Source organism: Staurois parvus, unplaced genomic scaffold (assembly GCF_062004578.1).
Source record: "Staurois parvus isolate SC_StPar_1 unplaced genomic scaffold, SC_StPar_1.0 ptg000207l, whole genome shotgun sequence".
Lineage (NCBI taxonomy): Eukaryota > Metazoa > Chordata > Amphibia > Anura > Ranidae > Staurois > Staurois parvus.
This window is the reverse complement of record NW_028318003.1, coordinates 3707610-3851788: the sequence shown is the minus strand read 5'-3', so window position 1 is coordinate 3851788 and position 144179 is coordinate 3707610. Positions and strand designations below refer to the sequence as shown.

Sequence of the window (144179 nt, the reverse complement as noted above, 5' to 3'; positions counted from 1 at the left end):
TGGTACATAATAGGAATAGTACCAAATTACAATTTTGGGCTTTAGAGAAACATAAAAGTCATTGGAGAGGTGACAATTTAGTTAGGGAGCACAGCAAGCAGGAACAATGGTGGATCCATGAGCTTAAATGCTTAGCACCTAGAGATTTGAACAAAGAATTTGATCTTACATGCTTCCTCAGTGAATATTAATTAGAAGGGTATCTGTATTGATGGAGGCCCGTTAGGATTTTAGCTGATTTTCATAGATATACATTTACCATCAAACCCTGTGTGTGACATATGCAGATGGATTCACTTAGTGTCCATTGAGTGTTGCATTACTCACATGTGTTAAAATGAGTATACATACTGTATGTGATAATATGTGGTTTTCACTCATGTGGATATCTTTTTACTTAAAATTTGCTCATCTAAATATGAAGGTAGTTACGTGATGATATATCCATATCATCATGTGGGGAATTGTCATTTATCCCGATAAATATCAGTAAAAAAAAGAGTGTTCATATTACTTCATTTTATTGAGGTGTAACAGCAGTATCTCTATCCAGTGATTAGATTATATATCAATGTTGAAACAGTATTGTACACATTGTTTTTATTTTAAAAACTTCAGGCACAAAGAAGAACTAAAGTGGACGTTTTTGATTATTATGCACACCATTCTTTGTGTTTTTGAGAATTGTATTTGTTAATTGTATATTCTTAGGTAATAGTGAGCATGGCAGTGTATGAAATAATTGCTGTAATGGACTCTTGCCTCTAAAGGACTATGAACTTGCTGCTACTCAGGTATGATTACCCAATGGGCACTTAGAGAACCTCTGTACAGGGATGTATGTGAAGCTGTTACAAGTAGAACTGTTCCTGTATGTATTGCACTACTTCAGTAAAGACTGTTTGTTGTCCCTTTAAATGCCTAGTCTGAAGTGTATCAAAGGGGTGCAATGCATGGCATATCTAAAGAACAGGGCTTATATTGGGGAACTGTAAATTAGAGTTAATATAGTACATTTTAGTCAACCATGTAGTTTGCTGTCTAGTGTAGGATATGTGGCCATTCTTAGTGACAACCTTGTACTGTATGCATCATTGCTAAAGGCAGCCAACCAACCAGAGAATGGGTGACTGTCAAATGGTGATGGTTACTCTGGTAGTGAAGGGGTGTAATGCTTGGCCCCTTTTACTAGATACCAGTTCCCCACATATTGGGACCGGATCTGTGGCACAGCATATCTAGGGACCCAGCCTGGAAGTCACACAAGAGAGAGATGAAGAGGGGCCCCTTGGGAGAGAACTAGCACCTAGTTGTGAATGAAGTGTGTTCCCTGTATCCAGTAGCAACAGTTTGACATGTACCTATTTTTTTGTTGTCACTAGGCTTCTTTTTGCATTCTGCCAGGCAGCATTTGTGGCACCAAGCATTTTTATGGTTCTGCTTACCATCAGTAAAAGAATCGTGCTTCAGTAAGTTATAGATGAGCAGCAGGTTATCCTTCAACAAGCTTGATAATCTTTAGTTTTGTTGAAAAAAAAATAACCCCACTAGGCCAAATTTATACAGTTCAAGGACTTTAGCAAACTTTTACAGATTTTTGCTAGCTTTTCCTCTTCAGTAACTGATGTACACTTTTTTCATGCATTTCTGAAACTAAATGCTAAAGGGTTTGCCTTGACTATACTCCACTGATCAATGTTGTAATAACAAGAGTTGAAAAGATATCAAACACACAAGAAGCTCTCTGGCATAGTGTAGTATTCCAAGTTATTTTTCAATAAGCATTAAAAATATATATTGCAAATAAGTTAAAGTAAAAGTTAGGAGTCCGTGTGGGAAGTGTGCCAGTGACTGCTCTTGTATATGAGAATAAATGTTCACAATGTTGATACACCCATGTGTTTGATTTGTGTTTTTTTTTTTTCTAGAAAATCATAGCTGCCTATAGATTGATTCATGTAATAGCAATTTGCAAAGCAAAACTTCACCCCTGCCTATCCCTTACTCCCAACCCATCGTCAAAATGACAGCGTGTGCGCAGATTCACTGCAGGTCTCTGACAGGTATTTGGGACCTGGCAGAGACCTGGGGTGCATCTGTGACTGTGCAGGAGGTTTTCTGAGCATGTGGACAAATTACACTAGTTTCTGGTATATGGACATTATAGTGACTTGTGGCATCTGTGCACACAGAAATCCCTTGCACGTTCGCCGACATACCAAGACTAGTAACGTGTCTGTGCATACAGTGAATATTGCAGCATGCATGCACCCTCAACATCACATTACCGCCTTAGATAGGTGTGATGTGGCATTCCAGGAGGCAGCAGGGAGGGGCTTAGGCCCAGAAAATAGAAATTGCTGCCTTGCAGCACAAATAGGTATTGTGCTATGCAGATACTTATTTACAGTTTCTGTGAATAGTTCACAGAATACGAAGCATTCTGTGAATGGGCAGGGGGAGTGGAGGGGTGGCCAGTGCAGCTTCTGTGTATGAGATCCACAGCCCTCACAGTTGCAGCACAGAAAGAATGGAAGGAGTTGTACTGTCCACTTCAATGAAAGTGTAAATATAACAGAAAGTACAAAGATACTTACATTAAGCTACTCCTATTGAGACGTAACTTATATTTGCCGACCTCCTCCACTCTTCCTACCACTCCATCCCCCACAGCTATCTCCTCCTGTGCCACCACCCCCTCCCTCCTAGATTGTAAGCTCGAAAGAGCAGGGCCCTCGATCCCCTCATGTTTTGCATTGTATTGGTATTGTTCTGTCACATGTTCTGTCCCCCTTTGTAATGTACAGCGCTGAGCGAACTATTGGCGCTTTATAAATACTGTATAATAATAATAATAATATTTACATTGCAGATAAATAAAAAAGTTTTGCCTTTAATCCTGCTTTAATTTTTCTCTCCCCCCATAGTAACATGCCTAAAGTATATAAATGTAGCGCTCACCCCCGAAGGAGTTACTGTTTTCTGGGGTCCCTTGTTCCTGGTGCCCACAACTCTGAAAGAAACAACACACTCCTTGACACACCTATGGCTTTAAGTAAGCTCTAATGAACAAACAAAATCCCTGCAGAGAAAAAACGAGCGGAGCAACCATTAATGATAATGCAACCTAATATAACATCTAAAACAGCACACAATTTTAACTAGAGAGACAATATACAAATCAGTTATAACAGAACAGCAAACTATCTATTTGACCTGACTGAGGGTTAAATAAACCCTAAACCACTGGCTAGTGGGTCTACGTACAGTTAGCCAGCACTAGGGCCCTAGTTGTCCTGTTGGAGTGCTCACTCTCTGACATGACAGTATTTATAATGTGATGGGAAAAAGGTAAAGAGTGCAAGGCCAACTCTCTACAGGCATCAAATTTAAACAGCAATAAAAGCATCAGGGTTAGGATTAAACAAGTGTTAAACAAGTGACTAAAGGGCCCATCGCCACTCTCAATGATCCCAATGCATCTTCTTGAGACCCAGCACGGGGTCACACTGCATGTACAGGACTTCTCCTTTAAGTCGGCATTGGATGAAACCGTGGTCTTCTCCCTCCCTGGAGTACTTAGCAGCAACACCCACAGTACCTTTAGTGGCATAGTCTGTGGCTGGCACAATGCAGTGGCACAGCTTCCGTTGACCAGGGCACTAAAGATTTACTCAAAGCTCTCAGCAGTCTTCCTGCATAATGGTCCTGGCAGCCAGTACTCCCAGTCAAGAATGGCAACTCATCAATCCTCACACCAAACAGAATACAGCAGAATGGGGCAACACAAATTTCATTACTTACTGTTTCCTCTCCCTGGGTCTTGGAGCAGCACAACAGCAGACAGGTCAGGTCTCCCTGCAGCAGCTCAGTTCACACAGGCAGGTGTGTAGCCTTAGTGTCAATTTCTCCAGCAGAAGCCAAGCAGAGATTCTCTTCTGTTTCTGTCCGCAGTCTACAGCACACTCCACAGCCTGTGCCTGCATGTGCTATCCACTCGGCTCCCAGTTCTTTTTTTTTTTCTCCTCCTTGCTCTGCCCTCTCTCCTTAGGCCTCTGAGTATTGTAGTTCACCTTTTCCTGCTGCCCCTTTCCACAGGTCTGTGTTACAGTGTGGAGACTAGATACCCCATCAGCCTCAGTGCCTCCAAACAGTTTTTTTTGTCATTCTCAGGAGTCACAGAATTCCATATCTTCTTTCTCTGTGTTCCCTGGATGGTGGGCAGGATATAACAGTCCTGTAGTAAGTGTCCATGTCCTCCACAGTTACTCCTGTCTCTGTCATCTGTATCAAAGGGGTAAAGAACAATAGTGACAGTGTAAGTTGACAGCCCGGTCCCTGCAGCCGCTTTTCTGCTGCCAGCATTGGGGACTGGGCTACATACATACAGTATAGCCATAGCAGCCCTCACACCTGCTATAGGGCCTGAGGGTGGGAAGGGGCCCCATTAAGGAGGTTTTCCAAGTTCTCCATTCCAGAGGAGACGATATCAAATGCACAAGAACATGCTTTGAATCATGCTGCTGCTAGTCAGACTTCCTTTGAGTGTCAGGCTTCTTTGTTTATATCATGATGTACATTCCATTTCTCCACCACTTGCTTTCGTGAGCCATGCTGTACGTTCCCTCTTCTACACCGTCTTATTCTGTAAGCCGTGCTGTATGTTCCCTATTCCACACTGCCTCTTTAAATATGTCAAATTGCACATTTCTTAGTCTGCATCACCTCGTTCTTTAGCCTTTTTGTACATTTTATATTCCACATTACATCATTCTGTAAACTGTGCCGTAAATCTCCACTGCCGCCTGTTCCACTCTGTGAGACTTGCTATACATTCCATATTCTACTTTGCCGTATTCTCTACACTGTGCTTTTTCTGTTAGTGGGCCCAGAAGAATTTTGCTATGAGGTCCTGTGATTAGGGCTGGTGCCTCCACTAGGCAAACTAGATGGCCGCATAGGGTGCACTGCCACCTAGGGGCACCTGGGCACAGTACAGGCCAGCACTCTCTCTGGGTGGGACACCGCCACGTCATGAATGATTCTTCAGCTGAGAGGAAGGGTGGCAGAGGGGAAGGAGAAAGGACAAAGGAAGATGCCTGGTGTCTAGGGCCAGTGTAGCAGTTGAGCTGCCACTTCTTCCAGTGTTCCTCTCAGACTCAGTTCCTTACTTCAAGTCTGATGGCAGCTGCTGATCACTGTGAAGTTCCAGCCCTTCCCATTCATCAGCTGAGGCGGAGCTGCACCTGTGGAGGAAGGTAATGTTTGACTCTTATGTCTCCTGTGTGAGTGTGACCTGTCCGGCCAGCCATCCATCACATGTGCAATGTCAGTGCGTGACAACATCATCACAATTCTACAGCCTGCTCTTCTAGTGCCTGCTGGGCCTTCTGATCTGTGTCAGTGTTGGTGGTAGTGAGTTGTGTTGGATCTGTCACCATGTGGGATCACTCAGTTCAGCTGCCTGCTGTCACAGGATTTTATCTGCCCTCATTGCCTGGGGAATTTCAGCCTGGGATCTGTCAGAGTATGGATCCATTGGTGCTGGCATCTTATGGCACTTATTTTTGAAAATTAAAAGAAATTTACCAGTTTCATGTTTTGGTAACTTAATATTTGCTACGGTTGTTAACAATTTTTTTTTTGTTGGGAGGGGGGGGGTGCAAGTAGCTGGTCTTGCCTGGGGCGCAAAATAGTCTAGCAACGGCCCTGCCTATGATTTCTACTTATGCCCCTGCCCTGTGAAAAAGATCCGTTGATGCTGAAAAATTGCTGGAAAGATACTGAAAGAATTAGCGTGAGAATTAGGGTTAAAAGTGAATGGACTACTCTTCTCTTGCAACTTCTATTGACATCACTTGTCTCTAGCCATGTACTGACTATGTTAACAGCTCTGCTGCTGTTGCTGCCTTTGTTTGTTAGCAGGCTGTTTATACAGACATAGGTGCAATAGCCAATCTCATGTATTATACTGTGATTTATAGTTCTGCCCCTAGACCGTAGTATTATGTTTAATGCATTGTTCTTTCTAGCAGAACTACATGGTTATGATGTTGTTCTGTCTCACTTATACATATTTTTTCTGTGTTGTATTGAACTGTATCAGGTTATTATTGTTCTGTAGTATGCCAGCAAGTAATAACAGTTTTAAGCCACTACAACTTGTTTTCTTATTTGATCTTGCATTTTCCTCTGTCCTTTAATCCTGTTTAACATTAGTTAGTTCTGTCCTAGCTAGACCCTCTCTGTTTCTTCCATTTTTCCACAGTATTTTTGCAGACACAGGGCTTAGGAAAGTCATTGTCATGTGACACTTCAGAAGACTGGAAAAACACCCTCTGTACTGCAATTACCTAAATTTAAATTGTGATGGATCCAACTTCTATGTCTTACTGAAGAGTTAAGCTGACCGTGGATGGTGCAGATGACCATACTGTCTGGACAGACTGGGGTGAAGGAGGTATGTCATTTGATAAAGTGCCATTTAAAACAGGACCAATGTAATTGCCTGTGTCTGCCTTCCTGTTATTTTCTATTGAAAAATAAAGGATTGGTTATGTGACTAGCACCATCTTGACTGGTAAAATCATACCTGCAGCAGGTTTCCAGTAGTAATCATTTACAGTACTGTCCCAATTGACATTGCCAGGTGTCACAGAGAGGAGTCACCAGGGAGACCAAACAAAAGTTTGCTATGGTGCTGTGAATTGTAGTTTCACCCCTGCTTACATACAGACATAAGAGTTATATATCTACTATCATAGGATCACTCGATAGTTACCTTTTACTTAAAAATATTCCTTATTATTTTATATGGCCTTAGCAGTCTTAGGCGTTAACATAAGTTGCCACCAAAATATGTACACAACAAAAGGAAAATTTCAGTAAGATATTATTTTGTTTTCTGTTTAATTGGTGCCCTAATGCATAACTCCCCACTTTTGCTTATTTAGAAGGACCAAATCCCTCTGCTCCTATTTCCTTCTCAGTTGTTTCTGTTCTTGATTTATTGCATTGACCTTTAAAAAAAATAATGTAGTATTTAATGTCCAAATGTGTTTTACTACACTAAACTTTCATTCAATGCTATTTGCTTTTGTTATTTTGAAAACCCAGTTTAAATGAAATGAAGGGTGAAAAAAGCAATTGTGGACTTAACCAACCATTTTCTGCACATTAATTCTTTGTGGTCTTTGTAACTGGGGCTATGGCAAGAGGTATGTCTATTGGTTACATGCTTTGTGCTAAATGTCTCCCCCTTTTTCATTTCAGAGTTGGGAGGTATACTAACTAAATCATACATGTGGGAATTTGCCAGTTTTGTCAAAGGAGTTGAGTGGAAAATTGTAGTTAATGGGTGCATCCAATCAGATTCAATCACTGTTTGGTATTCTGATGGCCTGTAGTTTTGGCTGTCAGCATACAATAGATGGCAGGGGAGATTTCGTCAACCACACTGTTTATTGTAGATGGAGGAATCTATTAGACTCTCACATTCAGCCTGCAAGCTATACTACATGCATGGCTGCCTTAAGATGGCTATACATGGATCAAAATTCAGAAGGTTCCACAGGAAATGGCCAAATTTTGATCCATGTATTGCCATTCCTGTTTGAGAGGAGTTGATCTAATGGTTTACTCCTCTCAAACCATAGTGTTGCTGAGTTTTTACTTGATTTCTGTATTCTGACAGCTGAGGGATCCCACTGTCAAAATACAAGAGCACAGCAGGGAGGCTTCAATCATCCACCTAGATTGTGTGGATAGGGGAAACTGCTCAATAATTTTATATCAGCCCGCTAGCAGATAAACAAAACAGCCTAAAGCCAGCCATAGATGCGAAAGAAGAAAATTGATTGATTACCCATCAACATAGTCAGTGTTGTTGAAGGGGGAATCCCTCCTGCAGTGCTATTGTGTTCTGCTAGCAGGGAGCCTTCCCTCCTGGCAGAATACAAGAATTATAGCTGGTGGCTATAGCTACTGGCAATTGTCGCATGCAAAATTCAATTGATCAGCTTTAGTACAACCAGCCTGCCAATAGATGGATCAAATCTCGTCCGGTCCCTGCTAAAGCAGTGGAGATTCAGTTCATCTATGTCCGGCTCAAAGATGAAATTCACACTCTTAAGCAACATTGTCTATTGTTAATCCTTGTGCTGCTAGCATTGGTAAATAGATAGAAAAGTATATAATATGTACTTGTTTTAAACCTTCTTTCTACATTTCTTAAGTCACTTCCTTATTTCCAGGCATTGATAAATGACATCATACATCCCAGGTGCTAAATTAATCATCTGTCCTTACTCAAGATGGCCACGGCCAAAAATGCTAGGGGTGTTTTTAAAAGTGATTTTTCAGCAAAATTAAGCATGGAGACACGAATGGATGGAATTTCATTGAATATTAAAAATTAATTAAATAGTGTTTTTGATTTGTGTTGCTCAGATGCAGTGCAGTTCCACTTTAGGTCTTGTGGGTTTATGGCATTATCTTAACTATTCATGAGGAAGTAGCTTTTCTTCTATTGTAGCCTAAAATCAGCACAGAAACCAATCAGAAGATCTATATTTACTAGCATCTTGTAAAGCCTCATTCACATGATGAGAATATCAAACGAAAAAAACACATTTGGAGTGATTTTTTTTTTTTTTTTTAAGTCCGCAAACGTGCAACTATAACGAAAAAACCCGTAAGTGTTCACAAAAAAAGTGCAAGTGCAAAACACCACACGAAAAAGTGCACTTAGGGGTGTGCTGTGTCCTACCCCTAAAGGGGCTTGGACCGCTTACCCTGATCCCCCGGGGCACGAAGCTCCTGACGGGGACAAGGTTCCCAATTGGTCCTCCTGGCCAAAAGGCCTGGTGGACCACCGTTCCCTATGCCCAGCCGAAGCCGGACATCCAGTACTAGGCAAGGGGATCTCCCGAAGAAGAGTCCCCTAGGGATCAGAGGAGGAAGGAACCGTATAGCCACACATCCCCCCCCTAGACTTCAGGGTAGGCCCGAGGACCCACACCCTCCATCCGTGAAAAACACACACATAAGAGCAAAAAAGTGACAAACGTGGGAGTGCATAATAAATAAAGATAAAGAAAAAATAAAAAAGTGGTTCCGTGCCGAATTGTGCACAGACCAGGCCCTGAGGCCTGTAGCAAAAATTGCCCTGGTCCTAGCCAAAAGGCCTGGTCCTTAGGGCGCTGTGCACATTTGGAGTGATAGTCTATTAAACTGATCATTAGAGTGGGGGGGTGTCCCTCCTACCCTGACAAACACACTGCACACACAGAGCCAGTCCCCCACACCCTCCTCACAGGGAGCCCACTCTCCACCTGAACCGGCATCACAGTGCCCACTCAGCCTCAGTGACCTGCACAACATCGCTGCTGATATAAAGGAAACTCTCTCAGCTGCTATCACAGATCTGCATTATGATATAAAGGCAATAGCAGACAAAGTACAAGAGATGGAACAGATCACAAGTCACCAGGAAACTCGCATACAAAAGCTGTTGCAGACTGCGGATGCCCATACATTCCAGATGCAAGAACAACACAGACATCTGGTGGACCTAGACAACTGCGGACGCAGACATAATGTCCGGGTACATGGTCTCCCTGAATCTATTGAGCAAGACCAGCTGCTAATCGCCACTACTCATATTTGCAATGGGCTCCTAGACAGACTGCCAGACACCGCGATATAGATGAAGCGCATCCACCGCGCTTTGAGACCGAAAAGTAGAGATGCAGATCCACCACAAGATGTTATTTGCTACTTAAACAGCTTTCGTTTGAAAGAGGATGTTTTGCAAAAAGCTCGCAATAGGATACAGATTACTCATGAAGGGGCTGAAATTAAGATATATAAAGATTTGTCCAAAATAACCCTGCAACACTGTAGAGAACTCTGCCCTTGCTGGAAGTCCTAAGAACACGTGGTACACATTACAGATGGAAGTTTCCATTCGGCCTTTTGGCTAGTACGCTACGTGTTCCAAAAGATCTCCCACATTTCTGTGAAATCCTGGACATTACATTAATCCATGTGGTGGAAATGTACAGTGAATTCTGCCCCACCTCTGCTCAGCAACCACCACCCCACGAAGATAGGATGGACTTCCACAGACAGTGGCATCAGCTATCATCCCGAACCGATTCATCATCCCCAAATGACAGCAGAGGACATTCTATCCAGAGTCCTTCCAAATCTCCAGCTCACCGCAGACCCCAACAAGAGACCTGAGGCTCCGCAACAGGCAGCATTTCATGATTCAGCTAAGTTGTATGGACAACTTCCTCTGATACCTTCAATTTCCCCACTGCTTGACTTCATTTCTCTTGCTTTTTTGCTTTTTGTCTTCTCAAGCTGCTAACTTATACCTGCGCACCTACCTCCATCTCATCCTTATCTCTTATTTTTTTCCCTGATTGGCCTGCTTCCAATCCTGAATAGTCCCTTTACGATATAAATTCTGGACTTTATCCAGATTCCGACTAAGACTGTTTACATGATTTACTTTATGAAGGCCCTCGATTATCCTTACTAACATCATTCTTGATCATTCAAGGTTGGAACCTCCCTAACTTCTTAGATGGTATTTCACTGTATTACTATATACTAGCTATATCATTATGCCTAATTGGTCTATATATGTGCTACATATATGATATGACTTTAACTCATCTACTGGGATTGACCTCCCTACTATGCTCATTTCCAACTTCCTTCATTCACCATAGGTATTCCAAATACACTTATGGTACTAAATCTTGTCTGGATCTCTCTTACAACATACAGTATATCCCCGTCTAAATGGCTTGCACCTTTCCCATTTGCATTTACTTTTTTTCCCCTTTGTTTGAAACCTATCACAAGTGACACCCCCACACACAGCAGTGCTCTCTAACATAAGCTTTTTGACCCTGAACCTCCTCCGCTGACCCTATCCGGAAATTTCTGGCAGGTTAGCAGGTACTTCCCTGCCTCTGGATTCATACCTGCTCCCCTCCACCCAACACCTCTAAATCTTGTCGCTCTAGACCCTCCTCCACCCCCCCCCCGGGGATTGTTTTTTCTCCTCCCTTGTTTTTCCTCCTCCCCCTCCTCCGTTACCCGTGCCGTCTTTTATTGCCTTAAATTGCCCACTGTTAGAACGCTTATATCTACTATACCCATGGCTACACAGCAACAAAATGGTCTCTCTCCTGCATTGAAACTTGTCTCTCTAAATGTTAGAGGCCTTAACATTCCAGAAAAAAGATCACAGTTCTTATTGATGAGGAAACAAAAAGCAGACGTAATCTTTCTCCAGGAAACACACTTCCGTACTAACAATATACCAAAAGTGACAAACCCATACTACACTACCGACATAAAATGTAAAAGATGTAGTGAGCGCTTCTTGTATAACGGTAAAATAAGCAGCTAATAGCACTAAAAGGAGATCACAACAGCCTCAAGTAAAAGTAGATAAAAATAGTGCAGCGCTAAGAATAACAAGCAGAAAATTCGATCTAGAAAATTCTGATCTAGAAAGTTCGATCTAAAAAGTTTGTTCTGAAACTGGTTATCAAAAGTTCATTTAATCAACGATATAATAAATTGGACACAGCTTATGAGGAATCCGGAACAAATGGCAGAAATGCGCACTCACCGACCGCGCATAGGAAATGCGCATGTGTATATTAAATTCAACAGAATATCGATCTCCCTCAGGAAGGGGTGTTACCAAGCGATGGTCAGCTGGGCTCACAGAACCTCCTAAGGATCGGGATGGATCGGCCGGATAAAGACTCCAGGTGAAGGCTTCCCTCCTCTGGATGAAGTTGGAAGCTGTGTCTGCTTCCCTGTTGGATAATTTAGAGCACTGGATGTCTGTATTAGTGTCTCTGTATCTTTCAGGCCAGACTTCTAGTCTCTGCCCCCTATAAGCATCTCAGCAATATCATGGCGGGTAGCTGGCTTGTTTGCTCACTCATTTTCATGAGAACAGGGGGCAGAATTTTTATCTGGCCGATCCATCCCGATCCTTAGGAGGTTCTGGGAGCCCAGCTGACCATCGCTTGGTAACACCCCTTCCTGAGGGAGATCCATATTCTGTGGAATTTAATATACACATGCGCATTTCCTATGCGCGGTCGGTGAGTGCGCATTTCTGCCATTTGTTCCGGATTCCTCATAAGCTGTGTCCAATTTATTATATCGTTGATTAAATGAACTTTTGATAACCAATTTCAGAACGAACTTTTTAGATCGAACTTTCTAGATCAGAATTTTCTAGATCAAATTTTCTGCTTGTTATTCTTAGCGCTGCACTATTTTTATCTACATACTACACTACCACACATCATGCTACTAATATACAGTCCAAAACCAAAGGCATATCCATAATCATTTCGAAACATGTTCCCATACACATTACAGACTCAATGGTGGATAAAGATGGTATATACTTATTCCTGAAGGGCACAATCTACAATAGACCTATTACTTTAGCAAACATCTATTGCCCGAATGCAAAGCAAGTTGCTTTTATTAAATCAGTAGTGAATCAATTGATTCCCATCCAGGCTAACATCCTTATTCTCCATCCCTTGCTTAACACGTCTACTTGTACCTCTACTCTTCCTTATAAGGCTCTTTGGTGTCTTAAACTTCAACTACAAAAGCTCTTAGTACATGGCACACAAGTGTACCTGGCACACTCTTGACCCTAATGTAAAAGACTATACTTATTGTTCGCTCTCACACAGCCGACACTCTAGGCTAGATTGTCTCTTTATATCACAATCAGATCTTTCTTTACTCATGAAAGCTTCCATTGAACCCATCATGGTCATTTCCGACTACAGTCCGATTACCATTGCGCTCACCTTTCCGGTAAACAAACCTCACCCTACTTCTTGACGCATGGATACATCATTACTCACAGACAAGATACACACTTCTCATATCCTTTCATGTCTTCACTCATACTTTCTAGAAAATTCTGGCCTGGAGTCTTCTCCAGTCACCATTTTGGAGGCACATAAATGAGTTATAAGGGGGAGCTCATTGCCTTGATGGCCCACAGAGACAGACAGGTACACCTTGACAACCTTATCAAACGTATTCAAGAACTAAATTCAGCTTTAAAGCAAACAAAATCAGTGGAAAGCCCAGGTCCAGATGGTCTACCCACAATGTATTATAAGACCTTTATCGACATACTCTCAAACCCTTTTCTCATGGCATTTAACGCCTTGGGCTCTCATCCGCAAAGCCTACAAAATTCATTAGAAACTCATGTCTCCGTAATCCCTAAAGATGGTAAAGATCCCGCGCTAGTCCCTAATTACAGACCTATCTAAATGTAGACCTCAAGCTCTATGCAAAAATACTGGCAAATCGCTTGCTTCCATTCCTGCCCTCTTTTATATCTACAGATCAAGTTGGCTTCATACCTGGGATGGAGACCAGGGATAATACTCTGAAAACCCTAAACATACATCATTGGCTAACCTCTTATACAAAACAAGGTTTTTTTTCTGTCCCTTGATGCGTAGAAGGCATTCGACAGAGTGCCTTGGGACTACATGCAAGCAACTTTGGAAGCAATCAGCATAAACAACACCATGCTAAACTATATCCTAGCTCTATATTCTAAGCCGACAGCACGTGTTCAAATTAATGGTCACTTGCAGGATGCCTTCTCCTTATCAAACGGTACCAGACAAGGATGCCCTCCACCCCCCCTTCTTTTTGTTTGCAGCCCTTTCCCTCCTCTGTTACCCGTGAGTTTAATTCCCCTGGACCTCTCATCCCACTTCAACACAACCCTGATTTCCCACCTGGCCTTTCCCCCAATTTTCTGGCCGATAGCTGGCCATATAAACGCATCACTGTGAAACACTTCTTCCACAAAGGCACCTTGTTGCCATAGGTATGTCTAAAGCTCAAAATGCTCAACCAATCAGTTTTGGACGTATGTCCAATTGAGACATTTCTTTCATTACCCCAACACCCTTGGTGATTTGTCCAGACCTCACACGCCATTTGAAGACATCTGCTTCAGATCAACACTTCAAAGACACATGATCTCCACAATCTATTCCCTACATTTCCCCAAAAATGCACCGAAGACCAGTAAACACGTCAACAATGGGAACAGCAACTGTCTCTCGATCTTTCTGAGGATGACTGGGAACGCATTTTGTTCCATCTACACAAAGGATCTGTAAATGTGAACACACAAGAAATGGGATACAAATTATTTTCTACCTGGTACAAAACCCCTGAACTCCTTCACAAAATCTCCCACTCTCCCCCCTCTGTTGGAGATGCGGTTCCGCATTAGTCTCCCTGTTACACATTTGGTTGGTGTGTCCCAAACTACAATCATTCTGGAAAAGGGTACATGACCTTATTGCTAAAATTACTACATATACCCTGGATTATACGCCTGCACAATACCTCCTACATGCTTTGTCTCTAGCTTGTTCCGTTTACCATAGGTCACTGGCTATGCACTTAGTTAATGCAGCCAGATGCTGCATCCCACTAAAGTGGAATTCTGAGCATCTCCTGACCATTGCGGAATGGTTCCTCCATTTCGGCAAACAGCCAAAATGGAAGAGCTTATCAACATAACATGACACACCAACTAGTACTTGGGCCTGCTGGTTACATTACCTAGATTCAGCTGATTACATGCAAGACCAGTCCACACATACCTAGGCAAAACAGCTAATGAACACTCAATGTTCTGTCCTACCTATACTCACAGGGGACAGCAGGTACACCCCTTTACCCTACTTACATCCACTTTTCCATCTCCTCTCCCACACCCTCACAACCCCCGCTCCTTGATAATAACACAAAATTATGTTTACGCTGTACCCTAACAAAGTTGGCTCATGTTCTCAATTTACTGTTCCCTCATTAGGGGGTTTACATCATTGTTGTAGTTTGTTTGTTTTTATTATGTTCCACCTTTCTAAATGGCCTCCTTTAGTCACCTGAATAGAGCAGAATAAGATACTCACTGACTGAATGCTCAAATGGCTATTTGTATTATGTTATTTTTCTCTTTATCCCACTGTTACTTTAGGGAAGCATGTTGCCTCCTTCCTTAATGCTACTGTATGTTTGTAATATTATATCTCTGTACATTTATGAACCATTGTTCATTTAAAATGAATAAAATCCTTGAAGAAGAAACTAATCGTTAGTACACAGCTTTCAAGAGCCGATCATGACAGTTCATGAGAAAATATCCAATGGGACAAGTGTGAAAATGTTTCTCGTAAGGTAACAGAACAAACAATTTTCATGTAATTAGTGTAGTATTTGTACAAATACAGTGACCAAGACCACGCATGCACAGAAACAAAGAATACATTACAATACATTATATCACTTATGAAGTTGCATTTTGTCTTACAAGAATTTTCATAACTTTAGTAATCTTTGGTTTTCGATATGAAACTAGCATGCAAAAAAAACAGACGATCATTCATCCGATATTCTCATTGTGTGTATGACCCTTAAAGCGTAAACTCTATAGACAGAAAAAAAAAAGTTTTCCACTGCAAGGCAAAGGCATAATGTGCTAGAATGCATCACATACTAGCACATTATGAAGGACTTACCTTTAAATGAAGCCCTCCAACAGCCCACTGTCACCGCTGCAGAAGCTTTCATCTGCACCCAGTCTTCCTTCCAGGTTCCTGGGATGCGGCCGCTTGATTGATGACACACGACTCTGAAGGAATGACACAGGTATGCCGTACCTTCGGGGCACATGCGCTGGTGATGTCACCAGCTGCTGCTCGCTAGAATAGCTCCTAAATAGTGCATGTTTAGAAGATATTCATTCTATCTACAGGTAAGCCTTATTATAAACTTACCTGTAGGTAAAAATAAATATGAGAATTTACTACCACTGTAAGAAGGACTTCTGATCAAGTCCGTATTGTAATGTACTTACCTTAGGATTAGCAACACTCTTTGAGATGAAAAAGTGATCAAAGTCTCCTGGCAGCCATGGGTTTCGATTCCAGACACCCTGGACACCAATGAAAAAGACACCACAAACTATTTTCTGTGTAATATTTAAAAATTAGGGATGCACTGAAATTTCGGCAGCTGAAACATTTTGCCAATAGGAAAAAGTGAGCCATTACAGGTGCCCATACAGTAATTGAAACCCAAGAGGTGGACTGACTATTTGGCTGAGGGGGTTGTCTACTGCAGATGGGGGAGGGGGAGCAGTGGAGAAAGGCAAGAGAGGAGGTAAGCAGTGTATACAGTAAGTAAGCAGTGTATACAGAGAGACTCCCTCAATTGCCACCGCTAAATATCATTGCCAGTTTTTAAATACAATTGCCGTTTTTTTTTTTCACTTTATAGATCAGAGAAGGAGCTGTCATTTTCCCTGCTGCTAAAGTAAACAAAGGGGTGGATTTGCTAGTGACATTACTCAATGACCCCTGTGCTGCCACGCAGCTTTACTGTTTAGCAGTTGTTATTTACATGTTATATTATAATGTTATTTGGTATCATCCACACACCCCTGCTGTTTCTGACTAGTTGGTTGCTTCCACTCTCCATTTCCTGTTGTAACTTCATTTTGTTTAGTGGTTATCAAGATGCTGTAGAGTGAGGAGGCTATGTGACATCACTGGAAATTTACCTATGAAAACACCTTTATGTTCATACCTTTGTTACCTTGAAGCATAAAGAAGCATTGGAAAATACCTCTGAAGTTGTTATTCATTGAGTAAACTATCTGTTAAGGCGATCATTCAACTTGCTGCACACATTCTTACAGACTGGGTCTAAACGAATCTCGCCACAAGTACAACCGATGCCAAGACAGAACAGTAAATTTCCAGTAAATCTCAATGAGAATCCATCACACAGCCATCTCTGCAGCTTCAGAACTGTGAGTAACCATTCTCCTGTATGAAGAACAGTAATCTTGTCTGTGCACTGAGTGGAGCATCCAGTGTGAGCCAGGCTGCTGTTCTAGCTGCCTCATTGATACAAATGTTCAGCTCCCCAGCTCAGCCTGCTTGCAAATAATAGTAACTACCTACAGAGCTGAGCTTCTGCAGATTTCAAACAAGACATTAAAACTACAGCACTTGTCATTATGTCTGTCAGAGATCCCACTGATGAGTCACCTGCATGTAATCAAGATAAAACAGACACCATGCTGCATTCTGTTCGTCCTGTTAGAGCCCCTCATCCATCTTTGAAGGCAAGGGAGGCTTATGATGCAAGTAAGGAAGAGACATACAGTAACCTGACTGCATTATGGGAGAAAACTTTAAGTTGTATAACAGCCAGTAATGAAACTAGCAACAATTCTGAGCAATTGAACACTGCCCTCTCAAGAGTTAAGAAGGCATTTGAGAATTATAAAAGACTTTCTGAAAAGTACTCTTCCCTTTTGTCACATTCCAATGTAGAGGAAGCTTCAATAGAATTAAAGAACTTTATTGCTACTGACAAGCAGAGACATATCACTTATATTGAAGCAAAGACACAGATAGAGGGTAGATTAGCACAACTACATGAAACTACATCCTGTATATCTGCTTCTTCCAGACACTCAGGAAAATCAAATAGATCTGCCCGCTCATATCATAAATCATCTTCTAAGTCATTGCGGTCCTGCTCTGTAAGGTCAACATTGAGCGACCAAATACTCAAAGCTCGCCAAAAGGTTGCAGTAGCCCAGGTTCAAGTCACCTTTTCTGAAAGAGAAGCAGCCTTCAAGGCAGAAGCTAAACGAATACAAGCAGAATCAGAGGCCCAGCTAGAAATCCTTCAGAAGAATAGAGAAAAGGAAGTAGCCTTAGCAGAATTATCCGTCTTGGAACAAGCCCTTTTAGAAGAAGAAGGAGCATATTGTCCCAGCTTGGCTGCTTGTCAAGACCCTGTTGAAAGGACCCTACAGTTTGTCTTAACCCAGAACCACGACGATACAGTTCCACCTACAGTTGGAGATTCTTCCCATAATCATCCAGCAAGTCAATCAGAAGGCAACATGTCGTCAAAGCAAGCTGATCAACCAGACGCACCTTCCAACAGAGACACTCCACAACTACCGCGTGCCACAAAATTAAGTGTACCAACTTATCCAGCTCATGTGCCACCACAACCATATGTGAACAGAGATTACAAGGGAACAACAGAAGACTACAGAGTGAACTCTATACCTCCTGTAATACAGTTAACTTCAACTTCAAATGCACAGAGATCTTCAGACGCTAGACCCTTACCTGGATTGAACCCATCTGCAATACCTTTCTCTCCACCTATCAGCCAGCATCAGATACCAACCATGATTCAAGATGGTGCACCATCAGTATCACCTGTGGATGTAAAAACTGAAAGGGTTGATATTGCAGAGTTCAGCAAGTACATGATTCGGCGAGAGTTAATTACTACTGGACTGTCTAGATTCGACGACCACCCAGAGAACTATAGGAGTTGGAGATCTACATTTAAGGCGGTAACCAAGAACTTGGACACTGAACCTCAAGCAGAACTTGACTTACTAATAAGGTGGTTGGGGCGTCAATCTTCAGAACAAGTAAAGAGACTTAAATCCGTCTACATTTACAACTTTGAAGCAGGCCTCAATGCTGCCTGGGAACGCCTGGAACAAGACTATGGGAGCCCCGAAGTCATTGAATCTGCCTTATTCCAGAGACTAAAAGACTTTCCTAAGATTTCTGTTAAGGACAATCATAGGCTTAGAGAGTTAGGTGACCTCCTTCATGAACTTGAAATTGCTAAGTCAGATCCTAGTTTGCCAGGTCTTAGCTATTTAGACACTGCTCAGGGCGTAAATCCTATTGTAGCAAAGTTGCCTAGTTATCTCCAGGGAGAGTGGACTAGCGTAGGATCGAAGTATAAATATGAACACCATGTTTCCTTTCCCCCCTTTTCCTATTTTGCAGAGTTCGTCAGGAGGATCGCAAGAACCAAGAATGACCCAAGCTTCCTATATCCAGATACAACCACCTTTCCTTCAACTACTTCTAAGGGTATTGCCACCAACAGTAAATTCAGGGACTTAAGGCATCCTATTGCCGTGAGGAAGACCGCTATCACGTCCAACGTCTTGGCTACAGACAATAAATTACAAGATACCAAGGCAAGTAATCTTGATCAACAGTGTCCCATTCATAATGCACCACATTCTCTCTCCAAATGTCGTGCATTTAAGGACAAGCCTATTGAAGAACGCAAGACATTTCTCAAAGAACATAAGATCTGTTTCAAGTGTTGTGCATCCTCCGATCATTTCGCTAGAGACTGTAAGATCGCCATCAGATGTTCCCTGTGCAACAGTGTCAAGCATGTGGACGCTCTTCATTCAGACCTGTTCAAAAGGAAACCTTCACCCGGCAGCAACCCCAAGACCACCTCAGATGATGGCGGGGAGAGAACTGAGCAACATGCCAACCCCGTAACCACAAGATGTACAAAGGTGTGTGGAGAAGGGCTTCATAGCAAGTCTTGCAGCAAGATATGTCTTGTAAGGGTTTTTCCTGAAGGATGTCCACAAAATGCTATAAAAATGTATGCCATACTCGACGATCAGAGCAAACGCTCGTTGGCAAGTACAGAATTCTTTGACTTATTCAACATTCGTGGAGAGGCCTGGTCCTATACCTTGCAGACATGCGCAGGAAGGGTCAATACTTCTGGAAGAAGAGCCCATGGCTTTATAGTGGCATCAGAATATGAGAACATAGAGTTTCCTCTTCCTACTCTAATCGAATGTGATCAATTACCGAACAACAGAGAAGAGATCCCCACACCTGAGGTTGTACATCATCACCCTCATTTGAGCCACATTGCTAAATGCATTCCTACACTTAACAAGGATGCGAAGATCTTGATTCTTCTAGGGAGAGACATTCCTAGAGTTCATAAAATAGGAGAGTTATGTAACGGTCCGGATGATGCTCCTTATGCCCAGAAACTTGATCTTGGATGGGTGATAATAGGAGAAGTTTGTTTAGATCAATCTCACAAGCTCTTGGATGTAGCTTCCTACAAAACTAATGTGGAGGGATCATACACCTATTAATCGATGAAATGTCCATTGCACTATTATGTGAAGGAAAGACTTGATTTCAATCCTGAAGTTCCATATCAAGTACTCCAAGGCATTACCTGCAAGCTCACTTCTTACAAGGATCTTGGTGATGCAGTGTACCAGACTACTTGTGATGACAACAAGATTGCTCCTTCAGTCGAAGACAAGGAGTTCATCAAGATTATGAATGAAGAGTTCTTCAAGGACAACTCCAACAGTTGGGTAGCTCCATTACCCTTTCGTGTACCAAGGCTTACTCTCCCTAACAATCGAGAACAAGCTTTAGCCAGATTTGCTGCACTTAAGAGAACTCTACGCAACAAACCTGAGATGCAAGATCACTTTCTAGCATTCATGCAGAAGATTCTAGATAACCATCATGCCGAGCCAGCACCAGACCTTGTAGAAGGCGAAGAATGCTGGTACCTTCCATCCTTTGGAGTCTACCATCCTCGTAAACCGGAGCAAATCAGAATCGTCTTCGACTCAAGCGCTCAGTTCAAGAGAACTTCTTTAAACAACGTTCTTCTAACAGGTCCAAATCTAACGAACAACCTTGTAGGAGTGTTGATACGGTTCAGGAAGGAACCCATTGCTGTGACAGCTGACATCCAACAGATTTTCCACAAGTCCAACCAGACATCATCTTGTCATGGATGGCACACTTGCAAGGAGTCACCCAATGCATTAGAGTATGAGAAGGCAGAGTTAGTCATCATACGTCGTGTGCAAGAAGAAGTCTTTGCAGAAGAGATTAAGTGTTTGAGAGGCAATAGACCAGTCTCAAAGGGTAGCCCACTATTCAAACTGAACCCAATAATCGACAATGAAGGCATGCTTAGAGTTGGGGGACGACTGAATAAGTCAAGCCTGCTAAGAAGGGAACAGAACCCTTTGATAGTACTAAGAAACCACCATTTGGCAACCTTGATTATCCGGCATTACCATGAGAGAGTCAGACATCAAGGAAGACACTATACCGAAGGTGCCATCAGAGTTGCAGGGTTCTGGATAATTGGAGTGAAAAGACAAATAGCCACGATTATTCATAACTGTGTCAAATGTCAGAAGTTAAGAGGTAGACAGCAGTATCAACAGATGGCTGACCTACCTACAGACAGACTGAGTGAAGATGCACGCTTTACATATGTTGGAATCGATGTGTTTGGACCATGGATAGTAACGGCTAGAAGAACTCGTGGTGGTGAAGTCAACAGCAAAAGATGGGCTGTAATGTTCACTTGCTTAAGTGTAAGAGCTGTACATATCGAAGTGATTGAGTCAATGGACACTTCAAGTTTTATCAACGCTCTAAGGAGATTTCTTGCTCTAAGAGGTCCTGTGAAGTTGTTGAGATCAGATTGTGGAACTAATTTCATTGGTGCTTGCAGAGAGTTACAGATAGACCAACAACAAGTTGTAAATTATTTGAGTGATCAAGGCTGCGTATGGAAATTCAACCCACCACACTCTTCGCACATGGGCGGAGCATGGGAACGCATGATTGGGATGGCAAGGCGCATACTGGACTCAATGTTGCTTGACGTGAGTTCTTCACGCCTTACACATGAGGTGCTCACCACATTCCTTGCTGAGGTCGCAGCAATAATCAACTCAAGACCATTGACTGCCGTATCTACAGACCCAGAATTTCTGACTATCTTAACTCCAGCTACATTATTGAGCCGGAAGATTGGACAGATTCCAGCGCCAAAAGGTATTTTCAATGAAAAGGACATATATAAACGTCAGTGGAGATACGCTCAATACCTTGCAGATCGTTTCTGGGACAGATGGAGGAAGGAATACCTCACTCTTCTCCAAGGACGTAAAAAGTGGCAAACCCAGAAGCCCAACTTAAAGGAAGGGGACCTAGTCCTGCTAAAAGACCAGCAATCTCACCGGATCCAGTGGCCAGTTGGACTTATTACAAAAGCCATTGCCAGTGATGATGGAAGAGTCCGAAGTGTGGAAGTCAGGATCGTTAAGGACGGAGACTCAAAAACCTTCCTCAGACCAGTCACTGAGATTGTCCTAATTATGCCTGCTTCTAGTAATTCTGATTCAGTGTTATGTGAGGTAGTCACTTATGACCTCTAATATAGCTAACTTGCAGAATTGAGAAGGTTAGATAGTATTTTACTGTATGCAATGTTAATAGTATTTTTAAAAGGAAGAAAATAATTGTGTAGTGGTATCTCTCGATACCAGACGGGGAGTGTGCTGCCACGCAGCTTTACTGTTTAGCAGTTGTTATTTACATGTTATATTATAATGTTATTTGGTATCATCCACACACCCCTGCTGTTTCTGACTAGTTGGTTGCTTCCACTCTCCATTTCCTGTTGTAACTTCATTTTGTTTAGTGGTTATCAAGATGCTGTAGAGTGAGGAGGCTATGTGACATCACTGGAAATTTACCTATGAAAACACCTTTATGTTCATACCTTTGTTACCTTGAAGCATAAAGAAGCATTGGAAAATACCTCTGAAGTTGTTATTCATTGAGTAAACTATCTGTTAAGGCGATCATTCAACTTGCCGCACACATTCTGACAGACTGGGTCTAAACGAATCTCGCCACAAGTACAACCGATGCCAAGACAGAACAACCCCGCCCCTTTGTTTACTTTAGTGTTGGGGAAAATGACAGCTCCTTCTCAGAACTATAAAATGAAGAAAAAAAACCTGTCATTTGCAATTAAAAACCAGCAATGACATTTAGCGGCGGCAAGTGAGGGAGCCTTTCTATATACACTGCTCTGTCACTGTATACACTGCTCCTCTCCTGCCCCCTCCTTGCACCCACTGCCCCTCCCCCCTACAAAGAGTACCTGTCATTTATGTGCTATCACATTGGGGACTATTGGTCCCCTATGTGATAGCAAAAAAATCATAAGTTAAAAAAAAAATAAAACACACATTAAAAGTAAAAATAAAATGCAAAAAAAAAATTGGAGCTTTCCCACCCTCACATACGCAGACATTTCGGTTTCAACTTTCAGCCAAGTGCATCCTGAAGTTTCGGTTTCGGAACCAGATAATTCATTTTGGTGCACCGCTGTTAAAAATAATCAGATTTTTCACAATATACAAAGGCACTGCACATCCACTGCTGATAGATCATAAACTTAATTGGAGATCATGATATGTCATCAAAGTCAGAAGCCCTTGCCATGTTTTGCACATGGTTGCTTAGTCATAGAGTGCTTAAACATGAATATACTGTAGGTGGATAATTAAAGACAACAAAGCAATCAGAACAAAGTAAGGTACATGAATGTTAATAGGGCAGTTTGCTTTAAGTGCAATCCCCTCATACTATCAGGTAAAACCTCTCACAAAGCACACGTTATATTATCAGTGACAACAGCAACTACAAGCATGCAGTTGTAACATTATAAACTTAATAGCTACAATAAAGATTGCTATACTTTTTATATAACAACAGCAATTTAAACTACCACAATTCCATAAAAATAACATGAGGATAACATTTCTTTTTCAGCTGCAATGTAGAAGGGAGTTTATTCATAAAATGGAGATACATTCCATCCAAAATGTAAGCAATGAAGTTATTCCATATAAATATCCAATAAACCTCCCTTCTACTCGGTAGCAGAAAAACATTTCCACCACATGCACCACAACATCTGACCTTTTCAACACCCTGAATAGAAAGATCACAATGATATGAGTAATGACATTCAATAAAATCTTTACCCTTACAAATATCATATACTGTATGTGAATTCCTAATTTATCTTTTAGATGCCTTATAGCTTTTCCAAGGCACTGAACCACTGTTACATTTTGATTTGTACAACACCAGATAATATAGTGAACAATATAGTGTTACAAAGAACAGAAATAATACAATTTGTTTGACATCTGCATAATGTGAAAAATAAAAAAAAATATCTTTAAAAAAGTTCTAACTATACAAATATGAAATTCCAGTAAGATTTATTTATATTGAAGTATATATAAGGCTCTATAAATCCCCTCTCGCATCAATAATTGGAAAGGATTGTGAAAGCTGACCTTTTAATGAAGGTCAGATGCGTTTACAAAATATGTATACTTAGTTTATTGCTTCCGTAGGGAATCTATTGCTGTATAGAATAGCCCACAAGTCTATCCTCAAATGCTCCCACAGTCGAAAATGGAAATCAAGCAGTGACCAAAAAAAACTCTAATGTTGTAAATATTGTTTTTAAGCATAGATAAAAAGAGTTGACTCACATTTTGTAAGTGCAATGAGCGCTTTGTCTATCAGTATTCATAACTAGACATGTGCCTGCCAGAAAATGTTGTTTCATTTCATTTTTGGATTAATTCGTTAAGTGAAGAATTTGTTTTCGGATGCATTCATTAATGGCCAATGACCAATTTATTTTCGGAATTTGTTTTGTTTCATTTGGATTAGCACTGGTTGTTAAGGAGCGGCCAGCAACCACGATTCCTCTGCTATCAGCAGAATGCAAACAAAACAAATGCTGGTATAAAAAAAACCAGCATAGGGGTCCCCCCAATCCTTAGCAGGCCCTTTGGGTCTGCAATCGATTTCAAGGGGAACCCCATGCCAAACGTAAAGAAATAAATGGTGTGGGATACTCCCAAAATGCATACCAGACCTTTCGCTCTGGTAAGAATTTTAAGAAGAACCCCATACCAAAATTTTACAAAAATGGCGTGGGGTCCCCCCAAAATCCTTACCCGAGCAAACAGCCTTGCAGGCAAGGAAAAGGGGGGGATGAGCGAGGATCCCCCCCTCCTGAACCATGCTAGGCCACATGCCCTCAATACGGGGGGTACTCACCGGATGACCCTCCCCCATGTTTACTTGTCAATCGAGGAGTGTCCCGTCACATGCCAAATGACAAGTAAACATGGGGACAGAGTCATCCAGTGTCAGCTCCAGAGGACCCGCCCCCATCTTAACTGTCATTTGGCATGTGATAGGACACAGGAGCATATGTATATTTGCGAGTGTTGGAGTTCATTGTGATTGACATTGGATCTTCTTCAGGGTAAATTTGTTTATTTTTTTTTAAATAAAGGACTTGTCAAAATATTTGTGTGGGGTTTTTTTTACTTTTGACACTTTCTTGGTGAATGAGTAGGAGTAATATGTATCCCATATTCATTCACTTGGGGGGCTTGTTAAAGGGGGCTTCCATATTCTTATAAGCTCCCCTCCCACAGACCTCCACAACCACTGCCTAGGGTTGTGGAGAAGAGACCCTCATCAAGATGGCGACAAGGTGGTTTGGTGAGAGTACCCCTCCCCCAAATCTCCCCTTGTTGTTGAAGGCATTTGGCCTGGTAAGCTTTAGGAGGAGGGCCACTTGCTTGCCCCCCTTTTCTGGCCTGCCAGGCTGCATGCTTGGACAAGGCAATCTCTGAAAATGGAATTTTGGCCGAAAAATGAATTTGAATGAACCAAATCACACATGTATACTTGTAACAAACTTCATATATATACTGCTCCATACCATAGCTATATGTACCTTTCACATTTATTAAAATACCCGTTTTATATTTATTATTAAACAAATTTGGTGAAAGAAGAGCTCCAAGAGTTTATGATATTCAAGCAACTACATCTATATTTTCTTTAATATGTTCTGATAAAAAGAATCATTAACACCTTCACACCTTCAGATGATTCCACTCTTTCCTCCCCTTCCCCCTCAAACATTAGATCACTCCCTCTTTCCTTTTTAACCTCTTTAGACCTCAGATCAGGACCCCATTCCTTCTTAACTTATTCAGGCCTCAGATCTGCCCCCCTTACTTCCTCCACAACTTCTTCATATTTCAGTCCAAAACACACTGAAGAAGTCGATCATATTCTTCCCTTGCAAATCTATCGTGTGACACTTTATCACAAAAGCAGAAACAAGAAGTGGGGATAGATTTCCCCACACTCCTGTGCTGTGGTGAAACTGGTCTGAGTTATGTTTTTAGCATCTCGAAGGGTGAAAGGAAACAGCATGGTGGGTGGCAGCAGCTGGTTGGAAAGGCAGACCCAACAAATCATAGGGGCTCTGGCAGTTCCTGTCTGCCCTTGATCTCTGGGGCCCCAACCAGGCTCACTTTCTGCCCAGGCCCTTTCTTGCTCTAGTGATAGTTCCACTATTGTCAAGGATAGCTTTGTGAGAAAAAGTGGATCTGAAGGACAAACAAATCCAAGTTTGGCTTGGTTATTTTTGGTGCTATCAGTTCCATCTGAAATAGGCTCAGTGTATTTTCACAGCTGTTAAACTGACCCAATAGAGCATAAAATGTATATTCTTTTACTTGCTGTAGCTGCTAATCAACCTCTTAATAATGGTATGTGCATGATTATTACACAGCAAAAAGTCCAAGGTGATCTGTAATTGACTGTATAGCACAAGGATTTTGTTGGTGTACAAGCAATGACAGCTTGCCCCTTTTTTAAGGCACAGCATTCCATGATTTGATTGCAGGAGCTAGATTCTGGCAGCAGTATGGCAGCAATTGAAACAGAAACAACTTGCACAAGTGAGCATTCATTTGGCAGAAAAGTTTGTGTCAAGGTGAATACATTTTCTTCTTTCTCCAGCAACCCTATAAATGGTGAATAAAGTATAAGGAGAAAAAGCAGGACAACAAAGAGTACAGATTTTCAGCCATTCAACACAAAAGATATGGCCTTGCCTTATTAAATCATTAGTTTTGCAGACTCTGTTCTTCCTTTATTATCATGGAAGGACACGCAACGTACAATAGAGTTGCTAGCAACAGCTTTAGCAACAGAAGACTATGGAAATGATATTGGTTGTACATGAAATGAGAAGAGAAAACAGGGCAGAGGACAAAACAATGCCAATGCTCATCCTCAGTGTTATAGCTGAAATCCTCAAATGTGTGCTAAAGAGCCACAGCTTAGCATTTTTCTGGATGCATTGCTTACAGCAATTTAGATGTCATTCTGCACTACAAAAGAAATGCCATGACTAGAGATACCATACAAATATTGCAGTACTCTTTAAAACCCCTTATCAGAAAAGCAGAGAGCAGAGCTCTGCCTCCTGATAGCTTAATCTTTTTTGAATATGTAATCACAGTTCATCCTTCTCTATTGCCTCCTCCTCCTCCTCAACCTGAGATATCCACATTTTGTCTACCAACTCATTTTTATTATGATAAATAAATTACAGTGCTAAATAGATATTTAAACACCCTCCCCTGTGAACAAAATAAATATGAAAAACTCAAAAATAAATGATCTATATAAGGGTATGAAATTAAAATTCACAGGTCCGGTCAGTAACATTTTTATTCATATTGTGCCAGATTTTTCATATCACAGCCCCTCCCCATCCTTACATTGCATTTACGTTTCCACTTTACATTAGTGCCCCACTTTATATCATAGCACACCCACTTTACAATATAGCCCCCTTTTACATTACCCCCTTCTTCACATCATAGCACCACTTTGCATTACAGTGCCCTTTACAACACAGCGTGCTCTTTACATCACAGCACTCTCCTTTACAATATAGCCCCCCTTTACATTACAGCACCCCTTTATAATACATCCCCTTCTTTAAAATATAGCCCCCTTTACATCACAGCCCATACATGACAGTGCCCCCGTTACAACACAGGCTTCCTTTGCACCACAGTGTCTCCTTTCCTTCAGTGTCCCCAGTCCCCCTTCACATCACAGCCTCCCTCCTTACATCACAGACCTTCCCCTTTACATCAGTCCCCTTCACAGCCCCTCCCCTTTATTTGCATCCAAGTCCCTTTCATGCCCCCCTTTCTTGTATACAAGTCCTCTGCACAGCTCCCCCTTCTTATATCCCAGTCCCCTTCACAGCCCCACCCCACTTTCCATGCATCTCAGTCCCCTTCACAGCCCCACCCCACTTTCCATGCATCCCAGTCCCCTTCACAGCTCCTCCTTTGTCGTATCCCAGTGCCCTTTACAGCTCTCCCTTTCTCATATCCTAGTCCTCTTCACAGCCCAACCCCACTTTCTATGCATCCCAGTCCCCTTCACAGTCACCCCCTCTTTCCTTGCATCTAAATCCCTTTCACAGCCCCCCTTTCTTATATCCCAGTCCCCCTCACAGCCCCCCTTTCTTGTATCCAAGTCCCCTTTACAGCCACCCCCCATCCCTGTACCCCAGTCCCCCTCACAGCCCCCCTTTCTTGTATACAAGTCCATTTTACAGCCACCCCCATCCCTGAACCCCAGTCCCCCTCACAGTCCCTCTTTCTTGTATACAAGTCCCCTTTACAGCCACTCTCATACCTGCACCCCAGTCCCCCACAGAGCCCTCCCCCCTTTCCATGTATACCAGTGCCCTTCACAGCCACCCCCCCTTTTTTTGTATACCAGTCCCTACACAAACTCCCTTTCTTTTTCCTTTCAAAGTCTCCCCTTCTTTACATTTCCCAGTACACTTTACATGAAAGGGACAGTGTAAAAATAATTAAATAAATAAATAAAGCACCTTCGCCCCCTGCATGTGAGCTCAACAGCATACACAAGTGTCGGCCCCGTGTCAGTATGTAAACAGCGGTTGTACATACATGTGAGGTAATATCAGATTGAGGGCAGTAATTCTAGCACTAGACCTCCCGTGTAAATCTAAAATGGTGGCCTGTAAAGGCTTTTAAAGCTTCACCTATGGATATTAAAAATGTATGCAGTTTGTCGCCAATGCACAGGCCATGTGCAGTTTTAAAGCATGTCATGTATGGTATCTGTTTACTCGACCTACCATCATCTTTCATATTTTGACAAACAATTGGCCAATATATTGTGTTTTTGTGCATTAAAATGAAAAAAGTGCATTTTTTAAAAACAAATTGCATTTGAAAAATTGCCGTGCAAGTACTATGTGACATAAAAAATAGCAACTACCCCCACTTTATTCTCTAGGGCATCTGCTTTAAAAAAATATGTGATGTTTGGGGGTTCGAAGTAATTTTCAAGCAGAAAATACTGATTTGTTTCATGTGAACAAAAAGTGTCATAAAAGGCTTGGTCTTCAAGTGGTTAGAAGAGTGCGTGATGTGTGGCATAAGCTTGTAATGCTGGGTAAAATGCCAAAATAACAACCCATCCCCCAAATGACCCCTTTTTTGGACAGTAGACACCCCAAACTCTTTGCTGGAAGGTATGTTGGGTCAATTGAAAAATTTATTTTTTACCACAATGTTTTTCAATTTTTCTTTATTTTTTTTTCTACACAAAGTTGTCACTTAAATGATATATTGCTCACACATGCCATGTGTATATGTGGAATTACACCCCAAAACACATTCTGATACTTAAACTGAGTATGGGGATACCACATGTGTGAGACTTTTTGGCAGTCTAGCAGCACACAGGGCCTCAAAATCCAATAAGTACGTTATAAGCAGGCTTTTAAAGGTGTTTATTTCCTCATTACAGTTGCTTCTGAGGATGCCCAGTGGGAGGGGCGAAACATGTTAGGTAAGGACCATGGTGACAACCTACAGGTGTTCGAAGAGCACAAGGGGCTGCTTTGCCTTCTTATCAGCATTCATGCTTGTTTTATTCTGGAGACATGTGAGTGTATTACCAGTGTATGTCAATTTTACTTAATAAATGGAATCACACTATTTAAATGCCTTTTCCAATCCTGGCATGCATATATCCCACTTCAGGATGGAATGATTGAGCACCGTAAACTTCATTTAATCAGGAGGACTACAAGACCCAGCAGAAACTCCACATGCCCCACCAAAGTGTGCATGACTCTTATTTCATCATAAGAGTCCAATATATCTGGTGAGTCGGTGGGCACACAAGAGGGGAGCACAGAGCACGAATCACATATTGTTTTTGAAACAGAAGCACCTGCACTGATTACTGGCACTAAGGATATTATTTTTCACTTGGAAGTTCTATTCCTAATTTTTTTGCTGAGTTGCATATATGTATATGTATCATATTTAGGCAGCGCTCTTATTAAGTGTTCTTGCATGGCAAGACCACTTACTGTTATCTCACATATATATTCTTATTATTATAGCCAATTTACCACCCTAACTCCTCCCACAGTTTTTACACTACATAGACAGTAATATACCGAAACGTGCGGATTGTTCCAGATTGGTGTGCTATTACTTTGTGGAACATTTCGCCGAATGGTTTACGAAATATCGGCGTTTTTGTGGTGAAATTGGTCCCATAGGAATGAATGGCGGAATGTTCAAAACTAGAGTGGGAGCTGACAAAAGCTAGAGTGTGAGCTTAAAAATCAGGACATGATTTCTAAACTTCCATCACTCCCTCATTTTCAAGCCCACCTACACAAATCTTATATCAAAACATTCAGCTATCCCTGCTGCCACTAAAAATGTCCACGGCTAAGCCATAGTCCTGATAATTTTCACAATATGACCATTTGTTTGCAACTCATGCCGCCCATTCACATTCATTGAAACTGCACTCTAGCCACCTCAGATTTGAAGGGCAATTTCTAAACTACGACTGTGCCTTCATTTTTAATATTTCAGAGACATACTATGCATCAAAATGTAGGTCTGGGTCTTCAAATTCTCACAATATAAAGCTCTTCGGTGTAGGATTTAAAATTTTTAAACTACAACCGTTTGATGTGCTATATAAATAATTAAAAGTTGAAATGCATTTCTCACTCTATCAAGCTTGCCATGTGCACTTTTTAAATTTGATCAATCGATTGGTTAGTGTAATGTTTACTATCTTTACTCACTGCAAACACTCCACACAGTTACTCTGCCCACTCCATAAAGTTACTCTGCCCAGTCCAACCTTTTCACAGTTACTCAAGCCACTCCACCCAGTTACTCCGCCCACTCGAGTTGTAGACTACTGGTGGAGGCAAGAACACTTCACACAATTTCCCCAGAAATTGTAGCTTTTCTAGTTGTATTTGGTTTCTTTTTCCCTCATTACACTTCCTGACTACCTACCACAGTTTCGGAGGCCCTAAAATGCCAGAATAGTACAAAATGACCCCTTTTTGGAAAGTAGACACCCCAAGGAATATGATAAGAGGCATGGTAAGTATTTTGCAGGTCTCATTTGTCATTTTTGGAAAATGAAGAAAGAAAACTAAAATATATTTTTTCTTTACTTTTTTTTTCAAAACCTTGTGAGAAAAAATGAGATGATAAATGAGAAAGGGGTTATTTGGGGGTGGGAGGTTGTGTTATCCTGGCATTTCAGGGCCTTTGAAACGGTGATAAGTAGTGAAGAAGTGAAATGAGGAAGTTATGCACCAGGCTTTCAACGTGGTCATTAGATTTCAGGCTTCTGTATGTGTGTAGGCTACCAAAAAGTCTCACACATGTGCTATCCCCATACTCGGTAGAAGTAGCAGAACATATTTTGGGGTGTAATTCCAAATATACCCATGGCTTGTGTGAGCAATATACCATTTAAATGACAAATGACTTTGTGTTAAAAAAATTGTCATTTTCCAAAAACTTGTGGAAAAAAAAAATCTTCCATGGACTCAATATGGCTCTCAGAAGATAGCTTATGGTGTCTACTTTCTGAAAAGAGGTCATTTGGGGGTGTTTGTACTGCCCTGGCTTTTTAGCACTTCAAGCAATGTGATAGGCAGTCAGAAAGTATAAGCTGTGTAAATTCCATTATCTATACCATTGTTTGTAGACTATAATACTTTCACACAAATCAATTAATATACACTTATTAGGATTTTTTACCAAAGACATGCAGCAAAATACATTTTGGCCTAAATGTATGACGACATTTTAGTTTATTGGATATTTTTTATAACAGAAATGAGAAAATATAGGGTTTTTTTTTCATAATGTTTGGGTTTTTTTGTTATAACGCAAAAAATAAAAAATCTAGAGGTGATCAAATACCACCAAAAGAAAGCTCTATTTGTGCAAGAAGAAATGACATAAATTTATGTACAGCACTGCATGACCACGCAATTGTAAGTTAAACTAGCACAGCGGCATATAGCAAAAAATGGCGTAATCTCCAATATCTATACCATAGTTTGTAGACGCTATAACGTTCACATAAACCAATTAACATACACTTACCAAAGACATGTTGCAGAATACATTGTGGGCTAAATGTATGACTAACATTGACTTTACTGTATATTTTTTATAACAGAAAGTAAAAAATATTGTTTTTTTTAATTATGGGTTTTTTTGTTTATAGCGCAAAAAATAAATACCCCAATGGTGATAAAATACCACCAAAAGTAAACTCCATTTGTGTGAAAAAATTATATAAATATTGTTTGGGTACAGCATTGCATGACCGCGCAATTATTGGTTGAAATAGCGGAGCGCCAAATAGCAAAAAATGGCCTGGTCAGGGGGGGTAAATCTTCCGGAGGGCATTTGGTTAAAGTGATCATAAACCCTTTCAGTGACTAGCCTCAGTTGATACACAAGTGAAACAAATGCTTCTACATATACTGTACTGTTTATCTGCAGTCCTGCGTGTCCATTCACACACAGAGCCGTGGCTCAGCCTTGCCCTTGCATCCTCTCTCTCCTCATTGGCTCACTGGCTGTGATTGAAAGCAACAGGAGCCAATGTCTCTGCCAATGAGGAGGAAGAGTACCCGGAGAGCCGAGGAGAGCTGTATCACGATAGGGCTTAGGTAAGTATTGGGGGGGCTGGGGGCACTGCTGCACACAGAAGGTTTTTACATTCATGCATAGAATGCATAAAGGTAAAAAAAAACTTAAGCCTTTACAACCGCTTTATTCTGAGACCTGATTGGAGGGAATGGAAACCCTCCCCCCTACACAGTCTAATAAGGAAGCATCCAAAGCTGATGATGTCAATCACCTGCTGTGTGCTGGAGTTGGGGCAGGGCTGTCTCCAAGCATTGCCTTGTGTTGGGAAAACTGTCATAAGTAATGGAAAGAACAGACAGGAATCACACTATAAGTGCTATTGACTGGGTCAAGTACACACCATAGAATGATATGCATTGTTCATTTTTAATTTCGGAGACAACCACTTTAAATAAAAGGGAAACCATCATCATGCAAAACAAATTTAATGAAAATATTAAAATCCTTTTCTACTGATTATCAAACTATGACGGCAGCCTCCATTTGGACATTAGAACTCATGGTAAGTGCCTTTGGTATATGCCAGGTCTAAGAGCCAGTGCTCTCCATGCCACTTCTACCAACCTATGCCTCCTAGTGCTATCATTTCCCCCTAACCCCCTTTTTTCCCTCTCTCCCCTTCTACCTCCCATCTTTTATAGCTAATTCTCTATTGTCCTGTTTTCATCTCTTGACTTTCTTAACTCCAATACGTAGCCATGATAACAATAGATGTACAGTGGATATAAAATGTCTACACATCCCTGTTAAAATGTCAGGTTTGATGTGAAAAAATGAGACAAAGATAAATATTTTCCTAACTTTTTCCACCTGTCACAGCATGAGGAAAGTACTGCCGATAACCGGCAATTGTCAGAGAACAGATGTGCACTAATCATCAGGGCACTGATGTTCAGTGCCCTGATGATCAGTGCCCAGTAGTGCTGCCCAGCAGTGGCACCCACCAGTGCCCAGCAGTGCCACCCACCTGTGCCCAGCAGTGCCTAGCAGTGCCACTCACCTGTGCCCAGCAGTGCCTAGCAGTGCCACTCACCTGTGCCCAGCAGTGAAAACCCATCAGTGCTGCCCAGCAGTGCCGCCCAGCACTTTTTTTTTCAAAATGTTTTGCTCTTCTTTTGTTTATAGCACAAAAAAAACATCCAGAATCAATTAAATACCACCAAAAGAAAGTTCTATTTGTGTGAAAAAAACAAGTAAAATTTTATATGGGTACAAGGTTGCATGACCACGCAATTGTCATTCAAAATGCAACAGCGCTAAAAGCTGGAAACTGGCCTGGGCAGGAAGGGGGAATAAGTGCCCAATAGGCAAGTGGTTAATGTAGCCTATAAACTGTACAACTCAGTTGAACAACAAACTGAAATCTTTTAGGTGGAGGGAAGTAAAAATAAAAAACTAAAATAATATGATTGCATAAGTGTGCACACCCTTAAACTAATACTTCTTGACTTGGCAATATTTGCCCACTCTTCCTTGCAAAAACACTCCAAATCTGTCTGATTGTGAGGGCATCTCCTGTGCACAGCCCTCTTGAGATCACCCCACAGATTTTCGATCGGATTCAGGCCTGGGCATTCCAAAACTTTAAATTTCTTCTGGTGAAGCCATTCCTTTGTTGATTTGGATGTATGCTTTGGGTGGTTGTCATGCTGAAAGATGAAGTTCTTCTTCATGTTCAGCTTTCTAGCAGAAGCCTGAAGGTTTTGTATCAATATTGACTGGTATGTGGAACTGTTCATAATTCCCTCTACCTTGACTAAGGCTCCAGTTCCAGTTGAAGAAAAACAGCCCCAAAGCATGATAATGGTGCCACCACCATGCTTCACTGTGGGTACGGTGTTCTTTTGGTGATGTCCAGTGTTGTCTTTGCACCAAACATATCTTTTGGAATTTTGGCCAAAAAGTTCAACCTTGATTTCATCAGACCAGAACACATTTTCCCACATGCTTTTGGGAGACTTCAGATGTGTGGGGTTAATCAGAGGTACTTTAAATGGTGGCAGGTGTGTACTGACTCCTATTTAACATGATTTTGAATGTGTTTGCTTAATTCTGAACACAGCTACATCCCCAGTTATAAGAGGGTGTTCACACTTATGAAACCACATTATTTAAATATTTTTATGTTTATTTCCCCCCCTAAAAGATTTCAGTTTGTTTTTCAATTACGTTGTACAGTTTATAGGTCACATTAAAGGCGGAAAAAGTTCTGAAATGATTTATGTAACATACTAGGAGCGCAGAGAGCACACAGAGACAGATTGCATGAAACCTGACAGGCGGGCATTTATTGGGGAGTTTTTCGGGGTACAGAAAATAGTCCACAGATCAACGCCAGACACAGCGACATGGTAAAGTTCTCTGCAAGGCAATATGGGACAACAGGGGGCTGATAGTCCACAGGGTTCAACAGGACAGAGTGACGGGGGGACCGTGGGAATTGGAGATCATGGGGAGAATTGGGCTAAGTCTTTCGGGCAGCATGGGGTTAGTCCACTTACTGGATGCGGGGAGCAGGACACAAAGGGTTCATCCACACAGGCAGCTCAGGGTCAATCCACACAGGCAGAGCAGGTTAAGTCCACACCAACGGCTCACAGGCAGCAAAGGGTTAATACGCACAGAGAAGCTCATGAGCAGCAAAGGGTTAATCCGCACAGAGAAGGTCCAGGCAGCAATGGGTTAATCCACACAGAGAAGCTTCAGGCAGCAAAGGGTTAATCCGCACAGAGAAGCTCATGGGCAGCAAAGGGTTAATCCGCACAGAGAAGCTCCAGGCAGTGGAGAGTTAACCTCACACAGGGAAGGGATCCAGCAGCAGAGTGGCAGGCAGTGGAGATCAGTGAGAGGAGGTGGGGTTGGATCAGTGAGGAGGCTGGCCTGGAGCTCAGACCTTGCTCACACAGCAGAGACAGCAACTATGACATCCAATCTGGGACTGGGGCCCCGCTCTGCATTAAACACAGAGCCGGGCGGGTTCCCATTGCCGTGACAACCCGAGGCTTAGCGTTGGGTTACCATGGCAATGGGCTCCGCCCTCGCGTCTCTGGCCCCGCACAGGGAACGTGGTTTTTGTCCCTGTCGGGCACAGAGCGTGGGAGGATTGGATCGCGCCGTGCATGTGGGGACAGTGAGGGGGGTGACAGGGGGGAGCCTGCATGTGGATTCCGACAGCAGGGGGGCCAACTTTCTGGCACTCAACAAGGGGAGCAGGATGCTCCCTCGGCAGGGGGCCAGATTGCTGGCAACAGAAGAGGGGCTGCTGGGGGGTGGGGGTGGCAGGCAGCATACCGGGGGATGGGGGGAGACCAGCTTTTTGACAATTTATCTATTTTTTTTTTACGTCAAAGAAACCTGACGTTTTAGCAGGGGTGTGGAGACTTTTTATATCCACTGTAGATATTATGATCAGAGCAGGGGCGGACTGACAAATCATGGGGCCCCCAGGCAATAGGGGATCATGGGGCCCCTGTGTCCTTGCCCAAACTCAAAAAAGCCTATGAAAAAGGTACCAGGGGCATCTCATGGGGCTCCCTACTGAACCCGGGCCCTCGGGCAGTGCCCGAGTTTCCAAATGGTCAGTCCGCCCCGAGTTTCCAAATGGTCAGTCCACCCCTGGATCGGAGTACTTCAAATTTGTGAAGAGACAATCCAGACTTAGATTTATTCACGGTGTTTAATGTAATGATCTAAACTGATAAATCCTATTCCACAGCATCTCATTCACTCATGTTATGGGTGTAAAACCGATAACTGTACTGTCTGTACTATGGTTATGTATCAGTCTATGAAACGTTGTATGACTGAAAAGTGATAAATAGCATAGAAAGAATTTTTTTTGAAAAATTGAAATACACTAGTGCTTTCTAGCACTAATTATGGAAGCTTTATCTAATGATGGAAGAGACATACCAAAGTCTCAGCTCTATATGTGCACTTGCATCCCATTACATTAGAGCTATGAGGTTAAGGAGCTTGTTTTAATCATACCACTTCAACCCTGCCAAGATTGTTACATCTATTCCACCCCTACCAAAACTCAATGAACCCCTGATGCCCTGGGTAACAAAACTGATAAAAAGACCATCATTAAGCCTTCTTTTATACCCACCATGTTATAAAAGAAAAATCCCCTTTAGATAAGAAACATATATGTATTTTATCATGGTAATTAGAAATGAGCGAATTATTCAAAAATTCGATTCGGCTGATTCGCCGAATTTGCGGGAGAAATTCGATTCGATGCGAATTTATTCGCCGTGAATTTAACTTATTTAAAGGGTTTCTAGGCTTCAGAGAGCCTTTATATTAGTGCAGAACACTGTACCTTTAATTTAAATGCCCTTGGAGTCTGCTGGGGAAGAGAAATAATACTGTCAGTCAGTATGACATGCAGATGAGTGCCGTCGATCTTAGAATCACCGCACACTTCACTCATTTGGGCAGTCACGGGGCACGACGAAGAAGAAGAAGAAGAAGAAGAATGAAAAGAAGAATGAAAAGAAGAATGAAAAGAAGAAGAATAAGAATGAAAAGAAGAAGAATAAGAATGAAAAGAAGAAGAAGAAGAATGAAAAGAAGAATGAGAAGAAGAATGAAAAGAAGAATTAAAAGAAGAATGAAAAGAAGAATGAGAAGAATGAAAAGAAGAATGAAAAGAAGAAGAAGAAGAATGAAAAGAAGAAGAAGAAGAATGAAAAGAAGAAGAAGAATGAAAAGAAGAAGAAGAAGAATGAAAAGAAGAAGAAGAAGAATGAAAAAAATAATGAAAAGAAGAAGAAGAAGAATGAAAAGAAGAATGAAAAGAAGAATGAAAAGAAGAAGAAGAAGAATGAAAAGAAGAAGAAGAAGAATGAAAAGAAGAATGAAAAGAATAAGAAGAAGAATGAAAAGAAGAAGAAGAAGAATGAAAAGAAGAATGAAAAGAAGAAGAAGAATGAAAAGAAGAAGAAGAAGAATGAAAAGAAGAATGACAAGAAGAAGAATGACAAGAAGAAGAATGAAAAGAAGAAGAAGAAGAATGAAAAGAAGAATGAAAAAAAGAAGAAGAATGAAAAGAAGAAGAAGAATGAAAAGAAGAATGAAAAGAAGAAGAAGAAGAATGAAAAGAAGAAGAAGAATGAAAAGAAGAAAAAAGAAGAATGAAAAGAAGAAGAAGAAGAATGAAAAGAAGAAGAATGAAAAGAAGAATGAAAAGAAGAAGAAGAAGAATGAAAAGAAGAAGAAGAATGAAAAGAAGAAGAAGAAGAATGAAAAGAAGAAGAAGAGGAATGAAAAGAAGAAGAAGAGGAATGAAAAGAAGAATGAAAAGAAGAAGAAGAATGAAAAGAAGAAGAAGAAGAATGAAAATAAGAATGAAAAGAAGAAGAAGAAGAATGAAAAGAAGAAGAAGAAGAATGAAAAGAAGAATGAAAAGAAGAAGAAGAAGCATGAAAAGAAGAAGAAGAAGAATGAAAAGAAGAAGAAGAAGAATGAAAAGAAGAATGAAAAGAAGAAGAAGAAGAATGAAAAGAAGAAGAAGAATGAAAAGAAGACGAAGAAGAATGAAAAGAAGAATGAAAAGAAGAAGAAGAAGAATGAAAAGAAGAAGAAGAAGAATGACAAGAAGAATGAAAAGAAGAGAAGAAGAATGAAAAGAAGAAGAAGAAGAATGAAAAGAAGAATGAGAAGAAGAATGAAAAGAAGAATGAAAAAAAGAGTGAGAAGAATGAAAAGAAGAATGAAAAGAAGAAGAAGAAGAATGAAAAGAAGAAGAAGAAGAAGAATGAAAAGAAGTAGAAGAAGAATGAAAAGAAGAATGAAAAGAAGAAGAATGAAAAGAAGAAGAAGAATGAAAAGAAGAATGAAAAGAAGAAGAAGAAGAATGAAAAGAAGAAGAAGAAGAATGAAAAGAAGAATGAAAAGAAGAAGAAGAATGAAAAGAAGAATGAAATGAAGAAGAAGAAGAATGAAAAGAAGAAGAAGAAGAAGAAGAAGAATGAAAAGAAGAAGAAGAAGAATGAAAAGAAGAAGAAGAATGAAAAGAAGAAGAAGAAGAATGAAAAGAAGAATGAAAAGAAGAAGAAGAAGAATGAAAAGAAGAAGAATGAAAAGAAGAATGAAAAGAAGAAGAAGAAGAATGAAAAGAAGAAGAAGAAGAATGAAAAGATGAATGAAAAGAAGAAGAAGAAGAAGAAGAATGAAAAGAAGAAGAAGAATGAAAAGAAGAAGTATTCCAGTATAGCAAAAAGTGTATCTGCAGAGAGCTCCGCTATTTCTGACAGTTCTCTGACAGTTCCTTCACATTTACAGCGGTTGAAACATTGTATCTATTTATTTCCGAATAAAAACATCTGTTTCCTAAATGGAAACAAATAGATACAATGTTTCAACCGCTGTAAATGAACTGTCAGAACTGTCAGAAATAGCGGAGCTCTCTGCAGTGACACTTTTGCCGGCTGATCGGGAAAAATTCGATTCGTGCACCCGAAGTTTGCTAAAATTCGGATTCGATGCGAATCGAATTTTTCCTGAAATTCGAAACGAATTCCACTTCGCCGAGTTCGATTCGTTCATCTCTAATGGTAATAGCTGTGGTAGTGGCATTATCGTCCATGGTAAATGTGAAGATTGAAAAATATTTATCCCATATTTTAAGGGAAAAGACTGGGAAAGGGTCAAAGATGGTAAGGAATGTTTCCAAGAAGGAGACAAAATAGATTTATGTGTTAGGCATATGGTCAATAAAGGGGAAATATGACTAAAAAAATAATTCCCTATCTAATACACATTACCTCTAGAAATAATAAACAATGTGGGCTGTACATGGAATATAAGGTCTAAATAAATAAGTAGACATTAAATGAGGACTCCAACAATAAATTATTTATTAATGTAATACAACATTTATACTTACAAAAAATACCAAAAAGTGCCCTAACCACTTCCAGACCATAGAACATCCATGGATGCCCTTAGGTTGAAGTCATTATATCGAGATGATGCCTGCAGCTACAGGCATCGTCCCAACATCACAATTTGCAGCTGGTGATTCCCTGTAAAGCAAAAGTGATTCTAGTGGCTGAACAGTCACTTAATTACTTCTGTGGAAGGTGAAAGGGGCCTCCCCCCCTTCCCCTGCAGCTGCCTTTCCCAGGCTCTAAAACTTGGCAAAGCTTCCGGCAATACAACCAGCAGTGATGGCTGCACTACACAGAGAGAGAGGAACTGACATTGTTCATCCCTCTCTGTACCCCAGAAACTGGAAGCAACAAGGATTTTGTAACTTTCAGTATTGGCTGTTTGTTTATCTGCCTTTTAGTGGCCAGGAAAACAGCTAATCAGACCAATCTGTGTGTGATCGGCTGCATTGAATGCAAGAGGAGAGATTTGAGGTGAATTGACCCCAGATCTTTCAATAAAGAGAACCAGTCACAGCTAATGCTCTCACAAGGGATGTTGTTCATCCCTTGTGAAAGCAATAAAGTGAATACAAAAAAATAAGAGACAGGGTAGAAAAAAGTTTTAGTTAAAATAAGTGATAAAAAAGAAAATTTAAAGTTCCCTCCCATCCCCCTTGCTTACATGCAAATGCAAACTCAAACATAAGTCCTGCACTTATATGTAAATGGAGATTGCACCACACATGTGAGGTATTGTCACAAACATCAGGGCAAGAGCAAAAATTCTAGTGCCAGACCACCTGTGCAACTGTAAACTGGAACCTGTAAAGACGTTTGACGTGTTCGGTATCTATTTACTTAGTGTAACATTTTTCAAGAAATAAGGTATCATATTGTGTTTGAGTGCAATAAAATTAATTCAGTGTATTTTAAAAAACAACATTGAGCTTGGAAAAAAAATTTGCAACACCCATCATTTTATTCTATATGGCCTCTTCAAAAAAATAAATAAATATATATATATATATATATATATACATACAGCAGGTAAAATAAGTATAACTTATTGTTTTCTTTGAAACAATTGTACCTGCTAATTCCAGGTTCCTGCTAATTGTGAAGCTCTCCACAATTGGTCCTTGACTCTTGGACAACTTTTCTGACAATTATTATTATTATTATTATACAGTATTTATATAGCGCTAAAAGGTTTGCTCAGCGCTGTACATTATAGTGGGGGACAGTACATGAGACAATACAGTAACAATACAATACACGAGGGGTTCGAGGGCCCTGCTCCTTGGAGCTTACAATCTAGGAGGGAGGGGATAGTGGTACATGAGGAAATGGCTGTGGGGGATGGAGTGGTAGGAGGAGTGGAGGAGATCGGCTGTTAGGTGAGGGCGGGGTAGGTTTCCCTGAAGAGATGGGTTTTCAGGGTGAGCTTAAAGGTGAGGAGGGTAGGTGACAGTCTGATGGATTGGGGTAGTGAGTTCCAGAGGATGGGGGAAGACCTGGAGAAGTCCTGGAGTCGGGCATGGGAGGAGGAGACCAGGGAGCTGGAGAGTAGGAGGTCTTATGAGGAGTGAAGAGTACGTGTTGCGTGGTATTTGGATATCAGGTCGGTGAGATAGTTTGGGGCAGTATTATGAATGGCTTTGTATGTCTGTGTTAGTAGTTTAAATTTAATGCGTTGGGCAATCGGGAGCCAGTGGAGGGAATGACAGAGGGGGGTGGCAGAAGCGGAGCTGTTTGTAAGGTGGATGAGTCTGACCGCTGAGTTCAGGATAGCCTGAAGCGGGGATAGTCTGCGATGAGGTAGGCCAGTGAGAAGGGAGTTGCAGTAGTCCAGACGTGAGATAATAAGGGAGTGAACAAGTAGTTTAGTAGTGTCTGGGGTTAGGAATGAACGTATTTTGGAGATGTTGCAAAGGTGGAGCCAGCATGAGTTTGCCAACGATTGGACATGGGGTTGGAAGGACAGGATTGAGTCTAGAGTGACACCTAGGACTTTGGCTTGTGGGGTGGGTTCAATTTGAGGAAATGGAGCGACATCCAGTCTGATATGGCGTTCAGTAGGTGGGTGATACGGGCGGAGACTGTAGGGGTGAGTTGTGGGGTTGAGAGGTAAATTTGCATGTCATCGGCATAGAGGTGATAGTTGAAGCCGTTTGAGTGTATCAGTTTGCCGAAGGAGGAGGTGTAGATGGAAAAGAGAAGAGGCCCGAAGACAGATCCTTGGGGGACCCCAACAGAGAGGGGGAGAGAGGGGGAGGTGGTAGCATTATAGGAGCATTGGGATAGATAAGAGGAGAGCCAGGAGAGAGCGGAGTCTCTGATGCCAAGGGAGTGTAGTTTATTAAGGAGGAGGGGGTGGTCAACTGTGTCGAAGGCCGCAGAGAGGTCGAGGAGTAGGAGGACTGAGTAGTGGCCATTAGCTTTGGCGGTTAGCAGGTCATTAGTGATTTTGAGTAGGGCGGTTTCGGTGGAGTTTAGGGGATGGAAGCCAGACTGTAGTGGATCGAGGAGGTTGTTGTCAGTGAGGTGGGCGCTTAGGCGATTGTAGACTAAGCGATCAAGGAGCTTGGAAGTGAATGGCAGCAGAGATATGGGTCTAAGGTTGTTCAGGTCGGTGGGGTACAGGGAAAGTTTTTTGAGTATGGGGGTGATGTGCGCGTGCTTTAGGGGGGAGGTCAATGCGCCAGTAGAGAGGGAGAGATTGAAGATGTGGGTGATGGAGCGTAGGATGGAGGAGGAGGGTGACCGGAGGAGTTGTGTGGGGACAGAGTCAAGGGGGCAAGTGGTGAGGTGGACTTCTGAGAAGACCTTAGTAACCTCCTCAGTGGTAGCAAGGCTGAAGGAGCGGGGTGTTGGGGAGGTTATAGTATGCGGGAAGTTAGGTGTGGTGGTGGGTAGGGCAGTTGAGAGGTCATAGGAGGGGAGAGTTAATGGTGTTATAGTGGGAGGGAGGCTAGGTGGGGAGGTAGGTTGAGCATTGGCGATGTCCTTACGGATTGTGTCGATCTTATTTTGGAAGTGATTGGCAATCTCATAAGGTACTTGGTGGGGGTGTGGGGGGGGGGAGTAGGGATCTGAAAGTGGAGAAGAGCCGGCGAGGACAGGTGGGGAGGGTGTTGATGAGGGTTACGAAGTAGGCTTGTTTGGCGGCGTGGAGGGAGGAGGAGTAGGTGAGGAAGGCGGATTTGTAGAGGGAGAACGCTCGAGGGGATCTGGTTTCTTTTCTGGATTCTTTTCACTCTGTCAGAAATCTTGCAAGGAGCACCTGGTCATGGCTGATTTACGGTGAAATGATGTTCTTTCCACTTCTGGATTATGGCCCCAACAGTGCTCACTGGAACATTTAGAAATTTAAAAATCCTTCTGTACCCAATGCCATTAGTATGTTTTGCAACGATAAGGTTGCAAAAGTTTTGAGAGAGCTCTTTGCTTTTACCTATCATGAGATGGCAATGACACACTTTTTTATAGGCCATCAGTTAAGACTGAACCAGTTGATATTAATTTGCACTGACAAGGGGCAGGATTGCTTTCTAATTACTGATAGATTTCAGTGGTGTCTTGGCTTTCCATGCTTTTTTGCACTTTCCTTTCTTCGTGTGTTCAATACTTTTTCCCTGTGTCATTCCATTTTATTACACATAACCTTTATTACATATAATTTTACGATAGATAGATAGATAGAAACATTTGTGAAAGAATGGGTTGCTCTCAGGAGCTCAGTGAATTTAAGTGTAGTATGTGATATTAAAAATTCCAACAATTGTCTCCTTTTAGTAATCAATTCCAATAGATCCATTTCTTTCTGATTGAAGAATTTATACTATTCCTCCATCAACATTTGCTCCATTAGACCATCATTAGGGTAGACTTCCCACCTTAATCTTCTAGGGGTAATTCTTTCTTTTATATACATTTCCAAAGTGACTATGTCCCACCAGACTTTTAATTGCTTTTCCATAGCATATTTTAGATGTTTAAAGCAATACTCCATATCATTCTTTTGGCCAGTTCTGTAACTATCAAACACCACCAGTATATTTCTGTTTTACATATATGAAAAAATATCCATAGCCACAGGATGCCTGTAGCCTCAATAGGACTAAGTGAAGGGTTAAGAATTTTAAGGGGAGGGAGTAATGATTAGAAGTTAGTATATATAGCGAATAGTGGAGCAAGATGGCACCATTCCTGATGACGTCACATCGATGAAACTAGTTGGGTGGAGCCTTTTACGCCACTTCCGGTTGCCTACTTCCAGTCCATGGAACACAGGCGTGTCCCAGAACCACGATAAAAGCATTCTTTGTACATCTTTTATGTCAGTGCAATTTGTATATATGTGAAGTTTTTAATAAACAGTATTACACTATTACTATAATCGTGATGTAGCGCTGTATTAACTTTAAAGAGCCTTATGCTAGGTAAAACATTGCTTCTCAAATATGAAAAAAGTGGAAGCAATTGGGAACAACAGAAACTCAGCCACGAAGGGGTAGGCCATGTAAAATAACAGAGTGTTGTCAGTACACGCTGAAGCGCAAAGTGCATAGAAGTCGCCAAATGTCTGAAGAGTCTATAGCTAAAGACCACCAAACTTTGTGTGGCCTCCAGATTAGCACAACAACAGTGCACAGAGAGCTTCATGGAATGGGTTTCCATGGCCGCGCAGCTGCATCCAAGCTTTACCTCACCAAGTGCAATGCAAAGCTTCGGATGCAGTGGTATAAAGCACACCGCCACTGGACTCTAGAGCAGTGGAGACATGTTCTCTAGAGTGAGGAATCATGCTTCTCCATCTGCCAATCCGATGAACGTGTCTGGGTTTGGGGGTTGCCAGGAGAATGGTACTTGCCTAACTGCATTGTGCCACGTTTGATGGAGGGGGGATTATGGTGTGGAGTTGTTTTTCAGGGGTTGGGCTTGGCCCCTTAGTTTCAGTGAAAGGAACTCTTAAGGCGTCAGCATACCAAGACATTTTGGACAATTTCATGCTCCCAACTTTGTGGGAACAGTTTGAGGATGGCCCCTTCCTGTCCCAACATGACTGTGCACCAGTGAAAAAAGCAAAGTCCATAAAGACATGGATGAGCGAGTTTGGGATGGAGGAAATTGACTTGCCTGGACAGAGTCTTAACCTCAACCCGATAGAACACCTTTGGAATGAATTAGAGCAGAGACTGTGAGCCAGGCCTTTTTGTCCAACATCAATGCTTGACCTCACAAATGTGCTTCTGGAAGAATGGTCAAACCTTCCCATAGACACACTCCTAAACCTTGTGGACAGCCTTCCCAGAAGAGTTGAAGCTGTTATAGCTGCAAAGGGTGGGCCAACTCAATATTGAACCCTACAGGCTAAGATTGGGATGCCACTAAAGTTCATGTGCGTGTAAAGGCAGGCGTCCCAATACTTTTGGCAATATAGTGTATATAATGATTGGAAATTCTAAGTAATTTTCTAGCAAAAAAATTTAGATTTTTACATGTATGTGAGAAGTGTTAGAATTGGCCTGGTAGGTAAGTGGTTAAGGGGAACAAAGAGTCCTTAAAAGGGAGCCCAGAATAAAAAATAAAAAATTTTGATCCAAATACAGTAAACCATTAAATGAATGTGTCATAATAAAAATAATGATACTTTCATTATATGATAAGAATAGAAACTCAACATTATACCCATATAGACCATGAAAATAAAATTAATCATTCATTAGCAATAAAACAGTTAAGATCCAGGTCCATATTTAGACCTTTTGGGTACAGTATGTTCAACACATCCATTTTGTCTCCTTCTTTGAAACATCCCTTGTCATATTTGACCCTCTCACAGTCTATTTCATAAAACCTGGGATAGATATTTTCCATGAATGATAATGCCACTACCACAATTACCATTTCCTGCACCCACTCAGTAAACTGCAACAATTCCACTCTCCATGCTCTGCTTTCTCTCAGAAGTGTATCAATTCTAAAACTTCTATTTCAGTTTGCTGCCTAATGGTAGAGAAAGAAGGTAAACAGTAGGTCACCACATGTATTAACCTCTTCCCGTCTGGCCTATTGTACAATGATGGCTGAGCAGGAACCCTATTATCCTGGGATGACGTCATATGACATCCCCCCATCAATGGGCCGTGCTCCGACGGGGACACAGCCAATGACAGATCACTACACCGGCCCACTGTCAGTGTCACATGAGCACTGTGACCAATCACAGCAGATCACAAGCAGTTGTAAACAATGAATGGCTTCCTTTCATGCCATTCACTTCTTCCAAATGTGCTGTGATCTATGATTGGTCACAATGATCTCGTGTACAGACTGGGCCGATCACGGCCCATCTGTAGTATGTGATCAGCAATGGCCAATCACAGCTGAACACAACAAAAACTACTGAATGAATCAATTTCATTCAGTAAAATGCTTGCTTATACCGGGTGTCGGCAACCCGCGGCTCCAGAGCCGCATGCGGCTCTTCTTCACCTTGGCTGCGGCTCCGGAGCACACTGCCCACCAGGTGACAGGCAATAGGACAGCAATGGGCAAACTACGGCCCGGCGGACCTTTTAATCCGGCCCGCGGAGCTAGGCTCCCGCTGGGCTCCTCTCACAGTCCGCCCTGAAGACCGGTGTAGCATGAAAATCTGTCTCCTATGAGGATCTGTCCCCCTCGACGTATCTGCGCATGTGCCGGAGATCGGCTGCTAATGCCTGAAACTGGCACATGCGCAGATACGTCGAGGGGGGACAGATCCTCATAGGAGACAGATTTTCATGCTACACCGGAACGGCGCAGGAACACGGCGAGAGGATCGCGCGGAGCAAAGGTAAGTGAATTGACACAGGGGGGACTTGGGAACTTAATATGGGGGATGAATTAATATGGGGGATGAATTACTATATGGGGGATGAGTTATTATGGGGGATGAATTACTATATGGGGGATGAATTACTATGGGGGATTAATTACTATTTGGGGGATTAATTACTATATGGGGGATGAATTACTATGGGGGATGAATTACTATGGGGGATGAATTACTATATGGGGGATGAATTACTATGGGGGATGAATTACTATATGGGGGATGAATTACTATATGGGGGATGAATTACTATGGGGGATGAATTACTATATGGGGGATGAATTACTATGGGGGATGAATTACTATGGGGGATGAATTACTATATGGGGGATGAATTACTATAGGGGGGATGAATTACTATAGGGGGGATGAATTACTATGGGGGGTGAATTACTATAGGGGGGATGAATTACTATGGGGGATGTATTACTATATGGGGGATGAATTACTATATGGGGGATGAATTACTATGGGGGAGGAATTACTATATGGGGGATGTATTTTCAGTTTTAAAAATCTGGCTCTCAAAATAAATTTCAATCGTGGTTTTGGCGAGATTTGGCTCAGTTGAAAAAAAAGGTTGCCCACCACTGACCTAAGGCTATGATTGTGATTATGACGATACACTGTGGCCCTGATTAACCCTTTGCTTACTGGGCCCTTAAACCCCCTTCATGACCAGAGCACTTTTTGCAATATATGCAGTGTCGGATTTGTTTTAAATGTTGCAATGGTTTTGCGGTTCCCAGTCTTTTTTTCCCTCTCAGAAACGGGTCCAAGTGGCTCTTTATGTCTTAAAGGTTGCAGACCCCTGGCTTATACCAATGTAATTTGTTGATAAAATATAGTGCTATTGATCTTAGGTCCTAATTTTTGAACCAATAACACAAAAACAAACAAAATACCATGTGAACCGTGCATAAATTAAGTGTATTAAATTTGACAATATATGAGTAATATTGCTTCACATATATAATTGAATGATTAATTGAACGATAAGTGAATAATTGTAACATTCAGCCCCATTTTTGAAAAATAAAGTGCTCAGGTGTTGAATACTAACTGGTGAACTTCGCAAAAATGACAGGTGCTCCTCTGTGCTCAATCGATGCCCCACATGGATGTGCACTCACCGTTAGCCGTGGACCACCTATCTCTAGGTTGGTCTTAAGCACCTGGTTTGGGACTAGCCCAATGCGTGATGGCAAGAATGGCACCAATATTAATTTCTGGCTGATAGAAACCAATAGGATGATGACCAGCGTGGATATAAATTACAGTGTAGTTTCAAAAGAGCCTTTTTAAACTTTCTCCTCTCCTCCCAGGCAGTAAACCAAGTTTCAGCATGTGAACAGAAACAAAAGCAAGCGTCCCATAGTGTAAAACCATAAAAAACTTTAATGATGGGGGGAAATTATAATAATAAAACTCACAAGCAAAGTGCCCATAACCTGGCACTCAGTGTATTCAGCCTTGCTGCCTGTGAATAGGAACCAAGATGGCTGCAGCGTTCCAGCGTGCGTTCCAAAGGGCGGAAATTATGTCAGCAGAAGTTGCGTCATCAAACCTCAACCGATTTTGATCAATGGATCGTCATCAGAAAGTGTCTCTCCTTGCCCCATATAAGGCTCCCTCCCTGTCTGTGTCTTCCCTATGCTTGACAAAGGAGTGCGCCGGTCCTCCAATACTGCGCATGCTCAGAAACGCATCGCATGCTTATGAAGTCATACGCCACTGCTCCAGAGTGCAGAGAAAATTGCCAGGCTTTCTCTTCCAGGCTTCATCTCGCAGTGCTTGAGTGCTCCCTGCTGTTCAGATGAAGTCCTAACAGACTTTTCAGGCTCACACCATAGGCTCACCTGACATCTATCCAGCGCTCCCTGCTCTCCAGCCGGCACTCTTGTTCCCTGGTCCAGATCATCACGTGGCATTGTGCATTGTTAAGCCATTATGAGCCTTATCTTTACCATCTACATGTGAGTGGATTTAATCATGTTCACCATTAAATACTTTTAACAGTCTATACTCAGAGTCTCTGTTTTTCTCTTTTGACCACATATCGAGGCTCACATAGCATAAAGCCTTATTAAAAAAATCAATGTAAAAAGAACTCATGTTTCCATGTGCTATACAGCACTATTAAACCAACACCATACTGGATTCCTGTGTCACGAGTGGAGTTATCGCCATTATTCGGTTAGATGTGAAGGCATCACAGACTGATCCCATTAAACATACTTCATCAAAAATTACTTCCTGTGACTTAATTACTCCAAAATAAATGTATTTTCATCAAATCTGTGTACATGATGTACCTAATTATTCCAGGGTATGATCGTGGTAAGAAGGAATCTTGAGTGTTGACCATTGGATAACCCATTTTACGCAACTATACATTTTAAACCACAAATGTTTTCATTACCATTTTTTATAATCTACAGATAGTACAGTATATTCCAAGAAAATATATTTTACTGTTGGTTAAATCAAAGATAGACAAGGATCTGGGTTTCTTTGTAGATCAAAACTTATTACCAGAATGCTGTGCCAGTCTTAAGCTTTTAAAGTTGGCAATATAGTCTCCTGCATTAAAAATGGCATCAGCTCAGAAGAAAGAGAGAAAGATAGAGACATAATTTGTCCCAATACAAAGCATTAGTACAGCCCTTTCTTCTTGAATATGCTTTTCAAATTTGGACACAGTTCACAGGGATGTCTTGGTACTGGAAACAACGCACAGAAAGTCTGATAAATGAATAGAAGACATGAAGAAAAGTTATGAGAAAAATCTAACTTAACTGAATTTATTCACCCTTCAGAATAAGTGAAATATATAGAAAATGTGGTGATAAGCTGTTCATTAGAACATCACCATTAGAGATGAGCGAAGAAATGAAAAATTCGATTCGACTGATTCGGCGAATTCGTGGACAATATTCGATTCGAGTCGAATAAATTCGCTGTGAATTTAACTTAAAAAAGGGTGTTTCTAGGCTTCAGAGAGACTTAATATTAGTGCAGAACACTGTACCTTTAATTTAAATGCCCTTGGAGTCTGCTGGGGAAGAGAAATAATACTGTCTGTCAGTATGACATGCAGATGAGTGCCGTCGATCTTAGAATCACTGCACACTTCACTCCTTTGGCCAGTCACGGGGCCAAAACCAGTGTTTGGAGCCACAGTGTGGCGGTGGAGGCAGCAGCAATGGGAGGCCATACAGCAACCTATGACAAAATGGAAACCAGCAGGAGCGTGAGGAGACCTGAAAGTGGCACATGGCAGAGTGGGAGCAATGGGAGGCGGTACAGGGACCCAGGTCACACTGTGGGCCCAGCAGCAGCGTGACCAGGCGGTACGGGGGCCCATGGCCGATATGGGGCTTGGTGGCACCTATGGAAGGCCTGTAATCTGCCAGCAACCTATGACAAAATGGACAACCGCAGGAGTGTGAGGAGATTTCAAAGTGGCACATGGCAGAGTGGAAGCAATGGGAGGCCGTACAGGGACCCAGGTCACACTGTGGGACCAGCATCAGCGTGAACAGGCGGTACGGGGGCCCATGGCCGATTTGACCTCATTCATCCCATAGTCCTGCCGACTCACGAATAGCGTGGCCTCCTCAAAGGGCCTGAGCAAGCGCAGGTGTCACACATGAGCTGACAATGGCTGACATCTAAGTTACACAGGGAGTACCTTTATCCGCTTTTAACATCAGGAAATCTGTGATGGCCTTTAGCTGTTCGTAAAGGCGGTCTAACATATGTAGGGTTGAATTACACCTTGTTGCAACGTCACAGCATGAGGAGTCGGTACGGGGGCCCATGGCAGATTACATGTCTGGCAGCAGCAATGGGAGGCCCGTAATCTGCCAGCACCCTATGTCAAAAAATTTAACACACCAGCAGTGTGAAGAGACCTGAAAGTGGCACATGGCAGCAGAGTGTGGCGATGGAGACAGCAGCAATGGGAGGCCGTACAGGGACCCATGACAGACTCTAGACTTGGCAGCAGCATGAGGAGGCGGTATATAGGGGCCCATGGCAGATTAGGGGCCTGGCAGCAGCTATGTGAGGCCCGTAATCTGCCTGCACCCTATGTCAAAAAATTTAACACACCAGCAGTGTGAAGAGACCTGAAAGTGGCACATGGCAGCAGAGTGTGGCGATGGAGACAGCAGCAATGGGAGGCCGTACAGGGACCCATGAGAGACTCTGGACTTGGCAGCAGCATGAGGAGGCGGTATATAGGGGCCCATGGCAGATTAGGGGCCTGGCAGCAGCTATGTGAGGCCCGTAATCTGCCTGCACCCTATGTCAAAAAATTAAACACACCAGCAGTGTGAAGAGACCTGAAAGTGGCACATGGCAGAGTGTGGCGATGGAGACAGCAGCAATGGGAGGCCGTACAGGGACCCATGACAGACTCTAGACTTGGCAGCAGCATGAGGAGGCGGTATATAGGGGCCCATGGCAGATTAGGGGCCTGGCAGCAGCTATGTGAGGCCCGTAATCTGCCTGCACCCTATGTCAAAAAATTTAACACACCAGCAGTGTGAAGAGACCTGAAAGTGGCACATGGCAGCAGAGTGTGGCGATGGAGACAGCAGCAATGGGAGGCCGTACAGGGACCCATGAGAGACTCTGGACTTGGCAGCAGCATGAGGAGGCGGTATATAGGGGCCCATGGCAGATTAGGGGCCTGGCAGCAGCTATGTGAGGCCCGTAATCTGCCTGCACCCTATGTCAAAAAATTTAACACACCAGCAGTGTGAAGAGACCTGAAAGTGGCACATGGCAGCAGAGTGTGGCGATGGAGACAGCAGCAATGGGAGGCCGTACAGGGACCCATGACAGACTCTAGACTTGGCAGCAGCATGAGGAGGCGGTATATAGGGGCCCATGGCAGATTAGGGGCCTGGCAGCAGCTATGTGAGGCCCGTAATCTGCCTGCACCCTATGTCAAAAAATTTAACACACCAGCAGTGTGAAGAGACCTGAAAGTGGCACATGGCAGCAGAGTGTGGCGATGGAGACAGCAGCAATGGGAGGCCGTACAGGGACCCATGAGAGACTCTGGACTTGGCAGCAGCATGAGGAGGCGGTATATAGGGGCCCATGGCAGATTAGGGGCCTGGCAGCAGCTATGTGAGGCCCGTAATCTGCCTGCACCCTATGTCAAAAAATTTAACACACCAGCAGTGTGAAGAGACCTGAAAGTGGCACATGGCAGCAGAGTGTGGCGATGGAGACAGCAGCAATGGGAGGCCGTACAGGGACCCATGACAGACTCTAGACTTGGCAGCAGCATGAGGAGGCGGTATATAGGGGCCCATGGCAGATTAGGGGCCTGGCAGCAGCTATGTGAGGCCCGTAATCTGCCTGCACCCTATGTCAAAAAATTAAACACACCAGCAGTGTGAAGAGACCTGAAAGTGGCACATGGCAGCAGAGTGTGGCGATGGAGACAGCAGCAATGGGAGGCCGTACAGGGACCCATGAGAGACTCTGGACCTAGCAGCAGCATGAGGAGGCGGTATATAGGGGCCTATGGCAGATTAGGGGCCTGGCAGCAGCTATAGGAGGCCCGTAATCTGCCAGCACCCTATGTCAAAAAATTAAACACACCAGCAGTGTGAGGAGACCTGAAAGTGGCACATGTTTGAGGCATGATTCATGGCGGATTTAGTCAGTTGTGTCAGGAACTGGTGGTTTGAAATCCAGACTAATCCACGCCTGATTCATTTTCACAAACGTGAGTCTCTCCACACTTTGGGTGGACAGTCGTGTCCTCCGCGGAGTTACAATACCTCCTGCCGCACTAAACACGCGCTCCGATGCCACGCTACTGGCCGGGCATGACAGCCTTTCAAGGGCAAATTCAGCTAGTTGGGGCCAAAGGTCAAGTTTCGTTGCCCAGTAGTCAAGGGGATTGTCTACCTCGGTTGGCAGGGTGCTGTCCAAGTAGGCCCAAGCCTGTTGTTTGAGCTCCTGCTCCAGGTCCACCTGATGCTGCTGCTGCTGCTGCGGCTGGTTAGTAGTTTCCTCACTGCGCTGGTGAAGAAAGCTACTCATCATCGACTGCAGACTGAGGCAGCCACTGCTGGTGGAGCTGCCACTGCTCCTACCACCCCACCCCTCCCCTGCTGCCATGCCAGCGGAACGCGAGCGCACAGGGCCCACAGTGTCTGAGGATGGACGTTGGCGCACAAAGGCAGAGACCAACTGACTACATAGGTGGTTTTTATAGTACGTAATTTTGGCCTCCCTCTCAGCAGGTGTGAAAAAGGCCACCATTTTGGACCGGTAGCGAGGGTCCAACAAGGTGGACAGCCAAAAGTCATCCCTCTGTCTGATGGTTATTATTCGGCTGTCGCTACGCAAGCAACCGAGCATGCTATGGGCCATTTGTGCCAAGGAATGCGAGGGACTCCCTGCCTCCATCTCCACAGCATACTGCCACGGTGCGTCTGGGTCCTCTGTCTCCTCCTCCTCCTCCTCTACCAGATGCTCCTGCTCCTCCACTCCTGTCCGCTGAGTGGAAAAACCACCCATTTCACTCAATAATTCCTGAGCACAAATGTCCTCCTCTACCTCCTCCTCTTCTTCCTGTCCTGCCCCCACAGGGGTCATGTGGCGTTGAGATCTGTGCGCCACGTCTACCGCACCCTGACCAGCCATTGTTAACAGCATTTGTTCCAGGACGTGCAACAGAGGAATGACGTCGTTCATCCCATAGTCCTGCCGACTCACGAATAGCGTGGCCTCCTCAAAGGGCCTGAGCAAGCGGCAGGTGTCACGCATGAGCTGCCAATGGCTGACATCTAAGTTACACAGGGGAGTACCTTTATCCGCTTGTAACATCAGGAAATCGGTGATGGCCTTTCGCTGCTCGTAAAGGCGGTCTAACATGTGTAGGGTTGAATTCCACCTTGTTGCAACGTCGCAGATCAGGCGATGCTGTGGAATTCCGTTCTGCCGCTGCAGCTCAATGAGGGTGTTCTTTGCGGTGTAGGAATGGCTGAAATGCATGCACAGTTTACGTGACATTTTAAGGATGTCTTGCAGTGGGATGGTGGATTTTAGGAACCGCTTGACAACCAGATTGAACACGTGAGCCATGCATGGCGCATGGCACAACCTTCCTTGACGCAGAGCAGACACCATGTTCTTTCCGTTGTCAGTCAACATGGTTCCGATTTTTAGTTTGCGCGGAGACAGCCATCTGTCAATTTCTCTGTTCATTACACTCAGCAGTTCCTCCCCTGTGTGACTACGTTCGCCAAGGCATACCAGGTGCAGCACAGCGTGACACCGTTGCGCCCTGCACATGTGATATGCCGGTCGGGTAATGGGACTTGGCACGGGGGTGGCGGCTGAGGACACGGCGGAAAAAGAGGTGGTAGAGGCGGACATGCTTGCTGGACCAAGGACGTGCAAACGTGGAGGCAAAAGCGTCGTGACCTGTCCAAGTTGCTGGTGCGGCTGTGCCGGCACCACGTTCACCCAGTGGGCCGTAAATGACATGTACTGTCCCTGACCGTAGTTACAGCTCCACACGTCGGCGCTGCCGTGCACTTTGGCAGAGACCGACATGCTCAAAGACTGGCCCACCATCTCTTCTACATGTGAATGCAGGGCTGGCACTGCCTTTTGGGCAAAGAAATGACGGCTTGGCACTCTCCACCGCGGCGCGGCACAAGCCATCATTTCTCGGAAAGGTGCTGAGTCCACCAGTTGGAAAGGGAGGGACTGCAGCACCAGCAACTTGGACAGGAGGACGTTCAGCTTTTGCACCGTCGGGTGCGTGCTCGCAAACTGTTGTCTCTTGGATACGGATTCCAAGAAAGACTGTTGACGGAATCCGAGAAGAGGAGTAGCAGGAGAAGGAGCATCTGAACGAGCGGAAGATGCCAATGAGCGACAACTCCCCTCAGCAGAGGTGTTGGAGCCTTGACTGGCTGATAGAGGGCGATTGACGACGTCGGGTGACGGAGCAAGTAACGGAGCGGGTGATGGAGCGGGGGCTGGGGCAGGCAGAACCGCCGTATGTTTATCACGGTTTTCCCAGGCCACCGAATGGTGACGCTGCATATGCTGACGCAACGCTGTAGTCCCAACATGGGCCCCCTGGCCACGCTTGCATTTCTGGCCACATAGTCGACATACGGCTACGTTTACTTCCTCGGGCGGCTTGAGGAAAAATTGCCACACCACCGAGTAGGAAACTTTGCCCCCGCTACTCTTCACTGGCTGACTGCTACTTCCTCCGTGCGCACCGGCACCACTACTGGCCGTGGTGGTAGGCTGCAGTGGAGCTGGTGCTCTACTCCGTGGACGTTTGGCTCCACTGACACTGATGCGACCCTGCTGCTGTCTCCTGGGCAACCCACCGACTGTTTTGCTCGCTGCCAAGCTGCCACCCTCTTCTCCTGATGATGCGGAAGAAATTGCCTGATGACGACGAGGCTGCCAAGTGCGATCAACCTCCTCATCATCAAGTAGGGTCTCCGCCTCACTACTAGCCCCCTCGGCTGCGTCTGGGTCAGGAGACAGACCTGTCTCTAGACCGGCTACCGAGCCACTCTCCTCGCCAGTACTTGTTCGCTTGGCTGCTGAAAAGGCCGATGTCTCCCCCCGTTCCTGACCGCCCTCTGTTAGCTCTTCCTCACTGTACAGTGGGGCTGAGCCCACAGCATGCGATACTTCGCTTGGTGAGGGAACAGCAAAGGACAGGGGCAGGTAGAGGACACGTGATTTCAGTGGGCTTGGTCCCGGGCCATGCCAACTAACGGTTGTGTCTGACGTACCCACCGACCGTTGGCTGTAGGTGTCAGAGGTGACCTGGGAAGAGGAAGACGACCGAGCCAACCAATCAATGACGGCAGGGTTGTCGGTGGAGACACGACCGCTGGATGACACCGGGAGCACTGGCCTGTGGCTGCGAATACTGCTGCCTCGACCCCTTCCTCTGCTGCCACGTCTGCTCGCTCCTAAAACATTGCCTCCTCTGCCACTCCTCTGCATGTTGTCTGACATACTATTTAATTCAACGATTAGGTGTCCCTGAGTAACAATTCTCTGGCACTCAGTAACAATTCTGTCTGTCCCTGAGTATGAATTCTGTGGCCCTGAGTAACAATTCTGTGTCTGTGCGAGTAACAATTCTGTGTCTGTGCGAGTAACAATTCTGTGTCTGTGCAAGTAACAATTTTGTGTCTGTGCGAGTAACAATTCTCTGGCACTCAGTAACAATTCTGTCTGTCCCTGAGTAACAATTCTCTGGCACTCAGTAACAATTCTGTCTGTCCCTGAGTAACAATTCTCTGGCACTCAGTAACAATTCTGTCTGTCCCTGAGTATGAATTCTGTGGCCCTGAGTAACAATTCTGTGTCTGTGCGAGTAACAATTCTGTGTCTGTGCAAGTAACAATTTTGTGTCTGTGCGAGTAACAATTCTCTGGCACTCAGTAACAATTCTGTCTGTCCCTGAGTAACAATTCTCTGGCACTCAGTAACAATTCTGTCTGTCCCTGAGTAACAATTCTCTGGCACTCAGTAACAATTCTGTCTGTCCCTGAGTATGAATTCTGTGGCCCTGAGTAACAATTCTGTGTCTGTGCGAGTAACAATTCTGTGTCTGTGCAAGTAACAATTTTGTGTCTGTGCGAGTAACAATTCTCTGGCACTCAGTAACAATTCTGTCTGTCCCTGAGTAACAATTCTCTGGCACTCAGTAACAATTCTGTCTGTCCCTAAGTAACAATTCTCTGGCACTCAGTAACAATTCTGTCTGTCCCTGAGTATGAATTCTGTGGCCCTGAGTAACAATTCTGTGTCTGTGCGAGTAACAATTCTGTGTCTGTGCAAGTAACAATTTTGTGTCTGTGCGAGTAACAATTCTCTGGCACTCAGTAACAATTCTGTCTGTCCCTGAGTAACAATTCTCTGGCACTCAGTAACAATTCTGTCTGTCCCTGAGTAACAATTCTCTGGCACTCAGTAACAATTCTGTCTGTCCCTGAGTATGAATTCTGTGGCCCTGAGTAACAATTCTGTGTCTGTGCGAGTAACAATTCTGTGTCTGTGCAAGTAACAATTTTGTGTCTGTGCGAGTAACAATTCTCTGGCACTCAGTAACAATTCTGTCTGTCCCTGAGTAACAATTCTCTGGCACTCAGTAACAATTCTGTCTGTCCCTGAGTAACAATTCTCTGGCACTCAGTAACAATTCTGTCTGTCCCTGAGTATGAATTCTGTGGCCCTGAGTAACAATTCTGTGTCTGTGCGAGTAACAATTCTGTGTCTGTGCAAGTAACAATTTTGTGTCTGTGCGAGTAACAATTCTCTGGCACTCAGTAACAATTCTGTCTGTCCCTGAGTAACAATTCTCTGGCACTCAGTAACAATTCTGTCTGTCCCTGAGTAACAATTCTCTGGCACTCAGTAACAATTCTGTCTGTCCCTGAGTATGAATTCTGTGGCCCTGAGTAACAATTCTGTGTCTGTGCGAGTAACAATTCTGTGTCTGTGCAAGTAACAATTTTGTGTCTGTGCGAGTAACAATTCTCTGGCACTCAGTAACAATTCTGTCTGTCCCTGAGTAACAATTCTCTGGCACTCAGTAACAATTCTGTCTGTCCCTAAGTAACAATTCTCTGGCACTCAGTAACAATTCTGTCTGTCCCTGAGTATGAATTCTGTGGCCCTGAGTAACAATTCTGTGTCTGTGCGAGTAACAATTCTGTGTCTGTGCAAGTAACAATTTTGTGTCTGTGCGAGTAACAATTCTCTGGCACTCAGTAACAATTCTGTCTGTCCCTGAGTAACAATTCTCTGGCACTCAGTAACAATTCTGTCTGTCCCTGAGTAACAATTCTCTGGCACTCAGTAACAATTCTGTCTGTCCCTGAGTATGAATTCTGTGGCCCTGAGTAACAATTCTGTGTCTGTGCGAGTAACAATTCTGTGTCTGTGCAAGTAACAATTTTGTGTCTGTGCGAGTAACAATTCTCTGGCACTCAGTAACAATTCTGTCTGTCCCTGAGTAACAATTCTCTGGCACTCAGTAACAATTCTGTCTGTCCCTAAGTAACAATTCTCTGGCACTTAGTAACAATTCTGTCTGTCCCTGAGTATGAATTCTGTGGCCCTGAGTAACAATTCTGTGTCTGTGCGAGTAACAATTCTGTGTCTGTGCAAGTAACAATTTTGTGTCTGTGCGAGTAACAATTCTCTGGCACTCAGTAACAATTCTGTCTGTCCCTGAGTAACAATTCTCTGGCACTCAGTAACAATTCTGTCTGTCCCTGAGTAACAATTCTCTGGCACTCAGTAACAATTCTGTCTGTCCCTGAGTATGAATTCTGTGGCCCTGAGTAACAATTCTGTGTCTGTGCGAGTAACAATTCTGTGTCTGTGCAAGTAACAATTTTGTGTCTGTGCGAGTAACAATTCTCTGGCACTCAGTAACAATTCTGTCTGTCCCTGAGTAACAATTCTCTGGCACTCAGTAACAATTCTGTCTGTCCCTGAGTAACAATTCTCTGGCACTCAGTAACAATTCTGTCTGTCCCTGAGTATGAATTCTGTGGCCCTGAGTAACAATTCTGTGTCTGTGCGAGTAACAATTCTGTGTCTGTGCAAGTAACAATTTTGTGTCTGTGCGAGTAACAATTCTCTGGCACTCAGTAACAATTCTGTCTGTCCCTGAGTAACAATTCTCTGGCACTCAGTAACAATTCTGTCTGTCCCTGAGTATGAATTCTGTGGCCCTGAGTAACAATTCTGTGTCTGTGCGAGTAACAATTCTGTGTCTGTGCAAGTAACAATTTTGTGTCTGTGCGAGTAACAATTCTCTGGCACTCAGTAACAATTCTGTCTGTCCCTGAGTAACAATTCTCTGGCACTCAGTAACAATTCTGTCTGTCCCTGAGTAACAATTCTCTGGCACTCAGTAACAATTCTGTCTGTCCCTGAGTAACAATTCTCTGGCACTCAGTAACAATTCTGTCTGTCCCTGAGTAACAATTCTCTGGCACTCAGTAACAATTCTGTCTGTCCCTGAGTAACAATTCTCTGGCACTCAGTAACAATTCTGTCTGTCCCTGAGTATGAATTCTGTGGCCCTGAGTAACAATTCTGTGTCTGTGCGAGTAACAATTCTGTGTCTGTGCAAGTAACAATTTTGTGTCTGTGCGAGTAACAATTCTCTGGCACTCAGTAACAATTCTGTCTGTCCCTGAGTAACAATTCTCTGGCACTCAGTAACAATTCTGTCTGTCCCTGAGTAACAATTCTCTGGCACTCAGTAACAATTCTGTCTGTCCCTGAGTATGAATTCTGTGGCCCTGAGTAACAATTCTGTGTCTGTGCGAGTAACAATTCTGTGTCTGTGCAAGTAACAATTTTGTGTCTGTGCGAGTAACAATTCTCTGGCACTCAGTAACAATTCTGTCTGTCCCTGAGTAACAATTCTCTGGCACTCAGTAACAATTCTGTCTGTCCCTAAGTAACAATTCTCTGGCACTCAGTAACAATTCTGTCTGTCCCTGAGTATGAATTCTGTGGCCCTGAGTAACAATTCTGTGTCTGTGCGAGTAACAATTCTGTGTCTGTGCAAGTAACAATTTTGTGTCTGTGCGAGTAACAATTCTCTGGCACTCAGTAACAATTCTGTCTGTCCCTGAGTAACAATTCTCTGGCACTCAGTAACAATTCTGTCTGTCCCTGAGTAACAATTCTCTGGCACTCAGTAACAATTCTGTCTGTCCCTGAGTATGAATTCTGTGGCCCTGAGTAACAATTCTGTGTCTGTGCGAGTAACAATTCTGTGTCTGTGCAAGTAACAATTTTGTGTCTGTGCGAGTAACAATTCTCTGGCACTCAGTAACAATTCTGTCTGTCCCTGAGTAACAATTCTCTGGCACTCAGTAACAATTCTGTCTGTCCCTGAGTAACAATTCTCTGGCACTCAGTAACAATTCTGTCTGTCCCTGAGTAACAATTCTCTGGCACTCAGTAACAATTCTGTCTGTCCCTGAGTAACAATTCTCTGGCACTCAGTAACAATTCTGTCTGTCCCTGAGTAACAATTCTCTGGCACTCAGTAACAATTCTGTCTGTCCCTGAGTAACAATTCTGTCTGTCCCTGAGTATGAATTCTGTGGCCCTGAGTAAGAATTCTCTGGCACTCAGTAACAATTCTGTCTGTCCCTGAGTAACAATTCTCTGGCACTCAGTAACAATTCTGTCTGTCCCTGAGTAAAAATTCTGTGGCCCTAATAACGTTTCTGTGGCCCTAAGTAACAATTCTCTGGCACTGAGTGAAAATTCTGTCTGTCCCTGAGTATGAATTCTGTGGCCCTAACTAGCGTTTCTTTGTCCCTAAATAACGATTCTGTGGCCCTCATTAACAAGTCTGTGTCCCTGAGTAATGGTTCTCTGTCCCTAAGTAACTTCTCTCTGTCCCCAATTCTCGTTTCTGTGGCCCTAACTCTGTCCCTGTCCCTAGTACAGAGCGGTCTGCCTCTGTTCAATGACTGCAGGCAAATGAAGATTTCCAAAATGGCCGCTATATATACCTCGACCATTACACAGTGCTGGCTGGCTGGCTGCTGATTGGCTGATGCGATCACATGTCGTTGAGGAATGCATTATGGGGCAGCGCGCCTTGTCTGCGCGCCTTCCCCGACATCCCCGCTCCGTCGCCGCACATGTCAGCCGCCATTTTCGGAAAAATTTCGATTCGCGCGTCCGAATTAGGCTGTTTTTCGGATTCGGCACGAATCGAAATTTTTCCGATATTCGACTCGAATTCCACTTCGGATACTTCGATTCGCTCATCTCTAATCACCATAAAAGCTATAAGAACACCCATTGTGGAAAAAAAGGGTTTAAGCACTAGCTGAGCAAATGTATTTTTCTATAAAAAAGTATGAAAAAGTGTAATAGTTTTCCAGAGGAGCTAGTTTCAGCAATTACAGCTTTAAAGGGGATTTATTTCCTAAATGAACACAATTTAAAGGGTTAACAACAACCTTTCTATAAAATACAAAATAGGATGTTTATCCAGAATCATATTTATGTGCCATTAGGAAAAGAGGATGTTTTTGTCCCTGTTAAATCTTTTGCACTTTATATACAGTTTTTAAGGGTATTTTTTTAATAATTCCACATAAAACACTGCAATAAATGCCAAAGAAAGTTGTCCAAGGTTTAGTAAACATTGCACAACACTTACAGAAAGAGCAACTTCAAATGGCATAAAAAAACCTAGGCTTGGAAGAATGCATATAGTATAAAAGGGTGAAATGACATAGTTTATAATACTCCTTGTGTTTGGGAGTTGGATCTGTAAATTCCTCTCTTATTTGTGTTCTGAAGGGGAGGGGGCGGAGAATGGAGGGAGATAAGTGGGAGGAAGGGACAGTTAACCTGGCCATACACAGATCAAATTTTGCCTGGTTCCTGATGAACCATTCGAAATTTACTCCATGAGTGGCACTCGCCTGCCCAGCATTTTATGCCACAGGGTCCAGCTGATACACCTGCACGGGCACTATTTGTTTATTTTTCTTGCTCACGTTTTGTCACTTAGCACTTTTATCTGTGTTTCTCTTTTTCACTAGGATAGAGGGTGTGGGTCCTTGGACCTACCTGGAAGTTTAGGCGGAGGACGTGTGGCCTTTAGATTCCTTCCTCCCCTGAACCAGAGGAGGAGGAGGGGTACCTGTTCGTCAGCTTCAGCTGGCTATGAGGCGAGGGGTCCACCAGGCCTTTTGTCTAGGTGGACCATGTTCGAGCTTTGCTCATGTCAGAAGGCTTGCATCCTGGCATGGTCTGGGTAAGGTCCTACTCCTTTGGGGGTGGACAAGTGACACATCCTTAAGTTCACTTAAGTTTTTTATTTGTGTTTGCGCATGCACATTTTTTAAACACTTTGATGTTTTTGTATTTGCACACCACTGTGGATTAAAAAAATGTGGTTTACATTTCTTTGCTGTATAGATTGCATTGAGTGGACAGACCCCATTAAGACCTTGCACCAGTGGCCCAGTGGTGTAGCCATATTTCTTCCCAGCTAGTGCATATTCAAAGCACTACTTTACACATATTACCATAAAAGAAACCAAAAATTTTTTAATTGAACCCACTTGTTGGAATCCAGTTATTAAGCACATTTATTTAAAGCTGTGTGATATTATAAACCTGGAGTGTTTACTGGGACAAATCAGACAGCCTTGATTGGGTGCCGGAAATATAGGGACAATTTTCAAATCTATCAGTGTTTGAATGACAGTGTGTGTGCTAAGTGTAGGTTGATGGCAAATTAATCTTCACCAGACCCTTATCCTAGATGAGGATCCCATATAAATATTTATGGGGGCCCCTCATGCAAAAAATAAACAAACACCATGGGGCTACCCCATAATTTATACCAAGACCTCAAGATGAAGAGGGTGCCTTTCTTTGGGGAACTCCTTGACATTCTACCTTTTTCTCATTTTGATAAGGACAAAGGCCTTTTCCCCATGACCCTTAACAATAAGGGTGCACACAGTTACAGCCCATTCCCTTGTGTGCATACAGTTCCTCTACTAATTCACAAAAAAAAATGTAAAGAGAAAATAAACACAAACACACATGCACTGTTTTTGACAATTTAAAAACCTTTTTGACCAAACAATTTCCCTGTGGTTCTTGCACCCACAAATGTACTGTGTGCTGTAATGCTTGGGGATGCCACCCAGAATGAATGGCATCCCCATGCATCTCGTAAGAGCAGTGCAATTTGGCTGCGGGTGGTTGCAGGTGTGGGAACACATGCAATGCCCACACCCACAACCAACCTGCATACACAAAGACAAATGGAGATGGATAACCGCACACCAGATGCCATATAAAATCCCAGATTTTTTATTCTGACTTTTAAAACCATCATCATCAGACAGAGGACATCACAGATCATCATGGAAGCCTGTAACATGTTTCAAACCATAAGGCACTTATTCATTATGAGTAGGCGCTTAATGGCTTGAAATGCGTTAAAAGGCTTCCATAATGATCTGTGATGTTGTCTGTCTGATAATGATTGTTTTAAAGGTCTGTGTAAAAAAGTTGTAATTTTATATGGTAATTGGCATTCATTTATCTGTGTCCATTTGTCTTCAGGATTGACTAAGTTGTATTATTCATGCAATTTTGGGATGACTTCACTGCTGCATGTAGAAAAAGTTAGAATGTAAAAAAAAATGTAATCTTTTTGAAGTAACTGACTGGAGACACTGCACCACAATCCCCGGTGAAAAGGAAAACAACAAACTAAATAAATAAATAGATAACTTTGAGCTCTTGGATCTATACAATTCATTGGAAACCGTTGGTGCATGTGATTATCTAGATGAGGGTTTTTTCTGAAGGTGACATTCAGCATTAAAATTCCCAAACTAATTAAGAGTATTCCTTTAGCCTCCACACAGTCATCATCAAGCTCTTTCTCACCTATAGTCTGAAACATTTTAATGAGATTTTTTGGTAGCACTGGACACTACTTAATTAGTGTTTTTCTCTTACAATCACTGCTAACAGTAATTTAAAAAGACAAATACGTCTGTACAGGCTGACATTTGCCCTAATACAGAATAATGTGACCCTGTGGAGATTCACACATCCATGATAATGCATGAAATATATTTATTCAAGGTCTTGTTCTAGCTCTTTGTAAAACAAATACATCCTTGATTTTTTTTACAGCAGAGACACACATAATAAGGGTTTCATGCACTCACTGACACATAAAATTTATTTTGGCTCTTAGATAATTCCACAATTATCTATAGCAGGTTAGAAACAGGGGTTACAGGAATCATAAAAATATAAGGCAGTACATCTATTCCAAGAAGCTATATGCACATTTTAGCTTTCTGCATTTAAAGTATTGTTGGCCCTGTGCCAACAGGCGTTGGTCTTGTGTTGGTGGCATCAGTTTGACATCAGCTTTTTTGCTGAATTTAGAATTCATGACAGGTGTATTTGACCTACAGTTGACTTCCTTCTGACCTACATTTTACCTTCTTCAAGCAGATTTTACATTTTCATAAGCCTGTATTTGTATTGCAAAATTAGTCGAACATGAATAAAAGCCCCTTGACTTAGGGCTGAATTTCCATCACTGGTTCTTGTAGGTACACAACCATTAGTACCCATCCACCCAACACCCCTATACCAGGATCACCCTTTTAACACACAACATTTTCTTGTTTAAAGGGTCACAATCTCGCTAAAAATAATAGGACACTGTATATGTCAGTTTTATTAGATGATTATTTTTCAATTGATAAGGAAAAATAAAATTGTGGCCAATAAATATTCAAAGAAATGCCACCAATGTTCTAAGCAATTTCAAATATTAATGATAGTTGCATGTTCTTCCAGTAAATTCTGAAAGATATATTGTAAATATAAACCAGAAGTCCATGTGTGACCTTCTGTGTGTCTTATGGAAATAATAATTTTGGGCAAGGTTGCCTTTTAAAAACACATTTGCATTTAAACTGTGCTTTGCGTGAGGACATTGAGCAGTAGAGATACATGAATTAATTCACTCTGAGGTAGGAAATTAGGGTAGCTAGATAAACCTTCCCAGACATAGAACAAACATTTATACTATGCGGAGACAGTTTCTTTGTAGGGAGTCAGTCTCATGACCCATAGCTTCACAGCAATAAATTGCATCATTCTGGAATATTATGTATGCCAGAAAAGTAATATGTGGATCTCATCCACTTTTCTTTGTACAAATGTTTGACAGTTTGAACAGTTCTTAATCTGTGTGACTGTGGATGGCTAGGACAGGAAGCTGTATGCCAAAAAATATAAGCTTTAAAAATCTATTATTTTGACTCAAACAGAGCTTTTGTCTAAAACTAACTCTTTGGGAAATCCATGCTTAAAATACATCTTTTCCATCAATTATCCTGTATGTCAAGCTGGTTTTGAATAATAAGTTTAAAAGTTAAGTTTTCATAGTCCACAAGTAGAATATACTTACACTGTAAGATGTGATACTGACTTTTGCCAATGTTATAAGGGAATCATAGGTTCCCTTGGGTTCAAAGATTCATTCCACAAGCATAACTTTGTTTTTACATTTCTCAAGCCCTATGTATCTCTAGTTTATTTGTTTCGTTAAGCCAACCCTCATGGACTTGGGAACAATCAACTTTTCACCTTTAGGCCCCTTTCACACAGACATTCTTTCTTTCCATTTTTTATCCATCCTTTGAAAGATGAAAAACAGATAGCACTTCATTTCTATGGACACCCACATATGTATAGTTCCATTTTTTTTATTTCTCAAAGGATTTATTGAGTTTTTCCAACAAAGTACAACAAACTTGCACATGTGTGGTGAAATACAGAGAGTGTGGTGGCAATATAACAAACATAAAGTACTGTTCTCACTAGTCTTGTTTTAAGAGAATATCAATGCAAAAAAAATTATTGCAGTAAAGATAACACATGAAAGGCATGAGTGTTGGATATCCAGTCTTGGGTTTTCCTCAGCAGCAATTCAGTGAATGTCACCATGTACAGTATGTGGTCAAAGGGAGTGTAGTTAGTCTGTTCATTGAGGTGATGGCAACACAGTGATACAGGAGGAGGTAAAGAAAAGGGCATAGAGAGGGAAAAAGAAGTAGGTGTGGGTAACGGAGGGGGGCTAAGGGAAGAAGGTAAAGGTCTAGGAAGAAGGAAAAGGTGTAGAAAATCCCATGAGGCCCAACATTAGCAACGTCTATGTAGCTCCTATTTGGCAATTATACCAAGAGGAGTGAGCTTTCGCCATGCAAATGCCCATTGCAGTTGAGCCATGAGCCCCAAATCTTTCGATATTTTGCATAGGTGTCAGTAAGTATAGAAGTTGACTTTTCATGTATCATGTTCTTCATACATCTTTGGCTAACTTCGACAAAGTTTAACGACAGGCATATCCGAGCTCTGGCTAGACTTTGCCTGGCTGCTAGGAACACAAACTCTGCCAGCTTTCTTTGATGCTTGTACAGGTGTGGAATTGGTCTGTGTGGAATTGGTCATGGGTTGCAAGCAAGGTTAACTTGCAAGACTGACTGGAGCATATTGTAAACCCGCACCCAAAAACAGACTGTCTTGGGGCAAGTCCACCAAATGTAGAAAAAGGTTCCCCAAATAGCACAACCTTTGAAGCAATGTAGGGAGACCGCAGGAACAAATTTAGATATATAGTCGTGTAACATATATCATCGGTAGACTACCTTATAAGCATTTTCTTGGATGATAATACTAAGGGCATATTTACAGGTTGCCAACCAGATATTATCCTAGTCGGCTTGATCAAGAGTGGTGCAGTTCCTTTTTGTTATTTTTAAATGGAACAGGCGATATCCAGATCTGTTGAAACAGATTGGAATAGGTATAAGTGGATGTTCTGTTAGACCTTATGCACATGAGATGTTTTAAAAATGCTCATCCTCTTGGCAGCAGCGAAAACACTTGACACCCCTAAAAGTGGCTGCAAAATGCCCTGTGCGCATGACACCTTAATATCCTATTTTTAGTAAAAAAAATTTTATATACTTTAATCCAGCTTGAAAAACTAACAAAAAACTGTTGTAAATGGATGTGAAAATTGATATAAACAGACAAAAATGGATGTAAATGGAATGGAACTAAAAGGAACTGAAATGCAAACAGATGTAGACTGACGTAAACTAAACTGAACTGAAGACAGATTTAAAGAGGAGTTGCAGCTGAAAAAAAAAACAAAACAAAAGTCAGCAGCTACAAAAACTGTAGCTGCTGACTTTTAAAATACAGACACTTACCTGTCCCTCAGTCCAGCGGTGTCCTCACCATGGCTGGTTTCAGCGGCTGTCTTCTCTCCCAGCACAGGCATCTTCAGTGTGGGTGCCTGACTTTGACAGCTTGCGGCAGCACAGCCGTGTGCCCACTGCGCATGCGCTAGAAGCGCTGCACTTTGTGAATGGCCCCGTAGTCCTCTGGGACCTGTCACATGTCCCAGAAGACTACTGGGAGAGAGGAGGGGGTGACAACTTTCGCTTTCAATCACCTAGGAGATCACAGCGGAAGTGGGAGTGGGTACCTGTCAAATTCGGGTACCCACTCCCCAAAGGTGCCCATCCTTAATGGGAAGCGGGGGTTAAAGGCCTAAAGCAGAAATTCCCCTTTTGGGTGGAGCTCCACTTTAAGCCTCATACACACTGTTGCTCCTAAATGTGAGTTTAGGAGCTTTTGATGTTTTTATGCCAAAGCTCCTGAACACAACTCAATAAAATCCTATTTGTCCATGCAGTTAAACGTCCCTCTCTTGAACGCCAAAGAATTGTGTTCAACCAAACGTTGCAAATACCCATGTAAATGCTCCCAAACATTTGCCATGTTTAGCACTTGGGTGTTTATTCACTTCAATGGCAAGTACTCTGGCCAATGAAATGAATAAATGTCCAAGCGCTAAATATGGGTAAACATTAGAGATGAGCGAATCGAAGTAGGCGAAGTGGAATTCGAGTCGAATATTGGAAAATTTTCGATTCGCGCCGAATCCGAAAAATAGCCTACTTCGGACGCGCGAATCGAAATTTTTCCTAAAATGGCGGCGGACATGTGCGGCGACGGAGCGGGGACGTCTGGGAAGGCGCGCAGACAAGGCGCGCTGACCCATAATGCATTCCTTAATGACATGTGATCGCATTAGCCAATCAGCAGCCAGCCAGCCAGCACTGTGTAATGGTCGAGCTATAAATAGCGGCCATTTTAGAATTCTTCATTTGCCTCCAGTCATTCAAGAGAGGCAGACCGCTCTGTATTAGGGACAGAGTTAGGGCCACAGAAACGTTACTTGGGGACAGAGAAACGTTACTTAGGGACAGAGAAGCATTACTCAGGGACACAGAATTGTTAATGAGGGCCACAGAATCGTTACTTAGGGCCAAAGAAACGCTAGTTAGGGCCACAGAATTGTTACTCAGGGACAGACAGAATTGTTACTGAGTGCCAGAGAATTGTTACTTAGGGCCACAGAAACGTTAGTTAGGGCCACAGAATTGTTACTCAGGGACAGACACAGAATTGTTACTGAGGGCCACAGAACTGTTACTTAGGGCCACAGAAACGTTATTAGGGCCACAGAATTGTTACTCAGGGACAGACAGAATTGTTACTGAGTGCCAGAGAATTGTTACTTAGGGCCACAGAAAAGTTAGTTAGGGCCACAGAATTGTTACTCAGGGACAGACACAGAATTGTTACTGAGGGCCACAGAACTGTTACTTAGGGCCACAGAAACGTTAGTTAGGGCCACAGAATTGTTACTCAGGGACAGACAGAATTGTTACTGAGTGCCAGAGAATTGTTACTTAGGGCCACAGAAACGTTAGTTAGGGCCACAGAATTGTTACTCAGGGACAGACAGAATTGTTACTGAGGGCCACAGAACTGTTACTTAGGGCCACAGAAACGTTAGTTAGGGCCACAGAATTGTTACTCAGGGACAGACACAGAATTCTTACTGAGGGCCACAGAACTGTTACTTAGGGCCACAGAAACGTTAGTTAGGGCCACAGAATTGTTACTCAGGGACAGACACAGAATTGTTACTGAGGGCCACAGAATTGTTACTTAGGGCCACAAAATTGTTACTCAGGGACAGACAGAATTGTTACTGAGTGCCAGAGAATTGTTACTTAGGGCCACAGAAACGTTAGTTAGGGCCACAGAATTGTTACTCAGGGACAGACAGAATTGTTACTGAGTGCCAGAGAATTGTTACTTAGGGCCACAGAAACGTTAGTTAGGACCACAGAATTGTTACTCAGGGACAGACACAGAATTGTTACTGAGGGCCACAGAATTGTTACTTAGGGCCACAGAAACGTTACTCAGGGACACAGAATTGTTACTGAGGGCCACAGAACTGTTACTTAGGGCCACAGAAACGTTATTAGGGCCACAGAATTGTTACTCAGGGACAGACAGAAGTGTTACTGAGTGCCAGAGAATTGTTACTTAGGGCAACAGAAACGTTAGTTAGGGCCACAGAATTGTTACTCAGGGACAGACACAGAATTGTTACTGAGGGCCACAGAACTGTTACTTAGGGCCACAGAAACGTTAGTTAGGGCCACAGAATTGTTACTCAGGGACAGACACAGAATTGTTACTGAGGGCCACAGAACTGTTACTTAGGGCCACAGAAACGTTAGTTAGGGCCACAGAATTGTTACTCAGGGACAGACACAGAATTGTTACTGAGGGCCACAGAATTGTTACTTAGGGCCACAGAATTGTTACTCAGGGACAGACAGAATTGTTACTGAGTGCCAGAGAATTGTTACTTAGGGCCACAGAAAAGTTAGTTAGGGCCACAGAATTGTTACTCAGGGACAGACACAGAATTGTTACTGAGGGCCACAGAACTGTTACTTAGGGCCACAGAAACGTTAGTTAGGGCCACAGAATTGTTACTCAGGGACAGACAGAATTGTTACTGAGTGCCAGAGAATTGTTACTTAGGGCCACAGAAACGTTAGTTAGGGCCACAGAATTGTTACTCAGGGACAGACAGAATTGTTACTGAGGGCCACAGAACTGTTACTTAGGGCCACAGAAACGTTAGTTAGGGCCACAGAATTGTTACTCAGGGACAGACACAGAATTCTTACTGAGGGCCACAGAACTGTTACTTAGGGCCACAGAAACGTTAGTTAGGGCCACAGAATTGTTACTCAGGGACAGACACAGAATTGTTACTGAGGGCCACAGAATTGTTACTTAGGGCCACAAAATTGTTACTCAGGGACAGACAGAATTGTTACTGAGTGCCAGAGAATTGTTACTTAGGGCCACAGAAACGTTAGTTAGGGCCACAGAATTGTTACTCAGGGACAGACAGAATTGTTACTGAGTGCCAGAGAATTGTTACTTAGGGCCACAGAAACGTTAGTTAGGGCCACAGAATTGTTACTCAGGGACAGACACAGAATTGTTACTGAGGGCCACAGAATTGTTACTTAGGGCCACAGAAACGTTACTCAGGGACACAGAATTGTTACTGAGGGCCACAGAACTGTTACTTAGGGCCACAGAAACGTTATTAGGGCCACAGAATTGTTACTCAGGGACAGACAGAAGTGTTACTGAGTGCCAGAGAATTGTTACTTAGGGCAACAGAAACGTTAGTTAGGGCCACAGAATTGTTACTCAGGGACAGACACAGAATTGTTACTGAGGGCCACAGAACTGTTACTTAGGGCCACAGAAACGTTAGTTAGGGCCACAGAATTGTTACTCAGGGACAGACACAGAATTGTTACTGAGGGCCACAGAATTGTTACTTAGGGCCACAGAATTGTTACTCAGGGACAGACAGAATTGTTACTGAGTGCCAGAGAATTGTTACTTAGGGCCACAGAAACGTTAGTTAGGGCCACAGAATTGTTACTCAGGGACAGACAGAATTGTTACTGAGTGCCAGAGAATTGTTACTTAGGGCCACAGAAACGTTAGTTAGGGCCACAGAATTGTTACTCAGGGACAGACACAGAATTGTTACTGAGGGCAACAGAATTGTTACTTAGGGCCACAGAAACGTTACTCAGGGACACAGAATTGTTACTGAGGGCCACAGAACTGTTACTTAGGGCCACAGAAATGTTAGTTAGGGCCACAGAATTGTTACTCAGGGACAGACACAGAATTGTTACTGAGGGCCACAGAATTGTTACTTAGGGCCACAGAAACGTTACTCAGGGACACAGAATTGTTACTGAGGGCCACAGAACCGTTACTTAGGGCCACAGAATTGTTACTCAGGGACAGACACAGAATTGTTACTCAGGGACACAGAATTGTTACTGAGGGCCACAGAACCGTTACTTAGGGCCACAGAAACGTTACTCAGGGACACAGAATTGTTACTGAGGGCCACATAACCGTTACTTAGGGCCACATAATTGTTACTCAGGGACAGACACAGAATTGTTACTGAGGGACACAGAATTGTTACTGAGGGCCACAACCGTTACTTAGGGCCACAGAATTGTTACTCAGGGACACAGAATTTTTACTGAGGGCCACAGAACCGATACTTAGGGCCACAGAATTGTTACTCAGGGACACAGAATTGTTACTGAGGGCCACAGAACCGTTACTTAGGGCCACAGAATTGTTACTCAGGGACAGACACAAAATTGTAACTGAGGGACACAGAATTGTTACTGAGGGCCACAGAAACGTTAATCAGGGACACAGAATTGTTACTGAGGGCCACAGAACCGTTACTTAGGGCCACATAAAAGTTAATCAGGGACACAGAATTGTTACTGAGGGCCACAGAACCATTACTTAGGGCCACAGAATTGTTACTCAGGGACAGACACAGAATTGTTACTGAGGGACACAGAATTGTTACTGAGGGCCACAGAACCGTTACTTAGGGCCACAGAAACGTTAATCAGGGACACAGAATTGTTACTGAGGGCCACAGAACCGTTACTTAGGGCCACATAAACGTTAATCAGGGACACAGAATTGTTACTGAGGGCCACAGAACCGTTACTTAGGGCCACAGAATTGTTACTCACGGACAGACACAGAATTGTTTCTTGAGGGACACAGAATTGTTACTGAGGGCCACAGAACCGTTACTTAGGGCCACAGAAACGTTAATCAGGGACACAGAATTGTTACTGAGGGCCACAGAACCGTTACTTAGGGCCACGTAAACGTTAATCAGGGACAGACACAGAATTGTTACTGAGGGACACAGAATTGTAACTGAGGGACACAGAATTGTTACTGAGTGCCACAGAACCGTTACTTACGGCCACAGAATTGTTACTTAGGGACACAGAATTGTTACTGAGGGCCACAGAACCGTTACTTAGGGCCACAGAATTGTTACTTAGGGACACAGAATTGTTACTGAGGGCCACAGAACCGTTACTTAGGGCCACAGAATTGTTACTTAGGGACACAGAATTGTTGCTGAGGGCCACAGAACTGTTACTTAGGGCCACAGAATTGTTACTCAGGGACAGACACAGAATTGTTACTCAGGGACACAGAATTGTTACTGAGGGCCACAGAACCGTTACTTAGGGCCACAGAATTGTTACTCAGGGACACAGAATTGTTACTGAGGGCCACAGAACTGTTACTTAGGGCCACAGAATTGTTACTTAGGGCCACAGAAACGTTAGTTAGGGCCACAGAATTGTTACTCAGGGACAGACACAGAATTGTTACTGAGGGCCACAGAATTGTTACTTAGGGCCACAGAATTGTTACTCAGGGACACAGAATTGTTACTGAGGGCCACAGAACTGTTACTTAGGGCCACAGAAACGTTATTAGGGCCACAGAATTGTTACTCAGGGACAGACAGAATTGTTACTGAGTGCCAGAGAATTGTTACTTAGGGCAACAGAAACGTTAGTTAGGGCCACAGAATTGTTACTCAGGGACAGACACAGAATTGTTACTGAGGGCCACAGAACTGTTACTTAGGGCCACAGAAACGTTAGTTAGGGCCACAGAATTGTTACTCAGGGACAGACACAGAATTGTTACTGAGGGCCACAGAATTATTACTTAGGGCCACAGAATTGTTACTCAGGGACAGACAGAATTGTTACTGAGTGCCAGAGAATTGTTACTTAGGGCCACAGAAACGTTAGTTAGGGCCACAGAATTGTTACTCAGGGACAGACAGAATTGTTACTGAGTGCCAGAGAATTGTTACTTAGGGCCACAGAAACGTTAGTTAGGGCCACAGAATTGTTACTCAGGGACAGACACAGAATTGTTACTGAGGGCAACAGAATTGTTACTTAGGGCCACAGAAACGTTACTCAGGGACACAGAATTGTTACTGAGGGCCACAGAACTGTTACTTAGGGCCACAGAAATGTTAGTTAGGGCCACAGAATTGTTACTCAGGGACAGACACAGAATTGTTACTGAGGGCCACAGAATTGTTACTTAGGGCCACAGAAACGTTACTGAGGGCCACAGAATTGTTACTTAGGGCCACAGAAACGTTACTCAGGGACACAGAATTGTTACTGAGGGCCACAGAACTGTTACTTAGGGCCACAGAAACATTATTAGGGCCACAGAATTGTTACTCAGGGACAGACAGAATTGTTACTGAGTGCCAGAGTATTGTTACTTAGGGCAACAGAAACGTTAGTTAGGGCCACAGAATTGTTACTCAGGGACAGACACAGAATTGTTACTGAGGGCCACAGAACTGTTACTTAGGGCCACAGAAACGTTAGTTAGGGCCACAGAATTGTTACTCAGGGACAGACACAGAATTGTTACTGAGGGCCACAGAATTGTTACTTAGGGCCACAGAATTGTTACTCAGGGACAGACAGAATTGTTACTGAGTGCCAGAGAATTGTTACTTAGGGCCACAGAAACGTTAGTTAGGGCCACAGAATTGTTACTCAGGGACAGACAGAATTGTTACTGAGTGCCAGAGAATTGTTACTTAGGGCCACAGAAACGTTAGTTAGGGCCACAGAATTGTTACTCAGGGACAGACACAGAATTGTTACTGAGGGCAACAGAATTGTTACTTAGGGCGACAGAAACGTTACTCAGGGACACAGAATTGTTACTGAGGGCCACAGAACTGTTACTTAGGGCCACAGAAATGTTAGTTAGGGCCACAGAATTGTTACTCAGGGACAGACACAGAATTGTTACTGAGGGCCACAGAATTGTTACTTAGGGCCACAGAAACGTTACTCAGGGACACAGAATTGTTACTGAGGGCCACAGAACCGTTACTTAGAGCCACAGAGTTGTTACTCAGGGACAGACACAGAATTGTTACTCAGGGACAAAGAATTGTTACTGAGGGCCACAGAACCGTTACTTAGGGCCACAGAAACGTTACTCGGGGACACAGAATTGTTACTGAGGGCCACATAACCGTTACTTAGGGCCACATAATTGTTACTCAGGGACAGACACAGAATTGTTACTGAGGGACACAGAATTGTTACTGAGGGCCACAACCGTTACTTAGGGCCACAGAATTGTTACTCAGGGACACAGAATTTTTACTGAGGGCCACAGAACCGATACTTAGGGCCACAGAATTGTTACTCAGGGACACAGAATTGTTACTGAGGGCCACAGAACCGTTACTTAGGGCCACAGAATTGTTACTCAGGGACAGACACAAAATTGTAACTGAGGGACACAGAATTGTTACTGAGGGCCACAGAAACGTTAATCAGGGACACAGAATTGTTACTGAGGGCCACAGAACCGTTACTTAGGGCCACATAAATGTTAATCAGGGACACAGAATTGTTACTGAGGGCCACAGAACCGTTACTTAGGGCCACAGAATTGTTACTCAGGGACAGACACAGAATTGTTACTGAGGGACTCAGAATTGTTACTGAGGGCCACAGAACCGTTACTTAGGGCCACAGAAACGTTAATCAGGGACACAGAATTGTTACTGAGGGCCACAGAACCGTTACTTAGGGCCACAGAAACGTTAATCAGGGACACAGAATTGTTACTGAGGGCCACAGAACCGTTACTTAGGGCCACGTAAACGTTAATCAGGGACAGACACAGAATTGTTACTGAGGGACACAGAATTGTTACTGAGGGACACAGAATTGTTACTGAGGGCCACAGAACCGTTACTTACGGCCACAGAATTGTTACTTAGGGACACAGAATTGTTACTGAGGGCCACAGAACCGTTACTTAGGGCCACAGAATTGTTACTTAGGGACACAGAATTGTTACTGAGGGCCACAGAACCGTTACTTAGGGCCACGTAAACGTTAATCAGGGACAGACACAGAATTGTTACTGAGGGACACAGAATTGTTACTGAGGGACACAGAATTGTTACTGAGGGCCACAGAACCGTTACTTACGGCCACAGAATTGTTACTTAGGGACACAGAATTGTTACTGAGGGCCACAGAACCGTTACTTAGGGCCACAGAATTGTTACTTAGGGACACAGAATTGTTACTGAGGGCCACAGAACCGTTACTTAGGGCCACAGAATTGTTACTTAGGGACACAGAACTGTTACTGAGGGCCACAGAACTGTTACTTAGGGCCACAGAATTGTTACTCAGGGACAGACACAGAATTGTTACTCAGGGACACAGAATTGTTACTGAGGGCCACAGAACCGTCACTTAGGGCCACAGAATTGTTACTCAGGGACACAGAATTGTTACTGAGGGCCACAGAACTGTTACTTAGGGCCACAGAATTGTTACTCAGGGACACAGAATTGTTACTGAGGGCCACAGAACTGTTACTTAGGGCCACAGAATTGTTACTCGGACAGACACAGAATTGTTACTCAGGGACACAGAATTGTTACTGAGGGCCACAGAACCGTTACTTAGGGCCACATAAACGTTAATCAGGGACACAGAATTGTTACTGAGGGCCACAGAACCGTTACTTAGGGCCACATAATTGTTACTCAGGGACAGACACAGAATTGTTACTGAGGGACACAGAATTGTTACTGAGGGCCACAGAACCGTTACTTAGGGCCACAGAATTGTTACTCAGGGACAGACACAGAATTGTTACTCAGGGACACAGAATTGTTACTCAGGGACACAGAATCGTTGAATTAAAGAGTATGTCAGACAACATGCAGAGGAGTGGCAGAGGAGGCAATGTTTTAGGAGCGAGCAGACGTGGCAGCAGAGGAAGGGGTCGAGGCAGCACTATTCGCAGCCAGAGGCCAGTGCTCCCGGTGTCATCCGGCGGTCGTGTCTCCACCGACAACCCTGCCGTCATCGATTGGTTGGCTCGGTCGTCTTCCTCTTCCCAGGTCACCTCTGACACCTACAGCCAACGGTCGGTGGGTACGTCAGACACAACCGTTAGTTGGCATGGCCCGGGACCAAGCCCACTGAAATCACGTGTCCTCTACCTGCCCCTGTCCTTTGGTGTTCCCTCACCAAGCGAAGTATCGCATGCTGTGGGCTCAGCCCCACTGTACAGTGAGGAAGAGCTAACAGAGGGCGGTCAGGAACGGGGGTAGACATCCGCCTTTTCAGCAGCCAGGCGAAGAAGTAGTGGTGAGGAGAGTGGCCCGGTAGCCGGTCTAGAGACAGGTCTGTCTCCTGACCCAGACGCAGCCGAGGGGGCTAGTAGTGAGGCGGAGACCCTACTTGATGATGAGGAGGTTGATCGCACTTGGCAGCCTCGTTGTCATCAGGCAATTTCTTCCGCATCATCAGGAGAAGAGGGTGGCAGCTTGGCAGCGAGCGAAACAGTCGGTGGGTTGCCCAGGAGACAGCAGCAGGGTCGCAGCAGTGTCAGTGGAGCCAAACGGCCACGGAGTAGAGCACCAGCTCCACTGCAGCCTACCACCACGGCCAGTAGTGGTGCCGGTGTGCACGGAGGAAGCAGCAGTCAGCCAGTGAGGAGTATCGGGGGCAAAGTTTCCTACTCGGCGGTGTGGCAATTTTTTGTCAAGCCGCCCGAGGAAGTAAACGTAGCCGTATGTCGACTATGTGGCCAGAAAGTCAAGCGTGGCCAGGGGGCCCATGTTGGGACTACAGCGTTGCGGCAGCATATGCAGCGTCGCCATTTGGTGGCCTGGGAAAACCGTGGTAAAGATACGGCGGTTCTGCCCGCCCCAGCCCCCGCTCCATCACCCGCTCCGTTACTTGCTCCGTCACCCGACGTCAATCGCCCTCCATCAGCCAGTCAAGGCTCCAACACCTCTGCTGAGGGGAGTTGTCGCTCGTTGGCATCTTCCGCTCGTTCAGATGCTCCTTCTCCTGCTACTCCTCTTCACGGATTCCGTCAGCAGTCTTTCTTGGAATCCGTTTCCAAGAGACAACAGTTTGCGAGCACGCACCCGACGGTGCAAAAGCTGAACGTCCTCCTGTCCAAGTTGCTGGTGCTGCAGTCCCTCCCTTTCCAAGTGGTGGACTCAGCACCTTTCCGAGAAATGATGGCTTGTGCCGCGCCGCGGTGGAGAGTGCCAAGCCGTCATTTCTTCGCCAAAAAGGCAGTGCCAGCCCTGCATTCACATGTAGAAGAGATGGTGGGCCAGTCTTTGAGCATGTCGGTCTCTGCCAAAGTGCCGACGTGTGGAGCTGTAACTACGGTCAGGGACAGTACATGTCATTTATGGCCCACTGGGTGAACGTGGTGCCGTCACAGCCGCAGCAGCAACTTGGACAGGTCACGCCGCTTTTGCCTCCACGTTTGCACGTCCTTGGTCCACAAAAGATGTCCGCCTCTACCACCTCTTCTTCCGCCGTGTCCTCAGCCGCCACCCCCGTGCCAAGTCCCATTACCCGACCGGCATATCACATGTGCAGGGCGCAACGGTGTCACGCTGTGCTGCACCTGGTATGCCTTGGCGAACGTAGTCACACAGGGGAGGAACTTCTCAGTGTAATGAACAGAGAAATCGACAGATGGCTGTCTCTGCGCAAACTCAAAATCGGAACCATGTTGACCGACAACGGAAAGAACATGGTGTCTGCTCTGCGTCAAGGAAGGTTGTGCCATGCGCCATGCATGGCTCACGTGTTCAATCTGGTTGTCAAGCGGTTCCTAAAATCCACCATCCCACTGCAAGACATCCTTAAAATGTCACGTAAACTTTGCATGCATTTCAGCCATTCCTACACCGCAAAGCACACCCTCCTTGAGCTGCAGCGGCAGAACGGAATTGCACAGCATCGCCTGATCTGCGACGTTGCAACAAGGTGGAATTCAACCCTACACATGTTAGACCGCCTTTACGAACAGCGAAAGGCCATCACCGATTTCCTGATGTTACAAGCGGATAAAGGTACTCCCCTGTGTAACTTTGATGTCAGCCATTGGCAGCTCATGCGTGACACCTGCCGCTTGCTCAGGCCCTTTGAGGAGGCCACGCTATTCGTGAGTCGGCAGGACTATGGGATGAACGACGTCATTCCTCTGTTGCACGTCCTGGAACAAATGCTGTTAACAATGGCTGGTCAGGGTGCGGTAGACGTGGCGCACAGATCTCAACGCCACATGACCCCTGTGGGGGCAGGACAGGAAGAAGAGGAGGAGGTAGAGGAGGACATTTGTGCTCAGGAATTATTGAGTGAAATGGGTGGTTTTTCCACTCAGCGGACAGGAGTGGAGGAGCAGGAGCATCTGGTAGAGGAGGAGGAGGAGGAGACAGAGGACCCAGACACACCGTGGCAGTATGCTGTGGAGATGGTGTGAGGGACCGCCGAGCGGCACCACTAGCACTCCACCGGTCAGGCGTGCCCAGAGCGCGGAATCTAAGCCCCAGGGTACTTGTTCACCAGGGCCCCTGATGGTGGGGATGGACTTGTAGTACCCTGAGACCAGGTCGCCTCTACTGAGCACACCTGTCAGTGGTAGGGGTGTCCGCCAGGGGTTCCAACCAGGGAGAGCCAAATGTGAGGAGGTCGGGTGACCCTGATGGGATGGATGGATGGATGGCTGAGCAAGTGCGTAGTCAGACAGGCCGAGTCGGTAATGTAGAGGACGGTAAGGTACAAGGGAGCAGGCAGAGAATCGTCGGGTCACACGCCAGGTCAGCAACAGGAGGTCAGATCTACAGAGGGGCATCCAGGGAGAGAGGTCAGGCAAGCAAGGGTCTGGGCAGGAGAAATCAGCAAGGTCAAGAGCAATCCGGGTCAATAACTTACAGTATACAGGTTCACAGGATCAGGAATGCAGGTAAGACCAGAAGGCAACGAAATGACAGCTCAGGGACCTTTAAATATCCCGCCCTGCGCTGCCATTGGTGCCCAGCGGGCGGCCGCGGCTTCTACTGCGCATGCGCAAACTCGAACGCCGCGGCCGGCCCGGACCTAGTGCCCGTGTACTGGGAGGAGCAGTGCGCCTGCGCCGGGACCATCGAGGGATGGATCGCGGGGATCCCTGACATTGCCCCCCCCCTACGGGCAACCTCCGGATGCCCACCCGATCTCTCCACCACGGGTGATCACAAAGAAACCTCCGGACAAGCCTAGGTGCATGGACATTATGGGCTGGTTCCCACGAATTGTCCTCAGGGCCGTAGCCCTTCCACTTGATGAGAAATTGGGTCTGGCCCCCCCTTCGACGGCACTTCAAGATTGCCTCCACCTCAAATTCCTCTTCCTCTTCAACCGTTACGGCCTCCGGGGGCCTGGATTCCCGTTCCGGGAAGGCATCAGGGACTACCGGTTTCAACAGGGACACGTGGAAGACAGGGTGGATCTTGAGTGTGTCAGGGAGAACAAGTTCATAGGCCACCTCATTGACCATCCGTTTGATGCAAAAAGGGCCTATGAATTTAGGTCCCAACTTCTTCGACGGGCAAAGCATCCTCAAGTTTGACGTAGCCAGCCAAACCTTCTCTCCGGGCTGCAACACCAGGTTCCCTCTTCGCTTCCTATTGAAAGCCTTCTTATAGTCTTCTTGGGCTTGACGGATGGCTTCCTGTAATTTCTTATTGTTGGAGGTGAAGAAGGTCAGTGCATCCTGCGTCGCTAGAATCGGGCATTCCGGGACCAAGTCCGGGAGGAAGACCGGATGAAACCCATAGTTGGCGAAGAACGGGGACTGCCCAGTTGCTGAATGGCAAGCGTTGTTGTACGCGAATTCTGCCAAAGGGAGGAGTGGCGCCCAGTCGTCCTGAGAGAATGATGTGTAGCATCGCAGGTATTGCTCCAGGGTCTGATTGGTCCTCTCGGTCTGGCCATTGGTCTGAGGGTGAAATGCCGAGGAAAGAGACAGCTTGATATCCAGGGCTTTGCACAGCGCCCTCCAAAACCGCGAGGTAAACTGCACCCCTCGGTCCGAGACGATGTCTTCGGGAACCCCATGCAGTCTAACGATCTCTCGAATAAAGACTTGTGCCGTCTCGGCTGCAGATGGAGTCTTCCGTAAAGGGATGAAATGGGCCATCTTGGATAAGCGGTCCACAACCACGAGGATTGCTGTGTGATCCAGCGAAGGAGGGAGCTCGACTATGAAGTCCATGGAGATTCTCTGCCAGGGCCGTTCAGGGATGGGCAATGGACGTAGCAGGCCCCATGCCTTGTTCCTTGAAGGCTTGTTCCACTGGCAGATGGCACAGGAGCCCACGTAGATCTTACAATCCTTGGCCATGTCCGGCCACCAGAAGGAACGCCGGAGAAGTTCCAGGGTCTTGACCGGTCCAAAATGTCCTGCCAGTGGGTGGTCATGGCAATGTCCCAAGACTAAGGTTCGGGCATCCTCTGGCACCACAATCCGGTCCTCCCTCCATAGGAGTCCCTCCTTGTTCTGGAGGGGGGCCCCATCGGAGGTAGACATTGCTGTGGACGCCCTCATGATCTCGGAGCGAAGGTTTGTCTGAAGGGCCAAGAAATTCCCTGCCGGAAGAATAGTGTCGGGCACTGGGATCTCCTTGGTGTCCTCATACATGCGCGATAATGCGTCAGGCTTCGTGTTTTTCGAGCCGGGCCTGTATGTGATGTGGAACTGGAACCTCGAGAAAAACAATGCCCATCTTGCTTGTCGTGGGCGTAGACGTTTGGCCGTCCTCAGATATTCCAGGTTCTTGTGGTCCGTGAATATCAGGATGGGATGGGAGGCACCTTCCAGCAGGTACCTCCATTCCTCTAAAGCGGTTTTGATAGCCAGTAGCTCGCGATCCCCAATGTCGTAGTTCCTCTCCGCCGGGGTAAGTTTCCGTGAAAAGAATGCTACTGGGTGAAGTAATTCCTTGGCGCCCTTCCGCTGGGAAAGGATGGAGCCAACCGCGTTTTCAGATGCATCTACTTCTAAGATGTAGGGCAGGGAGGCGTCGGGATGACCCAGAATGGGTGCCGAGGTAAATAACCTTTTTAGTGCCTCAAAGGCTTCCTGTGCCTCGGGCGTCCATCTGAATCGCGTCCCAAGCTTAGTTAGTTGAGTGATAGGGGAGACCAGACCCGAGAAGTTCTTGATGAACTTCCGGTAGAAATTTGCGAACCCAATAAAACGTTGGACACTTTTCCTGTCCGTGGGTTCAGGCCAATCTAGGATCGCTGAGACCTTCTGAGGGTCCATTGCGACCCCCGTGGTGGAGATAATCAGACCCAGGAATGTAACGCTAGCCTGTTCAAAGCAGCATTTCTCTGCTTTAGCGTACAACCCGTGCTGCCGCAACCGCCCCAACACCTTTGTTACATGTACCCTGTGCTCCCCCAGGGAGGATGAGAAAATCAAAATGTCGTCTAAGTAGACGATGACAAAGATGTCCAGGAAGTCCCTAAAGATATCGTTTACAAAGTGCTGGAAGGTGGCTGGCGCATTGCATAACCCGAAAGGCATGACCAGGTATTCAAAATGGCCGAATCGGGTGCGGAAGGCCGTCTTCCACTCATCCCCCTCCCTTATGCGAACCAAATTGTAGGCTCCCCTTAAGTCCAACTTGGTAAATACTACCGCAGCCTTTAAGCTCTGGAACAATTCAGGTACCAGAGGTAATGGGTAACGATTTTTAATGGTGACCCTATTCAGCTCCCGATAGTCAATGCATGGCCTCAAAGTCTTGTCCTTCTTTTCTACAAAGAAGATCCCAGCACCTGCTGGGGAAGTGGAGGGACGGATGAATCCCTTACGGAGGCTATCCTCAATATAGTCCTTCAGGGCCCCTAATTCCAGCTCAGAAAGGGGAAAAATTCGTCCGAACGGGATTTCAGAACCGGGCAACAGATCAATTGGACAGTCATATGGGCGGTGGGGGGGTAGAGCATCTGCTCCCCGTTCACTGAACACGTCAAGGAACTTGTGATAGGCTGCAGGAACCACTTGTTTCAGGCTGTCATCCCCCTCAGAGCACAAAAGAACCTGGGGGACCCCCGGGCCCGAAGTTCGACACAGTTCCCGACAATATGGGGAAGGGAACGAGACAACCCCAGTTTCCCAGTCAATTTGGGGGTTATGGGCCCGCAACCAAGGGAGCCCCAGAATGACTGGGAAAAGGGGTGATGCAATAGCATCCAGGCGGAGGAGTTCCCGGTGCTGACCGGAAATGGAAGTCATAATGGAAGGGGTCTCCTGGTTGACTACTCCTGACTTTATCCGGGAACCATCAGCTAAAAAGATATGAAACCCCTTCTCCTTTGGGCGGAGGGGAATACCCTGCTGGTGAGCAAAATTGATATCCACAAAACAGCTGCATGCCCCCGAATCAACTATGGCCGACACCTCCACGGTCCTTTCGGAAAGCTGAAAGGAGAGGGGAACAACTAAGTACTGGGACGGGGTCATATCGCCAACAGATAAAGAAGATGAAGTGAATTTACTCAGTTTCTGCGGGCAGGAACGCACCATGTGACCAGCTTCGCCGCAGTACAGGCACAGATTCTGGGAGCGTCTGCGCTGGCGTTCCTCAGGCGATAGTTTAGGCCGAGCCAGGCCTAGCTGCATGGGTTCGGGGGCATCTTCAGCCGGCAGGTTCTGGATGCTTGGCCTAGTATGTTGACCGGATCCCTGAAATGACCCCCAGGGATTTCCGCGACCCTGACCAGACCTCTCCAATCTGCGCTCCCGTAGCCTACGGTCAATTTTAATAGTGAGTGCAATCAAGTCCTCTACTATCTCGGGCACCTCTACCCGGGCGAGCTCGTCTTTCAGAGCCTCAGATAGGCCCATACGAAACTGGTGTAAAAGGGCGAACTCGTTCCAACGAGTGTCACCCATCCAGCGCCTAAAGTCAGAGGCGTATTCCTCAGCCGTCCGCCGACCTTGTCGGAGTGTGTATAACGTGGCCTCGGCCGAGGCCGCCCGTTGTGGGTCATCATATAAGATGGCCATAGCGTTAAAGAAGCTGTCGACCGAAATCAGGTGAGGGTCATTGTTTCCCCTTAGTCGGTGGGCCCAGTCTTGGGGTTCACCCTGCAGCAGGGAGACAACAAACCCCACTTTCACTGACTCTGTCAAAAAGGTCCGTGGCTGTAGTTCAAAAAAGAGAAGACAAGAGTCACGAAATGACCGAAAACGTGTGCGATCCCCATGGAAGCGCTCGGGTAAGGGTACTCGGGGTTCCGCCATAGGGAGTGATGTGGGAGGCCCAGGAGCCGGCTCGTGGGCTGCTGCGACTGGAGGTGCAGGAGCCGGGGCCTGTGAAACAGGAACAGATATGGTGCAGGCCTGAAACCGATTCTCGATCTGCAGACATCTGTCCTGTAATGTGTTTACAGCTTGCGTCAGGGTAGACAGGTGCCTGCACACCTCGTCCAACGGGGTGAGTCCTCCTCGAGGCTCAGTCATGGCCTTCTGGTACTGTGAGGGACCGCCGAGCGGCACCACTAGCACTCCACCGGTCAGGCGTGCCCAGAGCGCGGAATCTAAGCCCCAGGGTACTTGTTCACCAGGGCCCCTGATGGTGGGGATGGACTTGTAGTACCCTGAGACCAGGTCGCCTCTACTGAGCACACCTGTCAGTGGTAGGGGTGTCCGCCAGGGGTTCCAACCAGGGAGAGCCAAATGTGAGGAGGTCGGGTGACCCTGATGGGATGGATGGATGGATGGCTGAGCAAGTGCGTAGTCAGACAGGCCGAGTCGGTAATGTAGAGGACGGTAAGGTACAAGGGAGCAGGCAGAGAATCGTCGGGTCACACGCCAGGTCAGCAACAGGAGGTCAGATCTACAGAGGGGCATCCAGGGAGAGAGGTCAGGCAAGCAAGGGTCTGGGCAGGAGAAATCAGCAAGGTCAAGAGCAATCCGGGTCAATAACTTACAGTATACAGGTTCACAGGATCAGGAATGCAGGTAAGACCAGAAGGCAACGAAATGACAGCTCAGGGACCTTTAAATATCCCGCCCTGCGCTGCCATTGGTGCCCAGCGGGCGGCCGCGGCTTCTACTGCGCATGCGCGAACTCGAACGCCGCGGCCGGCCCGGACCTAGTGCCCGTGCACTGGGAGGAGCAGTGCGCCTGCGCCGGGACCATCGAGGGACGGATCGCGGGGATCCCTGACAGATGGAGGCAGGGAGTCCCTCGCATTCCTTGGCACAAATGGCCCATAGCATGCTCGGTTGCTTGCGTAGCGACAGCCGAATAATAACCATAAGACAGAGGGATGACTTTTGGCTGTCCACCTTGTTGGACCCTCGCTACCGTTCAAAAATGGTGGCCTTTTTCACACCTGCTGAGAGGGAGGCCAAAATAACGTACTATAAAAACCACCTATGTAGTCAGCTGGTCTCTGCCTGTCTGCGCCAACGTCCATCCTCAGACACTGTGGGCCCTGTGCGCTCGCGTTCCGCTGCCATGGCAGCAGGAGAGGGGTGGGGTGGTAGGAGCAGTGGCAGCTCCACCAGCAGCGGCTGCCTCAGTCTGCAGTCGATGATGAGTAGCTTTCTTCACCAGCGCAGTAAGGAAACTACTAACCAGCCGCAGCAGCAGCAGCAGCAGCAGCAGCAGCAGCATCAGGTGGACCTGGAGCAGGACCTCAAACAACAGGCTTAGGCCTACTTGGACAGCACCCTGCCAACCGAGGTAGACAATCCCCTTGACTACTGGGCAACGAAACTTGACCTTTGGCCCCAACTAGCTGAATTTGCCCTTGAAAGGCTGTCATGCCCGGCCAGTAGCGTGGCATCGGAGCGCGTGTTTAGTGCGGCAGGAGGTATTGTAACTCTGCGGAGGACACGACTGTCCACCCAAAGTGTGGAGAGACTCACGTTTGTGAAAATGAATCAGGCGTGGATTAGTCTGGATTTCAAACCACCAGTTCCTGACACAACTGACTAAATCCGCCATGAATCATGCCCCAAACATGTGCCACTTTCAGGTCTCCTCACACTGCTGGTGTGTTCCATTTTTTGTCATAGGGTGCTGGCAGATTACGGGCCTCCCATAGCTGCTGCCAGGCCCCTAATCTGCCATGGGCCCCTATACCGCCTCCTCATGCTGCTGCCAAGTCCAGAGTCTCTCATGGGTCCCTGTACGGCCTCCCATTGCTGCTGTCTCCATCGCCACACTCTGCCATGTGCCACTTTCAGGTCTCCTCACACTGCTGGTGTGTTCCATTTTTTGTCATAGGGTGCTGGCAGATTACGGGCCTCCCATAGCTGCTGCCAGGCCCCTAATCTGCCATGGGCCCCTATACCCCCTCCTCATGCTGCTGCCAGGTCCAGAGTCTCTCATGGGTCCCTGTACGGCCTCCCATTGCTGCTGTCTCCATCGCCACACTCTGCCATGTGCCACTTTCAGGTCTCCTCACACTGCTGGTGGGTTCCATTTTTTGTCATAGGGTGCTGGCAGATTACGGGCCTCCCATAGCTGCTGCCAGGCCCCTAATCTGCCATGGGCCCCCGTACCGACTCCTCATGCTGCTGCCAGGCCCGTAATCTGTCATGGGCCCCTGTTGTCGCTTGTTGGCATATTCCGCTCGTTCAGATGCTCCTTCTCCTGCTACTCCTCTTCACAGATTCCGTCAGCAGTCTTTCTTGGAATCCGTTTCCAAGAGACAACAGTTTGCGAGCACGCACCCGACGGTGCAGAAGCTGAACGTCCTCCTGTCCAAGTTGCTGCTGCCAGGCTCGTAATCTGTCATGCGCCCCTGTACCGCCTCCTCATGCTGCTGCCAGGTCCAGAGTGTGTCATGGGCCCCCGTACCAACTCCTCATGCTGCTGCCAGGCCCGTAATCTGTCATGGGCCCCTGTACCGCCTCCCCATGCTGCTGCCAGGTCCAGAGTGTGTCATGGGTCCCTGTACGGCCTCCCATTGCTGCTACCAGGCCCGTAATCTGCCATGGGCCCCCGTACCGACTCCTCATGCTGCTGCCAGGCCCGTAATCTGTCATGGGCCCCTGTACCGCCTCCTCATGCTGCTGCCAGGTCCAGAGTGTGTCATGGGTCCCTGTACGGCCTCCCATTGCTGATGTCTCTATCGCCACACTCTGCCATGTGCCACTTTCAGGTCTCCTCACACTGCTGGTGGTTTCCATTTTTGTCATAGGGTGCTGTATGGCCTCCCATTGCTGCTGCCTCCACCGCCACACTGTGGCTCCACACTCTGGTTTTGGCCCCGTGACTGCCCAAATGAGTGAAGTGTGCGGTGATTCTAAGATCGACGGCACTCATCTGCATGTCATACTGACTGACAGTATTATTTCTCTTCCCCAGCAGACTCCAAGGGCATTTAAATTAAAGGTACAGTGTTCTGCACTAATATTAAGTCTCTCTGAAGCCTAGAAACACCCTTTTTTAAGTTAAATTCACAGCGAATATATTCGACTCGAATCAAAATTTTTCCACGAATTCGCCGAATCAGTCGAATCGAATTTTTGAATACTTCGCTCATCTCTAGTAAACATGTCTAAATGCAATACCGCATTTACACGTTTTTTGCCACATTTAGCATTTTTCTGCTGCCAGTAGAGTTAATGTATACGGCACTTCCAGTGTACATGTAGCCTAAATAATAAATTTAACCTATGTAAACGGATGTAAACTGAATCCATTTTTTCTTTGAACAAACATGACTGAAGGGATGATGCCCCTGTGAAAGGGGAATAAGGAATTTATAGTACATCAATTTACATCAGTTTGCACATCCATCTTCAGTTCAGTTGAGTTCAGTTTACATCAGTTTGCACTTCAGTTCAGTTCAGTTTACAACAGTTTACATTAGTTTACATCCATTTTTTTCATCTGGTTTCTTTTAGGTGTTGCAGAAACCAATCAGAGGTGATATAAACATAATTGAAATACACTGTTCAAAAAAGGAACATTTTTGTAATCAGAGTATAGCATCAAGTCCTGGGATATTGATCTGGTCAGTTAAGTAGCAGAGAGGGTTGTTAATCTGTTTCAGCTACTTTGGTATCAATGAAATTAACAATAGGTGCACTAGATGGGCAACAATGAGATGACCCCCAAAACAGGAATGGTTTTACAGGTGGAGGCCATTGACATTTTTTTTCCTACTCATCTTTTCTGACTGTTTTTCACTAGTTTTAAATTTGGCTAGGGCCAGTGTCACTACTGGTAGCATGAGGAGATACCTGGACCCTATAGAGGTTGCACAGGCAGTCCAACTCCTCCAGGATGGCACATCAATATGTGCCATTGCCAGAAGGTTTGCTGTACAGGACTGTAGAAGGTCCTTCACTATCAGCAGGACCGGTATCTTTGTGGAAGGAGGAACAGGATGAGCACTGCCAGAGCCATACAAAATGATCTCCAGTAGGTCACTGGTGTGAATGTCTCTGACCAAACAATCAGAAACAGACTTCATGAGGGTGGCCTGAGGGCTAACCACTCTCTAGTGGACCCTTTGCTCCCTGCCCGGCACCATAGAGCTCGATTGTCATTTGCTATTGAACACTAGAATTGGCAAGTCTGCCACTAGTGACCTGTGCTTTTCGCAGATGAAAGCAGGTTCACCCTGAGCACATGTGACAGATGTAAAAGGGTCTAGAGAAGCTGTGGAGAATATTACGCTGTCTGTAACATCGTTCAGCATGACCGTTCTGGTGGTGGGTCAGTGATGGTCTGGAGAGGCATATCCATTGAGGGATGCACAGATAGTCTAGAAAATGGCACCCTGACTGACATTAGGTATCGAGATGAAATCCTCAGACCCATTGTCAGACCCTACAATGGTGCAGTGGGTCCTGGGTTCCTCCTGGTGCACGACAATGCCCAACCTCATGTGGCGAGAGTATGCAAGCAGTTCCTGGAGGATGAAGGAATTGATACCGTTGAATGGCCCCCACGCTCTCCTAACCAAAATCCAATAGAACACCTCTGGGATATCATGTTTCAGTCCATCTGATGACGCCAGGTTGCACCTCAGACTGTCCAGGAACTCAGTGATGCTCTGGTCAAGATCTGTGAGGAAATACCCCAGGACAACATCTGCCGTCTCATTAGGAGCATGCCCCGACATTGTCAGGCATGCATGCAAGCACGTGGGCGCCATACAAACTTTTGAGTTGCTGCAATGAAATTTCAGCAAAATGGACGAGCCTGCTGCATCATTTTTTCACTTTGATTTTCGGGGTGTCTTTGAATTCCATCCTCTGTAGGTTGATCATTTCCATTTCCATCAAACGATGGGGCATCCATATGTTCCTAACACATTACCTGAGATCTGATGTGTTTTCAAAGTGTTCCTTTAATTTGTTTGAGCAGTGTATGTTTCTTGACAAAACACGGACATAAACAGAACGGATGTAAATGGACAGCATCTATTTACATCCTTTCAGATCCATCTTAAATAGAAGAAGATGCAGTCTTGTTCCTTTAAAAAAAAAAAAAGTACCTGAAGGGGCACGGATGCAGGCAAATGTAAATGGGCAATGATCCATTTGCATCTGTCCACACCGATATACAGTTGCAAGAAAAAGTATGTGAACCCCCTGGGATTACGTGGAGTTTTGCATGAATTGGGCATAAAATGTGCTCTGAATGTCATCTAAGTCACAACAATAGAAGAACACAGTCTGCTGAACATAATACTACACAAACATTAGATGTTGCCATGGTTTAATTGCACATAACATGTAAACATTCACAGTGCAGGGAGGAAAAAGTATGTGAACCTTTGGACTTAATAACTGGTTGACCCTCCTTTGGCAGCAATAACCTGAACCAGACATTTCCTGTAGTTGCAGATCAGACCTGCACAACGATCTGGAGTCATTTTGGACCACTCCTCTTCACAAAACTGTTTCAGTGTAGCAATATTCTTGGGATGTCTGGTGTGAATCGCTCTCTTAAGGTCATGCCACAGCATTTCAATCAGGTTGAGGTCAGGACTCTGACTGGGCCACTCCAGAAGGCGTATTCTGTGCTGTTGCAGCCATTGTTTTGTTGAATTACTTGTATGCTTTGGGTCATTGTCCTGTTGCATCACCCATCCTCTGCGGAGCTTCAGTTGGCGGACAGATGGTCGTACGTTTTCCTGCAAAATGTCTTGATAAACTCTGGAATTCATTTTCCCATCAATGACAACAATCCATCCAGGCCCTGAGGCAGCAAAGCAGCCCCAAACCATGATGCTCCCTCCGCCATGTTTTACAGTGGGGATGAGGTTTTGATGTTGGTGTGCTGTGCCTTTTTTTCTCCACACATAGTGTTGTGTGTTCTTCCCAAACAACTCAATCTTGGTTTCATCTGTCCACAGTATATTTTGCCAGTAGTGCTGTGGAACATCCAGGTGCTCTTTTGCAAACTTCAAACCTGCTGCAATATTCTTTTTGGACAGCAATGGCTTCCTCTGTGGTGTCCTCCCATGTACTCCATTCTTGTTTAATGTTTTCCTTATTGTAGATGTGTCAACAAAAATGTTAGCATGTGCCAGAGATTTCTGTAGGTCTTTAGCTGACACTCTGGGATTCTTCTTTACCTCATGCAGCATTCTGCGCTGTGCTCTTGCAGTCATTTTTACAGGACGACCACGCCTAGGGAGAGTAGCAACAGTGCTAAACTTTCTCCATTTGTAGACAGTCTGTCTTACCGTGGACACATGAACATCAAGGCTTTTGGAGATACTTTTGTAACCCTTTCCAGCTTCATGCAAGTCAACAATTCTTGATCGTAGGTCTTCTGAGAGCTCTTTTCTGCGAGGCATGGTTCACATCAGACAGTGCTTCTTGAAACCAGTAAACCCAAAACAGGTGTGGGTTTTTTAAGGGCAGGACAGCTGTCAGCAACACATCCAATGTCATCACACTGATTGGAATCAAGGTTGGCTCACTCCTGGCTCCAATTAGCTCTGGGAGAAGTAATTAAGCTAGGGCTTCACATACTTTTTCCTCCCTGCACTGTGAATGTTTACATGTTATGTGCAATTAAACCATGGCAACATCTAATGTTTGTGTAGTATTATGTTCAGCAGACTGTGTTCTTCTATTGTTGTGACTTAGATGACGTTCAGAGCACATTTTATGCCCAATTCATGCAAAACTCCACGTAATCCCAAGGGGTTCACATACTTTTTCTTGCAACTGTACATTAATGTTCAGTCTAGATCCATCTAAAAAAAACTGACGGGTGGATCTAGACTGAACATCCGTATGAAATGGGCCTTTCAGACCACAGATAAGTGTCACATTGTACAAACTTCCAAAACTCTGCCACTGTTATAATTGTTTCATATACCCTTTTTATTTTCAAGAAAGTTGAGAAAAATGTCCCAGTCCATGAATTCCTGGATGTGTGGCCTGGGACTGAAAAGAAAATTATCTGTACAGAACATGCCTTTGTAGGTAAAAGTAGAAGTGCATATGTCTTTTACAGCATATCCACCTCATTTTTAAAACTTTAGTTGAAACAACTGTCTCTGAGATAATTTTCTGTTACATTACAGTGAAAGCTAATTTGTGCACTTGCTTTCATTTTAAACACAGGGTTCCTTTGCTTTTTCTCACTACTGCAATTTTCACTTAGACTTGTTATGTAATTGTTTTTCTGATATAAACAAGCAAAGCTTGTTTTTAAAATAGAACTGTAGGCAAAACTTTATTTTCATTTTGGATAGAGTAATGGAGGGTTATAACCCGTCAGATTTTATTCACCATCTGTGTCCTATTGGGGAAATTTCCTTTCACTTTCTGTCACATAGCCAAATAGGAAGTGAGAGGAAATCCCTGAAAATAAAAGGAATTCCTTGGGGACCCCCAGGTCACCAGAACTAGTGTTCCCATTGGAAGATTTCTCATCTCTTACTTTTCTGGGGACAACCCAAAATGTGGGATTTTCTTTTACTTTCACTTTCAATGATAATGATAAACAGGACAAATAGAGAGGGTGAATCTCATTAACAAGGACACAGACAGCAATAAAAACTGATAGGTGTTCTAATCCCTCTCTACTCTATCCAAAACTAAAAAAAAAAAGTTTTGCCTTAATTATACTTCAAAACCCATGGTAACTATTTCCATTCATAGGTCCCTTTTGTCATTAAGATGATTTGTTAATGTCCAGAGATATATCTTGGAAGGGGGATTGCTCTTTTTGCATTTATGATACAAAAGGCCTATTGGACAGTAGTACAGAAGTAGGACAGTGTGTTTTCCCACATCTAATACATGTTTTTGAGCACTTTTTGTTTTGTGTGAATTTAGTTGTGCCCACTCTGGATTTAAAGTGATTCTGTTCCTAAAACTAAAAGCAAAACTAAGGTGCTCCCTGAAAAGAGCAAGTTAGATACTCACCTCTCCTGCTGCTACTGCTGCTGATAGCCGCATCAGTAAGAATTAATCACCCTCAGAATCTGACACTTCCGGGAGTGTCAATTTCCTAGTTACCCTGTTTGTATGCAGAAAGCTGGCACTGGCTATCCCCATCTGAAAGCAGTGCGTCCCCACCTATTTTATTCACTTGAGTTTTAATTGCGCTTGATCAGCCGTGAGGTTTCCTGTAATATCAATGACTTTAAAGCGGACCTTCAGCCTCCCGTGGCACTCTCCTCCTCTTTTTTTTGTTTACTTACTTGTTTGGTTTTTTACTTCAAAGGCTCGGCTCGGCCCGCCCTCTGACTTCCAGAATTGGACTAGGTGAAACATCCCCCCGGAGCCTCGTGGGATGCATGATGTGCTTTCCCATTCAGTATGGGGGCGGGACAAGCAGAGCCTACACCCAGAAGAGCCGGTAGCTGTCACAGGGAACATGGCAGCACTGGACCCATAAAGGAGCTGCAGAGAGGAGGATCCTAGCAGCTCTACGCTGGATCCAGTGGATTGGTGAGTATGTTTTCTGGGCTGAAGACAATAAAAGGTAAGCAGGGAAGGGGGGAAATGAGGGGGAGGGGAAAGGCTAAAGTTTCTCTTTAAGTATAATCATCACCTTGTCCCATTAATTGTTTTGTAAATTTAGGCTGTTAGTTAGCAAATATAGATGTAAATCCAATCACTACAATCATGCATATGTTTTACCATAGTAATGCGATTCCAAAAGTCATTTTCAATATTTTAAAATCTGCAGCTTTAACTCCTTAGTTACTGAGGGTAAAACAAATGTCAATGGCTGAACTTTGCAACTTTGACATGTGATAGTAAAACTGTAGATATCATCATAACTACTTTGTGCATCCAGGTTGATTATACCTTGTTTTTTTCAGTACAAAATTGACTTTCTTTTGGTGGTAAATGGTAATGTATATCTCCTGAAATTGTGTTTTTTTTATTATCAAAAGAAAACTGGCCCAAAATAGTTTTCAAAAATAATTTTTTAAACTTAGCTGTATGTATCTTGCTACTACCACAATATACCACCAAAGAACATCCCAAAATAAATTCTTCTACTCCTAATGATCACAGTGATATTACATAGGTGTATGTTAGTTGCTGTTTATATGTAGTACAGCCCATAAACAATAGTGTATATTTTGTTTGTCGGGCAGAGCCTCCCTTCATTGCGTAAGGATCGCCATTTTACAGCTTGTGATGCTTTTTAATCTACTATGCCTATAAGTGCATTTTAATTTATCTAATAAATTAGCCTTTAACCACTTGCCTTCCTGAAGATGTACCCCCCTTCCTGACCAGGCCTCTTTTTGCTACTCGGCGCTGCACTAATTCAACTGATAATTGCGCGGTCATGCAATGCTGCATCCAAACAAAATTTCCGTCCTTTTTTTCACACAAATAGAGCTTTCTTTCAGTGGTATTTGATCACCTGTGCACTTTTTATTTTTCCCCCTATAAACAACAAAAGACCAAAAATGTTGAAGAAAAACGATATTTTTTACATTCAGCTATAAAAAATATATAGTAAACTCAAAGTTAGTTATAAATTTAGGCCAAAATGTATTCTGCTACATGTTTTTGGTAAACAAAATCCCAATAAGTGTATATTGATTGCTTTGTGTGAAAGTTATAGCATCTACAAACTATGGAATAGATACTGCAATTTACACCATTTTTTTGCTATACAGCGCTGCGCTAGTTTAATGGACAATTGCGCTGTCATGCAATATGATACATAAATGAAATTTACATCCTTTTTTTACCACAAATTGAGCTTTCTTTTGATGGTATTTGATCGCCTGTGTGTTTTTTATTTTTTGCGCTATAAAAAAAAAAGGCTGACAAAAAAACAATATTTTGGACTTTTTGCTATAAAACATGTCCAGTAAAAAAAAAAGTAAAAATCAAATTTAGTCATAAATTTCTGCCAAAATGTATTCTCCGACATGTCTTTGCTTAAAAAAAATCCCAATATGTGTAAATTAATTGGTTTACGTGAAAGTTATAGCATCTACAAATGGCGGGAAAGATACCAGGATTTTTTTTTTCTATTATACTAATAATGGCGGCAATCAGCGACTTATGGCGGTGATCAGCGATTTATGACAGTGATCATTATGGCGGGACTGCGGTGGACATTTTGACACTGGGGGGAACTGACTTGGGGTCACTCACATCTCCAGTGACACCAATACAGTGATCAGTGCATAAAAAAACACTGACACTGTACTAATGGCACTGGGGAGGAAGGGGTTAACTTTTGTTAGGTAAAGAAAGGGTTAACTGTGAGAGGGGAGTGTTTTACTAGGGGGCGGGGGTGTGTACTTCACAGGAACATGCTGATCCTGAGAGATAAAGTCTTCTCTCAGGTTCAGCTTGCTCTGAACTGACAGATAGCACGGCTACATTGTTTACATTGCAGCTCTGCTATCTGTCAGTGATTACTTGTAATTGCTGGCACCCGGCAGGAAATGACCCGCCGGGAGCCGGTGACGGACACCCGCTGCCACGATTGGCGGGATGGGTAGGGTGGGCACGCTCCTCGCGCGCGTCCCCTACCTGTTTTGCGCAGCAACGGTAAAAGATGGCGCTGTGCGCACAGGTGCCGCCCTGCCGCAGTAAAAACACTGCGGCGGGTCGGCAAGCGGTTAACTTACTCCACTATGAGAGGCACCTCTTTATATTCCTATGAGTACATGTCTGCACCATAACACCGGGACGGCTTGAAGAGCCTTGGGTGGCACACGTGATCTGATCTGAGACACATGAGCCTGGAAGGAATTATATATATTGGGCGTGTATTGACCCCCTATAATTATGGGGTCAAAGATCTGGTAAGCCTCCAATTTGATATCACGGTGGTGCAAATTCACGTTGGCGGTTATATTGGAATGAAGATTTTCCATTATTCATCACAGAACAAGGGGACTGTTATATACACTTTATAAGGACTTTTTATGTTTATTTAAATTATTTTGTGGCAATGGTTCACTTAGCGCAACACAAGCTTTTTATTTGATTTGTGATTTAGAGGGGATATCCTCTTGGTGTGTTTGCTGCTTTGTACATGATTAGGGTGGGGTATTTGCACAGTTTAATTATTTAATAACATTTTGTTTGTTGTTTTTAATTCTGCCTAAAACATACTGACACTGATACTATATTTAAAAATTGCAATAAAAAAAAAATCCTGCCCAAAATATACTGACCATGACCTTTGACTCTGATGTTGATCTTTCCTTGACCCAAACACTAACACTGGCACTGACCTAGAGTTTATTTAATTTTATTTTTACCCACTTTTGTTTATTTACAGCTTTTTCCCTGCAAGGAGAAAAAGATACAATGTATCCCTCCCTCCATTCAGAGATTATCACAATGATCAGGTGACCTGGAACATAGGACATGTTTACACAGGGACACATATATGGGATGGCTCGGCACTGACATCACTTACGGTTCTGCACCTGATGACTATCCCAGAAGTTGGTGCCCCTGTAAAGCGCGGAAGTCCGACATACTCCCGGATTGGCCCTGGCCCCATCCACCACTGCTGGTACAAAAATAAAATAAATAACTTGTGAGCTACTATGATGACAGAGATTTTTCCAATTATATTACTATATGTGATGATATATAGAGTTATATTATACCTGTGGTTCGCTGGCCCTCTCACCTACTCATTAAATGGTGTTAAGTGACTGACAATTAATTATTACTAATAGTGCCTCGCTCCTTAGTACATTTTTGTGATAAATATTATTATGATTGGTAAACCTATTTTTTATATATATAGTGTACAGTTCCAAAAAAAATTTAATAAATGAATCAAATTAATAAAATATATGATGCTGAATTGGATCATCAATTAATTGTGACATCTTATATAATTAATAGACCATGATGGTGCTCATACACATAAGTGACATCTAATGGTGAAAAAAATCAATAAATCTTATAAAATTAATAAACTATAATGGTGCTCATGATCATGAGTGACATCTATTAGTGAACAAACAATAAATCTGTGCACATAATAATGAGTCCTCTTCCAATGTGAATAATAAGTGAACTTCTTATTCCCACAATCCGGGTATGGTGTGGTCTTAATATGCACTCACCTTAATTTTTGCCTAATATGATAGGCAAAAATAGCTTTTTGTCCTATTAGGACTGATGAGATATTCCTCCTGTATGCTGTTTACCAAAGGCAAATGGATGATGTAATTGGATCTATAATCCACCTGGGATCTCCACAATGATCGTGACTGATACTGGCCAGGAATGGCTGGGTGGATGAATGGTTTCTCTTTCTTTTATGTGACCAATCCGTGATATACTGGAGAGAGATCGATACAGGAGGAAGGTGACCCAAGGAGGAAAAACAGGGGATATATTTTATTAATTTGATTCATTTATTTAATTTTTTTTGGAACTGTACACTATATATATATAAAAAATAGGTCCACCACTGCTGGTACATCCCAATGCCACATTCACATTCACGTCCACACCGCTGCTGATGTGACAACATAGGAGAGATCCCTCATGCTGGAGTTATCTACAATACCTGTTTTCATTATTGAAGTGTATGCAAAGGCATACTTTTTTTGGTTTTTTTTTTTATGCAGAGTGAGTAAGGGTGAGACCCTCTAACAAGTTTCTTGTCTATGTCCCCATTTGGGAAATCTGTAAAGATAACTCTGTACTGGTAACTGTTGTCACTGAAATGGAAACAAAGATGACATTCTAAATCTTAGTGTCACCAAAAAAAAGAAAAAGGTGAAGGCAATGTTTTTAAAAGGGGCACTTTTTCTGGTGATAGTTGTCTTAGATAGGAGTTCCACTCACTTAGGGAGATTTCCTCTAACTTCCTATTGCGTCTCCCACACATGAAGTAAAGGGAAATCTTTCCAATGCTACACAGTCAGCAAAATGTAATCTGACAAGAGGTTTTTAACATTTTCCCTCTACCAACACACAAAAAAAGTTTGGACTATACAGTCCATATACACTTAAACCAATGCTCCATAAAGACTCATCCTGTGTGTGGAAAAGGTTCATGCATTTACTCTACTTTTGCCAACCTTTGCTAAAGGAATATAACATATAGGTTAAATAATATGTCCATTGCAAACATAGATGTTAGTGATTGCTGCACAGTATACAGTTTGCTGCAGCAGAACCTAATTGAATATTTTCTTGTAGACAGATATGGTAGGTGAAATATTGTGCTGCTCAGGGATTTATTATAATGCCTCAACAACAAAGGACACAGTGGACGTGACACAAAAAAACAGCAGAATGAATTGAAACTGCCCATTAATATCACCATGAAAAATTAGAAAGTCTTAAATTGTATGGCCTGTGAAACAACAACATTAAAATCCATGTATTACCAGTATATTTTCCAACTTGAAGTTATTATCACTGTGTTCCTACTGCAGATAAATTGGAATGAGTTTTCTTATCAATACAATCACAATTCATTGTGGATACTGAGATTTATGGTGCACTCAGAAACCTTTTCTTTGCTTCTGGTTTTACTTGAAATGTTAAATTGCGTTTTTTTTTCCTCCATTCAGTTTGCAAAATGATAAGAACACTGCAGGAGTTTGGAAAAAAATAAGAACAAGGGAATTTGTCTTTCTAATCTAGCTGTAAACTAAAATTTTAGTTGTTTTGCTGTCTTGCACTCATGCTTATAAATATAAATGCCATGTAATACGAATAATATACAAAATAAATAAAAATCTATATATTAATACTCAAAATCCTCGTATTGAAATTAAATGCATCAACTTTATCAAACACAAATAGCATACAATTTATTTAGCTTCCCTATTAACAAATAATTAAAAAAAAAACCTTACATAGTGGTATAACACAAGTCTAGATAGGAACAATCAGTAAACGATAAAAAAAGGGAGAAGGAAATATGGGGCATAACAGACTATCTGTAGGATTGCAGCATACCATACAGTGTGTTACAGGTAAAGAAAAAGTCCAACTCAAATCAACGTAGATTAAAAACCCTAACTGAATAGCATATAGTTTGCTAGAGCACTGTGTAATAAAATCAATTGTGATTTTAATAAAATAAGATACTTAAAATATGTGTTTGAGGCTTTTTCATCCTTTGCTACATCTTATTGCTGCTGCTTTCCTCCAGATTCTTTGCAGTGACCATGCATTCCAGGGATACCTGCAAGGCATTTCTCTGGGCAGGCTTCCAGATGGTGACAACAGTGAACCATGGCTGCAAAATGTATGTTGAAATTAACTCTTGCATCCCACAATGGAAGACCTTGTGAGAGGGTGGCAACCCCAGGGCACCTACAACAGTAAGTGCCTTAAAATGCAGCTCCAGTAGTATTTGTAAAAATTAATAGTCAGCAGTTACAAAAACTTTAGCTGCTGACTTTTAGTAAACAGACCCTTACCTGTCCGCAGATCCAGAGGTGCTCACTCAAGGGAGCGCCGGGTACTGTCTTTGATCCCCAATGCTGGCATCTTAGCTGTGGACACCCGGCTGTGACAGCTTGCAGCTTCACAGCTAGGTGCCCATTGCACATGCGTAAGCCGCACTGCACACTGTGATTGGTCTTGCACTCTTCTGGGACCTGTGCTGTTTCCCAGAAGACTGTGGGGAGGAAGGGGAGAAGGAACACTTCCGCTCAGATCACCTAGCGATCATAGCAAAAGTCGGAGTCAAAATCAGGTACCCACACCCCTCCCAAAACGATTGCTAAATGTGAAAGAGGAGGAGGGGGGAGGCATTAAAGTGGAACGTTCCCGTTCTGCTTTAACAAGGACCTTCATTAAGAAACAGCTTTTAAATTTAGCCTTAGGCTTAGCTTAGCTCCAAATGACTATCTGGCAACAGAAGGATGCTAATTCCTGAAGCTGTCCACACTTTATAGTTTTGATTTTACAACTTCTGTGCCATCTTTAGATTTATGTAATATATTGGAACTGGTAACAAAGCACTTCACCAATTCCCACGCAACTTACCCCACTAGGCAATACATCAGCTTTTTCTTTTCATGAAATTTTTATTTTTAGAATTCTGATTATCTTTTAGCTATTCATTCATCCCCAATAGTCCCTGAAACACTGGGCAATTTCTTACTCCATCAAAAGAGATATCTTCTGTCCACACCACCAGCATTCCCTGTCACTAAGCAAAAGATACATTCTTTCTCCCTTTAATTTTCAAATCCTCTCGTAGCTTACCTAAAATAATATAAACCACTTTTTGTTACCATTAGCCAAAAATGCCCAAACAAAAAGTGTACAAACACAGTACAACAGCCCTACATGCTTCATCATTATGAACTTGGTCTCATCAGGAAAACAAATGTAAAAGTTGCCAACCCATGTCAATGTAGTGTAGGTGCAGGTAGACCTCACACTTAAAAACTGCAGGTAGAAACCTAGAAGGTTGTAGAATCAATTTCAAATGTGTAAAATCAGCATTGATTGGGAACCTAGAGGTGGAAAATTAAATACATTTTTACAATCATATGCTAGTGTGTATGGCAAGAATTAGGTAGGAATGCTTGAGGTGGGGGAAGGTCTTTCAATGCACCACAGTCAACTGAAGCTTTAAGACCACAAATTCATAACTGACTAGCTCTTCACTTCTTTTCTTCTCAAAATGGTTACTATAGCTTGTAAAAAAAGGTTTTTAAGGTAATAGTATAAGTAAAGCATACAAATTAGCCATAAGAATATTATTAAATAATTGCTCCCTTTAACCATACAAGGCAAAACAACAGGTTCATTATAATATTTCTTCCCAAGCTACACATACTAACTTTTCTTCATTTCCCCTGCCATTACATTCAGATGCCAGGAAATGAAAGGTACCTCAGGGTATGGAGGAGCATGTGACTGAACTGATGCATGGAGTTTTGGCCCAGCATTGTCGATTGGGGGAAGGGAGGCAAGTACTCAGCCTTGAGTTAACACTCCGACTAGCATGACTAGTGTGAAGTTATTCATGATGCAAATTTATTTTGTGGTGACTAAAATTATGTTTGATAGTTTTACTTTTCCTGTCACCTTCTTCCTTGATGTTACAGTCATGACAAAAAATCTTAGCACCTCTGTATTTCTGTAAGATAATGCACCACTTCACCCCAAATATTGTTGCAATTACAAATGTTTAAGCGTTCCCATGTTTATTTCTTTTGTTTGTATTGGTATGACACAAAAAAGTGGAGAAACAAAAAGCCAAATCTGACACATTCCACGCAAAACCCCAAAAATGGAATGGTCAAAATTATTGGCACCCTCAATATAATATTTGGAAGCACACCCCTTGGAAAAAATAACTGAAATCAATGTAACTCTCAGTGAGTTTCTTACACCTCTCTAATGGAATTTTGGACTACTTTTCTTTTGCCAACTACTCCAGGTCTCTCAGATTGGAAGGGTTTCTGTTCCCAACTGCTGTGTTGAGATCTCTCCACATGTGCTCTATGGGACTGCAATCTGGACTCATTGCTGGCCAGTTCAATACTGTCCAGGGCTTTGTCTGAAACCATTTCTGGGTGTTTTTTGATGTGTGCTTTGGGTCATTGTCCTGCTGTAAGGCCATGACCCTTGACGGTGAGCCAACTTTCTGACACTGGGCCCTACATTGCACCCCAGAGTTCTTTGGTAGTCTTTAGATGTCATGCCATGCACACGGTCAAGACATTCAGTGCCTGAAGCAGCAAAGCAACCCCAACACATCAGTAAACCTCCACCTTGTTTGACTGTAGGTACTGTATTTATTTCTTTAACCTCCCTAGCGGTATGATTATTTCATATTTTTGGTGCTGAAAGCGGTACCATTATTTTGCATGGAAATATGTAGTTTTTTTATTGTAGGCTGTAATTTTTAGGAATAATTCACTGAAATCTGTCTGAACAAGATTCTAAATCATACATTTAATTCAATAATATAATCAAACCAAAAACACTGAAATTTGAAGTATAGCGCCAAGTTCGCACATCGCTGAGCAAAGTCGCAAAATTGTTTTCAGTGTCTGATGACGAATTTCTCCACGAATCATTATCACTCAATTCTGCAAGTGGTTCTGATTTACTATCGCTGTTCTCTAGCTGATCTAAACCCGCTTTTGACCTAAAGGGACACTTTTTGGACGCCATGGACTTTTCTAAGTTTCCAGGCAGAAAGAACAATCAAAATGCAGACAGGGGACAGGACAAAGCACTAGGGACAAAATGTATGTGAAATGGGTTGAAACAGCAATGTTTTACTATGTAAAATCGTTTTGAAAAAAATGATTTTTTTTTAAATTTTCAAATTTCCCGCAGCCGCCCGTACGTCTCGACGTCACAGGGACCGGAACACAAGAGGCAGATGCCGGCATCCGCCGGAGGAGATGGCCGGGGACGCTGCAGGGGACACATCGCGGGAGCCAAGGACAAGGTAAGTGCTGCAGGGACTCCCTATGCAGCGCTGCATGGTAAGCCCGAGTGTAGCTCAGGGTTACCGCTTTTGGTATAGACATTTTACCCCGAGCTACACTCGGGAATACCGTTAGGGAGGTTAAAGGCCTCATTGCTTTTTCTGAAAACAGTAGAATGATGGGCTTTACCAAAAAGCTGTAGTTTGTTTTTGTCTGTCTACATTCTTCTAAAAGGATTTTGGCTTCCTCAGGTAAGTTTTGTCAAACTCTAGTCTGGTTTTTTAATGCTTCTGTGTCAGCAGTGGGGTCCTCCTGGATCTTCTACCATAGCGTCCCTTTTCACTCAGATGGCGACGTATAGTGCAAGGTGGCAAAGTTGTACCCTGTGCCTGAAGGTCAGCTTGAATTTGTCTGGAAGTTAATCAAGGTTCTTTATCCACCATTCAAACAATCCTTCATTGCAATCTTTGATCAAGGTTTTCTCTTTCGTCCACATCCAGGGAGATTAGCTACAGTGCCATAGGCTGTGAACTTCTTAACAATGTTGCACACAGTTAGCACAGGAACATTAAGATCTGTTAATTGATACAGGTGAGTTTAATTACAAATTACAGGAGCATCACAAACGTGGAATGCAATTATTTCTTACAATTTTGAAAAGGTTCCAATAATTTTATCCAGTCCATTTTGGGGGTTTTGTGTGAAATGTGTCAGATTTGGCTTTTTGTTCCTCCACTTTTGTTGTGTCATACCAAAAGAAACAAAAATAAGCATGAGAATGCCAAAACATTTGTAATTGCAACAATTTTCTGGGCGAAGTGGTGCATTATCAGACAGAAATGCAGGAGTTCCAATATATTTAGCCATGACTGTACTTCAATTATTTTACAACTTTTCTTTAAAGTGTATCTAAACCCTAACAGTGGACTACTTTTTATTTGCTTTCTTTTGGTCTGGTAAACTATTAAAAGAGTTCTGTTATTATCTTTATTATCATCTGGTGATTCGGCCAGTAAGTCTGTTGTTTTTTAGCAAAGCAAGCTCTACTGCAAATGTAGCACTTAGAGTACAGACATAAACCATTAGCCACTGACTGAAGTGCTTACAATGATCAGCCTTTATTTATTTAAGTAAAACCTTTATTCCAAATAAAATAAAAAACGGTTGCTGTAACTTCTTGTGTAACTGCAGTGGGAGCTGAAGTTTGATTTTAATTTGTTAGTGTATCTAATTCTGCTAATACATCTAACATTCCCCTCCCCACAGACTGACAATGTTGCTGTCCAAAAGTGCCCATGCGGGAGCACTCTGAAACAGGAGATGTTTTACTGGCTTGATCACCAGGTTAAAACAGAGAGGAAAAAAAAACTAAAAAAAAAAAGAAAACTAATGCAGCCACCGCATCTTAGGCTACGTTCACACTAGCCTTGTGTGCAGGCGGCAGAGAGGCGTTTGGGAAGCGTTTTTACCGCTTCCCAAACGCCTCTGCCAATTCTGCACATTACAGCACATGGTGCTGTTCTAACGGGAGCGTTTGCGTCGCGTCGCGTTGCGTCGCGGCAAAACGGACGCCTCTGGACGAGTCAGGAGGCTTTGAAGCCTCCTATTCTCGTCTATGGTGCCGCTCCGCAAACGCCGGCCGGCGTTTGCGGTGCGGTTGCGACGCGGTTGCGGGGCGTTTGCGGAGCGGTAACACCACTCAAACTGCATTATAGGCGTTTGTGGGGCGTTATTAACGCTCGGCAAACGCCTAGCAACAGCCGCTAAACCGCGCATGCGGCGTTTGCCGAGCGTTAAAAACGCTCAGCAAACGCCGGACCAACGCTTGCCAAACGCTATAGGGGCGTTTGGCAAGCGTTGGCAAAACAGCCAAGTGTGAACGAGCCCTAACAATTGGTAAGCTGCAAAATATTTAATTTTGTGTTTTGGCGTTAATACCACTTTAAATGTTATTGTACATTGTAATTTTATATTTGCTTTCTTACTGGAGCATCTGTTTTTTAAGACGTTCTCTTTTCCTCATTTTTTAAATAAATTCTTTCTTTAGAAAGAACATACGCAGAAATAACAAATATATGCTGAGCTTATTTACTTTTGATAAACAGAAATACATTTCACACCAGAAGCTTTCAAAGTAGATTAAGCAGTTTACAAATGCCAGAAGTATGGGGATGCTATAAACTGATGGATGCTATAACTTAGATGCGTGCTATCATTAAGTGTTCTTGCACGGCAAGACCACTTACTGTTATCTCACATATATATTCTTATTATTATAGCCAAATTTACCACCCTAACTCCTCCCACAGTTTTACACTACATAGACAGTAATATACCGAAACGTGAGGATTGTTCCCGATTGGTGTGCTATTACTTTGTGGAACGTTTCGCCGAATGGTTCATGAAATATCGGCGTTTTTGTTGTGAAATTGATCCCATAGGAATGAATGGCGGAATGTTCAAAACTAGAGTGGGAGCTGACAAAAGCTAGAGTATGAGCTGAAAAATCAGGACATGATTTCTAAACTGCCATCACTCCCTCATTTTCAAGCCCACATACACAAATCGTATATTAAAACGTTCAGCTATCCCTGCTGCCACTAAAAATGTCTACGGCTAAGCCATAGTCCTGATAGTTTTCACAATATGACCATTTGTTTGCAACTCACGCCGCCCATTGAAACTCCACTCTAGCCACCTCAAATTTGAAGGGGCAATTTCTAAACTGCGACTGTGCCTTCATTTTTAATATTTCAGAGACATACTATGCATCAAAATGTAGGTCTGGGTCTTGTGATTTTCACAATATAAAGCTTTTGTCTGTAGGATGTAAAGTTTTTAAAACTAAGACCATCTGAAGACACCAGTGAAGTGAGCAATTTTGAGCAGTTTGTTTTTAACCGCTCTTCTCTGCCCTATTTGAAATCTTATTTTGAATACGTGACAGTTTGGACGGCTTCTGGTTAAAGGTTTGGAAATAAGTTTTCTACAGTAGAGAGTATTTGAGGTGATAATGCTGCTAATGTTTTTATAAATGTATGTTTTAATGTAACTGTGAAGCACTTTGGGCAACAACATTGCAATTAAATGTGCTATATAAATAATTAAAAGTTGAAATGCATTTCTCACTCTATCAAGCTTCCCATGTGCACTTTTTTTCCCATGTGCCACTGGAAGATAGGAAGAGGGGTGTGAGGAAGAAGAAAAAAAAGAGGGAAGTGGTAAAGTATAGTAGAGAGTTCAGGAAGAGGCCCTTTTTCCCATGTCCTCACCCAGGGTAGAAAAGGAGTCTAGTGGTTTAAAATATTAAAACCCTTATTTCATTGTGCATAAAATAAGAAGGGGGAGCTGGGGAAGGCAGAAGTTGACCTTCTTTTGGATTGTGTCTGTTCTTTATAAAAATGCAGAGGAGTCCAAATTTGAAAATATTTATTGAACTAGTCTCTCATCACCAAAGTGAGATTTCCCATCTGTTGCATGCAAAGACTCTAGTGAACCAGTGCTCCTTAGTAGGCAGTTCTATTTTTTTTGCCAAAGTGCAGGTATACATGCTTTAGCAGCATTGATAAGATGTATTAGAAAGGAATTAAACTTTTTGATGAAGAGGGATGTGTTATGCAGTAGGTACACAAGTTAGTTTGTAAGTAAAACGCCTGTGAGTGATTTAATGGTCTATTTCTTCATGTTACAAAAGTCCTGGAGTCTTGGGAAGCTCCAAAAAATGTGAAGAAAAGCACCTCCTGCTTCCTTGTGTTACCATCAAAAAGGTGAGACTTACTGTATGTGTAAATCTGGTGTTGGTGGGAGTTCTGTATCACCTAGTAAGCACCAGACCAAATGCAATTTCTCCTGCGCTCCAGGACCCAGGCTGGTGGCAAGTGGATGGAACCAAAATCAGAAGAATGACCACCAGTGTATAAAAGGTTGTGCAGCTCCAAACAAAGCTGGGGAAGCCCTACCAATACTTTCACTTCACCTAGTAAGCAGCTTACATTCCTAATACAGGCAATCGAGGCTTAGTGAGCAAAAGGAAGGATACGCTCTTTCAGAGGCTGTGAGAAAATAGTCTTTAAGCCCTCCTCCTTCCAACCTCCAAAGCAAAAAGAGGGGTTTCCATGGTCATCATCTTCAGTCAGAGTATTGTAAAGAAAGGATAAGGACTGGTGTAGTGAATTGGGCTAGGAATTTGGTTAAATTGGGTAGTGTTTCTGATTTATTTACACTCACTGGGTAGGCATTGTATGTAAGTTATGAGTTGAGAACATACCAGGAAACCTAGATACTGAGAACATCCCCTAACTGCACCCCACCTGTTGGTATGTGGTGATTAGAGAAAAGTGTTAGCCATAAGAATAACTCTCCCAAGCAGATTTTGAAATTGGGGATTGGACAAAGTGTAAGTGAAAGAGCGTGAACCTGAGACTGGCGACATGGGTCTTGGAGTTGGCAAGATGTAAGTCATCCGTAGGAGAGATGTAGTTTTCCTTACTGTGGAACTGATAAGTGGGTGGTTTCTGATTATCTGCATGTCAAGTAAAAGGTCATCCAGGCATGGTGAGCCAAGCAAGGGGATTGAGATGAGTGCCTTTTCCAATTGAATCCACAGTTTTAGGGTCAGATGAATGGCTGCATGATATTTTACTGGATCTGAGAACCCAATTCCCCCATCTTGCTTTGCTGGTGGTGGTGGGGTGGTGGTGGGGTGGGGGGTAAGCATGGATCTGTTGAGTTTGGCCTTTTTCTCTGCCCAGCCGTATCTCAAGAAATGAGCCCGCAAGTCATGTAGTACCCAACTAGTAGATTTATAGGTATTGTTGGAAGAATGTTCATTTTCATTACATTGTTATGACCAAACCATGTGATTCTTTCTTTGTCCTAGCATTGTAGGCCCAGTTTGATAGTCCTGGCTAAGCTGCTGTTATTTCATTTTATTGATGAAAAAAAAGATAAATAAATTATCCCATCATACCTTAAATTATTTTATTATTAAGTAAAGGTATTGTCACTAAAGAAATATTCATGGAAAAGCCAACACCCTAAATATAGATGACATAATTTAAAAAGTGAAAGCTTAATTAAATGTATATTCTGTGTTTAAAGACAAATAATAGTTTACCGAGAAATACCATTCTGAATCAAATCTCACCCCTTTTTCACATAAAACATATTAGAAAAATAATACAGGTAAATATAATGTTTTGGAAAAGGAAAATATTTTTTAAAAATTTTTATGGAGAGATTTAGGCCTCATGCACACTGGACGTTTTTCCAGCTGCACTCCCCTGCTTGTCAGCCTGTGTCCATATACACATAAACTTTTAAAGGAGTTTAGTGGCATAGGTGTTTGAAGGCAGGAAAAAAAAAACACTGCCAGTGCATCCAGGAGCAACAGAGTTTTGACAGAAAAAGCGTTTATCGGTGCCAGACGGCAGGCAGAGACATAGTCGGTAAACAGTGTGGAAGGCAGAGGCATGGCCAATCAAGGCAGCAGGCAAATGATCAGCACAGATTTTAGAAACTGGGACATGGCAGGCTGCTAAAAATAAGGGGAAATAATATTTTAGTAACGTGTGATAACGTCAGAAACAGTATCCGATGCATTGTTCCAGTAGGGAGGAACACTGGTGTCTCTCCTAAATTTTCTTCTGCTGCATACCCAACATTTTGTTTTTTGGCATCTTCCTGATTCTGTGGATGGAATGTTTTCTGGAAAATGTTGCTTGTGAAGTCTGCTCACACAATCAGAGTGAATGTTTTCTGGGGAAATCCTTGCTGGTAGATCAGAACAGTGAAAATTTCTTCTATGTATTTGAGGAAGGTGGTGGGTCTTTCCGTTGACTTTTGATTGATGACAAACGCATTGTAAATGCCCAAATGGAAGAAATAAATTGCAACTTTTTTATACCACTAAAGGTGATTTTTTTGTTGACAAATAGGGCTGTAGCATCTGATCATTTAACCACTAGCCTACAGGGCACTTATACCCCCTTCCTGCCAAGGCCAATTTCCAGCTTTCAGTGCTGTCACACTTTGAATGACAATTGCGCAGTCATGTAACACTGTACCCATATGAAATTTTTATCATTTTTTTGAGACAGATAGAGCTTTCTTTTGGTGGTATTTAATCACCTCTGAGATTTTTATTTTTTCTTAAACAAACCAAAAACCACTGAAAAGTTTGAAAAAAAAAAAGTTTTTTCTTAGTTTTTGTTATACAATTGTAAATAAGTGATTTTTCTACTTCACTGATGTGCGCTAATGAGGCTGCAGTGATGTGCACTGATATGCTGCACTGATGGACACTGATAGGTGGCACTGATGGGCACTGATGCAGAGGCACTGGTAGGTTGCACTGATGGGCATTGACAGGCATCACTGATGGGCACTGAAAGGCAGCACTGATACATGACACTGATACATGACACTGATATATGGCACTGATAGGCGGCACTGATAGGCAGCACTGACTGGCACTGATAGGCGCCACTGACTGGCACTGATGCGCACTGATAGGCAACACTGACTGGCACTAATAGGTGGCACTGATTGGCAGCACTGATAGGTGGCACTGATTGGCATTCATAAGTGGCACTGACTGGCACTGATGGGTGACATTGAAAGGCAGCTCAGATGGGCACTGATATGTGGCATTGATGTGCACTGGTATGCACTGATATGTGGCATTGATGTGGCACTGATGGGCACTGGCACGTGGCACTGATGGGCACTGGCACTGATGAGCACTGACAGGTGGCACTTCTGGGGCCACACTGATCATTAGGGCACACTGATCATTAGTGCCCTGATGATCAGTGTACATGTCCCCTCCGCGGAAAGCCGATTACCGGCTCTCCTCTCCTCTCGAGCTGTCAGTGTGACAGCTCGAGAGGAGAGAAATGCCGATAACCGGCATTTCCGTGTTTACATGTGATCAGCTGTGATTGGACACAGCTAATGACATGACCGAGCCGACATCTTCGGCTCTTTCCGTGATCCGCTGTGTCCAAGGGACACAGCGCACCGGTGATCGCCATGCTGCGTGCTCCCTGAGCTGCGCATGCGCAGTGAGAATAGTAGGACGTCATATGACGTCCTATCAGAACGAGAGAACCACCTTGCGCCCGTCATTGTACTATAGGGCGGGTGGAAGGTGGTTAAATCCACACCCCCCCCCCCCATGCACCGATTATAATCGTGGATACATTCAGGTTTTTGTATGGGACCGTGTTTTCCATGAATTTCCAGCAAGGTGTCATTGTGGATGGTGGACAGCATGTAAACATCTCCCTTTTCCCTCCACTTCACGGCCAACACTTTGTCACTTCTCAGTCTTGCGGCTTCCACCCTTTGTAGCCTTGTGGTTACTAAACTTTGTGGGAAGCCCTTTCTCTTTTTCTCAGGTGTTATCGCAGGCTAAGTTTTTCTCATAGTACAGGTGCCGGAAAAGGGGCAGACTGGTATAGTAGTGATCACAGTAGATATGATAACCTTTTTGGAACAGTGGGAATGCCAGATCCCAGACAATTGTACCACTTGTGCTGATGTAGGTTAGGCACTCAGGGGGCTGGAGCTGGGAGTCTTTGGCATGAAACATGCAGAAGGCATGCACATATCCTGTAGCTTTTTCACAGAGCTTGTTCAGCTACATTCCATACCTGGCCCTTTTACTGGGAATGTATTGCTTGCATACCAGCTAAGCAGTGAATTGGACAAGGGATTCATCCACACAAATGTGTTGCTCAGGGAAATAAAGTTCTGCAAATCTCTTAGTAAAAGAATTTATTAGGGGGCGGATTTTCTACAGTTTTTCATAGTTTGGATGATCTCTGGGAGGGCACTGTGAGTTATCATTGAAATGCAGGAATTGCATGAGCAGATCATAGCATGACCTGGACATTACAACAGAATAAATCGGCATATGATGGATGGGGTTGGTGGACCAGTAGGCATGCGATTCATCTTTTTTTGTAGGCCCCATGTTAAACATAAGACCCAAAAACAATTGTAACTCCTCCACTGTGAGATGTCTCCATTGAAAAGGACGGGCATAGTATGTATTGGGATTGTTATCAATATATTGCTGGGCAAAAAGGTTTGTCTGGTCCACAATGTATTGAAATAAATTGTCAGGTAAAAACAAATTAAAAAAATAAATTTCAGAAAAAATTTTAGTATTGGTCTGCACACCTGGATGTGCAGTGAAAGGTGGAATTGAAGCTGATCCTTAGCTGAAAAGCAGCCATAGTGGGTTTGCCAGTGCGTCAGGAAGATATGTATGGGCCCTAATTGCTGGGGGCTGGTGGGATATTCAAGTGCTGGTACTGGGCCTTTCATACCTGGGTCTAGCACATTTGGTGTTTGCTGATTGACCATTGTGGTGTATGGCACTGCTTGTGGTCGCCTGCTCTTCAGAGCAACATATCCTTTTAGGGGGACTGCTTCCTCCTCCAATTCGGTCACTGACTCACTACTTTCCACTGCATGGTAGTCCAGATCGGAATCGGATGGTGAGAGCTCCCCACTGCTCTAATCCGTCATGTTGAGGATTTTGAAAGACTCACTAGTAAACAATTTTTGGACATTGAAGCTTTAGTGATTGTGGCTGTATGACGGATAAACTGCTGATGGGTGGCTGTGATGGGTACACTGCTGATGGGCGGCAGTGATGTCGACTCTGTGATGGGTGCACTGATGGCAGTGGTAACAGGTCCGGACTGACCATTTGGGAACTTGGGCACTGCCCGAGGGCCCGGGGTCAGTAGGGGGCCCCATGAGATGCCCCTGGTACCTTTCATAGGCTTTTTTGGGTGTGGTTTGAGTGTGGGCAAGGACACAGGGGCCACATGATCCCCTATTGCCCGGGGGCCCCATGAGTTGTCAGTCCACCCCTGAGGTACACTGATGGGCTGCACTGACAGGTACACTGATGGATGCATTGACAAGTCCACTGATGGGCTGCACTGACAGATCCACTGATGGGTCCTCTAATGCAGTGGTTCTCAACCTTTCTAATGCCGCGACCCCTTAATACAGTTCCTCATGTTGTGGTGACCCCCAACCATAAAATTATTTTCATTGCTACTTCATAACTGTAATTTTGCAGTGGGAGGAGTAGTGCCATGTCATTGGTGTCAGTGGAAGGAGTAGTGCCCCATCACTGATGTCAGTGGGAGGAATAGTGCCCCATCGTTGGTGTCAGTGGGAGGAATAGTGCCCCATCGTTGGTGTCAGTGGGAGGAATAGTGCCCCATCGTTGGTGTCAGTGGGAGGAGTAGTGCCCCATCGTTGGTGTCAGTGGGAGGAGTAGTGCCCCATCGTTGGTGTCAGTGGGAGGAGTAGTGCCCCATCGTTGGTGTCAGTGGGGGGAGTAGTGCCCCATCGTTGGTGTCAGTGGGGGGAGTAGTGCCCCATCGTTGGTGTCAGTGGGGGGAGTAGTGCCCCATCGTTGGTGTCAGTGGGGGGAGTAGTGCCCCATCGTTGGTGTCAGTGGGGGGAGTAGTGCCCCATCGTTGGTGTCAGTGGGGGGAGTAGTGCCCCATCGTTGGTGTCAGTGGGGGGAGTAGTGCCCCATCGTTGGTGTCAGTGGGGGGAGTAGTGCCCCATCGTTGGTGTCAGTGGGGGGAGTAGTGCCCCATCGTTGGTGTCAGTGTGGGGAGTAGTGCCCCATCGTTGGTGTCACTGGGGGGAGTAGTGCCCCATCGTTGGTGTCAGTGGGGGGGAGTAGTGCCCCATCGTTGGTGTCAGTGGGGGGAGTAGTGCCCCATCGTTGGTGTCAGTGGGGGGAGTAGTGCCCCATCGTTGGTGTCAGTGGGGGGAGTAGTGCCCCATCGTTGGTGTCAGTGGGGGGAGTAGTGCCCCATCGTTGGTGTCAGTGGGGGGAGTAGTGCCCCATCGTTGGTGTCAGTGGGGGGAGTAGTGCCCCATCGTTGGTGTCAGTGGGAGGAGTAGTGCTCCATCACTGGTGTCAGTGGGAGGAGTAGTGCTCCATCACTGGTGTCAGTGGGAGGAATAGTGCCACATCATTGGTGTCAGTGGGAGGAGTAGTGCCCCATCATTGGTGTCAGTGGGAGGAGTAGTGCCCCATCATTGGTGTCAGTGGGGGGAGTAGTGCCCCATCATTGGTGTCAGTGGGGGGAGTAGTGCTCCATCACTGGTGTCAGTGGGGGGAGTAGTGCCCCATCACTGGTGTCAGTGGGGGGAGTAGTGCCCCATCACTGGTGTCAGTGGGAGGAGTAGTGCTCCATCACTGGTGTCAGTGGGAGGAATAGTGCCACATCATTGGTGTCAGTGGGGGGAGTAGTGCCCCATCATTGGTGTCAGTGGGGGGAGTAGTGCCCCATCATTGGTGTCAGTGGGAGGAATAGTGCCCCATCACTGGTGTCAGTGGGGGGAGTAGTGCCCCATCACTGGTGTCAGTGGGGGGAGTAGTGCCCCATCACTGGTGTCAGTGGGAGTAGTGCCCCATCACTGGTGTCAGTGGGAGGAATAGTGCCACATCATTGGTGTCAGTGGGAGGAATAGTGCCCCATCATTGGTGTCAGTGGGAGGAATAGTGCCCCATCATTGATGTCAGTGTGGTGGAGGGGAGAATAGTGCCCCATCATTGGGGTCAGGGGGGGGGGGAAATAGTGTCCCATCGTTGGTGTCAGTGGGGGGAGGAATAGTGCCCCATCATTGGTGTCAGTGGGAGGAATAGTGCCCCATCATTGATGTCAGTGTGGTGGAGGGGAGAATAGTGCCCCATCATTGGGGTCAGGGGGGGGGGAAATAGTGCCCCATCGTTGGTGTCAGTGGGGGGAGGAATAGTGCCCCATCGTTGGTGTCAGTGGGGGGAGGAATACTGCCCCATCGTTGGTGTCAGTGGGGGGAGGAATACTGCCCCATCGTTGGTGTCAGTGGGGGGAGGAATACTGCCCCATCGTTGGTGTCAGTGGGGGGAGGAATACTGCCACATCGTTGGTGTCAGTGGGGGGAGGAATACTGCCCCATCGTTGGTGTCAGTGGGGGGAGGAATACTGCCCCATCGTTGGTGTCAGTGGGGGGAGGAATACTGCCCCATCGTTGGTGTCAGTGGGGGGAGGAATACTGCCCCATCGTTGGTGTCAGTGGGGGGAGGAATACTGCCCCATCGTTGGTGTCAGTGGGGGGAGGAATACTGCCCCATCGTTGGTGTCAGTGGGGGGAGGAATACTGCCCCATCGTTGGTGTCAGTGGGGGGAGGAATACTGCCCCATCGTTGGTGTCAGTGGGGGGAGGAATACTGCCCCATCGTTGGTGTCAGTGGGGGGAGGAATGGTGCCCCATCGTTGGTGTCAGTGGGGGGAGGAATAGTGCCCCATCGTTGGTATTAGTGACACAAATGATGGGGCACTATTCCTCCCACTGACACCAATGATACTTACCTTGCTGACCCCTGCTCCAGCCTGGGCTCGCTCTCTCACTTACCTGTCAGCTGTCTTCCTTCTCTGGCCGCTCTCCTCTTCACTCGCTCCCTCGGTCTTCTTTGATGTACGCGCGCTGCCGCTTGGCTCCTCCTCTCCAAGCTCCACCTCCTCGCCGGTGATTGGCCGCCTGTGTGCCTCTCCTGAGCTACAGTTCCGGTGGCCAATCAGCGGCGAGGAGGCGGAGCTGCTGAGCGATCCCGGAGGTGTGGCCGGGTGACAGCAGCGTATCATCCCGCCCACACATCGCCGGAGACTGCAGCGGTGTCTCGGTTCCTAAGACCATCGGAAATATGTGTTTTCCGATGGTCTTAGGCGACCCCTGGGAAATGGTCGTTCGACCCCCAAAGGGGTCGCGACCCCCAGGTTGAGAACCGCTGCTCTAATGGATGCTCTGACAGATCCACTGATGAGTCCACTAATGGCTCCACTGACAGATCCACTGATGGGCTTATCTGACAGATCCACTGATGGCATTGACAGGGACTCGTTTTTAGGGGCAATGTGGTGCCCCTAAACTCACTGTTCCTAGGTTCACACAGCAGTCACAGGAACAATGAGTGACTGCTGTGTGTTTATATTTATGATCGGCTGTAAAAGGTCACAGCCGATCACCTGGTAAAAAGCCAATTTCATTGGCTTTTTACCTTCAGCAAGGAAGCACTGTGTCTGGGGGACACAGCTTTTCAGTGATGAGCAGTATGATGCAAAGGACATCAGTCAGTGTGACAAGAGGACCACCCAGCCATCAATCTGCTATAGGCCAGGTAGGAATGTGTTAATGGGAATCCCACCCCAAAAAAATGGGGGGGGGGTAGCGTGGGGCCCCCCCTAAAGCCCTACTAGACCCTTGATCCAAGCACAGGCCTGGAAGGTCAGGAAAGAGGGGAGGCGATCGAGAGCCCCCCCCCGTGGCTTACCAGACCATGTGCCCTTGGCATGGTGATGGTGTCCCCATGCCAATGGGGGCAAGGACCTCTTCCCCACAACCCTAGTCCAGTGGTTGTGCGGGTCTGTGGGCAGGGGGGCTCATTAGCTTCAGGGTACCCCTTTAAATAAGAGGGCACCCTGATGCTGCCCACCCCCCTTGTGAATGAGTAAGCTGTAATTGTACCCCTACCCATTCACTAAAGGGTTAAATTCAGTAAAAAATAAAGATGCCAGACTTTTGAAAAATTCCTTTAATTGAACAAAAAAAAAAAAGCCAAAAAAATGGTTCCATTGTTTTCATCCATCATCAATCACGGCGTCCAGTGTTGTCAGGATGATACTGATTTGCCAAAATTAAAAACCCCCACACATTTGCAGGTCAGAGGTAAAAAATTGGGCAGAGCTAGCGGTGACATCACTGATAGTGCTGTCCAATTGCGCTGTGATTGGGTGCATTGCTTTGGTAAATTATCGCTTTCACAATGCACTGTGAGATCGCAGTGCATTGTAGGGTGTGGCAGGTGAACAGTCCGCCAAACGCCCTTACCATTTATGTGTTTGGCGAAGCTCATCCTTACTACTGACCAGACTGCCTATGCACCTCCATACTTCTGCAAGTTATTTCCAGATGAAAGTCTCATTAATGGTCATAGCCTTCTGTTTGCTTTTTAAAGTACAGATTGGTTAATTTCCCCTGGCTCCTCAACCATTGCTTCTGCCCTGACTCCAATGAATCTGCAGACACTCATGTGTAAGGAAAGGGCTCTTGGGAAATGTATCTCTCAAGGCATACCTATGTCAATGGGAGCTGACCTACAAACAGCTTGCCCTGCAAGACTTTCATAAGCCTGGTGATGTCTCAGGAAATAATAAAAGCTGTTTATTGCTGCAGGAATAAGGTAAAATAATAAAACATAATAATGCGACATGTTCTTGACAAGCGGGGGAAAGTTTAGAGTTAAATTTGAGTAATACGTAGATATACCCTTTAAGAACTAGGCCACAGTTACCTTTATGCAATTTTACAAATTTTCACTCTAACAACAAGTTATTTGTGCATTCAGAGAAAAAATCCAAAAACTGATAAGTGTTGGCCCTTAAGGTATATTCAGCACAATTAGGCCTTTTTATAATGCAGTGAATACTCATTAAATGAATGGAACAAAGACTCAGGAAAGGCTATGGGGTTTGCAACTGTGTTTCTATTATGTGTACTTCACATTTTAACCAAAAGCTGTTCTAAAAAATTCTGTTTTACTGTACCTTCGCAATGCAAATTACCACTGGAGAAGGAAGTGCAAACTATGTCTCCCACTTTGATATTGTCATTAGATAAAACTTCCAGTGTGCCGCTGTAACTGTTTGAAGTTTCTGAAATCTCATCTCGTGGCTCAACCTTTGTGATGTGTACATATGATTAAAAATGCCTTGGCATAGGGATGCTGCTTTATGTAACTCGGATAATACAGTATTTAGCCCAGCAACTATTTTATCTACATACAAATCATAGTAATAAATCATTAAACATACCAGATTTGTGGCAACCATTTCCATTGAATGTAGCGTATGGCCTTATAAATTCTTGCTTTTAAACCATACTCCACTAAAAGGTGTTTCATACATTTAGAAATTAACTCAATATTCTATTATGTTTATACGGTATGTGGTATAGGACTTTGTAATTAAAACATGATAGGGAGAAAAAAGTTTATAAACTGATTTTAATCTTTTTTATTTTCACTATTTATCTCTGTTCTGTCTCATTCCACTATTTTAGGGTCTAGAGATGGAAGAAAGAGCCTTCAGGCAGCATGGGCTTTGCATAGAGCTGACCACCTATAGGATGGTGTTAATATTACAATTTTTTGTTAAATTATATGATTACATTTTACAATTTGCTTTTTGGCATTAAACCTAAAAAATGCACTAAAAAAGACATTTGGAAAACATTGCTCAATCCCATAACATCTGCTGATAAACACATAAGCCTTTCAAGGGGTTACTAAAACTTAGATAAATGCAATATTGTTTATAGAGATATTATCCCACACACCGAACTTCATTCCAGGCTAACTGAATTTACAATTATTAAAGTTTATGCATCTCTTTATTGTGGTAATCATTTCCAGTTGCACTGTGGTCGGTATATTCAACATATCAGCTAAAAATAGAATTTTGCTTTGCTCATAAAGGAAACTAATACCATACCTAAGTGAGCAGCAGTATATTGAATGTTTGTTTTTGGGTTTATATACATTTTAATTTCTTTCCGACTGGTTTCCTACTCTTCTCTTTTTTATGGTGGCAGCAGTGTGGCTACAGGTCACAGGGTCTCATAGCAAAATGTTGATGCCCAACCCCCCCTCCCCACCCCCATTTACCTCTCTCTGTAGCATCTTGCTGTGACAATACTCTCATTGAGCTATACTAAATAATGTCTAAATCAAGGACAGGCAGCAGGTGAGCTGTAATACACAATACTAAGGACTCTGAAACTGCAATGATCGAAGTCTCCTCCTGTGCACCTGACATCTCTTTATTCCAGCAGTAGACATGTGTGAAAGGTGAGCACAGGAATTATAAGCATAGGCTTCAAGGTGTGCAGCCAATTAAGAGAGCCCATTGCTTATTCAATTGTATCTGTTTTCTTTATGCCAAGACAATTGTACCTATTTCTAATAAAATGGTAAACAAAAAAAAAGAGAGAACCCGTTGCTTTGTCCTATTAGACAGAAACAGCTAATGGTACATATATGAATACCTGAAGAAAACACTGATATTTTAAATTAATATATTTGCTCTAGCTGATGTTTGGTCTAAACTCCAAGCAAACAGCTAAATGCATACATATATGAGTTTCCAACCCTTAGATTAGAGGACCCACCTGCAATTCAGCAAGAAAGCACGGTGCTGGTTTATCAGGATGTAAGGCAGCCTTCAAGTTTCTGTAATTTTATATGAAGTTAAGCACCCCATATGTGTCTCCTTAGGTTATATGGGTTCAATACTATAAAGTGGGTATATATTATAATCTTGGGCACATCAGACCTTTTGGAAATGGCAGATTGCCATTAATCTGGGTGGAATCTTAGAAAGAAGGAATGCCCAAGGGTGTTCATTTTTCTGTAAAGGTTCCCTTGCTAGTCTGTGTCCACCAGTGAATATACACTGCTCAAAAACATTAAAGGAACACTTTAAAAACACCTCAGATCTTAATGGGGAAAAATATCATGCTGGATATCTAGACTGATATGGACTGGGTAATGTGTTAGGAACGTAAGGATGGCCCATCATTTGATGGAAAAGAAAATTATCAACCTACAGAGCACTGAATTCAAAGACACCCCGAAAATCAAAGTGGAAGTGATAAAATGATGCAGCTGGCTAGTCCTTTTTGCTGAAATTCCAATGCAGCAACTCAATTGGTACTCAGTAGTTTGTATGGCCCCCACGTACTTGTATGCATGCCTGATGGCAGGGCATGCTCCTAATGAGACAATGGATGGTGTCCTGGGGTATTTCCTCCCAGATCTGGACCAGGGCACCACTGAGCTCCTGGACAGTCTGAGGCACAACCTGCCGGCGTCAGATGGATCGAAACATGATATCCCAGAGGTGTTCTATTGGATTTAGGTCAGGCGAGTGTGGGGGCCATTCAATGGTATCAATTCCTTCATCCTCCAGGAACTGCCTGCATACTCTCGCCACATGAGGCCGGGCATTGTCGTGCACCAGGAGGAACCCAGGACCCACTGTACCAGCGTAGGGTCTGACAATGGGTCCAAGGATTTCATCCCGATACCTAATGGCAGTCAGGGTGCCATTGTCTAGCCTGTAGAGGTCTGTGTGTCCCTCCATGGATATACCTCTGCAGACCATCACTGACCCACCACCAAAATGGTCATGCTGAATGATGTTACAGGCAGCATAACCAGTGATGTATTTAGACTCTGTGCTGCCCTAGGCAACACAAACATTTTGCGCCCCCCATGAGAGAGCGAGAGAGTCAATAAGTGTGTATGTATGTGTGTATATATATATAATTCTCTTTCTCTTCCCTCCTCTCTCTCCCCCCTCTCTCTCCTCTCTCTCTCTCTTCCCCCCTCTCTCTCCCCCCTCTCTCCTCTCTCTCTCTCTCCCCCCTCTCTCTCCCCTCACTCTCGCCCCCTCTCTCTCCTCCTTCTCTGTCTCTCTCTCTCCCTCTCTCTCCTCCTCCTCCTCTCTCTCCCCCCTCTGCCCCCCCTCTCTCTCCTCTCTGTCTCTTCCCTCTCTCTCTTCCCTTTCTCATTCTTCCCCCTCTTTCTCACTCTTCATTCCCTCTCTCTTCACCCTCTTTCTCTCTCTCTATCTTCTCCCCCCTCCCTCTCTCTCTCTCTCTTCCCTCTCTCCTCTCTCTCGCTTCTCTCTCTCTCTCTCTTCCCTCTCTCTTCTCCCCCTTTCTCTCTTCCTCCCCCTCTCTCTCTCCCTGTTTATTCTCTCTCTCTCCTCTCTCCCCCCTCTTCTCTCTCCATTTCTCACATTGTATGGGGCTGCACACACACACCTGCACCAAGGGCTGCTCATCTCCATGCAGCAGGAAGGAGGAGGGGGAGGGGGTGGTGTGTGCAATCCCATACGATCTGTCAGTGCAGGGAGGGACACAGGGAGATCCCACAGACCACAGCATAGCTCACCTCCTTCGGATCCTCTCCTGTCCCTGCTCCAGGCTGTCCCTTGGTCCCGGCTTGTCAGCTGCTGGAGGGAGAGGTACAGGAGCATCGCTCTGCAACTGCCCTCCCCCACATCGATCCTCCTGCTGTCCTCCGGGCTACTGCAAGAGTACCGAAGGTACCCCTCTGCTGGCGGCCCTGCATGGCTCTGTCCGCTGCTGCTTTCAAGGTCCCTTCTTCCGGGGGGCGGTACCACCCCCTAAAAATTGCCGCCCTAGGCAAACGCCTTGTTTGCCTTGCGGTAGATACGCCCCTGAGCATAACGTTCTCCATGTCTTCTCCAGACCCTTTTACGTCTGTTACATGTGCTCAAGGTGAACCTGCTCTCATCTATGAAAAGCACAAGGTGCCAGTGGCAGACCTGCCAATTCTGGTGTTCAATGGCAAATACCAATCAAGCTCTATGGTGCCAGGCAGTAAGCACAGAGCCCACTAGAGGATGCTGGACCCTCAGACCACCCTCATGAAGTCTGTTTCTGATTGTTTGGTCAGAGACATTCACACTAGTAGCCTGCTGGAGGTCATTTTTGCAGGGCTCTGACAGTGCTCATCCTGTTCCTTCTTGCACAAAGGAGCAGATACCAGTTCTGCTGATGGGTTAAGGACCTCCTACGGCCCTGTCCAGTTCTCCTAGAGTATTTGCCTGCCTTCTGGAAACTCCTCCATGCCGTTGAGACTTCTGGCAATGGCAGAACTGATGTGCCATCCTGGAGGAGTTGGACTGCCTGTGCAATCTCTGTAGGGTCCAGGTATCACCTCATGCTACCAGTAGTGACACTGACCCTAGCCAAATGCAAAACTAGTGAAAAACAGTCAGAGAAAATGAGTAGGAAAAAAATATCAGTGGCCTCCACCTGTAAAACAATTCCTGTTTTGGTGGTTGTCTCATTGTTGCCCATCTACTACACCTGTTGTTAACTTCATTAACACCAAAGCAGCTGAAACCGATTAACAACACTCTTTGCTACTTAACTGATCAGATCAATATCCAGGAGTTTAATTGTCTTGATGCTATACTATCATTAAAAAAGTGTTCCTTTCATTTTTTTGAGCAATGTAGTACTACCACAACATTTTGTTGCACTACTACATTCTTGCAGTGAACCTGAGAAAAAAAAAAAGTGACAAATTAATTTCAAGGTATAGCTTTACTAGGATCATATCAGCAACAGCTGGCAGCTCATATAGAGGCATTAGCCAGGGTTTTATCTAAGCTCAAAAGTATGGGAAATGCAGCTGAAGGCAATCACATACTTTTCTTTTATTTCTTTTCAATATACCATCTACTCACTCAGGTCAAAATATTATCTGCATTGCGAAACTCAATATTGAAGTCCATGAACCAGATGCTGAACCTGTGACTAAAATGAATGCCTCCTAATTGTATTCAAAGCTCTAAGCAGAGAGTTTAGTGGAAGATAGTTATTAAATTTCCTCCTTCATCTAAAGGGTTGGTTGTATTTTTACTTTATATACTAACTTGAAGTGCATTCATGTGTGCACATCTCCACTGTATTGTTTATATACATTATTGTCATTTACTTAGCCTTTTTTATACTATAAAGTATGAGATCTATTATGATAATTTATAAAGGCTTTCAAAAGTATAATGAACATAAATAATACAGTGCATGGTAATAATTGAGCAGGGTAAAAGCGTTCTTGTGGTCAAGTTTGCCACCTCCCTACCATAACCATGTTTGGTAAATTAAATTGCATAATATTTTTAAAAAAGGTAGAATATACTTTTTGGTTCACAAATATTTTGTGAGCTATTATCTAATTAAAATACATTCCTAAATTGCAGTCAAGCTCATATGTACTGTAAATACATAAGCAACAAACGTTTTGAGTAAAAAATGTCTGCTATCTTGTAGCTCCAATCTCTCTCCTAAATTCTGATTCTCTCTCTGTCTTTGCAATGTTCATAATAGATGACACTCAGCACTCTGCCCACCAATAGTGTCATCAGGCCCATTCGAAATTCTATGACTCCTTAGGCAGAATACACTGGAGGATAGGTGACATATACTAGTACATGGTATTTTGTAATTGTATAGTTGGTGGTGGTGCAAGGCTTGTATTTCTTTGGCTGAGGTCTCTTTAATTAGGACCCAGTGACCTTTCACAGGCTGTTTAACTCAAGCTTGGCAGAAATTTATAAGGCCAGATGAGCAAGTGCCTTTGACTTGTTCTTATTGCAGATCATTTGGAAGCTTGTGAAGGGGTACAAAGTCATGTTCCTTCTTCTGACATTGTTGACAAACACCAACAAGGAATTTCTGTAATGCTCTCACCCCAAAGGAGCCTCTGTGTTGATCAGATTCTCCTGTCCTGCTCTAGCAATGACCTGCCAAGAACTGATCCAATACACACTGATACGCCTTTCAGCTTACAATGGGCTTTAATAAGAAAAAATGTAAAAACTTGAGATAAAACAGTTACGAAAATGGTTGAGAAACAACAACCATGGTTTTGTTATCCCAAATAGACAAGGATACTCCTAAAGGAAAGGGTTAAAGGTGATCCCAGGAAAAAGGGGCAGTACTATTCCACCAAACAAGCTACAGAGAAAGGCAGTGGCCAATAGTCCTCTCAGCACTGTGGTTGGTCTTTGGACTTCTGGTAGTTTCACAAAGACCAGAAAAAGATCCCCCCCCCCTTTGCACTAGCATCCCAAAGTCACTCCAGTTGTTCCTCTCCTCCAGGGTCAGCAACAGCCAGGAACTCATTAGAACACAGTCGTAGTCTCTCCCCCAATTCTTAGCATGGTCTCTAAGCAACCAAGTCAATCACACAAGCAGCCAGTCAGGTCACAAAGGAAACAGAGATCGCATAGCAGCTCTGCACTCAGGCTCCCAGTTCACAGAAACACAGTCCGGGTAATCAATGGTAGCCTCAAAGTCCTTGCAAATTCCAATCACAGACCCCCAGCACTCACTGTCCTCCTGCAGCTTGGGTTCACCTCTCTTCACAGCAGCAGTCTGCATGTAGCACCAACCTGTGTCCTCTCTCTTAGCCTAACCAGACACATCCCATTCCCTGTAGATTCCCCTGAGACTGACCCTAAACATGGCCCTTTCCCTCCTTCTTTTGTCCCCAGGGCACTTTGATATATGTTATAATTTTTCCCCAACCCTAGCCAAGGCTGTGCCTTTGGTGACTACAGCCTAAGTATCCCTACTCCTCTTCTCTGTTGTGGGTGGTGCTTTCCAATGGCTGCAGCAGATGTCCTTGTCTCTCGAACTCCCCACTCACGGCCATACAGTCCCATATATTAGAAAAGAAAAGAAATAGAATAGAATGCCCTCATTGTCATTGTAAAATTAAATAGACAATGAAATCACAATACCACTTCCCACATTAATAGAACAATTCTTTACACACATAGAGACAACATTCTATTCCTAAAGAAAATAATGAATAAATACATTAAACGTTCACACCATTAAAATATGAAAATGCAATTCCACCTTCTTTTATTGCATAAGACTATCGTGTGCTGAAAAACAAGGAAGCCAACAGTGGTGTGGGTGTACTTATAGAAAGCCCAGACCATTTGATGAATCAACAGTCTAAAGCCTGTCACTTAATAGCCCATCCAGCTTAGGAAGACAACAGTCAACAATGCCCTAATTTATCAAGCACTGGTCACCAGTCAGTAGTTCACTTCCTGTATTTCATCTACAACATAGATCAGTCATATGAACTAAAAGTGTTAGCATTCCCAGCTATACAATATTTTCACATACAATTTAACCAAATTCTAACAAAGTTAATAACCCTTCTCTACTCTACTAAATAAAATGCTGTTAATTCACCCTGTGCATCTGCTGGAGCAGGGGCGGACTGACAACTCATGGGGCCCCCGGGCAATAGGGAATCATGGAGCCCCTGTGTCCTTGCCCAAACTCAAAAAAGCCTATGAAAAATGTACCAGGGGCATCTCATGGGGCCCCCTACTGACCCCGGGCCCTCGGGCAGTGCCCGAGTTTCCAAATGGTCAGTCCGCCCCTGTGCTGGAGAGATTCTGCTTACTTCATGTCCCAGTGAACACACAGGAGGAAATCCGTCCCTATATCAGTAGGTCCATACTTGTGGGTGAAGTTATACAGTATGTATGCAAGATGGGTTTCAACCCTTGGAAACAGTAGCAACAGCATTAAAACCCAAGTGAACCCTTATGACTTATTACTGTATAATCTTATTTGACTGGTAAGTGCTGCAGCAATGCAGCAAGGGTTAAAATAATCTATGCTGCAGCAATCCAGAGAGTCAAACCACAGCTTCCACACACGGTTCAATCAATGTCCAATATGCCGCCCTCCCCGAACAGTGCACTAATCAGGACCACTGCTGTGGTAGCAAGAGCACTGCTGATTAGGTTCAGCACTTACCAGTTTAATGAGTAGAATATTTATATATTTATTACAGGTACATATACAGCGTTAGCAATTTACACAGCGCTTTACATATACTGTATATTGTACATTCACATCAGTCCCTAGCCCTCAAGGGGCTTGCAATCTAAAGTCCTTAACTCACATTCAAACATATACATACTAGGCCCAAATTTGAGAGGAGTCAATTAACCTACCAGCATATCTTTGGAGATCAGATTTATTACTGTACATGCAGTCTGGCTACATCACAGTGATAAATTGTCAGTGTTCAGTTTTAAACATGCACTTGTTGGGGTTGCTTGCCCTGAGTTGTTCATGAGTTCTCTAAATTGTAAGATCCAGTATTAGGACCAATCTTTCACACAGCCAGGAATAGGAAATAAATACATCTGATGCTCATGTATCTGTTTCTTTCCACCACCTACAGCGTGGAGAACCTTGCTTCTGTGAATATAATAAAAAACATGAATCAATACTTTATACTAAACCAGTTAGTTGCAGACTATTTTCTCCAGAGAAAATGGCTCTGCTTTCTGTATTCAGATATTGCAAGTACAGTTCTCAAAGCTAAAAATGCAATTCATACCATGGCAAAAAGTCTCAACTATTGCAAAAAGTAGAAAGGCTTTACAATGAGGGTAACCCTCGAAACATGCCTTCCTACTCCATAAACTACCACCATGACTGAGCTTGCACCCATTCTCCTTAATGAGGCATCCAAAAGAATGTGGGCACTGCTCATTTAAAGATCTGTATAGCTGGTCCAGTTCTACAGAAATGGCAGCTATCCTTACATCTTTTCTGGTCCCATCACTGGCCATGGCATACAGGCTGGCGTTATATAAATTGAAATATAAAGAACATATTTGATACTTCCTGCATTTCCAGATCTTATGTATTTGATGATCACTAGTCAAGGTAGGCAGGTCACAGTGCCACATATTATATAGGTTAGTAGATTTTGCACTGTCTCCAGCTTTGATTCTAAGGTATATGGAAGACAATGGTCTATTAATGTTTCTGGCAGTTAAAATCCTCTAAACTGAATGAGATGCCCAGGTGATAGGGCCAGGGAACTGCGCTTGTACCGCATGCCTGAGACGTAGAAACCTGAAGGACATCCAAGAGAGTAGGTGAAATTGACGTTTCAACTCATCAAAGGTAAGGAGATGGCCTTCAGGCATAATATGACACAGAGTCCTAATACCATATCTAGCCCAGACCTTTGAGTCCGGCATAGACTGCAAATGAGCCAAAGTAGGGTTCCCCCAAATTGGGTTATGGGGACAAATAGTCCCTGGTGCACTCATAGCCATAGTGACCTGCCTCCAAACAACAGCAGTGGTCTTCATGCGGGAGGTAATATTGGGGCTGGACCGAAGTAATCTGCACACTAGGTTGCTAAGCTCCGAGTAGGAATCCAGCAAAGTTACCTCTAAATTAGCTACTGGGTTGGATTAGATTTGAGTGAATCACTACTGTACCGTTGCCAGCACCACAGCCCAATAGCAATTTTTAAAATAAGGCATAGCTAACCCCCCACCAGTCAAGGGAAGCTGCAGAGTAGTCCTAGCTGATCTCAGGATGGATCCCGCCTATATAAATTATATGATAGCTTCTTCCAATTTCAAAAAGGTGTTAGGAATAGGCACTGGTGTATGGCAAAAAATACATTTATAAAAATTTGGGGTGATAATTCATCTTAATAAGGTTCACTCTGCCAACCAGAGTGAGAGGTAGTGATTTCCAGGCTGAAAATTTTTGTATAAACTGATGCAGGATTGGATAAAGGTTATCAGACAGGTATGTAGATACACTATGGCCCATAACAGGATAGGCAGTGAAAACCATTGAGCATTCAGCCGCCTTGGAGCCCCAAGGCAGCAGCACCAGCTAAACAGTAAGGGGAAAGGCAAAAAGGCACAGGCTGGTGACTAAGGCAGAATAGATGGGTAGTCCCTGAGAAACACTGTGTACAGTAACTGAGGGGGGTCTTCCCACTCAGGGTGCAAATAATGCCCAGATATCCCGCAGCGCGATCATGGATTAGAGGGGTCAAACAGAGAATCATACTCTCGGGTGTTAAGCCATTGTGAGGTTCCCTCCGGTGTAGTAAAGAAACAAGCAGACTCACCATCCTGGATTCTCAAGCGGTCTGGGAATAACATACTGTATTTTACCCCCCTTTTGGCGGAGAGACTGCTCCACTGCATCAAAGGACTTGCAGAGTTTTGGGGTGTCCACTGAAAAGTCCTGGAAGATCATGAGTTTAGATGCCTCACAGTGGATAATGTGACGATTGTGCACAATAGAGACATGGACGCTGTACGTGACAGCCATCTTGTTAGGCCTCAGCCATTTTGTCTTCTCTCTCCTCCCTCTTGAAATGGAATTTATAGCTGTAAGTTGAACGGACCTCAAAAGGGCCTCTTATCATAAATAAAACACAGATGAAGCTCCAGGTCTGTAAACCACTAATTAGTCTGATGCAGGTCTGCTTTGAAAACCACTTTCCTCTGCCCAATCGTAAAACAATAACTCAGTCAGTCATGACCTGTAGGCCATTAGGGCTAGAGCGTACCATAAAATGTCCATTCCACATGTAACAATTTCACATACAATTCATAAAGTTCAGCAGGAACTGGGAACATTAATATTAGGTATATATTTGGATATATTACTTTAAACAAGACCATACATGACTATATTAGCACCTAGGTGAGAGAAGAAAGCAGTCTCTTCCCTCCTGGGTGACAAGGGTACGCTGTGTTTGGTATTCCTGTCTTTGAAATATAATTCTAAATGTTAATATGCCAGTTGCTGGAATACCACCTGTACATACTGGAAATTATTAATATTAGTATGGAACTTGGTTACCACCTAGCACCCATCCCCAAACTGGATGATTGGTCATTTGTTCTCTTTAATATCATAGAACAAATCTGACAGGTTTGGAGAAGAGAGCTCTCATTTAACATCAATCAGGAAACATGTAATGGACTTGAGAGCATGGAGGCAATCTTTTTGCTCGGACAATTGGACTAAAACCAAGGACATTGCAAGTATTCTGCTTTCTGAACACCTTTCTTTTATTTCTCTGTTGTTTTATTGTTCTCTTTATATCTTTGTAACATCTTTTTCTGCAAATATTTTAATTGCACCATTTTGACCTTTTTAGTAATAAATCCTATTTTGAAAAGTATTGAAACTGTATCTAAAGCTTTTGTAGCACTGCCCCTTGGGACAAGCTGGAATATATTATGGGTCCTGCGCTCAATAGATCCAACCCTAAGCAAACCCAATCCCTCTGGCACAACTGGTAATGAATAGCAAATACCCCACCAAGAAATTTGCTGACACAGGGTTAAATGAAACAAGAACAATTTTATGGAGAATGAACTGCAGTGTAGAGGGGTGGGGTTCCCCTTTCAACTTCAAAACTTACTTTTCTTCTTTTATGCAATGCAGTAAATTTGGTCTGCCACTAGAGGGCTTCACAGCCAATAGTCTCCGGATGGCAGAGTCGCACTTTAAGCAGAATACAACTGATATCAAACAAATAAACTTACTTATACTCTATCAATGAAATGTATTACCCACACCGGGGTATGATTCTGCTTCTGGGGGGCGTTAGCCAAAAATCACCTGAGTCAGAACAGAATGTAATAAAGAGGTACCTCTAATAAGGCTACTAAGCCAGATTCCCCCACTTCAGTCCTTGTAACGGTGGAGCTCTAGTTGGTGCACTTTTAGTCCTTACAATGAATTAAATAGCAACTGAAGGCTTCTTTGGAGTTTCAGCTGGTGTGGGTTACATCCAATTTTACTAGGTTTCTGGGCTGAGAGGGTCCAACCTCAGTGTCTAAACGCAACACAAAGCACCCCAAGACCAGGGGCAGTCGCAGGATGCAATCTCCCAGTATGTGTCAGTCCCCGGGGCAGACAGTCTCAATTACACTGGTGGTGAGGGGCAAAGCAGGCAGGGGGATCTGTGGCTTGCACAGGGCCCCGGATGGGTGAGATCCCAGCAGTGGGGTGCGGATGTCCCAGTCTATATGCAAAGTGTAAATGGTGTGTCTTACTCTCTCCAGGGGGACAGCTCACCAGACTCTGAACACACAGCAGGGTCCCTCTATCTGCGCTGAGTGCTGTAGTGCCTCCTCCTCTGCTTGGACGGGCTCCACATGTCCCTGTCTTTTCTCCAGCCTCGTGTCTCTCTGTTCTCCCCTTCACTTCCTGCTTCCTCCCCCTCCCAGCGTTCTTTGCTGTGTAGTGGATGAGTCATGAACTTGGCAGAATGCCCAGGTTTTACAAATAGGGGAGAGAGAAAGGACTGACTGCTGATCATGTGATTCCTTCTGAATCCTCTTGTACAAGGAGCCTGCTACACTTTTAATGCAAACTAAAGAATCCCTGTCTCTGAAGAGTGCTACTGTATGTAATATTACTCTGAATATATCTGTCTGTGGTGACAGTGTGTATTACAGACGCTTATGCTAATATCATAGTGTTGCTGCTAAGATTTGTGAGTTTCCTCCTCTGTAAAAAGGTGGTGGTGGCAGTGTGAAGGGTTAATTGCGTAATTAACCTGACCCAGTAACAATCGCTCTCAAGCTGCTGGCACATAGATTTTAGTCCCGTGAGCTGGAAAATCTTTGTGCAGGGCGCAGCTGAGAGTGGCATTGTTACGCACGTGACAGCGCAGTGCGAGATTGGCTGGTCCATCAGTCATGAGTTGCTGAGAAGGGAAGGGGTCGGGTACCGCGTTCCGTCACAGATAACATCTAGTTTGCAGGCCTCACTGAGTATCAAATCTCTATTCTGAAAGTTCAGCAGAAAATAAGTGCAAAAGGTGATGTCCCATGGAGGCCTCTGTTGGACGGCATCCTGTTAGCCTTTTCCATTGCAAAGAAGGTGGAGAAGGTGGCCTGTGGCAACAGGGATTGTATCAGACATTCGGTAAAAGCCTTGAGGCATTACTTTCTGTTCCCTCTGGCAGCCCCAGGATGCATAGGTTGTTGCAGCAGTTGTGATTCTCAGCCTCTTTTACTCTAGATTCAAGCGCCTGTACTTTGGTTTGGAGGGTAGGCAAACAGGCCAAATGATCTGTGAGAACATCTTCAGAGTTGCCAGCAGTCGCTCCGCTTCTGTGATGAGGCCCCAAATTTTGTTAAGGTCTCTCCACAGAAAACCCACACATATCTGCAGGGAGTCTATCTTGGTGGACAGGGCATTCTGGCAGCCTGTAATGGCCTGCATAAGGGCTGCGAAATTGGCTTGTTCAGTGAGAGCTGGGTTTGGGTCTGCTGTCTGTGTCGCCATATTGCCTACTGCCACCACATGGGCTCCCACCCCACTAAAAGTAGCTACAAAGTAGCTCTGTCTTCAGGGCTCTGAGTGCTGCCATCCTCTGATCATCATCCGCAGGGGAGTCTGAGCAAGTGTCCTCTGGGCTAGCAGGAGGGACAGGGCAGCTAGGCAAGATAAAAACTTCACTTTGGCAGCAGAGCTCTTTAGTTAGGCATCCGTATGGGTCACCATCTTGGACACGTGCGCCCCCCCCCCCTTACATGTATTTTAGAGACAGTAAACAGCTCTTGAGACTGTTTTTTATGTTTCATTAGGGAGTATTAAGCTTTTATGGGGTTGAGGGGTGTGTGGGATGCTCAAGGAATCTGCAACTGAGGATAACTTCTTAGCAACTATGTACAAGTCTCTATACAGCAAAGATTTCTTCTTGGAGAGCTCTCCAGCCTCTCCTGGTGAACCACCCCAGACCCCAGATGAATCCTCTTCTCATCCAGCTGCCTGAGGGAATCCCTGGCAAAAGGGGACCCATAATCTGTCCCTTTAAATCAAACAGTCCCAGATAGGGGCTAGTCAGGTTTCCCATCCGAATGTCCTCTCCTCTTATCTGGCCCAGAGGGTGTAGGACTACTCACTCTTCCTCTTCTGCAAGCTTGTTTTGTTGGCAGCTGCCTTCAGGCCTTCCGCTGTGCTAGCTCCTTCCCTGCTGCACAGGTGGTCCTCTCTCAGGGTGCTACTGAGGTTGAGAGATCCTCCTTTCAAATCCAGTCTGGAGGTAGGCTCCCTCCCACTGGACCCCCTCCCAGGTTCCTGCATCCCAGCTTTTCACTCAATCATCCACTCGAAATCTGCTGCTGCTGAGCAGGCTCAGTCATACTTAAGGGCTGTCTTGACACCATACCACGCCTCCTGCCTAGGGATTGGCCAGGATCCTTAAGTATGCTGATCAGCCCCTCCTTATCCCCACCTACTGCCTTCTAGAAGCTTCTCAAGTCTCTAGAGCAGGGGTTGGTATCAGGGAACTGATATGCAGAGCTCTCAGCCCTGACCTAAGATGACCTCTCTTAAAACAAAATAGCTAGCTCCACCTAGCTATCTAGAGGGGCACTACCTTTGTTTAGGTCTACGGGACATAGAAAAACAGATCTACTTCCCCCCCCGCTAGACCAGTCCTCACAGTGTCTTCTCCATGCTCCAGCTGTCTAGCATCCTGATGGCATCGGGAACTTTCAGCCTCCCTCCCCACTTGTGTATATGCAGTCCATGCTCTCTTGCAGCTCAGTGTTTTTGCGAGTAAAGAAATACAGACTGCACATGTGCAGGTGGTGAGGGAGGCCAGGAGAGTTTGATTTCTAGGCCATGCATCTGGTTCTGGGTGTAATCTGCAGGATCGGGAGGACAATGGTGTCAGCAGCTGAAGAGGTGGGTGTTTGTTAGGGGACAGGAGCACAATATTATAATATAACGGTGCCAGCTGACCTTTTTGGGAAGCATGTATAAAGGTGAACTAAAGTAGGATCTGCACATGCAGCAATAAAACTCTGGAATTTTCCCAGCATATCCATATGGCCAGGAATTGACAAGGGTGGTCTGGAAGGAACCTTACCACAAAACAGTGCTATATACAGGTTATGTACTTGCTGACGATGACATCATGGTCAATTTTAATTTTCAGGAGATGACCAGAGACTGCAGACATAGTACAGGAGATGACCAGAGACTGCAGATGTACTACAGGAGATGACCAGAGACTGCAGATGTACTACAGGAGATGAGCACAGACTGCAGACATAGTACAGGAGATGAGCAGAGACTGCAGACATAGTACAGGAGATGAGCAGAGACTGCAGACATAGTACAGGAGATGAGCAGAGACTGCAGACATAGTACAGGAGATGACCAGAGACTGCAGACATAGTACAGGAGATGACCAGAGACTGCAGACATACTACAGGAGATGACCAGAGACTGCAGACATACTACAGGAGATGACCAGAGACTGCAGACATACTACAGGAGATGACCAGAGACTGCAGACATACTACAGGAGATGACCAGAGACTGCAGACATACTACAGGAGATGACCAGAGACTGCAAACATACTACAGGAGATGACCAGAGACTGCAGTCATACTACAGAAGATGACCAGAGACTGCAGACGTACTACAGGAGATGACCAGAGACTGCAGACGTACTACAGGAGATGACAAGAGACTGCGGATGTACTACAGGAGATGACCAGAGACTGCAGACATAGTAAAGGAGATGACCAGAGACTGCGGATGTACTACAGGAGATGACCAGAGACTGCGGATGTACTACAGGAGATGAGCAAAGACTGCAGACATAGTACAGGAGATGACCAGAGACTGTGGATATACTACAGGAGATGACCAGAGACTGCAGACATACTACAGGAGATGACCAGAGACTGCAGACATACTACAGGAGATGACCAGAGACTGCAGACATACTACAGGAGATGACCAGAGACTGCAGACATACTACAGGAGATAACCAGAGACTGCAGACATACTACAGGAGATGACCAGAGACTGCACATGTACTACAGGAGATGGCCAGAGACTGCAGACACAGTATAGGAGATGACCAGAGACTGTGGACATTGTACAGGAGATGACCAGAGACTGCAGATGTACTACAAGAGATGACCAGAGACTTCAAACATAGTACAGGAGATGACCAGAGACTGTGGACATAGTACAGGAGATAACCAGAGACTGTGGACATAGTACAGGAGATGACCAGAGACTGCAGACATAGTACAGGAGATGAACAGACACTGCGGATGTACTACAGGAGATGACCAGAGACTGCAGACATGCTACAGAAGATGACCAGAGACTGCAGACATACTACAGGAGATGACCAGAGACTGAAGACATAGTACAGGAGATGACTGGAGACTGCGGATGTACTACAGGAGATGACCAGAGACTGCAGACCTGGGGGGAGCGGGTACCCGAATTTGACAGGTACCCGCTCCCACTTCCATTGCGATTGCCTAGGCAATCTTCTGGGACACGTGACAGGTCAAAGAAGACTATGGGGCCATTCACAAAGCGCAGCGCTTCTCACGCATGCACAGTGGGCACTCGGCTGTGAAGCTGCAAGCTGTCACAGCCGGTTGCCCACACTGAAGATGCCGGTGCCAGGGAGAGAAGACGGCCGGTGAAACCAGCGGTGGTGAGGACACCAATCAAGGAACAGGTAGGACCTAGGAGCAGGTTCTGCTGCACAGAAGAGCCTGAGCGGCTGGCCTGGTATTCTAACACGGCGCTGGCGACGGAGGCAATACTGGCCGCTCCATATTTGCTCCATAAGATGCACAGAAATTTCCCCCCATTTTTTGGGGGGAAAAAGTGCGTCTTATGGAGCGAAAAATAAGGTATATGTTTTTGATGAGTTTTTGACGCATTTGCATTGCGTTTTCCCCATATCACTTCCCACTACTCTAATGCAATTTTTATACAATTTCCAGTGCGAATATTGATGAAACTTTGATGCAATTTCAGTGAGACTTTAGAAGTTCTCAAGCTTGTGTTCACAGAATTGCATGATATGGGAAATCACATTATATTCCAACCTCAAGACGATTTCAGACCCAGACTTCTATGTTATCTCATAGAAGTCGTATCAGCAAACAGCACAGATAAGAAACATTCCTAAGCAACTTTGATGGAATAGTGTTTTTTTAACCCTCACATCTCCTCCTCGGTCATCCTTGCTTTATAAAGGATAGGTTCACGCTGAAACAGTTTTGATCTTTCATTTGATCGATCGATTGATCGCTCTATCCTTCCTTCCTCAATCCTTGATTAATTAATACTTTCTTCAATCGATCGTTCTATTGAAGGAAGGATAGAATGATTGAAGTATGGATCGATCAAGGATAGAAGTAAGGATCAATCAAAGGAAGAAAGGAAGGATCAATCAAAGGAAGGGTTGATCAATCAAAGGAAGGGAAAAGTGATTAAAGTAAGGATAAATTGATCAAAGGGAGGAAGGATTGATCAATCGAAGGAAGGGTTGATCTATCGAAAGAAATGATGATCGATTGAAGGAAGAGTTGATCGATTAATCAAAGTAAGGGTCAATTGATCAAAGGAAGGGTAGGTTGATCAATTTAAAGAAGGGTCCATCAATCAAAGGAAGGGTCAATCGGTCAAAGGAAGGGTTGATCGATCGAAGGAATGGTTGATTGGTTGAAGGCAGGGTCAGTCAATTGATATAAAAAAGAGTTGCGTGATCGATTGAAGAAAGGCTCCAAAATTGCAGCTTTATCAAAATTGATGGGTGAGAGATGACCAGGGAGGAGAGGTAAAGGTTATAAAAATCCCACTGAATCCATCAAAGTCGCATAGGAATGCTTCTAATCTATGCTGATGTGACTTCTGTGAGATAGAAGAGGTCTATGGGGCTGGAATTGCACTGAAGTCCACCAGGAACCTTTTCCAAAATTGCACTGTGCTGAGTTGATTAAAAGGGTTCCATTTAATATAATATGATTTCCCTTGTCATGCGATTCTATGAACCCAGGCTTGAGATCTTCCCACAGGTGTGTTGCATTTTTCATGCGTGTTTCATGCAAGTTTGATGCGGTTTCATTCATTTCAATGGGGGGATGCGTTTTTGGTGCATTTGTTATTACCAAAAATGCAGCAAGCAGGATTTTTAGCCACAACTGAAGTGCAACAGACCAGTGTGAAGAGCTACATAGGATTTAAAGGGATGCAGTTTTCATCCCCTTTTTTTTACTGAACAAACAGATCAGCATGAAAGCAACCTTGTAGCTACTTTGTTAGGGAAAGAAGATCACTTTCTTTTATTTGCTTTAATGCTATTAAGAAACTATATGTCTAAAATTATTGGTAAACATGCAATTGCTTTTTTTCCACCAATACCTTAATACTGGATTTTCAAAATAGCAAAAACTAGAAATAATGATTGTAGATAGTTGTCAGTTGATAGTAGTCAGCACATACATATCAATGGCAGAGTGTCAGTGGCTGCAGCTGTCCATTGGTATACAGATGTAATCACATATGGAGTGATTACCTGAGAATAGGGACAGATAATCACTCTTGGACACAAACAGCTTGCATTCTGGAGTGATCATCTGTTCCTAACTGCAGATAATCGCTCAATCCATATTCAATGACACTTGAGCACTCCTGGACAGCTATCAGTCTCTCATTGCTTTGGATGGGCTGAGCATTCGAAACTGCCTGCAATCATCTGTGAACCCAGCAGCAGGAAGCAGGATTTTTGCCTAAAACTGGAATTAGGAGGCAGTGTGAATGAGCCTTAAGAGACAGGAGGAAGGTTTCAGGGCAGAATAACACCTTTGGTAGTTAACCCCTTGTTGTAACACGTATATGTGTTATGCAAGAACAGTGGATTTTACCTCTCAGCTGCCACATATGCATTCACAGAAATCCAATGATCTGTTCTGCATGCTCCCAGCACACTGACCAAGCTGTCTCTGACAGTTCTCAGTCATGGCTTCTGATTGGGAGCCAACAGGATGGGCTCCCAATCATCTGACCACTGTGATAGCGACCACATGATAGAGCAACTGCTCCGCCTCCTAGCATTTATGCCAGGGGCGTCCCTAGGCAGGTGTGGGGGGTACGCGCCATACCGGGTGACACCTACCGCACGGGGTGACACCGGACCCGCTCCACAAAAAAAGTAAGTTGTAAAGCAAACTGACGATCCCCGCAGGATGGATCGGATCTGCGGATTGAGCATAATGGATCGGAGTCCGATCCATTATCCTCCCCAATCCGCAGATCCGATCCATCTTACTGGGATCGTCAGCATGCAACCTATACGGGTTGACAACGGACCCGCTCCACAAAAAGGTAAGTTGTAAAGCAAGCCGATGATCCCCGCAGGATAGATCGGATCTGCAGATTGGGGAGCATAATGGATTGGTCTCCAATCCATTATGCTCAATCCACAGATCCTATCCATTCTGCGGGGATCGTTGGAGGGGGTGTCACCAAGTGTTACCGCATTGGGTGACACCAACCCTAGGGACGCTCCTGATTTACGCTCACTCAAAGGGCCATCAGGAAGTGGTGAGAAGAAGGTAGATAGTACATTTTGATAGATATCTTAAAGTGGTTGTAAAGGCTGAAGGTTTTTTACCTTCATGCATTCTGTGCATGAAGGTAAAAAACCTTCTGTGTGCAGTATCCCCCCAAGCCCCCCTAATACTTACCTAAGCCCCCTCTCAATCCAGTGATGTGCAATGGAGTCTCAGCTATCCCGGGACTCCCTCTTCTCATTGGCTGAGACAGCAGCGGGAGCCACTGGCTCCTGGTGCTGTCAATCACAGTAAGTGAGCCAATGAGAAGAGAGAGAGGGTGGGGCTGAGTCACGGCTCCTTGTGTGAATGGAGACATGGAGCAGTGGGTGCCCCCATAGCAAGCTACTTGCTGTGGGGGCACCCAAAAGAAGAGAGGAGCCAGGAGAGCCTGCGGGGGACCCAAGAAGTGGAGGATCTGGGCTGCTCTGTGCAAACCAACTACACACAGTAGGCAGGGGAGTATTTACCACAAGGCAAACAAGGCATTTGCCTAGGGTGGCATTTTTTAGGGGGACAGCACTGAAATTATGACACATTTACCAGCCCCTTTCCTTCCTGAATGAACACAATGCGTAATCAGTACTGATCACTCACTGTGTTCATTCATAACTGAAGCATATTAACCTGTGTTTTTTTGTGGGGAGGGGGCCCTGTCAAGTTGGTTGCATGGGGCCCTGTGGTTTCTAACAGCAGCCCTGGGGGCAGCACTGCCCCCAAGAAGAAGGGACATATGCGGCATGGGGACCAGGTAGGATCTGAGAGAGGCTGCGGGCTGCTTGATGGTGTATGCAGAGACCAACTGTTGTTCTCGGGGATGTCCGGAGCTGTGAAGGTGAGTGCCTCTCTGTTGCCATGGGGGGGGGGGGGAATGTTAGTGGAAGGCTCTCTCAGGTGGGGGGGGGGGGAATGGGGCAGGGGTGTTGTTGGTCACTGTCAGGATCTTGGAGGGGGGGTTGGGGGGGTCTGGTGTTGGTCGGTGTCAGGCTCTCTCTCTCTGCCGGGGAGGGGGCATCCGATTTTTGTGTTGCCTAGGGCAGCACAAAACCTAAATACAGCACTGACGGTAGCTAAGTATAGATATGTTTGTTATTTAAAAAACAAATTAGACTCACTTTAAGTGCCGGTTCACACTGCTGTGAATTCTATGCGGATCAGATATGTTCAGAAAAGCATAGATTCGCATGTAATGTCAAAAAGCATTATTTCCAAAGAGGCCTGTTCACATATATGCGGTGCAAATTTGAAGCGGTTGAAAAAAGGGTCCTGTGCGAGTTTAATGCGGATGTCGTGTGAATTTCATCTCCTGCTATGATCAGTCCCCTCAGAAATCGCACTCAATTCGCACCAGTCACAGCAGGAATTGCACTTTGAAACCGCACCAGATTTTCACTGCAGCAGTGTGAACTGGTACTAAAATAAAACCAGGGACAACTGGAGAGGAAAATGGAACAGAGGAATTTGGTTCCTAAAGACTGACAGTCACCCCAAATAAGTGACAGTTGAAAGGCATGCAAAAACACTTTAAATATATTCATTTGGGCCATAAACTTTCACCTCTCTGAAATCTATGCACGCACTTACAGATCTAGTTAAAGAAAAGCAGGTTGAAGAAAATTCCCTTAACATGGACTTTAACTTAAAAGTGCAATTACTGTTCATCTGCCTCTCCCCTCTAATTTGAACATATTTGGTTGCTTTTTTTTTTTTTATTCTGGGAGCAGGTACCTTTTTCTGCCAGGTATGTGCTTCCACTTCCACAATTCTGTCCTAAGCAAGAATTTCATCAGCTTCCCCCACCCATAGCCTCCTAGCACATGTTACACCTCCTAGGAGGCAGCAGAACCAGTCTGATAACCTGCACAAACTTGTGCATGCGCAGTGGTGCCAACTGTGAAATATCAGGAAGTCTCATCCTGCTCCCACATCCAAGATGGTAGTGCCAGTGATCCAAAGCCGGGCGAAGAATCGGCTTCAGTGAAGACAGTGCTGGACTCCATAGGCTGGAAAGTGTCTATTTCTTAAAAGCAATATTACAGTATTTGTAGCTGCTGACTTTTAATCACTTTAAAGTTCCTCTTTAATATTTCCTACCAGCCTCAAAGTAAATATTCAGTGAACATTTCTCCTTGTCAGATCAGTTCTTGCTCACACAAGCAAGGCAGATGACTATAACTCCATGTAACTTGTGTTCCCTTTCAATGGAAGACAGCAAAGTCTCTAATGGTGATGGATCCTTCAGCCTTGCAGATTTATTGCACCCCATAATAGTGATTGATTAACATAACTTGTTCCTCTCAAGGAGTATCACAACACAAAATAAATCACCAAAAGTGATCACCAAATCAAACACTACAGTTTTACTGTTGGGGAATGGCTGTTGGTTGCAAAATAAAAGACATAACTTTTTCATAATGCCTGGTTTTTGAACAGCGGCATCTAATGTTAACTTCACAAGCCAGAATTGTTGTTGAATTACAGCTAATATTCATTCCAAGAATAATAAAATATTACATGTGATTTTTTTTTTAAAGCACAGTTGAAGCTTCATTATTTTACTGTGCTTGTTATGCAGTCAGCATATGGCATTTGTTGTTATTTGTATAATGTATGTGTTTTGTAACGGAAAGTCTGCTTTGTGTTAACAATACGCTGGAGCTGCTCTCACACTATTGATCAACACTTCCCTGTCCCAGTACTGTAATCGATAATGCTCATGCTCTCAGAGCAGATTTGTGAATTGTGCATCCTATACACATTGGACAGCCTTTACACCTAAACACCTGTTAGCATGGGAACTGCATGCTGCAAATTTTATATAATTTACTTTTGCCAAGTTTTAGCATGATGGTTTTACTTTGTGAGTTAGCGGCCCTCATGGCCAAAGGTCATACTTCCACACCGGGCCCCACACAGAAGAATAACTTCTTTTCACTTGCCAATGACACCTATCCCAGCACTGGTTGCAGAGATAGTTTGAAAGATACCATGTTTAGCATGAATGCTCTCCACTGGCTTTTTAACATACATTACACCAGGGCTTGAAAAAGCCGTTCGCCAAATGTGAGGAAAAATTCTCAAGCGGCAAGCACAGATGATGGAGCGGCTGCGCTCCAAGCCTCATTGTGAAGCCGAGTTCCGTTTCCAGTTTCCAGCTTCTTCGGCACCGCTGCTGAGGGGACAGGTGCAGGAGAGGTCCGCTCTCCTCCGCTGAGAGGAGACACCCTCTCTACCACCGCGTGGGACTGGAAGAGTAAGTACTGTATACAGTGAGGAACAGAAGTATTTGAACACCCTGCGATTTTGCAAGTTCTCCCACTTAGAAATCATGGAGGCGTCTGAAATTCACATTGTAGGTGCATTCTCATGCTGAAAGACAGAATTTTAAAACAAAATTCAGGAAATCACATTGTATGATTTTTAAAGAATTTATTTGTCTTGCACTGCTGAATATAAGTATTTGAAGAAACAGCAAGAACTCTGGCTCTCAAAGACCTGTTACTGTGCCTTTAAAAAGTCCACCTCTACTCCACTCCTTAATCTAACTTAGTAGCACCTGTCTGAGCTCTTTAAAGACACCTGTCCACCCCACAGTCAGTGAGATGCCAACTACTACCATGGGCAAGACCAAAGAGCTGTCAAAAGACACCAGAGGCAAAATTGTGGACCTCCACAAGGCTGGAAAGGGCTACGGAGCAATTGCCAAGCAGCTTGCTGAAAATAGATCAACTGTTGGAGCAATTGTTAGAAAATGGAAGAGGCTAAAGACAACTGTCAGTCTCCCTCGGACTGGGGCTCCATGCAAGATCTCACCTCGTGGGGTATCACTGATGATAAGAAAGATAAGAAATCAGCCCAGAACTACAAGGGAGGAGCTGGTCAATGACATTAAGAGAGCTGGGACCACAGTTTCAAAGGTCACTGTCAGTAGAACACTACGCCGTCATGGTCTCAAATCATGCATTGCACGGAAGGTTCCCCTGCTCAAGTCATCACATGTCCAGGCCCGTCTGAAGTTTGCCAATGACCATCTGGCTGATCCAGAGGAGGCATGGGAGAAAGTCATGTGGTCAGATGAGACCAAAGTAGAACTTTTTGGCCTAAACTTCACTCGTCGTGTTTGGAGGAAAAAGAAGGATGAGTTGCATCCCAAGAACACCATCCCTACTGTGAAGCATGGGGGTGGTAACATCATGCTTTGGGGGTGCTTTTCTGCGAAGGGAACAGGACGACTGTACTGTATTAAGGAGAGGATGAATGGGGCCATTTATTGTGAGATTTTGAGCAACAACCTCCTTCTCTCAGTCAGAGCATTGAAGATGGGTCGTGGCTGGGTCTTCCAACATGACAACGACCCAAAGCACACAGTCAAGTTAACCAAGGAGTGGCTCCGTAAGAAGCATATCAAGGTTCTGAAGTAGCCTAGCCAGTCTCCAGACCTAAATCCAATAGAACATCTTTGGAGGGAGCTGAAATTCCGTGTTGCTCAGTGACAGCCCTGAAACCTGACAGATCTAGAGGAGATCTGTGTGGAGGAGTGGGCCAAAATCCCTGTTGCAGTGTGTGCAAACCTGGTCAAGAACTACAGGAAACGTTTGACTTCTGTAATTGCAAACAAAGGCTTCTGTACCAAATATTAACACTGATTTTCTCAGGTGTTCAAATACTTATGTTCAGCAGTGCAAGACAAATAAATTCTTTAAAAATCATTCAATGTGATTTCCTGAATTTTTTTTAAATTCTGTCTCTCAGAGTGGGAATGCACCTACAATGTGAATTTCAGACCCCTCCATGATTTCTAAGTGGGAGAACTTGCAAAATCGCAGGGTGTTCAAATACTTCTGTTCCTCACTGTACATGTCATATCACTATAATGGAATAAAGGGGAGCTGGGATATACATTACTGAGTAATGTATATCCCAGCTCCCCTGTACTCCATTATAGTGATATGACATGTACAGTCAGGTCCATAAATATTGGGACATTGACACAATTCTAACATTTTTGGCTCTATACACCACCACAATGGATTTGAAATGAAACGAACAAGATGTGCTTTAACTGCAGACTGTCAGCTTTAATTTGATTGTATTTACATCCAAATCAGGTGAACGGTGTAGGAATTACAACAGTTTGCATATGTGCCTCTCACTTGTTAAGGGACCAAAAGTAATAGGACAATTGGCTTCTCAGCTGTTCCATGGGCATGTGTGTGTTATTCCCTCATTATCCCGATTACAATGAGCAGATGAAAGATCCAGAGTTCATTTCAAGTGTGCTATTTGCATTTGGAATCTGTTGCTGTCAACTCTCAAGATGAGATCCAAAGAGCTGTCACTATCAGTGAAGCAAGCCATCATTAGGCTGAAAAAACAAAACAAACCCATCAGAGAGATAGAAAAAACATTAGGCATGGCCAAAACAACTGTTTGGAACATTCTTAAAAAGAAGGAACGCACCGGTGAGCTCAGCAACACCAAAAGACCCGGAAGACCACGGAAAACAACTGTGGTGGATGACCGAAGAATTCTTTCCCTGGTGAAGAAAACACCCTTCACAACAGTTGGCCAGATCAAGAACACTCTCCAGGAGGTAGGTGTATGTGTGTCAAAGTCAACAATCAAGAGAAGACTTCACCAGAGTGAATACAGAGGGTTCACCACAAGATGTAAACCATTGGTGAGCCTCAAAAACAGGAAGGCCAGATTAGAGTTTGCCCAACAACATCTAAAAAAGCCTTCACAGTTCTGGAACAACATCCTATGGACAGATGAGACCAACATCAACTTGTACCAGAGTGATGGGAAGAGAAGAGTATGGAGAAGGAAAGGAACTGCTCATTATCCTAAGCATACCACCTCATCAGTGAAGCATGGTGGTGTTAGTGTCATGGCGTGGGCATGTATGGCTGCCAATGGAACTGCTTCTCTTGTATTTATTGATGATGTGACTGCTGACAAAAGCAGCAGGATGAATTCTGAAGTGTTTCGGGCAATATTATCTGCTCATATTCAGCCAAATGCTTCAGAACTCATTGGACGCCGCTTCACAGTGCAGATGGACAATGACCCAAAGCATACTGCAAAAGCAACCAAAGAGTTTTTTAAGGGAAACAAGTGGAATGTTATGCAATGGCCAAGTCAATCACCTGACCTGAATCCGATTGAGCATGCATTTCACTTGCTGAAGACAAAACTGAAGGGAAAATGCCCCAAGAACAAGCAGGAACTGAAGACAGTTGCAGTAGAGGTCTGGCAGAGCATCACCAGGGATGAAACTCAGCGTCTGGTGATGTCTGTGCGTTCCAGACTTCAGGCTGTAATTGACTGCAAAGGATTTGCAAGCAAGTATTAAAAAGTGAAAGTTTGATTTATGATTATTATTCTGTCCCATTACATTTGGTCCCTTAACAAGTGGGAGGTACATTTGCAAACTGTTGTAATTCCTACACCGTTCACCTGATTTGGATGTAAATACCCTCAAATTAAAGCTGACAGTCTGCAGTTAAAGCACATCTTGTTTGTTTCATTTCAAATCCATTGTGGTGGTATATAGAGCCAAAAATGTTAGAATTGTGTAGATGTCTCAATATTTATGGGTCTGACTGTATACAGTAATGATTACTGTGTACATGTCATATCACTATAATGGAGTACAGGGGAGCTGGGATATACATTACTGTGCACAGTTTTATATTTTTGACTCTTTATTCTAAAGAAAAATGTAATTTCATAAGCTTTACGGGGGCGTGGTTGGGCAGGGCTGGGGGCGGGGTTGGGGGGCAGGCCAGGGGTGGGGTTGGAGGTGCACCTAAGAAAGGTTGGGTGGGGCAACTGGTGGAGGGTAAGGTTTGTGCCTGGCTAGTAATCCTAGACTCGAAATTTTATGCCCTGCGTTACACAATACACTTTACTCTCTTCAACTCGAAGGCATGTAGGAAAACTGATGTATACTCCATGAGACCTCACATACCAAGGTCTAGGCCAGATCCCTAGGATGGCTCTGTTATGCAGCAGGCCCAGAGACAGGGACCCTGCCCCTCAGAAGGTCAAACTATGCAGATACCAGTCTAGCTCTCCTGTTCTCTGTCTCCCAGTCACCACTGCCTCCTCTCCTAAGCTGGCTGCCCCTCCTTCATTTTACTTTTCACAGTTCACTGCACAGAGGGTGAATATGAAGGTTTCTTATTCCCATTAACTGTAAGAGCACATTTTTACCCTCTTAACAAGTAAATGAGACCAGACGTTATTGCTAGATCAGAACTTTTTTTACTGAAAAAAAGGCATTGGGAACATTACTTCCATCACATCTTCACAATACATTTTGTAAGCAGGTTGAAATGCTGGTTAATGAGACAACTGCTGCCCCAGCCAGGAGGGAAACTGTTTACCACATTTTTTGCTGAGCTCTGCCTCTCTCCCTGCACTGATATAAAGGTGGGGAGGGCTCTGCCTAGTCAGACAGTCTGCATGGGAGAGGAGACACAGACAAGCCCATAGCATGTAATCTCCAGCCACATCACAGAGCTGCTGCAGCCGGAGCTGCCAGAGGGAGCCTCACTTGCTTCACGGAACCTTTCACCAGCTATGGAGATCTGCCTCTGTGTAAAGAATGGTAACACTGGAGTGTTGGTCTTAACTTAAGGATCCTTTTCCTATGCAGTTTGTAGTTGAGTACAATAGTTCTACTTTACTAAATTCCCTTTTGTGTTTCACCTAAAAGTGACTGGCGCCCATCTGTCTACATGTTTTAATATTGCCCCTGATGGAAATGTCAGCCCACCCTGTCTCTGGGGGTACCACCATGCTTTTGGGGGCCAGGGAGTGCTACAGTTACATAAACGAGGTGCATGTCAGTAAACATGGCAGTACTCTTTCTCCCATTTTTAAGTTTTGTGTAATGACTATGTTGTACTTGGGCAGTGCTTTCATGTTCATAGGCTTTAGGTTGTGTTAGTTCTCAACAGGTAAAGTTATGGCTTCAACTTCAAGTTCCATTTCAGGGGGGTTCTGCTATGGGGCAACCCCACTCTTGGTGCAATGACTACATCTCAATGTGTACGGTCTCTATCCAACTCCCACGATCAACAAACCTAGACCCAACCCCCCACTGCCTATATATATTCCATCTACGGGAAGCACCACAAACCAAGAAAGCAGGCACACCACAGCACATTAATCCTTGAATTATCAAATATAAATCCCAAGTGCATATGCCAATAATATTCTAGGCACGTGCTTCCACACACATATTGTAAGAATAAATAAAAAGCCATATTTCTTATTTATTAGCAGCTTGTCATAACAAGTAAAATAAATCCTTCCAAGAAAACCTTCCATTAAAAAAAATGTTTGGCAGCTCTTAAATCTGAACTCTGGGATGGGTAAATATTGTCTAAATATAAGAGGCATGTGTAGTCTTACTTGAATCTTGGTGTGCATGTGTATTTCTACCAGATCAGGCAGCAGTCCAGCATGCCAGAGTTCAGCTCCAATTATAAGTTCATCTGTACTTTTCTCTTGGTAAACCTGAAACGTCCCACAGATACCTGTTGATCCATGTGAAGTACACCTAACATACTGTAGATTTCTGTGATGGTGTGACAACTATGCTGTACTACGTAGAACTTAAAACAGTGCTAAGTGTAATTCATAAACTTTACTGTGTACAAAATAGTGCTAACAAATACATGAATGAATAAAACTTGCAACATGTGATAAATTAGTTCAATAAAGTGCTCAAATTCCATATGATTACTTCATCCCAAAATGCTCTGCAAAAAAAAAAAATGATTTTCAGTCTTCAATCAAATGAAAAGCAGAACCAGGTAAATTATAGGCAGACGGTACTTTTGTCCACCATCAGAGATCTTCCCAAGAAAACAAACTCACAAGACTAAATATTAAAGATGATTGTAAACCTCAGACATGAAATGTGAACAAAGTACATCCTTCTATACTGTATACTTCTCTATTCAAAGCTCTGAATGTGATTTCTCTTTGCTGCCTGTTTCTTCTGTTATCTAAATGAGTCACTTCTGCCAACTTGTCCCAGAAACCAAGAGAAAAGAAGGTGGTCAGAGAGGAGATTTCCAGACACAGCCTGTGATTGACAGCCACAGTGTTATGATCCGCCAGGTGGTGCCTCAGGCTGCCAACTGACAGACCTACTCAGAGCGTGGGGTCTAAGCCCGGGCTGTGCTTTCACCAGAGCCCCTGATGGTGGGGATGGACTTGAAACAGTCCCGGGCCAGGTCACGACCTCCGAGCAGGCCCGCCAGTGGCTGAGGAGACCTTTGGGGACAGGTACCGGGAGAGCCAGATATGAAGAGGATGGCGGCCCCAGCAGGGTAGTAACGGATCGTGGGCCCGTGAGGGTAAGCGGGGTACAGAATCGGTAGGCGAGAGTAGTCGGGTCACACGCAGGGTCAGCAGGGAAGTCAATCCGTAGAATGTTCAGGGCAATCCGGGTCAAACGCAGGAGCAGGCAGAATAGTCAGGACAATCCGGGTCAAACGCAGGAGCAGGCAGAGTAGTCAGGACAATCCGGTCAAACGCAGGAGCAGGCAGAATAGTCAGGGTCAATCAGGGTCACAAGATAGGTGCAGGAACTCAGGATCACAGGAAGACCTTGCGGCAATCTGTGACAGTGCAGGGCATCTTTAAATAGTGCGCCCTGCACTGTCATTGGCCGGCTAGGACGCGCCCCCGGCTGTCATTGGACGCCTGAGGCGCGCCCGCGGCTCCTACTGCGCATGCGCGGCGTCCTGTCAGCCGCGGCTCGCCGGGACCTAGAGCCTGTGTCCCGGCGCAATCTGCCGCCACTGCGCATGCGCGAGGGACGGAGCCGCGATCGCGGACCATGGAGCCGCGGTCCCTGACACACAGCTATGCTTGTTCTCCGGGTAGAGTGAGGAGGGGGCGTGTATCTTCCCTTCAATCAGGCTTAGAGTTCTTCTCCCTGAGCTGTGTAGTGTGTGAATTCAGATCCACACCCCCTGAATTCTGCTGCTGGGAGATGCTGACAGATGTTGTGTAAATTCTGAGTGTTGCAGAAGGCTGTAGAGGAGAGTGCTACAGATAAACAAGTACAACCTATGTAGGGGAATTTGTTTACCTATAATAAATAATTAAAAATTCCACAGAGATTACTTATATAGCGCTGTCAATTTATGCAGCACTTTACATACTGTATATATTGTACATTCACATCAATCTCTAACCCTCAAGGGGTGTACAATCTAAGATCCCTAACTTACAGTCATACATACACATACAAGGGCCAATTTAGACAGGAGTCAATTCACCTACCAGTATGTATTTGGAGTGTGGGAGGAAACCAGAGTACCCGCAGGAAACCCACGAAGGCACAGGGAGAACATGCAAACTCTAGGCAGGTGGTGCCTTGGTTGGGATTCGATCCAATGACATGTATCACCTGTGTCAAATAAGATCATTGGTTATATATAAAGGTTTTCAATCACTTTAACAAAAGCTGGTCAAAAACACTTTTCTCCTCCTTTTAGTGTCTCTGGTCACATTCCATGTACAATAAAATCGGACAACTTCTTGAACCTTGATTGAATAGAAAAATCTCAGTAAAAATATAGTTGGAGAGTTCCACAGCAAAGCAGAAAAAGGAGCTCAGACTCCTAGAACTCTATCAAAACACCAAGATGTGATGGTTGGAGGCTGGGGTTATACAGAGGCTGGTTTACCATTCTTTTTTTGTTTTGCCCATTTTCAAACCTCTTGAAGGCGGCAGTATAACCCACATGTTCAAGACGTACTACGATAATGTGTCCCTCAATGTACGATAAGGAAAGGGAAATTATCTATGTGAAAGATAATGGTTTAAAACCTTTAAAAAGAAACTCATTGTTTCCACCTAGTAAAGTTATTTTTAAAAGAATAGCAATCATCGTTCGACATCAATGTATTTTTGTTTACGTTTTGGAAGGTCTTATAAAGACAGACATTCTCTGTAGGATTAGGATATTTGATAATACACTTAAGATAGATTTCCTTGGATTCTTCATGTATTTGTCTTGTCACACAGCAGCAGATCCATTTCCATA

General features: G+C 44.2%; 1 protein-coding gene across 1 annotated transcript; it reads left to right on the top strand.

Moving 5' to 3' along the window:
* Positions 1 to 17137: 17137 nt before the first annotated feature.
* On the top strand, positions 17138 to 20095 carry LOC149461224 (uncharacterized). Its single transcript, XM_089678643.1, has one exon. It carries the CDS (start codon positions 17138 to 17140, stop codon positions 20093 to 20095), a length of 2958 nt encoding a protein of 985 aa, XP_089534769.1.
* The last annotated feature ends 124084 nt before the right edge of the window (positions 20096 to 144179 follow it).

Excerpts from the sequence above, each read along its gene's own strand:
- LOC149461224 (XM_089678643.1), top strand. The coding sequence starts at position 17,138 with ATGTCTGTCAGAGATCCCACTGATGAGTCACCTGCATGTAATCAAGAT.